Below are 143215 nucleotides of genomic sequence, written 5' to 3' on the forward strand. Positions count from 1 at the left end.
CTGACTAGGGAAGCCTGGAGTTCTGGAAGTCCTCCTCCCCTCTTGCCTTGGGTTTGTCTACCAACCCTTTAGGACTATGGTCTCCCATCCCCCAGGGTACTATGAAGGGTGCATCTGACCAGACTTCACCCTTCTGGATTTGGCAGTTACCCAGAATCCCCAACTAACGATACAGGAAACTCCAAGGTGTCTCTACTGTGAACCTGACTGGTCATGTGACAGAAAATGCCAACTCCCATATACACTACATGGCTAAAAGTATGTGGACAAGTACTCGTCGAACATGTCATTGCAAAATCATGGGCATTTATATGGAGTTGGTCCCCCCTTTGCTGCTATAACAGCCTCCACTCTTCTGGCAAGACTTTCCACTAGATGTTGGAACATTGTTGTGAAGACTTGCTTCCATTCAGCCACAAGAGTATTGGTGAGGTTGGGTGCTGATGTTGGGCGATTAGGCCTGGCTCGCAGTCAGCGTTCCAATTCATCCCAAAGGTGTTTGATGGGGTTGAAGTCAGGGCTCTGTGCAGGCCAGTCAAGTTCTTCCACAATGATCTCGACAAACCATTTCTGTATGGACCTCACTTTGTGCACAGGGGCATTGTCATGCTGAAACAGGAAAGGGCCTTCCCCAAACTGTTTCCACAGAATCGTCTAGAATGTAATTGTATGCTGTAGTGTTAAGATTTTCCTTCACTGGAACTAAGGGGCCTAGCCTGAACCATGAAAAAGCCTCAGACCATTATTCCTCCTCCACCAAACTTTTCAGTTGGCACTGCTTTGGGACAGGTAGCCTCCTCCTGGCATCCGCCAAACCCAGATTCGTCCTTCGGACTGCCAGATGGTGAAGTGTGATTCATCACTCCAGAGAACGCGTTTCCACTGCTGCAGAGTCCAATGGAGGTGAGCTTTACACCACTCCAGCCGACAATTGGCATTGCTCATGATGATCTTAGACTTGTGTATGGCTGCTCAGCCATGGAAACCCATTTCATGAAGCTCCCGATGAACAGTTCTTGTGCTGATGTTGCTTCCAGAGGCAGTTTGGAACTTGGTAGTGTTGCTTCCAGAGGCAGTTTGGAACTTGGTAGTGTTGCTTCCAGAGGCAGTTTGGAACTTGGTAGTGTTGCTTCCAGAGGCTGTTTGGAACTTGGTAGTGTTGCTTCCAGAGGCTGTTTGGAACTTGGTAGTGTTGCTTCCAGAGGCTGTTTGGAACTTGGTAGTGTTGCTTCCAGAGGCTGTTTGGAACTTGGTAGTGTTGCTTCCAGAGGCTGTTTGGAACTTGGTAGTGTTGCTTCCAGAGGCTGTTTGGAACTTGGTAGTGAGTGTTGCAACTGAGGACAGACGATTTTAAGCTCTACGCGCTTCAATTCTCGGCGGTCCCGTTCTGTGAACTTGTGTGGCCTGCTACTTCGCGGCTGATCCGTTGTTGCTTCTAGACGTTTCCACTTCACAATAACAGCACTTACAGTTGACCGGGGCATCTCTAGCAGGGCAGAAATTTGATGAACTGACTTGTTGGAAAGGTGGCATCCTATGACGGTGCCACGTTGAAGGTCACTGAGCTCTTCAGTAAGGCCATTCTACTACAAATGTTTGTCTATGGAGATTGCATGGCTGTGTGCTTGATTTTATACACCTGTCAGTAACGGCTGTGGCTGAAATAGTCGAATCCACATACTTTTGGCCATGTAGTGTATCATAGTAGGTTGAAGTTGCCCCTAGACACTGATCTAAGGCCAGTTGTTGCATTCCCCCTCATGGTTAAGGTTATAATATCGGGAGGTCAAACTGATCCTAGATCCTATGGGCTACTAATACCCGAAGCCCCTCATATCATGGAAGAATGGCTTGGCCTTGTACATGAAGATCTGATTCTCTAATGACTGCAGAATAACTATCACTCAGTCAAAATATATTTAAAACGGGTTTGCTTCTTGATATTACTGTATCCTTAAAAGCGATTCTAGAGAATGAAATGGCTACACCTACATCATGCAATGCAATTGACGAATATTCAGTGATTTGAAATGTAACATTTGTTACTCAATGATAATTCTGATCTTTTCCTGGCTGCACCGCTGATGGCTAACGTTAGCGGCAATCACCTCGTGGATGAAAAAACTAAGTACAGAAAAGCCGCTTTGTAATATAATCTGATAACACTAGATTTGATTTCTGTGTTTTGTTTAGTTTTTTCACAGGATTTTGCTGCACTTGGGGCTCAATTCAATCACATCCGCTTTAGCTGACACCCGCATAGCGCTTGTTTTGACGTGTCGGAGGTGGAACTGCACTAGAGCTGTCAAATCCACAAGTGACTCCTGCATTATATCTAAAGCGGACATTGCCAATGCCTGCACGGAGTCGCATTAACAGAAATCCTCTATCAGCCTTGTTTACAAGTTGGAACACTGGAACGTGAGATGTAATCTACACCTCAATTAGGCTGATAGAAATCCTCATGATTTAGTTTGATGATTTCTATTTAGCGTACACTTTCTCATTGTTAACTAACGAGATTGGGGCGGGTGTGGCAATGATCGTAAGAGCAGCTGCTCACCGATTTGAGGGCTCCGACGCAGTTCCACCTCAGACACCGCCAAAACATCTGCTATGCGGGTGTCTGCTATCGCCCGGTAATGCTGATCTGATTGAATCTAGGCCCTGATCTCATTATTGAATACACTGGAGATTTTTACTTTTGTGATAATTTATTTACTGGACCACCTCTCCTGCAGATTGTCCTATATGAGATTTGTAATTGAATGATGACACAACAGAACGTGAAGGATTAAAATATTCAATTGATGTGTTCTGAGGCTTTTTAACTGATAGTCGATAACTGGGCTCTTCCTAAAACTGGAAGGAAAAAGAGCAACTATGGGCCTGTTCAGGAGGTTGCAATGTTACACAATGCTCAGCTAGAAATGTATTGTGTAGATAGGATTTTCTTTCATGTAATGAAAGTAATTATCTGCTCTATATACAATATTTATATCTGCAATGCTTCTGAATAGGCCCCTGATGTGAGCTGCTTCTGAGTCACAGGTATGTTTATGTTTGAAGTTAGTTTTCAGTGTGTACAAATTAAATACATTAATAATATATTTAATTTTCTTTTGTTTGGGGACATGCTGTATGTATAGAGTAAATGAAGAATGTTAGCTGTGCTTTAAAAGAAGACCTCTGGATGGTGTGTGGATTGGATGTATTCCTTGCTCACGGATGTAGAAAACAAAATGTATATGGTACAGAAATGTAAAGTTTTCTATGTTGAAAAAAGACTTCTGTACAACTTCCTGTACAAAACTGGTTATCATCCGACATTCTAATCAGGTTATAGGTCAATAAAGTTTTTGAACTTGATTTGTTTGACCATTTGATTGGACTATATGAGTCTGTCTTAAGAGGAAAGGATTGAGCACCAAGGACCAGTCTGGACAAAGACAAGATTATAAAAACATTTTTTTTTACCCCAAATCTTTCTATACTGTATATTAACACATATATTTTCTTGCTACATACAAACATTTCAACACCAGATACACATTTCACATGTTTTAAATACATATTCATTCTGCCAAAGTACATTCAAAAGGTTACCATAGTTGCTTACATCAGCAGACCAAACCAGTCAAACGGTTACCATAGTTACTTACATCAGCAGACCAGAGCCTATACTTCTTCCATACCGTAGTCCTACTTCTGCAGCTGTAGCCATATCACACAGCAGTGAAAGTGATGCAGGTCAGGGACAGAGTAATTCTTCACTGTGTACTGGCTGCACACTTATCCAAGCAGACTTGGACAATCTCAATTGCATACTCCTCACATCCTGTCTCCTTCTCAAAACCCATTTGATGAGAAAGCCAGAGGTCCCGCCCCTCAAACCTTCTCTTTTGAAGGAGGTGAAGAGAGAGGACGCAAGAAGTCTACAATTTAGATTTTCCCCACTCTGACGCTGCCCTGCTCCTACTCACTACATGGAGCTGTTGTATACAGAGACTGAAATATCTCTGCTACTACCTCCTCTCCATTTGGACGTCTGCCCTGGTGGCTGATAAAACAATTCACACATGCATAAGCTATATTCAGATGTTTTTCTGCATAAAAACACAAACATGGATGTTTTTTGCTCTCTTCTGATGCAGACACAGAAATAGACCATGTTAATTTTGTAACATTTGTATTGGGGATCGACTGCATATAAAATATAGACCTCAAACTCTAGTCAAAGGTAGTAAGCTATGAAGGGAATGGGATCCTATGTGTAGATGAAAGGGGTCACCCATGGTAGGTGGAGGGCCCATCCCACTCCAGGATGTGGGTAACCGGTCTCTGTCCGGTTCTGATCAGTCCCAAACAATTTCAGCGTGTCTGACGTGCCGGGCCGTAGCCAGCGCTCTGTGGCAACAGTCTCCATGGACACACACCTGACCGGGTAGTACGGGGTGGACCACAGTGAGAGGTCGTCCCCTTCATCGGCTGACAGCCCCCCTGGAGACCAGAGAGACGTCATTCACACAGACAGACACCTGATGGCCCAATCCTAACTTAGATACCTACATTAGCATTTCTCATGACATTCTATCAAAAAGCCTATATTGAGTTGCAGCATTGAATAATTTGCAGTATGTGGTGCTTTGAGACCTTACATCCAACCTCGTCATTCTATCACAAGCCTGTACGTGCGGTCCCCTCCACGTACAGGCTTGTCACAGAGAACAGAGACTGGGCATCCGGTTGGCCCTTGTCATCCCTCTGACAACCAGCAGTCGCCATGTTCTGGACCACAGCATGGAAACATCTGTCAGTACAGTCGTGGCCAAAAGTTTTGAGAATGACACAAATATTAATTTTCACAAAGTTTGCTGCTTCAGTGTCTAGATATTTTTGTCAGATGTTACTATGGAATACTGAAGTATAATTACAAGCATTTCATAAGTGTCAAAGGCTTTTATTGACAATTACATGTAGTTGATGCAAAGAGTCAATATTTGCAGTGTTGACCCTTCTTTTTCAAGTCCTCTGCAATCCGCCCTGGCATGCTGTCAATTAACTTCTGGGCCTCATCCTGACTGATGGCAGCACATTCTTGCATAATCAATGCTTGGAGTTTGTCAGAATTTGTGGGTTTTTGTTTGTCCACCTGCCTCTTGAGGATTGACCACAAGTTCTCAATGGAATTAAGGTCTGGGAAGCTTCCTGGCCATGGACCCAAAATATCGATGTTTTGTTCCTTGAGCCACTTAGTTATCACTTTTGCCTTATGGCAAGGTGCTCCATCATGCTGGAAAAGGCATTGTTCTTCACCAAACTGTTCCTGGATGGTTGGGAGAAGTTGCTCTCGGAGGATGTGTTGGTACCATTCTTTATTCATGACTGTGTCCTTAGGCAAAATTGTGAGTAAGCCCACTCCCTTGGCTGAGAAGCAACCCCACACATGAATGGTCTCAGGATGCTTTACTGTTGGCATGACACAGGACTGATGGTAGCGCTCACCTTGTCTTCTCCTGATAAGCTTTTTTCCGGATGCCCCAAACAATGGGAAAGGGAATTCATCAGAGAAAATAACTTTACCCCAGTCCTCAGCAGTCCAATCCCTGTACCTTTTGCAGAATATCAGTCTGTCCCTGATGTTTTTCCTGGAGAGAAGTGGCTTCTTTGCTGCCCTTTTTGACACCAGGCCATCCTCCAAAAGTCTTTGCCTCACTGTACGTGCAGATGCACTCACACCTGCCTGCTGCCATTCCTGAGTAAGCTCTGTACTGGTGGTGCCCCGATCCCGCAGCTGAAACAACTTTAGGAGACGGTCCTGGCGCTTGCTGGACTTTCTTGGGCGCCCTGAAGCCTTCTTCACAACAATTGAACCACTCTCCTTGAAGTTCTTGATGATCCGATAAATGGTTGATTTAGGTGCAATCTTACTGGCAGCAATATCCTTGCCTGTGAAGCCCTTTTTGTGCAAAGCAATGATGACCGCACGTGTTTCCTTGCAGGTAACCATGGTTGACAGAGGAAGAACAATGATTCCAAGCACCACCCTCCTTTTGAAGCTTCCAGTCTGTTATTCGAACTCAATCAGCATAACAGAGTGATCTCCAGCCTTGTCCTCGTCAACACTCACACCTGTGTTAACGAGAGAATCACTGACATGATGTCAGCTGGTCCTTTTGTAGCAGGGCTGAAATGCAGTGGAAAAGTTTTTGGGGGATTCAGTTCATTTGCATGGCAAAGAGGGACTTTGCAATTAATTGCAATTCATCTGATCACTCTTCATAACATTCTGGAGTATATGCAAATTGCCATCATACAAACTGAGGCAGCAGACTTTGGGAAAATTAATATTTGTGTCATTCTCAAAACTTTTGGCCACGACTGTACATTAGAACGGGTTAGTACCGACTACAGAGAAAATGTGTACTGGCCATTGTTTTTCATAAATCCTGTAAGACATTCTAATGACTAAAAAAAGAGGGACTGTTGTGTATTATCAGAAACGTTTCCCCAAGGCCCTTCTCAGATTGAGGACATTAATGGACTGTTGAAGTGGCACTGTAAATATGTGATAATGACTCAACTGAAGCAACAGGCCCTTCTCTTCTCTGGAATAGACTCTTACATCCTCAAAGTCTCTCCTTCCGGCAGGCCTTCTCCTCTCCCTCTCCTGGGCTAAGGGCTGTCTGGACCTCAGGTCAACCTGGGCTGCCCTGGCCCTTGGGACAGGGACCCTGCTTCCTGTTCGGATCGTCTGAGGACGTAGCACTGTAACACATTTACATTACATCACCTAACAGGCAAGGTGGGATGATGTCTCTTTCTCCCAACCTTAACTAGTAAAAATGCTACGCTGTTCTACAATACTAAGGCATAGCAATATTGGAGGTATATTATGTTTCTATTTTATCCAATCTTCTCATGTTATTCTTCAGTAATATCAGAAGAAATTTAAAAAATGTGTTTTCTGCATTGTGCAGTAGACTCTCATTAACACATTCCCTGCCTGCCCTCCTCTCTCCCCCTTCAGCCGGACCAAGGCCATGCTACTACCACCCTGCAGCTGGCACAGGCTTCCTGCTCTGTCAGGACTGCTACCAGCTGTGTGGGCGCCATGGCTTGGCCTATGCCGTGTTGGCACTGGCACACACCCAAAGGGTGCCCAATGACCCTCCCTCCCCTCAGTTAGGGTGTGTGTGTGTGTGTGTGTGTGTGTGTGTGTGTGTGTGTGTGTTCCTCCCATATCCACCTCAGTGTAATAATGTATTACTATTCATTCCTTCCAGTAAGCGAATCCGCAGGAGGACAGTTTTTCTGTCACTGACTCAAGTCATGTGTCCTCTACAAAAACAGGTTGTTTGACCAGCAGGCTCACCAATAACAGCACTCTCTGACTCTCTGCTCTCGGACTGTTTTCTCACTCTGAGAGGATCAACACAGACCGTCAGACACCTATAAAAACCAAGTTAGACAGTGTATGTCTGACCTGACTCTCCTCATGATCCTGATCTTGCGTTGTTGCTCCCTGAGCAGAGCCTGCTGCTGCATGTTCAGACTGTGTTCGTCACTGGGGGGGTTGGGGCATACGTGATGCACCTCCTGATGAGATGCGCTGTCTGTAACACACACAACTCAGTCCCTGCATCCAGGATTACCACATCCTCACCATGACACAGATGTCAGGCAGTGAGTGCAGCGGTAGTCATGTGTACTGATACAGTGCTAATGTTGCCATTAGAGGTACAGATGGGCCCAGATTAGCCTATCACAATGGATTTCCTCCCACACCAGCCAATCAGAGGGACTCTCTGGCCAGCGCTCATTATGATAAGAGGCTAAGCCAGGGGGGAGTGCTGTGCACTTACAGGACTAGTGCAGCTGTGGCCAAGATGAAACTGATAGTCGACACTGACCTTATATGGGAGTGAAGAGCACCTGGACCGAATTCTATTGTCAACCCCTCCCCTCCTCCATCAGTCTATACTGACTGAGCCAAGGCCATGGTGACTCAGCTACTCTGCAGTCTAAACACTGAGCTACAGATGGACTAGGAGTAACATAGACAAGCAGAGAGGAGCAAGACTTCTCATGCCTTGTCCCATTCTCTGCAAGGGAGAGGAAGAGGCAGGCCTCTGGTGAGCTATAGTAGTGGAAGCAAGAGACAGTCTGCTCACAGGCAAAAGCAATGTGTGCCCACTCACTGTAGTGTACTCAACACACAGGCATACAGTGTTGTCATCACCCTGCAGTATACACACACACCCAACTGTTGTTGTACACAGGGCTTCTATATCTCCCACTTTTCTAACCCCGTTTTTGTATGTTTGCGTGTCTGAAGTGTTCTTTGGACCCCCATATAAACTCAGTACTGGGAATCCATTCAAAGTCCATTTCCTTAGTTTCAGCCCTGTGTTTACGCTGCCAAGCTGTCCGTCACTGATGGATGGCTTTAATGATGAGTCGCCCCATGACCTCATCAGAGTAATGCCATGGCAAAGAGGAGAGGAGACAGAGGGGCTTGATGAGGGCTGCACATCCGGCCAAGCTGAACAGGAATGGATCATAGTTATTCTTCTAGAAAAATATGAAAAGAGGGACTCATAAATTGGGTATAGGCCTTTAAATGCACGAGATGGTGGTGTCAATTCATCTCTATATTTGATCTGGGCAAGGGCATTAATAAGGGAATGAGAAGAATGGAGGGAGAAGATTCATGTCCAGTTATTATTGTCCGGGGTCTGGACCTCAAAGCTGTGTGCTGTAAAACCTTGGTGGAGCATGGGTGTAGTAGGCATTATGATGCTCATGTGAATTTCCTTTCTTTTTGGCCTTCAGGCTGATGCCTACTTCTCACTGAAAACGTAGTTTCTTGTTTTTAATAACATAAAGACTGTCATTGTCATACCTCTGTATTTGAGCTGGTTGAACTCCCTGGTGTTCTGCATGTTGACGTAAGCAGCTGCAGCAGCTTCTCCAGAGTTGGGTGGCATGATATCTCAAACATGTCCCCATGGGGGCGCCCTCTACGCCTGGGCACAGCACAACAGAATGGAACATGATCTAACACCTCAAAACACGCCACAGTCACCACTATAAAATATGCATGTTAAGTTCACAACCGTACACCGACAGTGAGAGTATTGTTCCAGGGATGAAAGCGGAGTCAGAATAAAGCTATAGCGCCTGGGCCTAGAGGAGTGCTGGCTGACAGCAGAGAGAGGTCTGGGAGTGAGGAGCTGCTTGCCCAGTCTCTTCTGCAAGTCTGGGTTAGGAGGGGAAGGATCCTTCTGGCTCTGCATAAAGGAGAGAGTCCAACTCACATTTGGATGGCTCAATACAACACCAAGTCATATTTTACAGTATCCAGTGTATAGTGAACATGTTACACCTCTGCCTTCCGCGCCTGTCTCTCCCTCTCAACCTGTTGTCTCAGGGTCTCACTCTTCCTCCTCCATGCTCTTCCTGTCTGCCTCCTTACGGCGCTCCTCCTCAGCCTGGTGGGTCAGCTCTTCATTCTTGGCACTTTGGGAAAAGACAGGGCCCAGTTTCAATACTTGGAGAATGCATCCTAATACCCATTTTGTGTTTTGGTATTTAATCTAAAATGACAACCTCTTCCTCACCTCGATCTCCTTACGTTTCCTCTCCTGCTCCTTCTCAAACTCCTGCTGGATGAGAACCCTCTGTTCTGCCAGCCTCTACTCCTCAGAAAACAAACAGCACTGTTTGTTACTTTGATCGTGGTTTGTGAGCACACCGTGGAGGGGTTGTTTTGGACAACAGACATCTATCAAGAGCCTTTCTGTGTGTCTTGAGCCATAGTATCCACAGATCAATAGCATAGTTCTATAATCACTTCAGAGGAGCCCGTGGAGTTGGGTGTTCTCCCTGGGTGTAGGCTGAGGGCCAGAGGAGCCCGTGGAGGTGGGTGTTTTCCCTGGGTGTAGGCTGAGGGCCAGAGGAGCCCGTGGAGGTGGGTGTTCTCCCTGGGGTTAGGTCCTCCACTCCTGCCTACAGAGCCCTGAGGCCGTCACCTGTCCCTGAACTCTGGGTTCACGTACTCCTCCTCGTCGGTCCTGTGCATTCTGTTCAGATCACCTGGAGGCATCGTCATCAGCTACAGAGACACTTTCAACGCAGTGGTGACTCACAGATTCAGCTACAATGCCTCTTCATACCAGGGCCAGAGATGTTGACAGAGAAATAACCCGGAGGTTTAGACTTAACAAAGTGACTGAAACCAAAGGTGTCATAGTCAAATTCAGAGAAGTTATCATTTTGGTTTTACAGTCAGTATAAAGTGAATAGAGAGAGAGAGTAACTAAAGAGGACTAATGACTATGGAGTAAATCAAAAACGACGTACTGATGAGGTTTCCCCTGTCATCTCTGAGAAGGGCCCCTCCTCCCCCTTCCCCAAGGGGTCATAGGCATTCATTTCTGCCTCGATCTTGGCATCGTAGCAATCCCTCTTCCTCCTCTCCTGTCTTTATCGCTCCTTTCTTTCCTGGATCTGCACCCAGGGATGGAAAGGTGCCATTAACTACTGATCATTTAAAGCTCATTTTATTTGAATGATAAGAACATTTGCTTTTCCAAAGCTCCTGTAACTTAACTTTAGAAATATCCTCTGACCTGAAAGTTACGCCTACCTCTCTATTTCACATCTCGAACAACGGCTGTTTGAAAACGTTAATCTATTGCAAAATATTCGAACTGAGCTCTACAGTATGTATGACATGAAAGGCCTTTTTATGTTGCCCTTGTGGTATTCCTGCAGTTATTCCTTTTACCTTGGAAAAGTGCTGACTTCGCTCTCGCCTGATCTCTTCCCGTCAAAATATTGCAGTCTGTCACTAATCTGAGTCATTGGTTTCCTGTTCCTCTGGAATCAGCAGAGAGAAACACAGCTAGATAGCAACGTTAGCATCTCAATGTGCCTCCTTACACTTAAATTATCCTTCTTCAGTAAAGAGCCTGGGAGCCAGGGGCGTGTTCAGTAGTGCACAACAAAGCAAAGCAGTTTGAAACAGGGGAAAAAACTGATGCATTCTTTCCCAAATATGCAGTTATTGGTACACAATACTGTGATGACTAACAAACTGGAGATGGAATTCAATCAATATTTCATGGTTTATCCTTCACTCTCTTGAGAGAGGGGAGGGGGAGGGGGGAGAGAGAAGTGGGGAGAGATAGCGAGAAAGTCAGTGAGCTGAGGTAAGGACGAGAGAAGGGCAGACTTTTATCACGCTAATGAGAGTACGGCTATCACACCTCTCCATCACACTTACCTCACCTCCATTCCACAGCTGGGGACAAAATGAGTCCCTCTCCCTGCCAACAGGTGTGAGTGATTTATGGTGTATAAAAGGTGTGGTTGGCTGGAGACCACCTGAGTATTTCACACATACACGTCTCATTGTATTGTAATGTCCTGATAGCATTTACTGTCCTGTGAGATGGTTTATGTCAATGGGGTTTTCCTAGTTAAACATAAATGTAATACATGTTTCAATGTGTAGCCTACCTGTTGTCTCAGGGCTTCCTGGTAGTTCAACACACTCTCCTTGGACTGCTTTGGCCTCTGTCCTATCGCTCCAACACCCAGCCCAGCCCCAGGGAGAGCTACAACATGCTGATTGGCTCCTCTGAAGAAAGACATGAAACATTATGGGTAACCCTATCAACACAATATCACTAGTTGTGAGAGACATACACAGAGTACAAAACATTAAGAACACCTGCTCTTTCCGTGACTTAGACAGACCAGGTGAATCCAGGTGACAGCTATGATCCCTTATTGATGTCACTTGTTAAATCCAAAGAAGGATTTTTAAGCCTTGAGACAATTGAGACCTGGATTGTGTGTGTGCCATTCAGAGGGTGAATGGGCAAGACAAAAGTGCCTTTGAGATGCAGGCTGTTCTGAGGGCAAAAGGGGGGTGCAACTCAATATTAGGAAGGTGTTCTTAATGTTTGGTATACTCAGTGTATAGCCTACACACAGCTTTCAATGCTTGCTTAGGGTGCCCTCTTCTGGTTCTTTAAATAACTAAAAACGAAAGAAATCTGTGCTACTTAGCAATGAGTTGTATGATTAATTGGTGTAAGTGGATAACTTGTGTGCAGGTCTCTAGACAAAGTGGAAAGATATGCAAGTCCTGTGCTAAGGACGACCACCGGGCCCCTTGATGCCCATTGATGATGATGAGTCCGGGTACAAACTCAGCCTTATCCTTGTTGGCTGAATCAGACCTGGATCTCCCGGCGGTCTTCATGGCCGCAGGCATCACAAGACTGGAGAACAGTTACACTGTTACACAGACAGACAGTACCTAGGTAAACATCTGCAGTTCAGTTCACCTAATCAATGAACCACCTCATAAAACACAGACCTTAACCAATCCTCCTTGCAGCCACATCCAAGTTAGCATTCACCATCACCAGCACCTCACATCACACACTACCACAACAGATCCCAGTGTCTGACTGCAGTCTTCTCTCTACCCAGTGACCCAGAAACTAAAGAGTAAAGATCCATTACATTGCCAGTCAGATAAATGCAGCTCCAATGACGGAATTGAAGTGAGTGTCTGTCTTTTAGATTCTTCAAAGTAGCCACCCTTTTCCTTGATTGCACACTCTTGGAATTCTCTTAACCAGCTTCATGAGATAGTCACATGGAATGCATTTCAATTTTTGTATTTATTTTATTTTACCTTTATTTAACCAGGTAGGCAAGTTGAGAACAAGTTCTCATTTACAATTGCGACCTGGCCAAGATAAAGCAAAGCAGTTCGACACATACAACAACACAGAGTTACACATGGAGTAAAACAAACATACAGTCAATAATACAGTAGAAAAATAAGTCTATATACAATGTGAGCAAATGAGGTGAGATAAGGGAGGTAAAGGCAAAAAAGGCCATGGTGGCAACATAAATACAATATAGCAAGTAAAACACTGGAATGATAGATTTGTAGTGGAAGAAAGTGCAAAGTAGAAATAGAAATAATGGGGTGCAAATGAGCAAAATAAATATAAATACAGTAGGGGAAGAGGTAGTTGTTTGGGCTAAATTATAGATGGGCTATGTACAGGTGCAGTGATCTGTGAGCTGCTCTGACAGCTGGTGCTTAAAGCTATTTAGGGAGATAAGTGTTTCCAGTTTCAGAGATTTTTGTAGTTCGTTCCAGTCATTGGCAGCAGAGAACTGGAAGGAGAGACGGCCAAAGGAGGAATTGGCTTTGGGGGTGACCAGAGAGATATACCTGCTGGAGCGCGTGCTACAGGTGGGTGCTGCTATGGTGACCAGTGAGCTGAGATAAGGGGGGACTTTACCTAGCAGGGTCTTGTAGATGACCTGGACCCAGTGGGTTTGGCGACGAGTATGAAGCGAGGGCCAGCCAACGAGAGCGTACAGGTCGCAGTGGTGGGAAGTATATGGGGCTTTGGTGACAAAACGGATGGCACTGTGATAGACTGCATCCAGTTTATTGAGTAGGGTATTGGAGGCTATTTTGTAAATTACATCGCCGAAGTCGAGGATCGGTAGGAGGGTCAGTTTTACGAGGGTATGTTTGGCAGCATGAGTGAAGGATGCTTTGTTGCGAAATAGGAAGCCAATTCTAGATTTATCTTTTGATTGGAGATGTTTGATGTGAGTCTGGAAGGAGAGCTTACAGTCTAACCAGACACCTAGGTATTTGTAGTTGTCCACATATTCTAAGTAAGAACTGTCCAGAGTAGTGATGCTGACGGGCGGGCAGGTACGGGCAGCGATCAGTTGAAGAGCATGTATTTAGTTTTACTTGTATTTAAGAGCAGTTGGAGGCCACGGAAGGAGAGTTGTATGGCATTGAAGCTAGTCTGGAGGGTTGTTAACACAGTGTCCAAAGAAGGGCCAGAAGTATACAGAATGGCGTCGTCTGCGTGGAGGTGGATCAGAGACTCACCAGCAGCAAGAGCGACATCATTGATGTATACAGAGAAAAGAGTCGGCCCAAGAATTGAACCCTGTGGCATCCCCATAGAGACTACCAGAGGCCCGGACAACAGGCCATCCGATTTGACACATTGAACTCTATCAAAGAAGTAGTTGGTGAACCAGGCGAGGCAATCATTTGAGAAACCAAGGTTATTGAGTCTGCCGATGAGGATGTGGTGATTGACAGAGTCGAAAGCCTTGGCCAGGTCAATGAATACGGCAGCACAGTATTGTTTCTTATCGATGGCGGTTACGATATTGTTTACGACCTTGAGCGTGGCTGAGGTGCACCCATGACCAGCTCTGAAACCAGATTGCATAGGGGAGAAGGTGCGGTGGGATTCGAAATGGTCAGTAATCTGTTTGTTGACTTGGCTTTCGAAGACCTTAGAAAGGCAGGGTAGGATAGATATAGGTCTGTAGCGGTTTGGGTCAAGAGTGTCCCCTCCTTTGAAGAGGGGGATGACAGCAGCTGCTTTCCAATCTTTTGGAATCTCAGAGGACACGAAAGAGAGGTTGAACAGGCTAGTAATAGGGGTTGCAACAATTTCGGCAGATCATTTTAGAAAGAAAGGGTACAGATTGTCTAGCCCGGCTGATTTGTAGGGGTCCAGATTTTGCAGCTCTTTCAGAACATCAGCTGACTGGATTTGGGAGAAGGAGAAATGGGGAAGCCTTTGGCGAATAGCTGTCGGGGGGTGCAGTGCTGTTGACCGAGGTAGGGGTAGCCAGGTGGAAAGCATGGCCAGCCACAGAAAAAGGCTTATTGAAATTCTCAATTATTGTGGATTTATCGGAGGTGACAGAGTTTCCTATCTTCAGTGCAGTGGGTAGCTGGGAGGAGGTGTTCTTATTCTCCATGGACTTTACAGTGTCCCAGAACTTTTTTGAGTTTGTGTTGCAGGAAGCAAATTTCTGTTTGAAAAAGCTAGCCTTGGCTTTTCCAACTGCCTGTGTATATTGGTTTCTAACTTCCCTGAAAAGTTGCATATCGCGGGGGCAGTTCGATGCTAATGCAGAACGCCACAGGATGTTTTTGTGTTGGTTAAGGGCAGTCAGGTCTGGAGAGAACCAAGGGCTATATATGTTCCTGGTTCTACATTTCTTGAATGGGGCATGCTTATTTAAGATGGTGAGGAAGGCATTTAAAAAAAATAACCAGGCATCCTCTACTGACGGGATGAGGTCAATATCCTTCCAGGATACCCGGGCCAGGTCGATTAGAAAGGCTTGCTCGCTGAAATGTTTCAGGGAGCGTTTGACAGTGATGAGTGGAGGTCGTTTGACCGCTGACCCATTATGGATGCAGGCAATGAGGCAGTGATCGCTGAGATCTTGGTTGAAAACAGCAGAGGTGTATTTAGAGGGCAAGTTGGTTAGGATGATATCTATGAGGGTTCCCGTGTTTACGGCTTTGGGGTGGTACCTGGTAGGTTCGTTGATAATTTGTGTGAGATTGAGGGCATCAAGCTTAGATTGTAGGATGTCTGGGGTGTTAAGCATGTCCCAGTTTAGGTCACCTAGCAGCACGAGCTCTGAAGATAGATGGGGGGCAATCAGTTCACATATGGTGTCCAGAGCACAGCTGGGGGCAGAGGGTGGTCTATAGCAGGCGGCAACGGTGAGAGACTTGTTTTTAGAGAGATGGATTTTTAAAAGTAGAAGTTCAAATTGTTTGGGTACAGACCTGGATAGTAGGACAGAACTCTGCAGGCTATCTCTGCAGTAAATTGCAACACCGCTCCCTTTGCCCGTTCTATCCTGTCTGAAAATGTTGTAGTTAGGGATGAAGATTTCAGAGTTTTTGGTGGACTTCCTAAGCCAGGATTCAGACACGACTAGGACATCCGGGTTGGCAGAGTGTGCTAAAGCAGTGAATAGAACAAACTTAGGGAGAAGGCTTCTAATGTTAACATGCATGAAACCAAGGGTATTACGGTTACAGAAGTCATCAAAAGAGAGCGCCTGGGGATTAGGAGTGGAGCTAGGCACTGCAGGGCCTGGATTCACCTCTACAGAGGAACAGGATAAGGGTAGAGCTAAAAGCTATGAGAATTGGTTGTCTATGACGCCCAGAATAGAGAGTAAAAGGAGCAGGTTTCTGGGGGCGATAAAATAGCTTCAAGGTTTAATGTATAATGTACAGACAAAGTATGGTAGACAGTGGAGGTAAACCTAGGCATTGAGTGATGATGAGAGCGATATTGTCTCTAGAAACATCATTGAAACCAGAAGATGTCATAGCATGTGTGGGTGGTGGAACTGAAAGGTTGGATAAGGTATAATGAGCAGGGCTAGAGGCTCTACAGTGAAATAAGCCAATAAACACTAACTAGAACAGCAATGGACAAGGCATATTGACATTAGCCGAGTGATCATAAGGGTCCCGTGGGATTCAGACAGCTAGCCGGGCCATAGGTAGCAAGCTGGCAGAAGATGGAGGGAGGTCTGGTTTTAGCCACCTCGTGCGTTTCCGTCTGTAGATTAGTGGGGTTCCGTGTGGTAGGGGGGACCAGTCCAATTGGCAAAATAGTTATAGTGGCCCAAGAAAATTATCCGATAGACCTATTCAGATAGCAGCCGATAAGACAGCTAACGATTAGCGGGCCGCAGATGGGTGTTCCGGTGTGCCTTGTTAAAAGTTAATTTGTGGAATTTCTTGCCTTCTTAATGCATTTGAGCCAATCAGTTGTGTTATTTAACCTGTATTTAACTAGGCAAGTCAGTTAAGAACAAATTCTTATTTACAATGACGGCCTAACCCGGCCAATTGTGCACCGCCCTATGGGACTCCTAATCACGGCCGGATGTGATACAGCCTGGATTAGAACGAGGGACTGTAGTGGCGCCTCATGCATTGAGATGCAGTGCCTTAGACCACTGCCCACTCGGTAGGGGTGGTATACAGACAAGGTAGGCGGGGTATACAGAAATCCATATTATGGCAAGAACAGATCAAATAAGCAAAGAGAAACGACAGTCCATCATTACTTTAAGGCATGAATGACAGTCAATGGGGAAAATTTGAAGAACTTTGAAAGTTTCAGTCGCAAAAACCATCAAGCCCTATGATGAAACTGGCTCTCATGAGGACCACCACAAGAAAGGAAGACCCAGCGTTACCTCTGCTGCAGATGGTAAATTCACTAGCGTTACCAGCCTCAGAAATTGCAGCCAAAGTAACAAACACATCTCAACATCAACTGTTCACAGGAGATGCGTGAATCAGGCCTTCATGGTCGAATTTCTGCAAAGAAACCACTACCAAAGGACACCAATAAAAAGAAGCGACTTACTTGGGCCAGGAAATACGAGCAATGGACATTAAATCGGTGGAAATCTGTCCTTTGGTCTGATGAGTCCAAATTTGAGATTTGTGGTTCCAACCACTGTGTCTTTGTGAGACGCAGAGTAGGTTAATGGATGATCTACGCATGTGTGGTTCTCACCATGAAGCATAGAAGAGGTGTGATGGTGTGGGGGTGCTTTGCTGGTGACACTGTAAGTGATTTATTTAGAATTCAAGGCACACTTAACCAGCATGGCTAGCACAGCATTTTGCAGCAATACGCCATCCCATCTGGTTTGCACTTATTGGGACTATCATTTGTTTTTCAACAGAACAATGACCCACCACACCTCCAAGCTGTGTAAGGGCTATTTGATCAAGGAGAGTGATGGAGTGCTGCATCAGATGACCTGGCCTCCACAATCACCAACCTCAACTCAGTTGAGATGGTTTGGGATGAGTTGGACCGCAGAGTGAAGGAAAAACAGCCAACAAGTGCTCAGCATATGGGAACTCCTTCAAGACTGTTGGAAAAGCATTCCAGGTGAAGCTGGTTGAGAGAATGCCAAGAGTGTGGAAAGCTGTCATCAAGGCAAAGGGTGGCTGCTTTGAAGAATCTAAAATCTAAAATATATTTTAATTTGTTTAACACTTTTGGTTACTACATGATTCCATATGTGTTATTTCATAGTTTTGATGCCTTCACTATTATTCTACAATGTAAAAAATAAAGAAAAACCCTTGCATGAGTAGGTGTGTCCAAACTTTTGACTGGTACTGTACATGGTATGACAATAAAATGCAACAATGAAATGCAATAAATAAACAAGCCGGCGAGACGGGGACTGAACACAAGTATTGGGCATTACAGTTTTCCATTGTAGTCTCCCTCCGCAATCAATACAGAGAGGTTTTATACATGTGGTGGCCAACTGTGCTAAAGAGGCCATTTAATACATCTACCCTCAATATCAGTTAAGCAATAAAGCCCTGACTGATCTAATATGTTTAACTGCAGTGGCTCAGTTTTGGGTTTTGGTGTCGCTGACTTGGACTTTCTGATCTGGTCTCTGATGTGCTCTTCATGGACAAAATTTGGTTCCACTTCCCTCCTCTCCTGCACAACTCTGCCATAGAAATTAATTACAATGTTAAACAGGAAGATTACAAGGAGTATAATCCATCCCTTTTTAAAAAATGCAGTTTTCACAGCAGCAGGTAGTTTGCTGATAGGTACTTCTCATGAGAGATTTTCTGTCAGGGCTGTGATAGATTATCATCCTGTGTGTTCTCCCAGTGAACTCTGGCTCTCGGCTTCGTCTAGGTCTCCTCCTCTCCAAGAACTCAAACTCCTCTTCCTCATCCTCCTCCTCGTCCTCTGTGGAAAGGTCCTCCTCAGAGTTGTACTGCTCTCTACACCTGCTTCTCCTTCTGGGCCTCCTCTTCCAGCCCTCCAAAGACTCCTCTGGTCTGTGGAGCTCCCAGCGCCCCCGCCCTCGTTGGGCCTGACCCTCTGTCCCTGTCCCCCATGGTTAAACTGGATGTTATGCTGGGCCTTCGGGATGGCTGGGGGGAATAAAGTGCAGCGGGACTCACAGTCTCTGGGGCCTACACCTGAAGTTTAGGAAAGAGAGGTGTTAAATTATCTACATGTGGCAACATGCTGTAGGATCTTAGTCAAATGTAGCCAATGAACAGGACAATCATCTTCAACTCATTAAACACACATTGAATAGGTCAAGAGATATTTTCACAAAAATATCTACATAATTTCCAAGGTATGCATAATCTATTTTTACATGAGAAGCATTTGAAGGTGGTCTCCTTAGTTGTCCTAACTGTTCTTTTAATGAAAGAGGTTGTATTCTTTGTTTCCCTCATCTCTTAATTTGTCCTGGAGGAAGAACAGAAACGTTTCTGCTTTAAATAACAAGCCATTTAGCAGTTTTCAAAAAATCCATTGAATAGTATTTTATTTACCATTATTTTACCAGGTAACAGAGCGCTAAGTTAGCTACAGCAAGCCAATGACATTATTTGCCTTCCAAACCTAATTGAAATGTAAGAATGACTTTGTTTCAAAATAATAAATAAGTGAAAAGCATTCACATATTCCCCCAGAAGATGTCAGTATTACCATTTCTATCACGTCGTCTGTGTTATTTGGACTAAACCATCACCTTAATGGGTGTTTCGTGGCTGTTGATAAATACAAGCATAAGTTTATTTGTTTGGGACATGCATTTTTGAATTAATTCGATGATTTTATGCGTATACTCATTAACTGAACAAAAACCCCACGGTCACTTTTTATTTTAGATTTTTTTTTAAATGTGTATGTTCCCCTTCCTCATAGCATGGTACAGTCCAGTGTCATGGCTCCCTGAACGAATGGATAAGCAAGGGCTACTGCTTTGAGATGATGTTATTATTACAGGTTTTTGAAATATTCCACGTTTGATAGCGCACTAGTCTTCTTCCTAGTATTACTTTATATTTTAGAGAGGTAGTGAGACTAGGTTGTCAACATGGCAGGGAGTAGCATGGCACAGAAAACATGGGAGCTACAAAACAGTATGCAGGAAGTTCAGAGCATAGATGAAATATATAAATATGACAAAAAACAACAACAGGAAATCCTTGCTGCGAAGCCATGGACAAAGGAGTAAGTATATATTTGATAAATGATAGATTGTCATTTGTTTTATTTGCAACTGCTTGCTAGTTCCTTGTTTGGCTGAGATAGCTTGGCCAGCTAGCTAACGTTACTAGCTGAAGTTAGCTTGCTAGTTAGCATGTCAACAATGGGAATTCTCCCTACATTGCAAGCTAGTTAGTGTATGCCATATTAATTCCCTGAACATAATTCACACCAATATTATTTTTGTCCTATAGTCATCATTACTTCAAATACTGCCAGATATCTGCTCTGGCGCTGCTGAAGATGGTGATGCACGCCAGGTCCGGGGGCAACCTCGAGGTGATGGGGTTGATGCTTGGGAAAGTGGACGGGGAGACTATGAACATCATGGACAGCTTTGCCTTACCCGTGGAGGGCACAGAGACGCGGGTCAACGCCCAGGCTGCGGCTTATGAATACATGGCTGCCTACATTGAGAATGCCAAACAAGTAATATAACTGACTCCTGGAGTGAGATTTTGGTCATTAATGTTGCATAAAAGGATGGATCAAAACACATGACATTTTAGTGAAAACTGTGCTTGTCATTGTTTATCACAATGGTTACATTTTGGACACTATCTCTTCATTGTATTGATATTGATTCCTTGCCGTTTGTGAACTGTCAGGTTGGTCGGCTGGAGAACGCTATTGGCTGGTACCACAGTCACCCAGGTTACGGCTGCTGGTTGTCTGGTATAGATGTCAGCACTCAGATGCTCAACCAGCAGTTTCAGGAGCCCTTCGTGGCGGTGGTGGTGAGTACAGTGAAAGATCTGCCCCAACTTCAGCTCATAGCGCAATACCCCCAAAATACACATGTTAAAATGTCCATTTGTCTTTTATTAGACTGCTTCTGAAATACAGTACTTTGGTTTTCCTTTTGAATTTGTGGGTGCAAGGTTATACATGTGTAACTGAGAGGGGTGCAATCAGGTTCAGGCATCCCTTTAGTGGTTGATGATGTATGGTAGTAGTCCACCATGAGGCACGGCAAATATTTGGCTTTTGTAACTGTAGATGCTATTTACACTTGATTGGTTTTGCAGGGCTGCAGTGCCAAGGGCATAGGATAATTAAGTGTGTACTTTGACAACACTGGCAGCAGTAGTTGAGAAAAAAACATCACTCCTGGTGGCCGGCTTGGAGTGGTCTCTAGAGACTGTCTGACCTCTGAATACGTTTTCCTGTTCTACTGTATATCTCTCCCTCCCAGATCGACCCCACTCGCACCATATCTGCAGGGAAAGTCAATCTTGGCGCCTTCAGAACATACCCCAAGGTAAGGAGTTAAATGTGTTTCTTGCATTATTCCAGTGTTTAGCCGTATTACATGTGGTATTAGACAAGTTAGGCACACAATTACTGCAAATTCAGCATTTTGGTCTCATTTATAGCTCATAAATATATTTTCTATATTCAGCATGCCAAATGGAATATTTATTTTAAAGATTTTGTTGTATCTATAAGTAATACTATTATGATTCATTGTCAACATTTAGTTAATTATTCCTTTTGCAAAATGTGTTTATTAGTGGTTAATTAGTAGTTGGCTGTCTCTCACTATCGAACTGTGCAAATATTTTAAGACTACGTTTCCTCTCAGTAAATAAACATTTTCAGATATCATGAGTCTAATAATTGTGTGTTTGTGTTGTTTTTCAGGGTTACAAACCTCCTGATGAGGGACCCTCTGAATATCAGACCATTCCCCTGAACAAGATCGAAGACTTCGGCGTGCACTGCAAACAGTGAGTTTTCATCTTGGACATTTATACTTGAGGCAGACGTATAATATTTAGCATCATCTTGCAAATTGTCTAAGTAAACTTGACAAGATACTTCATATATATATATTTTTTTAAATTTATTTTAGGGTTGATGTAGCCTGTAACACAAATTCAAGTCATTATGATGTAATAATCCCTTAGTAATGCTGTGGTAAATAAAAAGGTAGTATTTTCTTCATTTAATTTACATTGTTTATTTATTCACTAAGTGCCGTGGGCTTGTTTGTTTGTTTAGGTATTATGCCTTGGAGGTGACTTATTTCAAGTCTTCCCTTGATCGAAAATTACTGGAGCTCCTCTGGAATAAATACTGGGTCAACACTCTGAGCTCTTCAAGTCTTCTGACGGTAAGTGTTTGGAATTTAACTCTAACTGAAGCAATGCTACATTTGTGAAACCCTTTTGTTTACATATAGATATGTAACCATACTATGCCGAGTCAAGGAGCAGCCGAAATATATGATGTGTGATTCTTACATATTAATGACAATCCCTTTCTTTATTTAGACCATTATTATAATAATTTTATATGGCCCGGGGGGGTCTTCTATTTTCCAAAAAGTCACTTGTACAGATTTACAAACATAGGTTAATTAATATGACTGAGGCCACCATGTTAATCTTGAAACAAAATATCTATTCGTTGGAAATGTGGTGATACAGATGCACTGTGGTTCACCGTGGATCATCTCCCTTGTTGCCAATACTTTCTAGAGATTGAAAGCCCCCAGTGAATTCCCATTGTGGATGCTAAACAGTCTCTAAAGGCAGCACACTATCCAAACAGTGGACTCTGGTCATTCTGGATGAAGATGGATTGACTAGTTGTCAGGAGTTGACTGGTCCATTGGCGAAGGGCTTTGTCAGTCACCACAGTCTGGCTCCCTATCATTGTCTCCTAATTACCTGCTCCATGGAAAACAAGGCCTCACCTTAGGCAAACCTTTTCACCGAACCCCTTTCACGGCGACTTGACAAGCCATTTAATCCATGAACAAGTTCGACGTATTGTAACTGTTTAATTGAATGTCTCAGTAGTGGTGAAGAAAATAGGGTGGTGGTGAAATTGTGCATGAACATTGTGTGTGTAAAGAAAGAATGAAAGAAAGCCCACACATGGGTATATAGGCTACTGCTTCCACATACTTTGATTAACTTAATCACAATTCGTGCATATGCTTTCGTCTGATCATGGTACATGACAATATAACTTATTGGTACATAACCCAATGTGTGTGTGTAATCCTCCCAGAATTCAGAGTACACCACGGGCCAGGTGTTTGACCTGTCTGAGAAACTGGAGCAGTCGGAGGCTCAGCTTGGAAGAGGAAGCTTCATGCTGGGCCTGGACACACACGACAGGAAGTCCGAGGACAAACTGGCCAAAGCAACACGAGACAGGTACAGCAACGCTCCTCCACTCCGGTTAGCTATCTAATTTAGATCTTGTTTATTCTGCATTTACATTTACTTGTATTTATTTATTTTGCTTCCAGGCCTAGAGCTTATTTAGTGAATGATTTAATGCATTGATCTCTAAAATTGGCATGGCACCATATATTACTCTGTATGTTTGTTCATGTTTTGCAGTATTGACAGATTGGATTGTTGATAATGCCCTTTGTACTGTTACGATAAAGATTTTTACTGATATTATTGACAACTGTAAACCAATTTGAGTTGCTGTTAAACACACCATTTAAATATACAACTGACACAGAGAAACCAATTATTCCTACACCATAAAATAATCATTGCTCCGTATTCACAAAGCTTCTCAGAGTAGGAATACTGATCTCGGAACATTTTTGCCTTTCTGATGAACGCGATCAATGGAAAACTGTAAATCTCTGGTCTGCTTAGACCTACGCTTTGTACTACTCTAAGTTATAGAATCTCTCTATGTTTTGTAACCATTTTGATCACACATTATTTGTGTAGATGCAATGGGAATACTTAGGACAACTCTACCTGCTAAAACAAGTAACTACCTATTCAAGGTCTGCTTATTATTTATACAATGGTTGTGATTTATTGAGTTTTTCTCCCGTGAATGCAACACCTATCTGTTTGTTTATCTGACCTGTCTGTTGATGGATAGGACGTCTGTGTCACCTCTTCATGTCCAGAGCGAAACTGAACTTTCCTCTTTTTTTCCCCTGGCTATTCTAGCTGCAAGACGACAATTGAGGCGATCCATGGTCTGATGTCTCAAGTCATCAAGCATAAGCTCTTCAATCAAATCAACACGTCTGCTATCTAAGCCCGAAACAGTCAAAGTGGAGTCACCCCTCGTGTGTGTATTACTATTTAGATTCTCGTTAGCAGGATGATCTTTCAATTATTATCTGAGGAAGGTTTATTGGTTTTATCTTCAGCTATTCTTTAGTGTGAGTGAGTGATCTCAACTTATGTCCACATAAGTGTATGAATAAATAGTGTTGTTAAAATGTATCTACATTAGTTTTCCTTCCTTGACTTGAAGTATCACCATTTTCATTGAACAATTCCTGAGGTTGGTGAACCATATTGTTTTGACTGAATTGCTTCCAACTTTAGTTAATGTATTTTCTTATTTTTGAATGCTTGCAGACTTTTGAAAGGTATTCTCCTTTGGGTTCAACATGACATAGCACTGTGACATTTTCATGTCCCATGGCTGTTAGGTATTGGCTAGAGTAGACTACACACACACCCTCGCAGCACAACTTAACACTTTAACAAAGACCATGGTATATTACTCCATAACAAAACCTACAACCAGTCAGCCAGTCATTTCAACTCTGGCCAGTCATATCATTACATAATGGAACAACAAACTCAAGCCGCTGCATCGGCTCAAACGTAAACACTGGCTGGCATGGTCGAGAAGTCTCTGCGGAGTGGCTTTCGGTGCAGGTTGTCTCTCTGTAGTACACAATCCTTCAGGATTGTCAAGTCGTCAAGTCGAGCCGCGGCAATGATGCAGCACAGAAACAGGAGCTGTGCACACTGGAGTCTATTCACCCAACCCGTCTGCTCTACATCGAAGCAGACACAGAGTCTGCTTTTCCTTACACACTGCAGCCCTGGCACCATTTCATGTCAGAATTCTTTTTCTTGTAGTATTATAATGGTGGAATGTATATTTTTGATGCAACATTGCAGAGGCGGGGAACCATATTTGGTGCACTTTGAATGGGTCTGCATTTCCTCATGTACATGAGCTTTGGCATCAATTCTTGTAATGATTTTCTTTTTACATTCTTTTTATGTTATTATAATGGGTGAAGTGTGTATCCTAAAGTGTTTTAGAAAGAGGAAACTTATTGAATTATGTTAAATGTAATTAGAGTTTTTGGAATTAACAACAGGAAACAATTGGCTTTACCCTCACATTGAATGCTCTGTAGCTAGTGGTTTTAAGTGCATTACAGTACTGTTACTGTATTAGCTAAATACTGTTATGGCTAGATGCTCAACAAGTATATGGAACGTGCTGTCTTAGTAGTGGTTTTACCTAATGCAAGGTTTGTAAATGATCATTTAAATATAAGACCAGTGTTCCATACATGTCATTCTTATGGTCGTCACCAGATGAACATTCAGATGCTTCGCTAACAGTGGAAACAAGTAAATGTGAATTCCAATGAAGGCCGACCGACAGCCAAGCATTCAATACTATTGCTAATATGTTACTGAATTAACATTTATTTTAATTAAGTGTAAACTTAATGTGTTTTCTATTATCTATGAAACAGTGGAATTGCACCTCATTTGGTGAGTTCATCGAAAATACATTACAATAATAAACAGGGGTGATGTAATAGTGATTTTTAAAAAACTAGGCCTAACTGAAGTTCTGAGAACAGAGGATTGATAAGGCGTATGATGAATAGCTATTTATTACTGGGCACCTATAGGCCCTGCGGAACAAATTACCCTGCAGAAGTCCAAGGATATTGTTTACTTTGGATCTCAGAATATGCTCAACAAGCATGGTGTAGGCTATAATGAAGGGGGTTGGAACTCACTCATTGCCCTAGAGTGGAGCTATGTGGGGGGAAAGAAGGGCCTATAGCGCTACATTTCCTCCCTGCCAAGTGCTCTGCATGCATAAGTGGAGGCAAGTCACTCATTCGCAGGAAGCCCGGGCCTTGACAATTATATAACAATGCATGGGTCACTGCTGAGACTCGCTGAGCCAATCGCACTGCGACCCCAGCCTGCCTGGCGCGTTATACGCATTATTACTGGGAGCAATGTGATCTTGGCTGGAGAGAAGAGGAGAAACTAATAAACATGGTGTCGGGTTACGTCATGTACATGTCTGCAGGCACTATAGTCTACAGGCCTCAGGGATAGCTGCAGGATCTGTTTACTGTTTGCGTGTGTGTGCGCCTGTCTGAGATGTTCCACACTATCTGATCTTTATTTAACCTTTGACCTCATTGAAAATAATCATGGACATAAAAGATTTTACATTCCACCACTGGAAAGGCAAAACGGTTTTTATTTCAGAGGTCTACAATACCACACAAGATCATTAGAAAGGTCCATAAAAGACCACATGATTCAGGGTGTTGGAATGGAATAGTTTTAGACTATTTCTGAAGAAAGGAAAAGTGCTGAAAGGAATTTAGCTTGTTTCATTCTGGCTTTCTTTATAATTATCCAATATCTTTCAATTTACTCAGCCAGAAAAGTCTGGCCCAAAATATGTTTTTAATGAGGATGTGACAAGGCAATAAAGTGTGAAAAGCGATCCAATTCACAAATATTTTGGATGCAAATATACACATTTATTCAAATCTAGATACCAATGGCAAAAACGGTGATATATTCAAACTGTAATTTATTCTGAGGTGATTTTACATAAATTAACAAAAATACATTTGATTGTGATCATTTAAATAATTGATTAAACCTACTGATGCATTCATTACATTGTTCAATTTTCTGTGAAACATAATTCAATCTAAAGGAAATGTTTTGTTTTATCTACATGCTGACTGCAGCAATAATGCACTGCATAGCCAATTATTTTCTACCACTTCCTTTGTGAATTCCTATGTTTGTTCTAGATCATTTTACTTTTGGGTCCACATTTAACTGAAATGTACTATAAGAATAATATATATTTTTTTTACATTGATAACAGCCTGTATTTGGTCATTTTTCACAACTGTCACAGTCGAAAATATTTGTTTTTGTAGTTAAATACAACAGAGCGTTGACAAGAATGAAATGCATGAATACAGGCAACCATTGTAAGTAATTAGTAATGAGCAGAATATCAATTTATCTTCCTGACTTCAACTGCACGCGGTACACAATTTGATTGACACTTGTGTAAACCATAGACATAAGGTGTAAACAGCTCGTGCTCGAAAATCTCAACTAAATCCATGGTTGTTAATTAGCCTACTCAAGATAATAGAAGGAAAGAAACATTTCCGTTTCATATTTTTATTGCATAGGAAAGGATATATTTGATCACTGGGCGGCAAATTAGTTGTGGTATGCCATAAAAACATATAGAAGAAGAAGTACTTTACGCAGCTTTGGCGCGTTGTCCCCATGGCAATCATTCCAACAAGGATATCCACAGACCACACGAGGGTGAATTTATTCATCTCATCTCGCGTCTTTAGTCTCTTTATCATAACATTACAAGGAGGACACGTGCATATACTACAGAGGTAGCTAGAGTTGTATTTACTTTGCAAGTTTATTTTTTGATGGCTAGCGCTGACAGCTTTGTTGACAGCCTAACGTTTAGCTAGCCTGCATTGCTAGCTTGTTGTTTATTTATGCCTAGCTTGCTAGCTAACGTTAGTAGTTACTACAGAAAATATGTGAATGAATGTGGCCTTGAATTTATCCTGTAAGTTAACTGCTGCTAGTGTTAGTGTCAGTTTTGCACATGATTAACTGCTGTCCGTCGAGTCCCGAGGGCTACACTGATCTGGTTGCTGCCCACGGGAGATCTCATCTCAATCGATCAAAGGCCCTCCATTCATGTCAACTCTGCCTCGGCTCGTGCCCTGAGATCAGGTTTAGAAAATACTTGTTGTCTCTCTGTCTGTGTGTGTCTGTGTGTGTGTGTGTGTGTGTGTGTGTGTGTGTGTGTGTGTGTGTGTGTGTGTGTGTGTGTGTGTGTGTGTGTGTGTGTGTTTCTCAACAGGAGTGTGTGTGTGTTTCTCAACAGAAGTGTGTGCATACTGGAACTGAGGCAGAAGTGTAAAAGGAGTAAAGCCTTGCTCATGAGGGATTGTGACTGGTGAGCAGAGAAGGACATCTATACTTCTCGATGTCTTCATTGAGAGAGAGAAAATCACATGCACATTTAGATCTGGTCTCAGGGTCTAGCTAATAAACAAACCCCTGGGGTGTCAGCAGGCCTGCTCGGGGAATAGATAGCCTGCTCGGGGAATAGATGGCCTGCTCGGGGAATAGATGGCCTGCTCTGGGAATAGATATCCTGCTCGGGGAATAGATGGCCTGCTCGGGGAATAGATGTCCTGCTCGGGGAATAGATGGCCTGCTCGGGGAATAGATGGCCTGCTCGGGGAATAGATGGCCTGCTCTGGGAATAGATGGCCTGCTCGGGGAATAGATGGCCTGCTCGGGGAATAGATGGCCTGCTCGGGGAATAGATGGCCTGCTCGGGGAATAGATGGCCTGCTCGGGGAATAGATGGCCTGCTCTGGGAATAGATGGCCTGCTCTGGGAATAGATGGCCTGCTCGGGGAATAGATGGCCTGCTCGGGGAATAGATGGCCTGCTCTAGGAATAGATGGCCTGCTTGGGGAATAGATGGCCTGCTTGGGGAATAGATGGCCTGCTTGGGGAATAGATGGCCTGCTCGGGGAATAGATGGCCTGCTCGGGGAATAGATGGCCTGCTCTGGGAATAGATGGCCTGCTCTGGGAATAGATGGCCTGCTCGGGGAATAGATGGCCTGCTCGGGGAATAGATGGCCTGCTCGGGGAATAGATGGCCTGCTCGGGGAATAGATGGCCTGCTCGGGGAATAGATGGCCTGCTCTGGGAATAGATGGCCTGCTTGGGGAATAGGTTTCATTTAGGCCTATTTATATCCCTCTTTACTTTAATGAGCTCTTAAAGTCTAAAATATTTCATTGAGGTAATATATTTTTGTATCTGTCATATAGTTACTTATTTGTGGAAAGACTTCAATGACATTTCATTTCCTTTGACTTTACTCTTTACAGCTTATTCACTTCCCTTTTTCAGACGTTTCTGGTGGTTGTTCTGTGAACGCTTGGCTGAAGCTGAAAAGCATCCACTCTGAGGCAGGGTCTGACGAGCCATCATGGTCCGCCTCACTATGGATCTGATTGCCAAATCCAGCTACGATTTGAAAAACAAGAGAAGCTACTCACTCCCACAGTACCTCAAACTCACTCACCTGAACTTCTCTAACAAGAACATAGAGGACATTGTAAGTACGATACTACAGTTACCAAAATGAATATAGGCCAGCTATGTTTTGTTTCTGTGCTTCTCTCTTTTAGCTTCTAATGCGCAGAAGCCCTCCAAACTGTGAGTAGGAGCTTGTCCTATGTATCCAGTTTAAATGTTTGCCGTCTGTGTTAAAGCTTTGGCGATACGTTCATCTGTTTCTCCATTCGTGGATCTTTCTTTCCGTGCATGTGTGTACATCTCAATCTTATGTTTGTGTGTGTCTCTCTCTGTGCCATATCAGCTACCTGGAGGGAAAAAGCATCATGGTGATGGGGGGGGTTAGAGGAGCTGAAGATGCTCTACCTGGAGGGCCAGAGACTGCCCAGTGGGGAGAAGCTACTCTTTGACCCCAGGACTCTCTTCTCCCTCGCTGTAAGACCCAATAACAAACCAACTACATCACCAACCACATCCTACAGTAAAGGAGATTGTTTCAGCTCATTTCACACCACAATTGAAATGCAGGTTGTGCCTGTGCACCAGGATTCCACCATTGATCTCATGTTGCTCTTTATCGGTAATGTCATAATTTCCATCTCTGAGCAATCGGACCATATGTATATGTTCACAATCTGTATTATGTCCTTGTCTGGAAAAGGTCTCTGATTTCCGTAAGGAAACTGGTCCCTGTAAAAGCGGTATTGTGCTGAGTTTGATGATGTTAAAGAGAGCTCTGTGGCACTTTCTGGTCTCACAGATCAACCAGGGCTGTTTACTCCTTAGACTCTGGTTAAACAAACTGCAAATCTCACATTCTTGTTTATTTTGATAATTAAAGAAATTGCAGCGCAAATGTAAGAGCTCCAGCTTTTTATCAATGCTTCCAGTTAAAGGAACTGAAACTAAGATGAATACCAAATTTGAACAGGCGTATTTAATACAACAGCATTTAATAGAACCAAAGCAATCTATTGAACCATTTTACACTGTTAATCAAGGATCAATAATATATACTGGTTGTAAATATTATTTAAGTAGTTGTTCAAATGTTTTGCCATTGTATTTACAAAGTAGATTATCTTTGCAGGAATCTTTAGGTGTCTTGAATATCAACAGGAACAACATAGATGATGTCAGAGATCTTGCCGTTCTAAAGAAACACACATTTCTTTGCTGCAGACAACCAGTTACAGGACATGCAGGTACGGTTCCTCATGAAAGCGCTACTACTGATGGAACTAATACCAGTCACCACTTACTCTACTCTTTACCAACGTGACAAAAGTGTAAACTGTGAGCATGTTGTGCGATCAAAATAATGACCCACATCACAGCAACTATGCGTGGCGTTGTGTATCAAAATCAACATGCTCGCTATAAGCGGATCAGGGTAACATGAACATAGCAGCGCTGCCCTCTGTAAGTGATGTGTGAAATGATATGGAGAGCAGAGTGCTAAAGAACCAAATCCTGCAAATCCCGCCAGAGGTTCCCAGTCTCTGCGACTCGCACAGGGTCAGAATTATTCAACAAATCAGTGGCCTCGTCCCCCAGGACTGCCCTCGCTGACAGCTTTAAAACAAGCGCAAATTTCTCTCCTTAGGGGGCTGATTTTTCCTCTTTCTCTGTGAGTCCAGCATTTGATACCTCCTCCCCAGCAGCACCACTGAACTTGATGGGAGATTCATTAAAAGCAAAGATATGGTTTCTGCTCGCTGTGTTGACCTTGAAAAACGACCTGCTGTGCGTTCCCAAGGCTCCACTTCTGAGGGGGGGGAATAAAATCTCTCTTTATGGATCTGAAAGGCTTGATGGCTGAATCATTTTGAAAAGCCATTTCTTGATCCACACTATAATGTCACTTTGGGACGTGGCATTGAAAGCACACTGTTAGTGTGGGTAACATTGGCACTCAACATAAATGATATTCCACTGAGAAGAGGAGATTACCCTCTGCAGGTAATTGCTGTACATGTGTCAGAGGGAGCTTTCATGTTCTCATATTTAGTGGATATCTCCTTTAATTTATACAACCCCTCGCCACTATTGATCCTACAAAGACAGCACCATGAAGGATCAATCCCTCCTTCAGCCCAGTGTGGTCAGAATCCCCAGGAAGCATTATGGATTTTTAAAATAGATTATGACAGGCAGTCAGCCAGGGTGACAAATGGGCTGGTATCTATCGAGGCTGTTAGCACCGCACGAGGACCAGAGAGGACGGGGGAATCGAAGTGCTGGTCAAATACAGGTTCATAACTGGCCAATCATTAAGTCCAGTGAGGAACCAGGGCCCAGCAGCCCAGCACAGTGCTCATCCAGCCTAGGCTGCTCTAGTCTTCGCACCCCCGCGTGGGGGGCAATTTGGCGCTGGACCGCTCCTCGCCAGGGCCCTTGTGAGTGACGGCCCTGACACGATCATTTATCAAAGCCTGGGAGCGCGCCGCGCCGAGGGGTCCCCACTGAACTGATTGCAGCGCGGGCTGGAAAAGTGGAAGCGCTTTGGCCGAGACAGGAAGGCAATGAACAATCAGAGCGTGTCCAGAGAGTATTCATATTTCCAGGCTTGGATTAATGTGCCTTTAGATAAACATACACTGCGGGGCAGGCAACACGCTTATTAGTCACATGACACCAGCGACTGTTTATTAAAACAAGCTGATGTGTTGTTTGCACCTTTTCTCTTGGACTTTGCTCTTGGCAGTACAACCTTTGAATCGTGTTGTTTTTGCTGATAGTATGACTTTCCCACTGGAGAGTGGTTTGTTGATAACATTCATTGTATGACTTCTTATACTTTGTTGAATGTACAGTCTGTAGATGCATTATAAATGAATACTTTTGAGTCCTCCATATTCACTTCCTCAAAGGTTAAAGTGCCACTTTGTTTCCACACTTTGTCACGTAAAGACTGTACAGAGACTCTACAATGGTATATAGTGTCCAACCCCTATACATTTGTAAGTACAGTATGTTCAACATAAGTATTTATCTTGTGTGCTTTCAGGATTTAGAGGGGGTGTTTAGTCAATGGCCTCTGCTGCATCGAATGGATTTGAGTGGAAATACTGTCTGCCACAAACCAAAATACAGAGACAGGCTGATGACTGGGTGAGTAAATGGCCGCTGTCCGCGCACCTCCACCAAAATGACCGTAGGAATTGTATTATGCATTTTACATGAGGATCTTTCAAATAACTGATGCCTTTGACCTAATTCGCTACAATTGCAGAAAATATATCAGCTCTAAAACACATATGGTACGTAAATGAATTGTAGACGATAGTAATATTGTTTTTGTAGAGGAACTTGATGGGAAGGAAATTAACGAGTTGTCCAGGCAGTTCCTGATTAACTGGAAAGCGTCGAAAGACGGCAAGAAAAAATGGAAAGATGAAAGCATGAAGACCAGCCAGATCACCTTACCTTTACTGGTAAGATAATGTACTGTTATATCCAGATCACCTTACCTTTACTGGTAAGATAATGTACTGTTATATCCAGATCACCTTACCTTTACTGGTAAGATAATGTACTGTTATATCCAGATCACCTATCCCTTTACTGGTAAGATAATGTACTGTTATATCCAGATCACTTATTCCTTTACTGGTAAGATAATGTACTGTTATATCCAGATCACTTATTCCTTTACTGGTAAGATAATGTACTGTTATATCTTTATGACTGGCCAGATCACCTATCCCTTTACTGGTAAGATAATGTACTGTTATATCCAGATCACCTATCCCTTTACTGGTAAGATAATGTACTGTTATATCTTTATGACCGGCCAGATCACCTATCCCTTTACTGGTAAGATAATGTACAGTTATATCCAGATCACCTATCCCTTTACTGGTAAGATAATGTACTGTTATATCCAGATCAACTATCCCTTTACTGGTAAGATAATGTACTGTTATATCCAGATCACTTATTCCTTTACTGGTAAGATAATGTACAGTTATATCCAGATCACCTATACCTTTACTGGTAAGATAATGTACTGTTATATCCAGATCAACTATCCCTTTACTGGTAAGATAATGTACTGTTATATCCAGATCACCTATACCTTTACTGGTAAGATAATGTACTGTTATATCCAGATCACCTATCCCTTTACTGGTAAGATAATGTACTGTTATATCCAGATCACTTATCCCTTTACTGGTAAGATAATGTACTGTTATATCCAGATCACTTATTCCTTTACTGGTAAGATAATGTACTGTTATATCCAGATCACCTATCCCTTTACTGGTAAGATAATTTACTGTTATATCCAGATCACTTATTACTTTACTGGTAAGATAATGTACTGTTATATCCAGATCACCTATCCCTTTACTGGTAAGAGAATGTACTGTTATATCCAGATCACCTATCCCTTTACTGGTAAGATAATTTACTGTTATATCCAGATCACTTATTACTTTACTGGTAAGATAATGTACTGTTATATCCAGATCACCTATCCCTTTACTGGTAAGAGAATTTACTTTTATATCTTTGACAGGCCAGATCACCTATCCCTTTACTGGTAAGATAATGTACTGTTATATCCAGATCACTTATTACTTTACTGGTAAGATAATGTACTGTTATATCCAGATCACCTATCCCTTTACTGGTAAGATAATGTACTGTTATATCCAGATCACCTATCCCTTTACTGGTAAGAGAATTTACTTTTATATCTTTGACAGGCCAGATCACCTATACCTTTACTGGTAAGATAATGTACTGTTATATCCAGATCACTTATTACTTTACTGGTAAGATAATGTACTGTTATATCCAGATCACCTATACCTTTACTGGTAAGAGAATTTACTCTTATATCTTTGACAGGCCAGATCACCTATACCTTTACTGGTAAGATAATGTACTGTTATATATTTTTGCATCCTTCTGATAATAGAGATATACAGAACAAATATTTAAACCTCCATATTATTGACAGCAGTAATGAAGAACCTCTTATTACAAATATTTAAGAGACACTCACTTTGTCATAACTTTAAAAAGTGAATATCCCATGTTACCGCCATACACTTTTCTCTAAGGTCCACCGCACCGCAGTCCCTACTTTGGTCCTGTTGTGTGTGTCCCCGAAGTATTGTCAGAACTGTGACAAGGTGTGTGTGTGACTTTGTTTGTGTTGCATCAGACTTCCACATGGGCCCACATCCTTCATACAACTATAACTACGGCAACACCCTGGGCAAGAAGAATCCTCTGGAGGGGGCGACCCAGCAGGAAGTCCGCTCCGAACACTCACAACTGGAGAGCGCAGCAATGAGGTACCGTAACAATCTATATTCCTATCATCCATATGAAACATTAATGAAAAAGAGATTGAACGAGTCAAAAACTTGCTGGATGTTGCATATTTATTAAAGTTCCAATGCAGTCGTTTTTTATTTTTTTTATCTCAAAATCATTTCTGGGTAACCTTACTGTGTTTTTTGTAAATGTAAAATGGTCAAAAAGAAACAAAAATGGCCTTTAATAAAAGGGGTAACAGTACAGTAGTGGAAAAGTAGGAAGATAAAGTGGCAGCAGCAGCAAAGGTTTCAGATCAAGATATCATCATTGCCTGTCACCAATACAATCAATTAAATGGTCTCTTCGGTCATTTATTAGTACCGTTTTTTAATACATCCATATGGGACACAAAATTGTGGAAACATTCAGTGTTTTTAGACTGTTCAATATGACAGATTTAGAATACAGTGGCTCTTCCCACCCATGTTTGATAATTGATTCATTTCTTCATTCATTCATTCATACAAAAATGAGAGCCAAATGTATATCTCAGTTTGAATAAGAACGTGTATTTAGTTGGTATAAGTGATTTAAACATCAACATGTTTCACTTAACTGTTTGTTTCATTTTGTATACATGCTTGACGAATGGCCTGCTATTTGTCAAATGCTTTTTTGTTGTTGTTGCAAATAAACACTTTTCTGTCGGCCTGGGGTTGACCATCAGTACAATATAAAAACTTCATACAGTGGCTTTCTCTTTAATATCCAATATACATTGTTTTATACTTTTTCATACCATATCACACTTAAACATGATTTAAAGAGGTTGATGATCTGGTCAGCTTTCTCTCAGTTCTCCCAGGCCACGGAACCTGAAGAAAGTCTGAGGCCTGTGAGACAGACATGCCAGCTCTGATAACACACACACACACACGCTGATGACCCTCTCACGTCTGACCCTTACCTTGCACACAACACACAGCCTACCACTGCTGTCGTCAAACATCAGGAGCGGACCTGACCCCTGAAAATCTCACTAGGAAGGAGTCTACCCTAGGGTCTGTCACTGTTAGTGACTGATGGACTGTGGTAGAGGCACTTTATGCATGATACTGTATATCTACTACCTGCACTCTTTGCCCATGGCAATGGAGTCTGTTGAAATTATACTCGCCAATATTTGCCCTGTTGAAAAGTGACAAATTATTCTGATTATGTTGTGCAGTGTAAATAAAGGTAGTTTCGTTTTTTTTATATTTTGTACATCAATGATAGTTGGTTTTGCCTGTTTGTTGTGTGTACCTAAGTGTACTTGATAAGAATGTTTAAAATACCTGGATTTTGGAGTGTTAGAGCGCGACGTGTTTATTTATGAATTCCCCATGCTGGGAAGTCTCAATTTCACTTGATAAAAAATATTTATTGGATTTTTCAAATAACATCACCAATTTGGGAAGTTACATCCCATAACTCTATATCGAATAAATCCACATTTATAAATCCAATCTGAATTTGTTTTATTCCAAATAAATCACTTGGAATAGCTTCAATTTGAGTTGTTACTATCTGGTGTCTTCGGCAGTCTATTTTGTCTGTTCCTGTTGTGTAAAGGACATGTTTTGTGGGACACCAACGGTATGTAATGATGTCAGATATATATTTATTTAACCTTTATTTAACTAGGCAAGTTAGTTTAGAACAACTTATTATTTACAATGACGGCCTATACCGGGCAAACCCGGACGACGCTGGGCCAATTGTGCTCCGCCCTATGAGACTCCCAATCACGGCCGGTTGTGATACAGCCTGGATTCGAACCAGGGTGTCTGTAGTGACGCCTCTAGCACAGTACCTTAGACCGCTGCGCCACTCGGGAGATATGCACTTGATTGCGCACCATTGTCATTTTATAAGATTCTTGTAGAATAAATGGTGAATGTTTTCATTTAACAGAAGCCTTGGTTAATTGATCAACCATTTATTAAAAACAAAAAAGTAATTTTAGAGCATCAAATCAAATGTTATTCGTCACATGCTTCGTGAACAACAGTGAAATGCTTGCTAACGGGCCCTTCCCAACAATGCAGAGAGAAAATAGAGAAATAATAGGAAAGTAATGACACGCAATAATAAAAGTTATAATAAATACACAATGAGTAAAGATAACGTGGCTATATACATGGTGTACCGTAGAGGCGCAGGGGTACGAGGTAATTGAGGTAGATATGTACTGTACATATAACAAAGTGAGAGCTAGTAAACAGTATTGCAGCAACAGTTGTGATGAGTAAAAAAAATTGCAAACGGGGTCAATGAAGGTAGTCTGGGAAGCTATTTGGTTAACGATTTAACTAACTATTTAGCAGCCTTGTGGCTTGGGGTAGAAGCTGTTCAGGGTCCTGTTGGTTCCAGTCGTGCATCGGTACAGCATGCCGTGCGGTAGCAAAGGACATATTAATTGCGTGATAACCTAATGCATATTGCCTGCAGTCCCTCTCTCTTAATGTGGAAATAATCCTCCAACACAACACAACCAACACAACAAATCCTCGCCGAGTGAGGAGTAATATTGGGTTGGTTATTGTATGCTATAAGTCCCTGTCTAAATTCCCTGCGCACGTCTAAATGGCCTTTTTAAAGTATGTCGAAGTATAAAGCCTGAAAGATGTGGGGTAATTAGGGAACGAAGCTTACTTAACCCTTTTTGCTCTGCCTCATAATTAGTGGTCCTCCCCGAAGCAATTCTGTTACTCCATCCTAACAAAAACAATGTTTATTAAGAACCGTCTAAGGATATAGCCTATATTATGAATAATTGCAATCATTCATTTGCCGACATCTCCGTTTGCGGACCCTGGAAATCAGTGATTAATTTATGAGTCGCAAGTATTTCCTCATGTAGGCCTGTGTTGATTGCATTGTTCAAAGTTTGTTTATTAGCCCTAGCTGTTTCATGGAAATCAGACTATTTTTCTACCTGCAACTCAAGGCACCCAGGCAATTAGTCAATTTTGCATATCACCTTACCCTCTAGTCATCTTGTCATCATGGTCTGCTGCAACCATTGGCGTCTGCAACATTAGCACCAAAATATTTGGGACTGTTTATTTGGGAATGTACCTGATATAGCCCCCTTGAAGCCTTTAGAAAGCAAAGCAGTGACCGAGCACTTGGGTAGGAAGGCAGGTATACCAGTTGACGACCCATATCAACGTAATAATACAGATGTCCCCACTTTATTGACGTGACCATAATATGACAAAAATACATGGTTTGCTCACTTGTGGTTTTGAGAGAGGTACCGTCCCCAAAATGGTGTTCGCTAGAAAAAATGCTGCCTCTGGTGTTGAAAAGGGGTCCCTCCTCTCCCCTCTGACAGAAACAAGTTGTGAAAGGGAAAGAGCAGAGTCTCTCCCACTGCCAGGCAGTCTTAAGGGCTTATGATTAATTACTCCGGAGTCTAAGAGTTGTCAGCTCTTTGGGTATCCAATAAATTAGAGGCTCCTGAGAGTTTTACGCACACACTCAGGTGAGCATGCATGGACACGGACCACTGCGCACCTTTTTCCTCGGCCGCGCCTCTTTATAAAGATTATCTGTACTTGGAGCGGCAGGGCTACTTTCCTCCACCTCGTATTGTAGCAGCAGTGTAGTCTGTGTGATGCACGATACCTCTCTGCATTGCCTTGATGTCGTTACTCAAGACGGCGTTTTTGGGGAAATTTGAAGGTAAGTTCTCCTTATTTTCATAGACGACATGGCTTGGAATACATTCAAAGTAATATTATTTTCAGAGGGTTATGAGGTGTTTTGATTTCTTGATAACAGCATCACCATCAAGCACAGTCAGTTATGTAAACATATTTAATGATGGTGATGGAACGTGCACGATAATTGGTATTATTTACATGAGTCTGCACCACACCAAATAATGATGCAATTGCCATAGAACTATTTATTATATGTTTCACATTCTTATGTCAAATTGAACTTGGGAAAGCAGCCGCCTTAGGTCAAGGTTAACCCACGTGGGTCTCACTATGATTCTTTTTCAAATGCTTTATTGCAATAATGAAGGAACAATAACACACGATTATATTTGATATTTGATTGACATTCTTCACAACAATTTAGTAATGTTGTTATGGCATGTTGATTAAGTACATGTTGCCTATATGCGCAATGAATACTTTATATGGGTATTGCAAATTTAAGTTTACTCAATAGGCTTAATTGGATACAGAATTTGTTGCAGTACTATTTTACCATTAATCTTTTTGAAAAGGCCTAAATATTCAACGGCATGTTTATACACAAGTTCAGAATGCACACAGTTCAAGACAAGGATGAGGATTTGATATGCCTGCCTTAATTTATGTTCAGCAACTAACTTGGCCTGTTGCAGATCATTTCAATGCATTTGCGCACACTGGTCAATATACCTACATAAACTTGTACTATTTCTGTAGGCTAATGTAGGCTTATTATAAAATACAGAACTTGTTATATTTCAATTACAATCTTGGCATTTTCAGTTTTTTTAATGTAATAGGCAAGGGAAAATGTACATTCATCAACAAGACATATGTTACCCGTCAGGTTTATAAGTGCTCCCTATATGGTTGGAAGACAGACGATCCGCATGGATAGTGGAAATGGCCCAGTGACAGTTATGGATGAGAGTCCCACATCTAGCCCCAGCTCCAGCCCCAGTCCTGACATGCTGACCACCGACAGTCGGCGTCCGGGGGCCCTGCAGCACTCCAGGGTGGTCCAGGCTGGTGGGCTCGGTGGCAGAGGGCGGCCGGCAGCAGCCAACGCAGCGCGGGAGAGGAGTCGAGTGCAGACCCTGAGAAGCGCATTCCTGGAGCTACAGAGGACTCTTCCGTCGGTGCCACCGGACACAAAACTGTCCAAGCTCGACGTGTTGATTTTGGCCACCACTTATATTGCCCATCTGACTCGGACCTTGCAAGAGGAGGGGATGGAGGAGGGAGAGAGCAATAGACAAACAGAGGCCTTACACTCGCTGAAAGGTGAAGGTTACCTGCACCCTGTGAAAGTAAGTAGGCCCAATACATTTTGACGTTGAATTGATATCGAAATTCCATTTGAAACTAACCTGACAAAGTGTGTCATAATTGTGTCAGCTCTATTCAATATACCACATAATAGAAAAAAAGTGATAATAAAAAAATAGTTAGCTAACAATAATCAATCATGCGTGCATAAAATGCATTTAGCCATCATTGCACAACTTTTTATATTACACAGATCTTTAAAATGAGTAGTCTTCCTATTATGCTTAATAAAATTATATAGAGAGGAATGGCTATTATGGGTAATTGAAAGCACCAATTTGCACCATAAATTGTGTTCAATTGTAAGTCGCTCTGGATAAGAGCGTCTGTTAAATGACTAAAATGTAAATGTAAAAATGCAATTAAACATTTAAATTAAATATATTGCTTAATGTAATGTGTGTGTGTTCAACTGAAGAATGACTTAAAATAAACTTAGCAACATATTTGTTTCTTCATTTTATTAATTCTATTTTCAGGTGCAATGAAATCAGTTAACTGCACTCCCTAAATCATTTGTTCTCTTTTTATCTCAACAGAAGTGGCCAATGCGATCCAGGTTATACGTCGGCGCCAGCGGTCAGTTTCTGAACAATTCAAAACAGACAGAAAATCAAGGCGCATCATCGTCAACCTCGCAGACATAAATCTATCCACTGCATAAGGGACTTGTAATTTAGACGAGCATTAATTAGTACGACTCTTTCAGCTACATCCACCCATGAGGACTTATGAAATGGACAGGAGATTCGTCGTCTTACAGTGCTTATTATTTTTATTTATCAAACAACTGCTTTTGACTTCAGTATTTTCGTGTAAAGGAGACAGTCACGACTCTTTCAATAGTAGGAACACATTGTAAATTAATATATTATGTATATAAAATCTGAGAAAGCCTGAATATTGTTGCTCTTATTTTGGCCATGCTGTGTTTCTGCTCTGCTTTCTGCTGTTCTGTGCCTGTTGGAGATATTATTAACGTGTGTATGCTTTTTAGAAATTCCGTATGCGGTGTAATGAACATTCGCACTAAATGCATGTGTGAATAACTTAACATCTGTCATGTGAAGTGATCTGTCAGCCTCTTCATCTTTTTTTATTACGTAAATGGTTGTAATTATGTTTTTTTGATAATGACTTGAGAAATAGAAATAAGACATGTCTCCCACTCCATCGGTTGTAAATAATTTTACTGAGATGTATTTGTTTTAAGTGGCCTAAATAATAATGTTCTGTAATTTAAGACAAGCTTTATCTCTTAACAATCAAGAGGGATTCAATTTTATTATTTACCTAAAAAGGGAATTATGAGTTGACATTCTTTGGAAATATGCCATTTTTTGCATGTATGTGCAGTCAGATATATATTTTACACAAATGCACAATTTTGCAACCACAACAAACTCATTACAATAAATGTTAATCCATTTCAAGGCACATACTGTGTAATGTATTATAGGCCCTAAGCCTATTCAAAATGGCAGTGTCTCTTTCAGTGTGGTGTATAGTGTGTCTAGATGCCGCTTTCAAAACAATGGGAACTCGGAACTGGAACTCGGAAATCACTGAATTCCGACTTCAGTGCGTTCAAAACAATTGGGAACTCGGAAAAAACTAGCTCTGACTGGGAAATCGATTTGAACGTTATCCAACTCCGAATTCCAACTCGGGAAGTCGGGCCTCTTCTAGAGCTCGGACGTCCCGACCTGAAGATCACTGAAGTCATGATTTGACCTCGGCAAGAGGCCACTTCTATTAAAGGGAAAGTTCGGGATTTGGGCAATTAGATGAACTGGATATAATTTTTATGTCTCTGTGTTCAGTTTTAAGTAAGCTGCCAACTACCGTTAGCGCAATTGTTAACTACTGGAAGTCTATGGGAACAGCTAGTAGGGGAAATCGATAAAGGGCCTCATTGCCAAAATCCCGAACTATCCCGTCAAACTATAGCATAACTTTTGAGATAATTCTGGCATTATGAAGTTGAAATCGAATGGTCAGAGATCAATTTAGAAAGTGCACGTTTATGCAGCCTACTCAGACACTTACACTGCTGAAATGTGCAAATTGGAGACTTAGCATAATATTCAAAAGAAAAACTGATAGTTATGGTTTTAAAGGCCCAGTGCAGTAAAACAATTGATTTCCCTGTGTTTTACATACAATCAGTGGCCAGTTTATTTGGTACACCCATCTATACTGAACAAAAATATAAACACAACATGTAAAGTGTTGGCCCCATGTTTCATGAGCTGAATTAAAAGATCCCAGAAAATGTCCATACGCACAAAAAGTTTATTTCTCTCAAATTTTGTGCACCAATTTGTTTACATCCCTGTTAGTGAACATTTCTCTTTTGCCAAGACAATCTATCCACCTGACAGGTGTGGCATATCAAGAAGCTGATTAAACAGCATGCACATTACACAGGTGCACCTTGTGCTGGGGATTTTTTTTAAAACACAAAAGGTGCAGTTGTCACAACACAATGCCACGGATGTCTCAAGTTGAGGGAGCGTGGAATTGGCATGCTGACTGCAGGAATATCCACCAGAGCTGTTGCCAGATAATTCAATGTTCATTTCGCTCCATCGTTTTGGAGAATTTAGCAGTGCGTCCAACCAGCCTCACAACCTCAGACCATGTGTAACCTCACCTGCGTGATCGTCTGAGATTAGCCATCCAGACAGCTGATGAAACATGTATGTAATAAAGCCCTTTTGTGATCAAAAACTCATTCTGACTGGCTGGGCCTGGCTCCCCAGTGGGTGGACCTATTCCCTCCCAGGCCAACGCATGGCTGCGCCCCTGCCCAGTCAAATAAAATCTTTACCTTTGCCAAGATAATCCATCCACCTGACAGGTGTGGCATATTAAGAAGCTGATTAAACAGCATGATCATTACACAGGTGCACCTTGTGCTCGTATAATCATTTTTAAAAATGCAGTTGTCACAACACAATGCCACAGATGTCTCAGGTTTTGAGGGAGCGTGCAATTGGCATGCAGACTGCAGGAATGTTCACCAGAACTGTTGCCAGAGATTTTAATGTTAATTTCTTTACCATAAGCCGCCTCCAATGTCGTTTTAGAGAATTTGGCAGAATGTACAACCACAGACCATGTGTAAACACGCCAGCCCAGGACCTCCACATTCAGCTTCTTCACCTGCTGATGAAACCGAGGAGTATTTCTGTCTGTAATAAAGCCCTTTAGTGGGGAAAAATTCATTCTGATTGGCCTATGCGCTCCCATGGCTGCGTACCTGCCAAATCATGTGAAATCCATAGATTTATTTCAATTGACTGATTTCAAGTTTTAATGTCACATGCACAAGTACAGTGAAATGCCTTTCTTGCAAACTCAAAACCCAACAATGCAATAATCAGTAACAATGTAATACTAGAAAAAAACAGGAGAAGAACTGTAACTCAGTATAATCATTGGAATTGTTGCATGTTACATTTATATATATTTTTCAGTATAGTATCGGGTTGGACCCCCTTTGCCTCCAGAACAGCCTGAATTCTTCAGGGGAATGGATTCTACAAGGTGTCAGAAACGTTCAAATGTTTGGTTTCAAGGTACAATTGATACAATTTGCTACAATTGGTGTCATGGGACCTAACGTGTGCCAGGATAACATCCCCCACACCACTACACCACTGCCATCAGCCTGTACCGATGACACTAGGCAGGATGGGGCCATGGTCTCGTGCTGTTTACATCAAATCCTGACTGCCTTCAGCATGACGCAACAGGAACCGGGATTAATCGGACCAGACGATGTTTTTCCACTACTCAATTGTCCAGTGTTGGTGGTGGCGTGCCCACTGGAGCCGCTTCTTCTTGTTTTTAGCTGATAGGAGTGGAACCCGGTGTGGTTGTCTGCTGCAAAAGTCCATCCGTGAAAAGGGCCGACGAGTTGTGTGCACCGAGATGCCATTCTGCACACCACTGTCGTACTGCGCCGTTATTTGCCTCTTTGTGGCCCGCCTGTGAGCTTGTACGATTCTTGCCATTCTCCTCCGACCTCTCTTATCAACGAGCTGTTTCCGCCCACAGGACTGCCGCTGACTGGAAGTTTTTTTGTTTGTCGTACCATTATCGGTAAACCCTAGACACTGCCGTGTATGACAAGCCCAGGGGGACGTCCGTTTCTTAGATACTGGAACCGGCGCGCCTGGCACCGACGATCATACCACACTCGAAGTCGCTTAGGTCACACGTTTTCCCCATTGTAACGTTTAATCGAAACAGTAACCAAATGCCTCGATGCCTGCCTGCCTGCTTTATAAAGCAAGCCACGGCCATGTGATTCACTGTCTGTAGGAGCGAACCGTTTTCATGAACGGGGTGGTGTGTCTAATAAACTGGCCACTGAGTGTGTATTTCCACACTACGATGATAAAGCCCTTTTAGTGTAAGAGCTGTTTTAAAAGACTGCCTGACATTTCTGCCTGTTTTGGTGGGATGAAGTTTTGGCCTGCCTGACAGTTAATAGACCAATAAGAAAGAGAGTTCCAAACCTCTCGGCCAATAACAGCTTTTTTTTCACCTTTCCCCTCCCCACTCAGACCACTCCCAGACAGTCATAGAAAAACTATTTGTTTGAGAAATTGCTATTTGCTAAGCCATCTTTTTGAAAATATTAATTGAAAACTTGTTGTTACCCAGAAATTATTTGATAATGAGATCAAAACGGCTGCATTGGACCTTTAATTCAAATGCAAAATTGCCAAAACACAAATACAATTAAAACACCGTTTTCAAAAGTTATAAGATAGACCTATTTTTTTTTTAAATGCATGAAATTAAATTAAATGTATGAAATGTATGCATTCACTACTGTAAGTCGCTCTGGATAAGAGCGTCTGCTAAATGACTAAAATGTAAATGTTAATAATAGGTAAAACTTTGTAGTGTGTTTTTGCTAGTTGCCTGCGTGATGTGAGCTCAGACTGCGCATGCCAATAACGATGAAGCAGGAAGTCTTATCTTTCTTTCTGGAAGAACAACGAAGGAGGACACATGGAGTTTGTATGCGCTCGCACCAATATTGTTTTTATGAGCAACAACTTGTTGAATTCCCCGTTCATTCGACAGGTAGGTGGCTAATAACATTGGGCAGTCGGTTTTATTCAAAAATAATGCACATTTGTGTTTTAGCTAGCTATATAAAATACCAGAACACTAGCAATAGTAGCTAACCTGAATGTAACGTTTCCGCAGTCAAAATAAGGATTATATCCATCCCTCTAAAAATGGATTCGAAATAATTTACGTAGTTTTCTGTAATGTAATCGTCCTGTTTCAATGATACAATTGTATTGACTAGGTTAGTAAGCAAACCGTTTCCTTGCTACTGGTGCACTGCGCTCGAGGGCCACGAATCAATGCCACTGACCACGAGAGTTGGCAAGCTGGCGTGGCCATAATGTAGTTAGCGCTAGGGTAGGCGAGAGACTGGTAATGTATGCATATTGTCTGGCGAAGGATGCAGCTGATTATTTAATTCTTTAATAATCATTAATTTAGTTTGCTAATTAACCACTCCCCCCTCATGTTTATGCTCAAATTGGTGCAGACATTTAAGGCACTTTTGTCGGTGCATGTGGTCTTTTGGCAATCACATACTATGGATAATTTTACCAAAATAAGTTGACGTTTTACTCTTGGATCTTAGTATCATGTGTGAATGGAATGGGCCCATTGTCAAAAATAAATCATGACTCATCGAACGGTGTATTTGGGCCTAAATGTCCCAGCAGTATTGTAATAAATCATACTGTCAGCTGCTTGTCCCAGATCCGATGATAAATGGACCCTTTGTCATTTTGGCCCCTATTGTTAGTTAGGTTACTGCACACCTGCTCTGGTCACCGATCATCGGATACCATGGTGGTCTGTTAATTGTCTTCGCAATGACTTCATTGAGGAGTCTCGACTTTGGACGTCTCAAAGGAGTAAAGGTTTTGGTTAAGGTCGTGATCTGCTGTTGAACCTTCCTTGGAAAGGCTGCAGTGTGGGCTTTCATTGTGCAATACTCCCAAGCTGTGTTAAATGTGCCCCCTGACCCTAAGTTCATTAGTCATTTTAGCTGTCTAGTTGTTCTGAGTGCATTGGCTATTCCTTCAGTACAGCTTATCAATGCAAGATAAAAACCAATAGTGCCACACCAGTTACATGGCAATTACTTGGGAGTACTATTTTTGGATGTCACTCAGACTTTTTCAAAGTGCAGAATGCTTCCCATAGATCTGAATGTGGCTCTTAACATCTGAGCAGTAGAGTTGTGTGCTATCTGAATCCCAGAATTAGCAGAACCTTGAATCTGGCAAACTCGACAGCTGTGTAGGCTGACGGAAGTGTTTTTAAATATACAGCAGCAGGAATTTCACTTCAGGTTTTATGTATTTCTCTTACAGCTTTCATGGACTTGAAGGGGGTTGAAGGTTCCAGACACGCATACATCCTTTGTTGTACTGGAGTGAGTCGTCCATTCTTAAACCAGGGTTTATTAAAAGGCCTAGAATTCGCTATGCTTTTCTGTTCTGACAATACTGGAGTTGTGATGAGTTATCATTTTTGCCGTTTACCCATCTGACTAAATTGGGTTGCTGAGACTAACTAACTGAACTACCAGTATAATCACAACACTGACCATACCACAACTGTCAGTCAAATTTGATTTATTATTTTTGTTTTTTCACAGGTTTGTCTTTTGGGGACAGATGGTGCTGGCTATGCCAGTAGTGTACTGAGGTGAGTTCATTACTAACTATAAGCTATGCTCTGCTAGTCGGTTGTTCTGCTGGTATTGTGATGACTTCACACATTTGCCGTTTACCCATCTGACTAAATTGGGGTGTTGAGACTGTGACTAACTGAACTACCAGCATTATTCACCATTTCAACCCACAACCTCTCGATTGGAGACCAATGATCATCAGTATAACAATGTTTTTCTCCCACAGATTTGATTGGCTGGCAGGGTACTGAACACGCTATTGAAGAGATCTACATCAGGGGTGTCACTCATTCCATAGAGCCTAGTGTCTGCGGGTTTTGAGTTTCTTTCAGTTAACCTCTATGGGCTAGGTGGGACGCTAGCGTGCCACCCGTGGTGCACTCCATCAACAGCAGGTGCATTTCAAGAGCGGCAAATTTGAATCCAAATAAATGTCAAAATTCAAATTTTTCAAACATACAACTATTTTACACCCTTTGAAAGATAAACATCTCCTTAATCTAACCACGTTTTACGATTTCAAAAAGGTTTTACGGCGAAAGCATAAATTTAGAGTATGTTAGGACAGTACATTTACAAGAGTTGTGTGTAATGTTTTGTCAAGTCAAAGACAGGGTCACCAAAACCATAAAACCAGCTAAAATGATGCACTAACCTTTTACAATCTCCATCAGATGACACTCCTAGGACATTATGTTAGACAATGCATGCATTTTTAGTTCTATCAAGTTCATATTTATATCCAAAAACAGCGTTTTACTATGGCATTGATGTTGAGGAAATCGTTTCCCTCCAATAACCGGCAGTCAAGTCAGCGTCACAAATTAAATAATTAAAATTAGAAAACATTGGTAAAATATTATATTGTCATTTAAAGAATTATAGATTTACATCTCTTGAACGCAATCAACTTGCCAGATTTAAAAATAACCTTACTGGGAAATCACACTTTGCAATAATCTGAGCACTGCGCCCAGAAAAATACGCGTTGCGATACAGACTAGACGTCATGTTGGGGAGATCAATAAAATACTATGTAAATAATCCATTACCTTTGATTCTCTTCATCAGATGTCACTTCCAGGTATCACAGGTCCATAACGAATGTAGTTTTGTTCAAAAAAGCTCATCATTTATGTCCAAAAATCTCCGTCTTGTTAGCACATGATCTAAGCCAGCCGGACTTCTCGTCATGAAAGAGGGGAAAAAATATATTTACGTTCGTTCAAACATGTCAAACGTTGTATAGCATAAATCATTAGGGCCTTTTTTAACCAGAACATGAATAATATTCAAGGTGGACGAATGCATACTCTTTTATAACGTATTGGAACGAGGGTACCCAACATGAACTCGCGCGCCAGGTGTCTAATGGGACATCATCGTTCCATGGCTCTTGTTCGGTCAGATCTCCCTCCAGAAGACTCAAAACACTTTGTAAAGGCTGGTGACATCTAGTGGAAGCAATAGGAAGTGCCAAAATATTCCTCAGCCCCTGTGTTTTTCAATGGGATAGGTTTAAAGTCAATACAACACATCAGGTATCCACTTCCTGTCAGAAAATGTCTCAGGGTTTTGCCTGCCAAATGAGTTCTGTTATACTCACAGACACCATTCAAACAGTTTTAGAAACGTTAGAGTGTTTTCTATCCATGTATAATAAGTATATGCATATTCTAGTTACTGGGTAGGATTAGTAACCAGATTAAATCGGGTACATTTTTTTTATCCAGACGTGCAAATGCTGCCCCCTAGCCCTAACAGGTTAAGGCTTAGACAGCCAGGTGATGGAGTGACCTTAACTCATCAATCGAGTACAGGGAGCAGCGAAAACCTGCATACACTCGGCCCTTCGTGCAATGAGTTTGACACGCGATCTACATCTTGTTTTTGGTGAGTAAGGCCTATACCTTCCTTTTCCACTGGCATTAACCAACTAGTATACAACCAGCCCACTTTGGCTGTTTGAAATGTTTTCACTTCGGTTAATGTTGTGATGAGTTATAATTTTTGCCTTTTACCCATAAGACCATTATTGGGGTGCTGACAATGTGACTAACTGAACTACCAGTATTCTGAGATTTTACATTGTCTATCAAATTATCATTTTAATAAGTTTCTGTTCTTTCGTAGAGTTAATGGGCCAGGATGTATATTGAAGACTGATGTAAATCTTGCCCTGTGGTGAGTAAAATAAAATGTTTTTTATTTATCTGAGGACCAAATGTGTCTTTGATCGGCAAATGTGCACGAAACTGGAGTTGTGATGAGTTCTACATTTTGCCGTTTACCCATCAGACTAAATTGGGATGCTGAGAATGTAACTTCCTGAACTACAGTATAATTGCTTGCATATTGTGCCTAACTACAATCAAATGATAGTCATGCTAATAGACTGTTCTTCTCTCCTAGATTGGGTTTGATCCAGTATGTGGAATATGAAGACTTAAATCTCAACCCTATGGTGAGTGTCTGATGGCTAAAAGTAGCCAATTGTTTTCCTTCAGTCTTCTACTGGAGTTGTGATGACCTCTCACTTTTGCTGTTTACCGATCTGACTAAATTGGGATGCTGTGACTAACTGAACTGCCAGTATTAGCATTGATCATTATAGGTAGATGCAGAGAGCATAGTGGGTCAATTTCCACAACTAAGAGTGTTGAAGCGTGAGCATCTCGCTTAGCTCAATATCTGCGGTGCACCTCGTGGCAGCGGCATTGCAGGGTCTACCTTCAATCATTAAACCTGCAATCCCTGAGTAAGTTTTGAGACTTCTTATTTCATCATGCAGGATTGTTAGACCTGCAGTAGGGGAGTTATTTCCTGGGTTGTGAGGTGTCAACTAAGATTTTCCTACCCATGTTAATTCATTTTTAATGGAATTGTGATGCCTTTTCTGCTAATTTACCCTGCTGAAAAGCCATTCATTTGAATTACCAGCATTGTAACTAAACCCACAATGGTGGAAGGCTGTAAAGTAGTTTTAGGTTGCTGGCTAATCTCAGACAATGGTCATTTGCGTTTAACTGATTTCTTCTATTCATTGACACAATTCACAAGGTTTGGAAAGCGGTGCATGTACTCCTTCACACATGTGACCCTGGAGACCTAAACTATCACCCTATTTTCAACTTTCTTGTCTGTCAAAAAAGCACAGCCTTGGTCTGACTCCCCTGCCTAAATTTAAGGTTAAATGTTTGTTTTTAATCAGATTGTATTCTGCGCTGTTATGAAATAAAACATTTTATGGTACATTAATCGCAATCTTTTTTTCTGCCTACATTGAATTACTGTGTCAAATTACACATGAACTATACTGAAAAATGAATGGTACAGTTCATGTAAGGAAATAAGTAAACTGCAATAAATGCATTAGACCCTAATCAATGGATTTCACTTGGCTGCAGGTGCGTAGCCATGGGTTGGCCTGGGAGGGAATAGGCCCACCCAGTCAGAATTAGCTGATGAAACAGTATTTGTCTGGGTGGCTATCGCAGGTGAGGCCGGTCGGATGTACTGCCAAATTCTCATTCAATACTGTGGTGGACATTCCTGCAGTCAGCATGCCACTCAACCTGTGATGTGGCATTATTTAAAATTATCCCAGCACAAGGTGCACCTGTAATCATGCTGTTTAATCAGCTACTTGATATGCCACACCTGTCAGGGATGGATTATCTTGGCAGAGGAGAAATGCTCAGTGAAGCTTTTTGTGCGTATGGAGAATTTCTGGGATCAACACTACATGTTGCGTTTTATATTCTTCTGAGTAGCTCATTTCACCATTTTAAATTCAATTGGATATGTAAAAATAGAAACATCCTTTTACTTAGCTGTGGCGCTATTCTTCAGTGATGTAGCTGGCGGCCCCGGGTGCGTAGGTGTAGACAAAGTGCAGGATGCTCTGTTGGAGCTGCTCCAGGATAAGGTCTCTCCTGTGGAGAGCTTCCAGGTCACACAGGTCACAGGGAAATGCTGCGTCGGGTGGGATAACGAGCGCTGAGGCTCCTGTAGGTAGAGGGAGCAGTCCCCAGACCAACTATCAGGGAAAATCTAGACTGCAGTCCACACTGACTGCTATTACTAGAGCAAAGAAGATCATGGCCAGGATACTCTTGCCTGTAGCTACTGCAATAACATGTGACCGATAATGTGATTTGACTATAGATGGCCCCTGTAGAGATCACTCACTGACATTAAAGCAAGACCTGGGCATGGCTGCGGGAAGATGTTTTGTGTTCGGGGAGGGGGATTCTTCACCCCGCTCTGCTGATTGTATTTTTCTCCCCATATACAGGAGTATTAAAGACTTAGTGCACTAATTTGGGGTGGGGGTCATTTTGTATTTTTGATATGGGGGGGGGCTGCAGCATGGCTATGGACCTAGGGGTGTGGCACCATAGTCCCTAGACAAAAGGTTGGACTGTGACATAACTAGAAATGGTGCTGAATCTGGAGGGGTTTGTTCTTGGACTATCAGTTAGCCAGGATGTGTGAAGGTAGGTGATTTCAACATGGCAAATGGGATCTATGAGTTTGGCTGCTGACGTGGCCTTCGGTCCTGTGTGTCATACCATGTCTGAGAGTGATGGAGTTTTCACACAGCAACACAGCGATCACTGCATCCTCCTCCAGCACTGTGCTTCTCAGACACAGCTTACTGTGGGCCTCGGCCAGGGAGATCCTGGAAGAAACATGCCAATAGACATTTTGTAGAAGTAAACAAATGTTTATTTTTAGCTAAGAGCTAAGCAGAATTTACTGTGAGTAATGGTACAGTTACTAACTGGCAATGCAAAATCAAGCAACGACATACACTGTAGGAACAGGCCATCAGATCTAGAAAAACCTGTCTTTGTTAGCCTTTTATTTAAATATCTATATAGTGCCCCTGATGAAATTGGGTTTATTTTTACTGTTCACTTTCACAAAATATTTTCCAAACTATACGAAAAATAGTCTGGACCCAGGCACCCATTTATAGGTTCTGTAAATGAATGATTGCGCTCCACCTTGTGGAGAAATATGACATTACAGAGAACACTTCGAAAGCACAAAATGCTGCAGGTGCCCTGAGAATTAAGGGCTTTTTCTCTTACACATTGTTAAATCAGTGATTTGACAAATGCCCAAGTTAAACACTACAATAAGTAAAAGGGTGATGTGTATAAATATTAAACATGGTATTTTTTTAATTAATAACCCTCAGCATGTGGTAGGCCCTTACAGTAGCTTGATGGAGGCCACAGACACCTTTGCACCATGGCCCGAGTCTGACCGGACCCTTCTGCTGGCCATGTAATAGCCATGGATCATCATCTCTGCCCCAGGGCTCAGCTCTGTCTGGATCCTCTGGGTGTAGGCCAGGAGCTAGGGGAAGGAAGAGAGCACAATGGTAAGTCATGTTGTCTGTCACAAAGCATCTAAGTGTGCGGATGTATTTTATGTGTGCCATATATTACATGAAAAGGTGAAAATCATCATTACGTATTGTGTGATTTACCTCCTGGTAGTCCTGTGTGGTGAACTGCATGCAGGATGGGTAGAGGGGCTCTCCGGGCTGCACTGCCTGCCTGAGGGTGTGCATCGTCTGGGCTAGCAGGGCCTGCTTTCCCCCTGCCTCCCGACACAGGATCACCAGACCAAAGGCCTCAGCCAACTGGGCAGGGACCGGGCCCATGTCCTACACACACAATGGATAACATATTTTCATGTGGCTGGTAGCTAATTTTGAAAAAATACTTTGACCTACTAGCTTAACATATTTAACAGTACTATATTTACCACTAGAGTACTGTTTCTTGTCCATTCTGAATTGGCACTGAGGCCAAAGTGGAGGAGAACCTGAAAGCGTTTGTTTGGGCAGCAGCCTGTTCCATGAGTGGGAGCAATTAACTACTTCCTCTGAAGAGAGTAAATTGTCTCCCCTTCCTGCTTTGCCTACATAAAGCATACGCCTAAACAGACAATTGGCTGGCTCAGAGATTTGACATTTCGGGAACACATATTTGCCAGTGCTGAGTGCTATTGGCATTGTGTGGTAGGAGAAAAGGTTTCAAACTGCTCACATGGAATAGCGTTGTTCCAGAACCACCATATCAGACAACAACCCAATGGGGACACATCGGGGGCACTCATATTTATCAAGTGCAGTAGTCCAATAAATTTGAATGGTAATGTAAATTAAACAACTATGACCCACCACTGTTCCCAGCACTGTACTGTCAGTCCTGGTGGTCTTGTTTGAGGGAGCTGTGGAGTCTGCCAAGGCCCAGAAGCTGCACTGGACAGGGAAGGAGATCTGCTGGTCAGCATCCTCTCCATACTTCTTCCCTGGGATGATCACAGACACTGTCCGACTCTCCAGAGCTGGGTGGGGAAGGAGAGTGGTCAAAGGTGAACTAACTGTTGGGGGTGGATAGAAGGCAAAGTCCCAGTGTGAAACCAGTCCCTTGGGTTATACACTCAAATAACCTACTCTATACTTTGTCACAGGAGGTGCCATAACGTTTCTTCATTGTTGCATTGCTTTGACAAGACAACACATTAGCTACAGCTGTATCAGACTGGCCCCAGGCCACAAGGTAAGCAGGGCTCTGTACCTGACTGAAGGGCGTCCATCTTATCCTTCCTGTGGTGGCCCAGGTCCCCGAGCATGCAGACGCCCCCGGTGGCCAGCAGGGCGGAGCCAGCGTGGATGTTAGCCGTGCCCGCTCCGTGTTCATCACGAGAAAGAGAGGCAAACATCTCCCCTGTCGCAGGGTGTCTCACCCCACGGCCAGCCAGGCCCAGGCTGTACGTCATCAGCCTAAGACGGGGGGTAACGGAGGCTGGCTCTCTCAACTATTCATTTATGCTGTTGACTTGAATATGGGCATAGTACAATTTTACTGTAGTGTTATTGTTTTGGTAATTTGGTCATTGTATTGTGCTTCCTAAGAACTTGGTTGATTGATTAATTGACTGAAGGATTATAATGCAGGACCTGTCCAGTATGAGTGTGTCAGTAGTCAGGGCCAGCAGGTCCAGGCAGTGCAGTGAGTCTGGGTTGTCCTCCCGGCCCTGGACCAGGCTGAGCAGCAGGCCCAGCTTCAGAGTGCTGTACAAGCCCGGGGGAACCACAGGGGAGCCAAACGTGTTAGCCACGATGGCAGAGAACCTCCAGGGGGAAGAGGCTGTTGCTGTCAACAGGGCCTGGAAGTTAGAGCTGATGGTGCCTGTGTCTGGGGGTGTGTTTGAAGGAAAAGTTGAGGGGTGGAGTGAATCTACTGGACTGAGGTGTTGTCATCGAATATACAATACCAGTCAAAAGTTTGGACACCTACACATTCAAGAGTTTCTTTATTTGTACCATTTTCTACATTGTCGAATATTAGTGAAGATATCAAAACTATGGAAACAAATCATAATATATTTTATTTGGGATTCTTCAAAGTAGCCAACCTTTGCCTTTGACAGCTTTGCAAACTATTGGCATTCTCTCAACCAGCTTCACCTGGAATGCTTTTCTAACAGTCTTGGAGTTCCCACATATTCTGAGCACTTGTTGGCTGCTTTTCCTTCACTCTGTGGTCCAAACCATTTAAATTGGGTTGAGGTCAGGTGATTGTGGAGGCCAGGTCATCTGATGCAGCACTCCATCACTCTCCTTCTTGGTCAAATAGCCCTTACACAGCCTGGAAGTGTTTTGGTTCATTGTCCTGTTGAAAAACAAATGATAGTCCCACTAAACCCAAACCAGATGGGATGGAGTATTGCTGCAGAATGCTGTGGTAGCCATGCTGGTTAAGTGTGCCTTGAATTATAAATAAATCACTGACAATGTCACCAGCAAAGCACCATCACACCTCCTCCATGCTTCACGGTGGGAACCACACATGCTGTGATCATCCGTTCACCTATTCTGCGTCTCACAAAGACACGGCGGTTGGAACCAAAAATCTCAAATTTGGAGCCAAGGGACTGATTTCCACCGGTCTAATGTCTATTGCTCGTGTTTCTTTGCCCAAGCAAGTCTATTCTTATTGGTTTCCTTTGCAGCAATTCGACCATGAAGGCCTGTTTCAAATAGTCTCCTCTGAAGAGTTGATGTTGAGATGTGTCTGTTACTTGAACTCTGAAGCATTTATTTGGGCTGCAATTTCTGAGGCTGGTAACTCTAATGAACTTATCCTCTGCAGCAGAGGTAATTCTGGGTCTCCCTTTCCTGTGGCGGTCCTCATGAGAGGCTGTTTTTTCATAGCGCTTAATGGTTTTTACGACTGCATTTGAAGAAACATTTTCTGGATTGACTGACCATGTCTTGAGGTAATGGTGGACTGTTGTTTCTCTTTGTTTACTTGAGCTGTTCTTGCCATAATATGGACTTGGTCTTTTACCAAATATAGGGCTATCTTCTGTGTCACAACAACTGATTGGCTCAAACGCATTAGGAAATAAATTCCACAATTTAATTGAAATGCATTCCAGGTGACTACCTCATGAAGCTGGTTGAGAGAATTCCAAGAGTGTGCAAAGCTGTCATCAAGGCAAAGGGTGGCTATTTAAAGAATCTCATAAAATATATTTATATTTGTTTTACACGATTCCATATGTGTTATTTCATAGTTTTTGTCTTCACTATTATTCTACAATGTATAAAATAGGTCAAATAAATAAAAACCCTGGAATGAGTAGGTTTGTCCAAACTTTTGACTGGTACTGTAGAGTGTTCTGGTATAAGCAAGTCAGAGGTCACAGTCCTCACACACAAGGACACGCACATGCATGTTCCTTATGAATTGCTTTCTCAGAGTAGCTGAAAATCAGACCTATAGATTATGAATAGGATTTAATGTAAGCTGATCTGTACCATTGTAAGCATGCATATAGGTCCTTACATTCAGGCTTCCACGGTTGAATGCTATTGGCCTCCACACTCAAGGTGATGTTGGGCCACTGGTGGACATGGGCCGGTATGCCCAGCACCCTGTACAGACGTCCAATCCTCATGGAGTTACACAGCTCATCTACAACGTTGTGAGGGAAACGGAACCATAACACTCAGAGGGGTTGTCCGGTTCTGTCCTGCTGTTTCCTAATTATTTGAGGAACATGCAAGGCACCTACACACCCCTGCCAAGAGCAACACAGGAACCAGGCCCTTGGAACAAAGATCTCACTGTGTGTGCATTGTGCGACCCAACTAATGAGTGTTTCTTACACTTATTAACATATATGTTTAGTAACGTGAGCCAGCTGTGGTGAATTCCTCCAGAAGACTAGGTCAACAGAATATGCTAATACTGGCACTGAGAATCACTGCTCTCTCAGGGGTAATGGCTGGACAATGTTATTGGAGGGCACAGGAACACCTAATATCTCACCCAGGGGCACTACTGCGTGGCTGGCTACTCAAACCTCTATTTTAACTCTTCCCCCACTGGATTTTGGCTCCAAAATTACATTTGTCATGGAAAAGGAAGAGAATTCCTAACAAACTTCTAAGTTACTTTTCTAAGGAGATATCGAAGTTAAATCTATTAAAAATAAAATCTTGACTTGCAATATGTGAACATTACAAAACGTTTGGGCAAAATTATTATTATGTGAGCTTACCTCTGAGAAACAGGGTGACAGACTGGTACCTGAGGGCACTGGGAGGATGGACTTTCAGGACATCCAGTGCTTTAACATGGATCAGCTCAACAAGCTGCTTGTCTGTTTCCAAACCACATTATACTTACATGAACATTTACATTACAAAGGTCAGTCATTTAGCAGACGCTCTTATCCAGAGCATCTTACACTTTGTCTCACCTAGCTACCTTAAGATGGATGCACTATCATATTCAAGTACATTTTCTTCAATAAAGTAGCTGTCAGCAAAATCAGAGCTAGTAAGAAACGGCGAACTACATGTAAGCATGGCATGTGAGGCTACTTCATCAGGTATCATTTAGGGACATTCTCACCCCCCAGGACCCGGAACTTGATGTCCTCTTTGAGGTGAGAGGAGCAGAGCAGGCAACTGAAGTCACTCCTCACTGTGGCTGACTCAGTGGCTCCGGGTGCATGCACTCTGATGTGATGGAACCCTGAGGATAACATATTACAGAATTTGAAATTGTTTTGTAAATGGCATTACTGTGATGTTATGAAAACAGAAACATGTTACTTGTAATCAGGCCTACCTGTTGAGCAGGGACAGTCCTCCTCAGAACAGAGAAACCTGGCTCCCTGAGTGTACTTGGAGACCCTAGTCATCGCGATGGCCAAGCCCTCCATGGCAACAGGCCTCATGGTGCCATAACCACAGGGAAACTCACAGAGGTCCAAGGTGTACTCAGGGAACGGAGGTAGGTGTGTAAACTTCAGGATCACATTCACCTGACTTTCTGTGTGGATTTTCTCTATGAGGGAGAGTGTCTTTATTGACAGAAAACAAACCTAAAAGAGTGACAAAAAAAAAATACAAAAAATACCAGTATGTTCAAAATTCAAGGTTTGAATAAGGGGTAATGTAAATGGGAGATGTTTTGGACTTACAGATTGAAACAGTGCTGTAGCTTTGAGGGGGTCATTGAGAACACAGTCACCCAATCTAGGATCCAGTTCGATTAGATCTGAAGGGTTCACACGGATACAGAACCGATACACAGCCTCATTTCGCTGGATGTCTGAAGGGAATAGGTACTTGGGTGATAGAGTTGACTTTATAATAGCTAAATCAATCAATTTACATAACCATATCAGTTATTTAACAGTTTGCTGTCATCTATGAAGGACTGCGTCTCACCACATCCTCCAAGTGGGTACAGGGTTGCCTAGGTTACCTCTTCCTCAGGAGTCACACAATCCCATTAACTAGCTAGCTAACACTGACCGAAAGCTCTCGCTAGCTAGCCTACCACTGCCCCATAAAACTTACCGTTGAATGGTTTGCAGTCTTCGGCAAGTTGAAGAAGAGCTCCACTTCTGTCTAGAAAAGACAAAACTGACTCTTTCAGTAAGAAAACGTCTTCCATTTTCTGTTACCGACTGACTAGCTAAAGCGTTGGCTGAAGAGACTACAGTCACACAGTCAAGATATCACGCGACTGGAACATTTGAACTGTGCTCGCCAACTTTAGAGCACAGACAGACAAGTTCCCCCATCTCCGTAATAAACAAGACAATGAAAAACAAACTTGTTGGTTCATTTAATTATTTTAATATACAGTACATCCAAGGCATTGTATTGAACAATGAGGCCTGTTGACCACACTCGTTAGTTAGAAATGGTATGAAAATCCTAGTCTGGTGGTTGAGGTTTTCTGTGAGGATTTCTAAGGAATATCTGAGTGTCAATTAAGGCAAGATTATGAGCTTGTAAACTATAATACAGACAGGCAAGTAAACCACAGAAATAAATCAGATGGCGCAGCACCTGTTTGCAAAGTAAAGTCACTGGAGCCATTACAGAAAAGGTCTATATATACACACAATGAAAATCTGAACTGAAATGACCTCTGTCAACACAAGACTATATTCCGTGACCTAGTATTTCCGACTGAGAACCCCCCCCCCCCCCATACAAATTAACAATGAACCTCTATAAATAAACCTACTACAAGCGCTTTCTAAATATACCATTAACCAGTGATCTTGTTATGATGAACAATCTTTTGATAATGGAAGAGACAAAACAATTCCTTTTAGCTGTTCTGAAAGCATATAAATGACTGCCATTTAATTAAATCCACAAAGTCTGCTTTTAAAGTGGAACGAAAAGATTTTGAGGAAGCGCTTTCATCCCAACTCCCCACTTAAATGTAGGATTTTATTTGGGGGATAATTTTTTTTTACCCACCCCACCCTGACAACACCACACTGAATGTCCTTGTTTCTTCAAACAAAGAACCAAAATGGACATGAGCCAACAACCAATACATGTGTCAAGAAAGAAAGATGGCCAACATTTCTTAAAAATATAATTTGTTATATAAATATCATTAGGTAAAAATAAAGGTTTCTTGACACAGTCTGCAGCCCAAACCCTTTTCACAAGTGCTGTCTGATCACAACTGCTCACTTTGGCTTTTCTCAAAACGGGTTCATCCACAATATAAATTCTTCCCTTTTATTTAAAATATTTAGGACAGGTTAAGGCAGTGTTTTTCAGTCCTGATCCTGGAGACCCACAAGGTGTGCAGGCTTTGTTCCAGCCCAGCACTGACACATCTAAATACACTAATCAACAAGCTACTGGGCTGGAACAAATCCTGCATACCCTATAGATTTCCAGGACTATGATAGAATAATACTGGGTTAAGGCCAAGGCTCTACAGTGCATCCATTTTGATCGCATATGTGCCTTAAGATTTTGCTGTGCGACATGGAATTTTTATTTAGGAACACCAGTGCGCCTAGAATAATTAAGGATTCTATCTTTCTTACCTCAAATATTTTTCAATGTGGTCCTACATTTCTTTGTGTGCACCTACATTTTTCAACTTAGGTGCACACATGCTCCTTGTAAAATAAAAGGAAAGAAAAAAAGGTCCGCGTAGAGCCCTGGTTAAGGCAATTTCACAGAACTCTGGGGCAGGTCCTCAGCAAGTCTTTCATAGGAAGGAGTCGTCTGAGGGGGGTGCGTAGGAGAAACCTAGGAAGGCATCATCAGCCTCCATTACACTGGCGTTTACTATGGCATGTTCAGTATAGCACACAGAGTTTGGAACGGTCTCATCAGTGAATTCTGGATCAAAGTTTGTGATGTCGTAAGGAGAATTCTGAAAAACAGGAAAAAACAAACATCAGTTCATTCATGCTTGTGGTCTGGTGTTGCATCTGCCGTGTGTTGCCGTACATCAGAATCACATGTAACTGAGAACATTTACCACATTTGGAGTGAATGGAGGTGGAACCTTTCTCTGTTCCAGGTCATCCCACTTGATCGCAGAGAAGAAGTTATGTGCTTTGATCTCATTCTGAAAAAAAGAGAATAGATCTTTTTCAGTTCTAGAACAACCAAGGCAAATGTTATTACTTCATACTGATGAAAACGATGTAATGCAATCCATCTGCCAAGAAGAAATGAACATTGCCAGACACTGCAGCTATTGAGCAACTCCTGGTCATGACAATGTCTCTCCACCAGAGAGAGTCAGATGCCATCAGCTACAGCAATACATGAGTCACAGTTGTGAGACTATGAAGCATACTGCTGTGTTTCTTAAACGGTAGTTTGGGATTTAGAGCACAGTAGCCTGCTCTGGGGAGAACAGCTCACAATAATGGACGGAACAGAGCAAATGGAATGGCATCAAACACCTGGAAACCATAGGTTTTATGTAATTGATACCATTCCAACTATTCCGCTCCATTCACACCACGAGCCCGCTCTCTCCAAGTAAGGTGCCACCAACCTCCTGTGACTTCGAGGAAGGTCAATTTGTGTGTATTTAGTGAGTCTGGAGTATTTAAACAGTCTTGGGTCACTGGAATATCTTCTAACTAAATGAGATGGGTGACATAAAACCATAAACCACTGACATGCTGTGAGGGTCACCACTCACAAAGTCGTCTCTTGAGCCCAGTCTGTGTGTGCCGTCCTTCTCCAGTAGAGCCTGCAGGAGGGACCAGGCCGTGTTGGACGCTCCGGGACGCATCATCAGGGGTTTGTGGAGGATGTTGTCATACATCTCATGGGTGTCTCTGCTGTAGAACGGAGGCTGTGGAACAGAGGGGAGATAGATGTGTGCTACTGTTAAGACAGTGTGTGATCAGGCATTATGTCAAGGGTGCGTTCTGTCCGTACATATTGTGCCTGTTTTCAATGTCTACTACTGTAACTCACCAGGCCAAAGAGCATTTCATAGAGCACTGATCCTAGACACCACCAGTCCACTGTGTTGTCATACGGTTGTTTCCTCAGGACCTCTGGAGCTAGGTACTGGGGAGAGGAGAACGTTAAATAAATTAGTAATGACAGGCCTTTTCAGTCTCAATCCAGAACAGTGGTCCAGACATTAAAAAAAGGTTATTATGCCTTATTACATACGCTGTCCTGGAAAACATGTTCCACATTACCTCAGGTGTCCCACAAAATGTGCTTGTCGTCTCGGCTTGGGAAATGCCTTCCTTGCACAATCCGAAGTCCGTCAAAACTATATGTCCCTTTAAAGAAGGGGAGTCAGGGACAATTTTAGACAGTGTTTGCCACCATTATCCTCAGTCAGAACTAAAGAACATATTTTCTTTGTGGAATTTTGGCCAGAGTAGCCAACTCTCAGGACACTTGCAATTTTCTCAGTCTCAATAAGGCTGGTCAGGAAACGCATTAGTTAAACGTAATCAAATCACAAACGTTCTCTTCTAAACTGAAAATGACATTGCCGTTCGTGCGAGATGTGTTAGCTGGTGAAGGACTAGGCTTCACCACAGATGCTTTCTTTATAACCTGTTGGATTGGTTAGTTTCATCATTTTTTCCACTGACTAAACTCAGCAAAAAAATAAACGTCCCTTTTTCAGGACCCTGTCTTTCAAAGATAATTTGTAAAAATCTAAATAACTTCACAGATCTTCATTGTAAAGGGTTTAAACACTGTTTCCCATGCTTGTTCAATGAACCATAAACAATTAATGAACATGCACCTGTGGAACGGTCGTTAAGACACTAACAGCTTACAGACGGTAGGCAATTAAGGTCACAGTTATGAACACTTAGGACACTAAAGAAGCCTTTCTACTGACTCTGAAAAACACCAAAAGAAAGATGCCCAGGGTCCCTGCTCATCTGCATGAACGTGCGTTCGGCATGCTGCAAGGAGGTATGAGGACTGCAGATGTGGCCAGGGTAATAAACTGCAATGTCCGTACTGTGAGACGCCTAAGACAGCGCTACAAGGAGACAGGACGGACAGCTGATCGCCCTCGCAGTGGCAGACCACGTGTAACAACACCTGCACAGGATCGGTACATCTGAACATCACACCTGCGGGACAGCCACAACTTCCCGAGTTACACCAGGAATGTACAATCCCTCCATCAGTGCTCAGACTGTCCTCAATAGGCTGAGAGGCTGGACTGAGGGCTTGTAGGCCTGTTATAAGGCAGGTCCTCACCAGACATCACCGGCAACAACGTCGCCTATGGGCACAAACCCACCATCGCTGGACCAGACAGGACTGGCAAAAAGTGCTCTTCACTGACGAGTCACGGTTTTGTATCACCAGGGGTGATAGTCGGATTTACGTTTATCTTCGAAGGAATGATCGTTACACCGAGGCCTGTACTCTGGAGCGGGATCGATTTGGAGGTGGAGGATCCGTCATGGTCTGGGGCGTTGTGTCACAGCATCATCGGACTGAGCTTGTTGTCATTGCAGGCAATCTCAACGCTGTGCGTTACAGGGAAGACATCCTCCTCCCTCATGTGGTACCCTTCCTGCAGACTCATCCTGACATGACCCTCCAGCATGACAATTCCACCAGCCATACAGCCAGCCCCCATTTGTTCAGGGACAAATTCAATTTCTGTTAGTTACATGTCTGTGGAACTTGTTCAGTTTGTTCATACAAATATTTACACATGTTAAGTTTGCTGAAAATAAACGCAGTTGACAGTGTAAGGACGTTTCCTTATTTGCTGTGTTTAGTAGTAAACACCGAAAACATTTACACTGAACAAAAATATAAAAACGCAACAATTTTTTTACATAGTTAATTCATATAAAGAAATCAGTCAATTGAAAAAAAATAATTAGGCCCAAATCTATGGACTTTACATGACTGGGAATACAGATGCAATACATCTGTTGGTCCCAGATACCTTTAAAACATTTTTTTTTTTTTTTAAAGTTAACGGCGTGGATCAGAAAATCAGTCAGTATATAGTGTTACTACCATTTGCCTCATGCAGAGCAACGCATCTCCTTCGCATAGAGTTGATCAAGCTGTTGATTGTGGTCTGTGGAATGTTGTCCCACTCCTCTTCAACGGCTGTGCGAAGTTGTTGGATATCAAATCAATTTTTATTTGTCACATGTGCCGAATACAACAGGTGTAGTAGCACTTACCGTGAAATGCTACCTTACAAGCCCTTAACCATCAATGCAGTTTAAGAAATAGAGTTAAGAAAATATTTACTAAATAAACTAAAGTAGAAAATAAAATAAAAAGTATCAAAATAACAATAACGAGGCTATACACAGTGGCTACCGGTACGGAGTCAATGTGCGGGGGAACAGGATATTGGCACAAACTGGAACACGCTGTCTTACAAGTTGAGCCAAAGCATCCAAAACATTTTCAATGGGTGAGATGTCTGGTGAGTATGCAAGCCATGGAATAAATGGGCCATTTTCAGCTTCCAGGAGTTGAGTACAGATCCTTGCGACATGGGGCTGTGCATTATCATGCTGAAACATGAGGTGATGGCGAAGGATGATTGGCACAATGGGCCTCAGGATCTCGTCACGGTTTCTCTGTGCATTCAAATTGCCATCGATAAAATCCAATTGTGTTCGCTTTCCGTAGCGTATGCCTACCCATACCATAACCTCGCTGCCACCACGTGGCACTCTGTTCACAATGTTGACATCAGCAAACCGCCTGCCCACACGACACATTACACGTAATCTGTGGTTGTGAGGCCGGTTGGATGTACTGGCAAATTCTCTTAAATAACATTAGAGGTGGTTTATGGTAGAGAAATTAACATTAAATTCTGTGGACATTGCTGCTCTAGTGGACATTCCTGCAGTCAGCATGCAAATTGCATGCTCCCTCAAAAATTGAGACCTCTGTGGCATTGTGTTGTGTTACAAAACTGCACATTTTAGAGTGGCCTTTTATTGTCCCCAGCACAAGGTGCACCTGTGTAATGATCATGCCATTTAATCAGCTTCTTGATATGCCACAACTATCAGGTGGATGGATTATCTTGGCAAAGGAGAAATGCACACTAACAGTGATGTAAACAAATGTGTGCACACAATTTGAGAGAAATAAGCTTTTTGTGCATATGGAACATTTCTGGGATCTTTTATTTCAGCTCATGGAAACATGGGACCAACAATTTACATGTTGCGTATATATTTTTGTTCAGTGTAGTAAAGGCTAAACTAAAGTAAACACTTTCCTTGAGGTTAAACTGATATGCAGAATTATTTTGGATAATGTTAAAATACCAGGTAGACTACATTCGTGGGAGGAGGATTTCAGTTGTCAAGATACATTTGTGCGAGGGAAGTTGTTAAGCAAAAAGATTGCTAATGCAGGTTTGATTGAATACAGCCCTAAGCTACTCCACATATAAAACAGATTACTTACGCACTGCAAATGGGTTAGGATGTCACACTTACTTCAAAGTCGAGAAGGATATTTTCTGGCTTCAAGTCCCTGTGAAAAAACAAACATGAACATTGTCCAAAGTTGCTGTTATTGGATAATAGAACTGTGCTTAATGGATTACAAGAGCTATTATCTTCCTACTTCTGGGTAAGTGGCCCTTCAGAGCAACAGAGGATATCAAAACAATCATCAAGAGAGGTTTCTTTAATCCTGGCGATTTGCATCCAGTTGATATCAATGTACACGAGTCACTGAACCAGCATTACACTAAACCGGGGGCGGCAGGTAGCCTAGTGGTTAGAGCGTTGGACTAGTAACCAAAAGGTTGCTGGATCGAATCCCCAAGCTGACAAGGTAAAAATCTGTCGTTCTGCCCCTGAACAAGGCAGTTAACCCCCTGGTAGGTCGTCATTGTAAATAAGAATTTGTTCTTAACTGACTTACCTAGTTAAATAAAGGTTACACAAACTGAAAAGACAGGCAAAGGGACTATGGGGACAGACAGGCAATTTCCCTCAACATGTTTTTATTTAACTAGGCAAATCAATTAAGAAGAAATTCTTATTTACAATGAGGCAAGGGACAAGGATTAAACATTTAAATGTGGGACAAACACACATCACGACAAGAGACACCACCACAAAGAGACAACATGGTAGCAGCACAAACATGCGTTACATTCCCCAGCTCAAACAGAATGGGAACTAACAGTCACTCACCATCAACCAAAACAAAACACCTTTCCCACTAACAAGATGGAACTAATGAGGTGTGCCCTACGTACTAAAGTCCGACCTCAAAAAACATACATGGAAAAACTAAAACCTGAGAACAGCATGAAGGGCAACAAGGTAGAGACGAATACATGTCAGTTAATGAACGACTATACACGTGCTGCAACCATGACAGCAGTGACATTGGACTTAATGAACATTACTACAGCCGACCGCTTGAAAGAGGAGCACTTCAAATGTTCAAAGTCCCAGGAATTTCACAAAAGACGCTATTTGAAGTTGGACTTTTCCCACTAATTAAAAAGGGGATGTGTGTTGCATTCAGTGCTCATTCAGGATAGTTAATGTGGAGTAAAACAGTAGTGGCTAGTGTTCTATTCTTAAAGTGACCAGTGATTCCAAGTCTATGTACATACACAGGGCAGCAGACTCTAAGGTGCAGGTTTGAGTAACAGGGTGGTAGCTGGCTCAGGATGGCATTCATTCTCTACTACAGACCTCCAGCCAACTGGTGTACCAGAGCCAAGACAACCAGCCAGCCTGTCCACATGGGTGACTCACTTATCCAATACAGCCTTTGCCACTGACTGGATTTGAACCTGGGACTCCTGCGCACCTCAAGACTGGGTTTGCCTGTTGAGCCAAAGCCCATGCTCAGGCAAGGTTACTCATCTCACCACACACACACACACACACACACACACACACACACACACACACACACACACACACAGAGTATACCAAACATTAGGAACACCTTCCTAACATTGAGTTTGCCCTCAGAATAGCCTCAATTTGTCAGGGCGTGGACTCTACATGGTGTTTCGATTGTGTTCCACAGGTATGCTGGCCCATGTCGACTCCAATGCTTCCCACAGTTGTGTCAAGTTGGCTGGATGTTCTTTGGGTGGTGGACCATTCTTAATACATACGGGAAACTGTTGAACTTGAAAAACCCAGCAGCGTTGCAGTTCTTGACACAAACCTTTGCGCCTGGCACCAACTACGATACCCTGTTCAAAGGCACTTAAATCCTTTGTTTTGCCCATTCACCCTCTGAATGGCACACATACACAATCCATGTCTCAAGGTTTAAAGATCCTTCTTTAACCTGTCTCCTCCCCTTCATCTACACTGATTGAAGTGGATTTAACAAGTGACATCAATAAGGGATCATAGCTTTCACCTGGATTCACTTGGTCAGTCGATATAATGGAAAGAGCAGGTGTTCTTAATGTTTTGTATACATGCACGCAATTCATGTACCTGTAAACTATGTTGAGAGAATGCAGATAGCCCAGTGCGCTTGCCATTTCTGCGATGTAGAACTTGGCTCTGGGTTCCGGAAAGGTCCGTTCTTTTTGAAGATGGAAGAAAAGCTGGAATGATAGAATACAGCCACAGTGCCAGTGAGACATCACAGAGGAATAAAGGTAACTGCCAAAATAAAGGAAACGCCAACATAAAATGTCTTAATAGGGCGTTGGGCCGCCAGAACAGCTTCAATGTGCCTTTGCATAGTTTTGGGCAAGGGACTGGAACTCTATTGGAGGGATATGACACCATTCTTACGAGAAATTCCATAATTTGGAGTTTTGTTCATGGCGGTGGAAACCGCTGGTTCAATTGGGTTGAGATCTGGTGACTGACACACACACACACACCCTTTAAACCCCCTATGCTCCTTTGAGCCCTCTTTCAAAGTCACTGAGATCTCTTCTAGCCATGGTAGCCAAAATAATGTGCAACTGGCATTTTTATACATGACCCTCAGCATGATAGGATGTGTTAATTGCTTAATTAACTCAGGAACCACACCTGTGTGGAAGCACCTGCTTTCAATAGACTTTGTATCCCTCATTTACTCAAGTGTTTCCTTTATTTTGGCAGTACATCATAATAAACTAATGGACATGGTAAGATCATGGCGTGATATTTAGCCCAAGTTGCTAACAACAATTGTAGCCGGGTCATGACACAGAGCCGTGGGTCAAACTTCCTGCCCTGTCTGCAAATTCCACATCACAATTACAATTGACTCAAGCAGCACGTTGAGGGGATTAACTAAGTGCTAGCATCAACATGACATGAGCTATGAGATTAGCCTCTGCACCCTGGAAAACTGGAAAGGCAACACCGATTCAGTGGTTTAAGAGGAGATAGAGCCTAGCCCCTCCAGCTAAAGCACATACTGATGACAACGATAATGAAAGGAGTTAGCTAAAGCACATAGCCTGATCCCAGATTTGTAGGCTAAGGGAAATCCATAGACCTCAGGAGCTTTTTTAAAGATATCTATAATATTTTAATACTGTCAAAATATTTATACAGACTGGCCATTATACCAAGGTTACAGAAACATTACAAACCTTCAATCATCCTGTCAATCACTCTTGGTTTTGGCTCTGACAGTCCCAGAATGACATAAAAATGCTAATAAATATTTTTAGAGGAATTACATTGGCCAACGTTGCACTAATGGCCAGGATGTGCTTATTCAAATGTGGAAATTCAGCTCTCACCAACTACACTACACAGTTCCTTTTATTGAAAAGGAAGCTTTGAAATGTATGGGTTTTTTAACACTTTAATGGTAGATTGGGAGTGAGTCGCAGCTGATTCCTTTTGAATAAACTAAACAGGCTATAAACTCTATGTAAATGTTTACAGTTTACTGTCAACATTGGGATAGGGGTAAGCAGCATATCCTGGATCAGTGGTTTAATATTGGGATAGGGGTAAGCAGCATATCCTGGATCAGTGGTTTAATATTGGGATAGGGGTAAGCAGCATATCCTGGATCAGTGGTTTAATATTGGGATAGGGCTAAGCAGCATATCCTGGATCAGTGGTTTAATATTGGGATAGGGGTAAGCAGCATATCCTGGATCAGTGGTTTAATATTGGGATAGGGGTAAGCAGCATATCCTGGATCAGTGGTTTAATATTGGGATAGGGGTAAGCAGCATATCCTGGATCAGTGGTTTAATATTGGGATAGGGGCAAGCAGCATATCCTGGATCAGTGGTTTAATATTGGGATAGGGGCAAGCAGCATATCCTGGATCAGTGGTTTAATATTGGGATAGGGGCAAGCAGCATATCCTGGATCAGTGGTTTAATATTGGGATAGGGGTAAGTAGCATATCCTGGATCAGTGGTTTAATATTGGGATAGGGGTAAGTAGCATATCCTGGATCAGCATTAAGTGGTTACATCTACCTTGAGTTATGTTCTTTGTACCACTGGACATAAGAAATGTCTTCAGCCAAAGTTGAATAACACTGCTTCTTTATGATTAAAAACCAGGCTGTTTTGTTAGCACCAAGAGTTGTAACCGGTTCAGGGAACAGAACCGAAAACAATAGAATTATTAGAAGAACAGAACCCGAACGGAACGATCTATACTGTTCCGGAACAGAACCATTATTTTAAAAGCATGGGAACCGGTTAATAATGTTATTTTACATTCCGGACAATTTTTTCCAGTCCCACAAAAAAATTACAACAAAGCTCCTATGCACTCTGTCCCTCAGAAATGTATTCCAGTGTCTGCCTGCCAGCTGGAAATCTTTGCCAGTGGGTGTGCGTAGGTTACCTTCCCCTCCCCTCTGAAGCATAGGTTACTAAAGCCTACTGACAACTTTACATACAGTGGGCTCCAAAATTACTGGCAACCTTGACTGGCAATGCACAAACAATACTTAAAAAAAATAAACAATATACACTACCGGTCAAAAGTTTTAAAACTCCTACTCATTCCAGGGTTTTTCTTTATTTGAACTATTTTCTACATCAAAACTATGAAAATAACGTAGTAACCAAAATATGTTATATTTGAGATTCTTCAAATATCCACCCTTTTCCTTCATGACAGCTTTGCACACTCTTGGCATTCTCTCAACCAGCTTCATGAGGTAGTCACCTGAAATGCATTTCAATTAACAGGTGTGCCTTCTTAAAAGTGAATTTGTGGAATTTCTTTCCTCCTCAATGCGTTTGAGTCAAACAGTTGTGTTGTGACAAAGTAGGGGGTATACAGAAGATAGCCCTATTTGGTAAAAGACCAAGTCCATATTATGGCAAGAACAGCTCAAATAAGCAAAGAGAAACGACAATCAATTACTACTTTAAGACATGAAGGTCAGTCAATACAGAACATTTCAAGAACTTTGAAAGTTTCTTCAAGTACAGTCACAAAAACCATCAAGCTCTATGATGAAACTGGCCCTCATGAGGACCGCCACAGGAAAGGAAGACCCAGAGTTACCTCTGCTGCAGAGGATAAGTTCATTAGAGTTACCAGCCTCAGAAATTGCAGGCCAAATAAATGCTTCAGAGTTCAAGTAACAGACACATCTCAACATCAACTGTTCAGGTGGTCGAATTGCTGCAAAGAAACCACTAATGAGGGACACCAATAATAAGAAGAGACTTGCTTGGGCCAAGAAACACGAGCGGTGAAAATTTGTCCTTTGGTCTGGAGTCCAAATTGAAGATTTTTGGTTCCAACCGCCATGTCTGTGAGATGCGGTGTGGGTAAAACGGGTGATCTCCGTATGTGTATTTTCCACCGTAAAGCATAGAGGGGGTGTTATGGTGTTGGGGTGCTTTGCTGGTGACACTGTCTAAGATTTATTTAGAATTCAAGGCACACTTAACCAGCATGGTTACCACAGCATTCTGCAGCGATACGCCATCCCATCTGGTTTGGTGGGACTACCATTTGTTTTTCAATAGGACAATGACCCAACACACCTCCAGGCTGTATAAGGGCTATTTTACCAAGAAGGAGAGTGATGGTGCTGCATCAGATGACCTGGCCTCCACAATCCCCCGATCTCAACCAAATGAGATGGTTTGGGATGAGTCAGACCGCAGAGTGAAGGAAAAGCAGCTAACAAGTGCTCAGCATATATGGGAACTCCTTCAAGACTATTGGAAAAGCATTCCAGTTGAAGCTGGTTGAGAGAATGCCAAAAGTGTGCAAAGCTGTCATCAAGGCAAAGGGTGGTTATTTGAAGATTCTCAAATATAAAATATAATTTTGATTTGTTTAACAAGTTTTTGGTTACTACATGATTCCATGTTATTTCATAGTTTTGCTGTCTTCACTATTATTCTACAATGTAAAAATTAAGAAAAACCATTGAATGCAGTGTTTTAAAACTTTTGACAGGTAATGTAATTATAGAGAGAAGCTCAAAATAGCAACATGTGAGAAATACTGTACTTATTTAATGTTTCAATGGAACCCACCAAAATCATACAATTATTTAATAGAAAATACATTGAACCAAAATCAAGGTTTCATAAGTATTGGCACTCCTCATTTAGTACTCTGGCAAGGATAACAGCATGGAGTCTTTTCCTGTAATGTTTGACAAGGTTAAGGAACACATTTGGAGGGATTTTGGAACATTCCTCTATGCAGATCCTTTCAAGATCCTTCACATTCTTGGTTTTGCAGTTATCAACTGCCCTCTTCTACTCAGCCCACAGGTTTTCGATTGGATTGATGTCCGGCAACTGAGATGTCCATGGTGGAACATTGATTTTGTTGTCATAGAACCATTTCTGTGTGGATCTTGAGGTATGTTTTGGGTCATTGTCTTGTTGGAAAGTCCACCTACGGCAAAGTCCCAGCCTTCTGGCAGAGGCAACCAGATTGTCAGCCAAAATTGCCTGATACTTGGTGGAATTCATTATGCCATCAATGATAACCAGTGTCCCTGGACCTCTGGAATTAAAACAGCGCCAAAACATCACTGACCCACCATCATATTTCACTGTGGGTATGAGGTGCCTCTCCTTGTATACCTCTCTGTTTCGACGCCAAACATGCCATTGCTGTATCTGACCAAAACGTTCAATTTTGGTCTCAACTGACCAGAGCACCTTCTTTCAGTCATAATTTAAATGACGTTTGGCAAACTCTATGCCCTTGCGTCTGTGTCTTGGGGTCAGAAAGGGCTTTTACTGGCAACCCTTCCAAAAGAGCCTGTGGTTGTGGAGGTGGCATCTGATGGTGCGTTTTGAAACCTGGTGACCCCAAGGCCTGCAATTCTTTCACAGTGATTCTTGGGGATTTTGTTGCTTCTCTCACCATCCTCCTCCCTATCCTGGGGGGCAAAATGTATTTGCGTCCTCTCCCCGTGAGGTTTTCAACTGTTCCATATCTTTAGAATTTTTTTTATAATTGCCCTGACAGTGCTCAGTGGTATATTCAATCGTTTGTAGATCTTCTTGTAGCCATTACCAGATTTATGAAGGTCTACGACCGTCTGTCTCTTTTGAACTGCCAGTTCTTTTGTTTTCTTCATGGTGTTGGATGACAAAGGGATATTGCATGCGTGTTACCTCATTTTTATACCCTAGTGAAACAGGAAGTGATGTAATGGCTCAATATAGTTCCTTAAGACTTAGATACACTTAAATAAGTGGAGTTTAATTTTGGTAGATGTTATTTACAATAATCTTTATGGGTGCCATTAATTGTGAAACCTTGATTTGGAGGACATTGATTTTTTATTAACTCAATAAATGATTTTGGTGGGTTCCATTGAAACATTAATAAAGTACGGTATTTCTCACATTAGTATTTTGAGTTTCTCTCTATAATTATATTGTTTATATTTTTTTAAGTATTGTTTGTGCATTGCCAGTCAGGGGTGCCAGTAATTTTAGAGCCCACTACAGGTTACTGTAGACTACTGACAATGTTACAAGCATGATTCAGAATTTAGGGAGAGATGTTTAAAATAATAGATTAACTTTAATGCTAGTTAAGGCTACAATAGTTGAAAAAGAAAAGGAGAGCCTCACACTCTAGGAGCTCAGATGCAATCATTTTATAACCGACATTGACAGACAAGCCGCCTTCATCAGGGTATAATGACAAACACTGCGGGTCACTAGACTATATACTTTGAAAGGACACAGACAGGTGTCTAATCATGGCCAGGTGTGGCTTGATATCATTGGTTGATTTACAGATATAAATTGAACTTATAAAAAGCATGAATGAATAACATACGATCATAGATACAATTTGGCTACATAGGCCAACAAACACTTTACAATGGATAGCAAAAACACACTAATCACAAGAAGTCTATGTTGAGACCGACGGGAGCAAGGGTCTTTAAAATAAAGATCCAGGCAGCCTCTCGTTTTAACAATAAATTGTCAAGGTCACCCCGTCTCCAATCGAATTTTAGCAACTGATGGTGCTACGATGCTCAGAGATTATTACTTTTAATTTGCGCTTCGTATTACACACATCATTTTTTACCACAAGGACAAGTTCTAAGATAAATACCTGCCTTAGTGGAGCACGTGATAACACTTTTGATTGGGATCAGTTTCCCTGTTTGAGGGTGTTTGAAGGATCTACATCTACAACACAGCCATTACACTTGCAGTTTCCATCCGGTAGTGGTGGAAATAGACGTTGTCCAGGGGTATTTTGGGGTGGTAAATCAGTTTACCAATTGATCGCAGAAATTTCTGCCCGGCGAGATCCAATGTGAAACGTAATAACTATTGTATTTATTAACTACAAAAAGGTTAGATGTGTTTAAGTTCTAGTGCTGCTCTGCACACACAAGCTTGTTAGCTAGTTGCTAGCTAGCTAACAAGCTTGTGTGTGCAGAGCAGCACTAAAACTAGCTCTGGTGCACGGCTAAACCAACTCGGAAGTTCAAAGTTCATCCATAGAAGCCACGCTACTTTCTTTCGGTACGAAACGGTCCAGAACTTTATTTTCCTGGTCAGAACTGTAGAATGGAACGAAACGATTGGAAAATTATTTCAGTTCCAACCCCTGGTCAGCACCACTGGGACTCAGATCAGGGGTCATTTCCCAGGGACCTTTTCAGCAGGTTTCTGGTGTTGTATTATTCTGAGTTTCCCTCCTTGAGCTCAGTGACTCAACACTGTGGGTCTCCATTATTCATAGGAGTGAAACTACTCACTTCTCCCCCATTGACGAAATCCAAGACGAAGTACAACTTGTCTGTCGTCTGGAAGGAATAATGCAAGCCGACCAGGAATGGGTGTTTTACATTCTTCAGTAGCACGTTGCGCTCCGCCATGATGTGTTTTTGCTGGTGGAAACAGGAGAAATGGTATTGGTGGGGTGAACATAGAAATAACGTACTCAACATTGAGAAACAGAGTAATAACACTTCAGAATAAATTACCTCTCTCCTGTTGAGAATGACCCTTTTCTGCAGGACCTTGATTGCGTAATACTTCCCGTCCAGTTTCCGTTTTGCAAGGAGAACCTTCACGTGGGAGAGAATATAAAAGTATGGTGTTCAATTGTTGTTAAAACCCTTCAGTTACCACATCAGGGACAATACAGTTCCAACAATGAGGCAGTGAAATTACAGAACTGTAAGACTACCACTTCCCAAATGGAAAGGCCATCTACTGATAGACAAAGAAGTAAAACAGCATTCTTTACCACACTAGTAAGAGCAAACAAAAAATGCCATTGTTTGTGTTGCTGTGGAGTTTCTCTTCACAGTGAACTACAAAGACAAAAGCAGTGCTAATTTTGTAACTTTTTTTGTTGATTTTGTCTAGTTTTATTCATTTTGACTAAAATATAATTAAGGTCTTAGTCACATTATTCAAATGACAATGATTTAATCTAGTTATTGTCAAAATGACACAGTTGGCCATTTTAGTCAACTAAATGCCTTACATTTTAGTCACATTACATTTGTATTGCCTCAAACTATTGTAAATCACTGACTTCCATGTCCACAAACATAAATAGTCAAACCAACATATTTTTCTGCATAACATCGTATTCTTTTCCCAACAGCAGAAATATGACAAAAATACAGTGCATTCATACACTTCCCTTCATCCACATTGTTACGTTACATCCTTACTCTAAAATGGATTAAAGAAAATATTTTCCTCATCAATCTACAAACAATACCTCAATGACAAAGGCACAAAATGTTTAGAAATTTTACCGAATTTATTAAATATAAAAAACAGAAATACCTTATTTACATAAGTATTCAGACCCTTTGCTATGAGACTCGAAATTGAGCTCAGGTGCATCCTGTTTCCATTGATCATCCTTGAGATGTTTCTACAACTTGACTGGTGTCCACCTGTGGTAAATTCAATTGATTGGACATGATTTGGAAAGGCACACACCTGCCTATATAAGGTCCCACAGTTGACATTGCATGTCAGAGCAAAAACCAAGTCATGAGGTCAAAGAAATTGTCCGTAAAGCTCAAAGAAAGGATTGTGTTGAGGCACAGATCTGGGGAAGGGTGCAAAAAGAGTTCTGCAGCATTATTTGGTCCCCAAGAACACAATGGCCTCCATCATTCTAAAATGGAAGAAGTTTGGAACCACCAAGACTATTCCTAGAGCTGGCCACCTGGCCAAACTGAGCAATTGGGGAAGGGCCTCGGTCAAGGTGGTGACCAAGAACCCGATGATCACTGACAGCTCCAGAGTTCCTCTGTGGAGATGGGAGAACCTTCCAGAAGGACAACCATCGCTGCAGCACTCCACCAATCAGGCCTTTATGGTAGAGTGGCCAGACAGAAGCCATTCCTCAGTAAAAGGCACATGACAGCCCGCTTGGAGTTTGCCAAAAGGCACCTAAAGGACTCTCAAGACCATGTTAAACAAGATTATCTGGTCTGATGAAAGAAAGAATGAACTCTTTGGCCTGAATGTCAAGCGTCACATCTGGAGGAAACATGGCACCATCCCTACGGTGAAGAATGGTGGTGGCAGCATCATACTGTGGGGATGTTTTTCAGCGCTCCATCACTCTCCTTGGTCAAATAGCCCTCACACAGCCTGGACATGTGTTTTGGGTCATTGTCCTGTTGAAAACAAATGATAGTCCCACCAAGAGCAAACCAGATGGGATGGTGTATCGCTGCAGAATACTGTGGTAGCCATGCTGGTTAAGTGTGCCTTGAATTCTAAATAAATCACTGACAGTGTCACCAGCAAAGCACCCCCACACCACCTCCATGCTTCACGGTGGGAACCACACATGCGGAGATCATCCGTTCACCTACTCTGCGTCTGACAAAGACGCGGCGGTTGGCACCAAAAATCTCAAATTTGGAGCCATCAGACCAAAGGACTGATTTCCACCGGTCTAATGTCCATTGCTCGTGTTTCTTGGCCTAAGCAAGTCTCTTCTTAATGGTGTCCTTTAGTAGTGGTTTCTTTGCAGTAATTCGACCATGAAGGCCTGATTCATGCAGTCTCCTCTGAACAGTTGAGATGTGTCTGTTACTTGAAGTCTGAAGCATTTATTTGGGCTGCAATTTCTGAGGCTGGTAACTCTAATGAACATGTTTTCTGCAGCAGAGGTAACTTTGGGTATTCCTTTCCTGTGGTGTTTCTCATGAGAGCCAGTTTCATCATAGCGCTTGATGGTTTTTGTGACTGCACTTGAAGAAACTTTAGAAGTTCTTGACATTTTCTGGATTGACTGATCTTCATATGAAAAGCCAACTGACATTTACTCTTGAGGTGCTGACTTGTTGCACCCTCGACAACTACTGTGATTATTATTATTATTATTTGAGCATGCTGGTCATTTATGAACATCTTGGCCATGTTCTGTTATCTCCACCCAGCACAGCCAGAAGAGGACTGGCCACCCGTCATAGCCTGGTTCCTCTCTAGGTTTCGGCCTTTCTAGGGAGTTTTTCCTAGCCACCGTGCTTCTACATCTGCATTACTTGCTGTTTGGGGTTTTAGGCTGGGTTTCTGTACAGCAATTTGAGATATCAGCTGATGTAAGAAGGGCTATATAAATACATTTGATTTGATTTTAAAGTAATAATGGACTGTCGTTTCTCTGTTTATTTGAGCTGTTCTTGCCATATTATGGACATGGTCTTTTACCAAATAGGGCTATCTTCTGTATACCACCCCTACCTTGTCACAACACAACTGATTGGCTCAAAACGCATTATGGAAAGAAATTCAAAAAAATGTACTTTTAACTAGACCTGTTAATTGAAATGCATTCCAGCTGACTACCTCATGAAGCTGGTTTAGAGAATGCCAAGTGTGCAAAGCTGTCATCAAGGCAAAGGGTGTCTACTTTGATGAATCTCAAATATAAAATATATTTAGATTTGTTTTATACTTTTTTGGTCACTACATGATTCCATATGTATTATTTCATAGTGTTGATGTCTTCACTATTATTCTACAACATAGAAAATAGTAAAAATATAAACCCTTGAATGAGTGGGTGTGTCTAAACTTTTGACTATTACTGTGTAAATATATGTAAATCTAATATTAATTACATTTGCTATTATGGGGTATTGTGTGTGTATATTGATTAGGAAAAAAACAATTTAATCAATATTAGAATAAGGCTGTAACAAAAACAAATGCGCTGTATTCAGCCTACATGGATACTGTACATTACAGACAGACAGAGAGATAGAGACAAGCACAATCACCAGATGGTGCCGCAAAGTCTAGGCAAAGTAGTCTGGGTTGCACCTCCATCACTCGGTCACGTCATTGACATTGTTATCAACGTTCCAGACACCACAGCCACATTGGTGTCCTAAAGTAGAACCGGGCTAATGACTTCGAAAGGGAGATAATGACTGTTTTTCCCAGTGATGTAGTCGAGTCACTAAACCTCGAGTCCGAATCCCTATGGCTGAAGTCCGAGTCCCAGTGCTCAAGTTGGAGTCTCTCGGTTCACATTAACTCAAAATAAAGTTATTTATCTAGTCAGATATAGTGTAGTGGCTACAGGAATTTAGTCAACTTGTTTGCTATCCATTTCACTTTCTTTCTGTGCCACCAAATGTTTGCATATAGGCTACTGGTAATGTTACCAGGGCCATGTTCAGTTGCAAAACGTTCTCAAATGTTGCAGATAGAAATCCCATGATTAGAGCAAACGTTATTCCTTATTCAACATGTCAGAGGCATGTTTGCTCTACATATCATATTTTGATCTGAATGTTCCAAAACATTGCATCCTGCAGGTTATTAGCTATAGCTAGCTAATGAGGTAACATGGCTGAATAAGGTGTAGCCTATCAAATGGTTAATGGTCCGGTCCGCAAGTAGCCCATCTGTAGAACGCCCCGCAATACGCTTTATAAATATAAAATGTGACCTGCCAATGCACAAACAAATACATACCTAGCGCCAGTATTATGGGCCATAAGGGCTAGAATCAAGACGTTTTCTCTGAGGAAAAGAAGGAGACTTGGCTACAGAATCTGATCCAGAACCTGGCTATGAAATGCAGTGGGGAAAGTGGGAGGGTTGAGCGAGACTACAAATTCAAAGACAGCCTACTTTTCTATCCTCATAGCTAGACTGCTGTTTTACTATTAAACTCAATGCCGCTATTGTTTTTAATTTTGTAAAGCAGCTTGTGTTTCCTAACCGGGAAAAGGGTAGCGAACTAGAAGGCTATTAGCAACTTTTTAGCGCATCTGTGCAGCTAATATTAAATTGTACTTATCACTCAATCTCTCCAAAAACTCTTGTTTAGTCCACTCAGTAGTCAGACTTTCGTCACAGAGATCATTTTGTATCGTCTCATTTTAGTCAAATGAAATGGGACTACTTAGTAAGTTATAGTCTCGTCAATTGCCACTGAAAAATAAGTGTTTGAGGAATACATTTTTTTGTTGACGAAATTAACACTGGACCAAAGACATTCAAAATGGCTGTAATATACACTCCTGTTCAAAAGTTTGGGGTCACTTAGAAATGTCCTTGTTTTCCATGAAACATACATGAAATGAGTTGCAAAATGAATAGGAAACAGTCAAGATTTTGACAAGGTTATAAATAATGATTTTTAATTGAAATAATAATTGTGTCCTTCATACTTTGCTTTTGTCAAAGAATCCTCCATTTGCAGAATTACAGCCTTGCAGACCTTCGGCATTCTAGATGTCAATTTGTTGAGGTAATCTGAAGAGATTTCACCCCATGTTTCCTGAAGCACCTCCCACAAGTTGGATTGGCTTGATGGGCACTTTTTACATACCATACAGTCAAGCTGCACACACAACAGCTCAATAGGGTTGAGATCCAGTGACTGTGCTGGCCACTCCATCATAGACAGAATACCAGCTGACTGCTTCTTCCCTAAATAGTTCTTGCATAGTTTGGAGCTGTGCTTTGGGTCATTGTCCTGTTGTAGGAGGAAATTGGCTCCAATTAAGCACCGTCCACTGGGTATGGCATGTCGTTGCAAAATGGAGTGATAGCCTTTCTTCTTCAAGATCCCTTTTACCCTGTACAAATCTCCCACTTTACCACCACCAAAGCACCCCCAGACCATCACATTGCCTCCACCATGCTAGACAGATGGCATCAAGCACTCCTCCAGCATCTTGTCATTTTTTCTGCGTCTCACGAATGTTCTTCTTTGCGATCCGAACACCTCAAACTTAGATTTGTCTGTCCATAACACTTTTTTTCCAATCTTTCTCTGTCCAGTGTCTGTTATTTTGCCCATCTTAATCTTTTCTTTTTTTGGCCAGTTTGAGATATGTTTTTTTCTTTGCAACCCTGCCTAGAGGCCAGCATCCCGGAGTCGCCTCTTCACTGTTGACATTGGGACTGGTGTTTTGCTATTATTAAATACTATTTAATGAAGCTGCCAGTTGAGGACTTGTGAGGCATCTGTTTCTCAAACTAGACACTCTAATGTACTTGTCCTCTTGCGCAGTTTTGCATCGGGGCCTCCCACTCCTCTTTCTATTCTGGTTAGAGACAGTTTGCGCTGTTCTGTGAAGGGAGTAGTACACAGCGTTGTACGAGATCGTCAGTTTCTTGGCAATTTACCGCATGGTATAACCTTAATTTCTCAGAACAAGAATAGACTGACGAGTTTCAGAAGAAAGGTCTTTGTTTCTGGCCATTTTGAACCTGTAATCGAACCCACAAATGCTGATGCTCCAGATACTCAACTAGTCTAATGAAGGCCAGTTTTCAGCTTTGCTAACATTATTGCAAAAGGGTTTTCTAATGATCAATTAGCCTTTTAAAATGATAATCTTGAATTAGCTAACACAACGTGCCATTGGAACACAGGAGTGATGGTTGCTGATAATGGGCCTCTGTACACCTATGTAGATATTCCATTAAAACTCAGCCGTTTCCAGCTACAATAGTCATTTACAACATTAATGTCTACACTGTTATTTGCTTTTCTTTCAAAAACAAGGACATTTCTAAGTGACCCCAAACTTTTGAACGGTAGTGTGTATATATACTGTATTATGCATAGTCACATACCTTTCCAAAGCTCCCCTTTCCGATGACTTTGAGAAAGTCAAAGTCTGTGGGCTTTGCACTAAAATGTGGAAAACAAAAAAGGTAAGCAAACAAAATAAGTGAAATTTTTGGGACAAAGAAATGGCTACGATAAGGCCTGCAAAGGTTACTTAAAAGGAAAATGACATCCAGAAAACACATTAATACAACAGAAATATCTGCAGGCCTCAATTCAACGTGAGACTGTGTAACCTACTGTGGATTTCCAGATGGTCCCAGGTTAATATTTCTGGAGGTAGAGCTGTTCTGCAAACCAGAGAGAACAGATGATCTAGGTTAAAAACGCAGACATAGAGGCCATAGAGTCTAAATCTTTAATCTACCAGAACTCTATCCTCGTCATTCCTGCTTATAAGCAAAAATTAAAGCAGGAAGCACCAGTGACTCGGTCTATAAAAAAAGTGGTCAGATGAAGCAGATGCTAAACTACAGGACTGTTTTGCTATCACAGACTGGAACATGTTCCGGGATTCTTCCGATGGCATTGAGGAGTACACCACATCAGACACTGGCTTCATCAATAAGTGCATCGAGGACGTCGTCCCAACAGTGACTGTAAGTACATACCCTAACCAGAAGCCATGGATTACAGGCAACATCTGCACTGAGCAAAAGGGTAGAGCTGCCGCTTTCAAGGTGCAGGACTCTAACCCGGAAGCTTAAAAGAAATCCTGCTATGCCCTGCGACGAACCATCAAACAGGCAAAGCGTCAATACAGGGCTAAGATTAAATCATACTACACCGGCTCCGACGCTCGTCTTATGTGGCAGGGCTTGCAAACTATTACAGACTACAAAGGGAAGCACAGCCGCGAGCTGCCCAGTGACACGAGCTTACCAGATTAGCTAAATCACTTCTATGCTCGCTTCGAGGCAAGCAACACTGAGGCATGCATGAGAGCATCAGCTGTTCCGGACGACTGTGTGATCACGCTCTCCGTAGCCGACGTTAGTAAGACCTTTAAACAGGTCAACATACACAAGGCTCCGGGGCCAGACGGATTACCAGGACGTGTGCTGACCAACTGGCAGGTGACTTCACTGACATTTTCAACATGTCCCTGATTGAGTCTGTAATACCAACATGTTTCAAGCAGACCACCATAGTCCCTGTGCCCAAGAACACAAAGGCAACCTGCCTAAATGACTACAGATCCGTAGCACTCACGTCCGTAGCTATGAAGTGCTTTGAAAGGCTGGTAATGGATCACATCAACACCATTATCACAGAAACCCTAGACCCACTCCAATTTGCATACTGCCCAAACAGATCCACAGATGATGCAATCTCTATTGCACTCCACACTGCCCTTTCCCACTTGGACAAAAGGAACACCTACGTGAGAATGCTATTCATTGACTACAGCTCAGCGTTCAACACCATAGTACCCTCAAAGATCATCACTAAGCTAAGGATCCTGGGACTAAACACCTCCCTCTGCAACTGGATCCTGGACTTCCTGACGGGTCACCCCCAGGTGGTGAGGGTAGGTAGCAACACATCTGCCACGCTGATCATCAACACTGGAGCTCCCCAGGGGTGCGTGCTCAGCCCCCTCCTCACCCACGACTGCATGGCCAGGCGTGACTCCAACACCATCATTAAGTTTGCAGACGACACAACAGTGGTAGGCCTGACCACCGACAACGACGAGACAGCCTATAGGGAGGTCAGAGACCTGGCCAGGTGGTGCCAGGAAAACAACCTATCCCTCAACGTAACCAAGACTAAGGAGATGATTGTGGACTACAGGAGAAGGCCCCCATTCTCATCGACGGGGCTGTAGTGGAGCAGGTTGAGAGCTTCAAGTTCCTTGGTGTCCACATCAACAACAAACTACAATGGTCCAAACACACCAAGACAGTCGTGAAGAGGGCACAACAAAGCCTATTCCCCCTCAGGAAACTAAAAAGATTTGGCATGGGTCCTGAGATCCTCAAAAGGTTCTACAGCTGCAACATCGAGAGCATCCTGACTGGTTGCATCACTGCCTGGTACGGCAATTGCTCGGCCTCTGACCGCAAGGCACTACAGAGGATAGTGCGTACAGCCCAGTACATCACTGGGGCAAAGCTGCCTGCCATCCAGGACCTCTACACCAGGCGGTGTCAGAGGAAGGCCCTAAAAATTGTCAAAGACCCCAGCCACCCCAGTTATAGACTGTTCTCTCTACTACGGCATGGCAAGCGGTACCGGAGTGCCAAGTCTAGGACAAAAAGGCTTCTCAACAGTTTTTACCCCCAAGCCATAAGACTCCTGAACAGGTAATCAAATGGCTACCCGGACTATTTGCATTGTGTGCCACCCCCCAACCCCTCTTTTTACACTGCTGCTACTCTCTGTTTATCATATATGCATAGTCACTTTAACTATACATTCATGTACATACTACCTCAATAAGCCTGACTAACCGGTGTCTGTATGTAGCCTCGCTACTTTTATAGCCTCGCTACTGTATATAGCCTGTATTTTTACTGTTGTTTTATTTCTTCACTTACCTATTGTTCACCTAATACCTTTTTTGCACTATTGGTTAGAGCCTGTAAGTAAGCATTTCACTGTATTGTCTACACCTGTTGTATTCGGCGCACGTGACAAATAAACTTTGATTTGAAGTCTCAAATGACAACTGTACACTGCTGCGTTATTGTTGTAGAATGTAATAAATTATCACACATTGACAATACAATATCCAATACATAGAATACTTAATCAAGTACTCATTCATGCTAAATCAGAGCAGAGATGTTATTCAATGCTCCCTCAAGGCCATATGTGACATATTTCTTCAGTTTCAAGACGTGACAACTAAATCTATAAAACAGTCTTATCTCCTTTCCACAGACATCATACTGTCCTGTCATCCCCTACCTTGTCATCTTCGTCCTCGGATGCATCTGAGAAGTTTTGAGATTTGTCCATCTGCAGGAATGCTCTGACATCAGGCCTATCAGACAGACAGACAGATAGACAGATAGATGGGCAGAGTGGTCACATGTTAGGGGTCTGACTGAGACATACACAAAGCCACTGCTGTTAGAGAAGCACCGCTTTTAGACTCCATGTTAAACATCCCTGGGTCAGGAGCAGTGTTGGGGGTAACGTGTCACAAATTACTTTTATGAGTAACATGTTACTTTTGAAATTGGGTAATATTATTACAGTTACTTTGTCAACTAACGTGTGTTACTTTCAGAATCATCTCTCTACCGGGCGCGTGTTTCCTTGATCCGATCTCGACTTGTTCCCTCATTTAGTTCTCCAGCGAGTGGAGAAAGGCTGTTTGGAGAAAGGTCACGACAGCTTCATCCATAGAAATGTATAAACCCACCCCAACCACCCCAGCATATTGAATAAGGTACTTGCATTCATGTTTCCAACAAAATAAGAACTTGTTCTTAACTGACTTGCCTATTTAAATAAAAATAAAGTAGAAATGATCTATATTAATATCACTGCATTGTTGGGAAAGAGCTCTCAAGGTAAGAATAACACTGTAAAGTTTTACATCCTGTGCACGTGGCGAATAAACTTTGAAACTTTAGATTTTTGCCATCACGTCTGTGATAGCAAGGCCGATAGAGGGCTCTCCCAGGAGGAACTAGTGATCCACCTGAGTTAGTCTACTTACTATCTTTGGTAGAGCACACGCGGCTCATCTTGCTCCCTCTGACAGTCAAACTGTGAGATTTCTATTTTTTTCCATGAAAGTAACAGAAAGTAATATAACGTGTTACTTTCCACACAAAGCAATATTGTAAAGTCATATGTTACTTTTGCGAAATGTAACATTTACTTTTTCAAGTAACGAATCTCAACAATGTTCAGGAGATACCGCCATGACACGACAGGGTTACATATGCTCCCTTCTGAGCTTACCATCCCCAGATCCTAACCATAAGCAAGAGGGAGAACCGTAACCAAGAGGGAGAACCGTAACCAAGAGGGAGAACCGTAACCAAGAGTGGAGAACCGTAACCAAGAGGGAGAACCGTAACCAAGAGTGGAGGAAACACAAAACTGACCTTAGATTAGTTTCTAGGGGTAACTTCCTACTTGTATAGGGGGCTTCACACTTGGATAAAGTGAGGCAGATCGATTTGGTTTATTTTATATTTAATTCAATAACTTATTTAGCTAGCTGACCAGTTATACAATACTTACTGGATACTGAGCTGAGGATGTGAGACCAGTCTCTGAATGAACTCATGTAAACCTGTTCTTCTTTGCTTGATAAACTCTAAAAAATAGAAATGGACAATTTTATAAATACAATATTTGATATTGACCCGGTATCACAAATGAAAGACAACCTACAGACAAACGAGCAGATATGATGCAAAGTTTTTCTGGTGTAGTTTCATATCATCCGTAATCTAGTTTGTAATACCCAAATGAGCTAATTTGTTTACAATTTAAATAAAACAAAATAGTTGGCTGAAGGTCTGTGGAAAACAGAGGGGTCTGTATTGAATTCTAATCTACTGAATACATTTTTAGAATAGAGTGCACTTACAGGTAGTATACTGTACTTTTATCAGATGAATCAATACGGTACCTGGGTCAAAGTTGTCCCCAAATATCCTCTTAGCTGGGATTTTCAAGTTCAAAGATGGAAACTGTTTCCTCAACTGCATAAATAGAAAAGACAGACAAATCAGATTATAGAAAGTATATATAAAAATAGATGTCACAGGGACCAAAATGACTCTCTACTTTCATTTTCCCAATTATGAGAGTTGAATAACCTGATTTTCTAAATGTCAACTAAGCAAAAATCCCCACTCACAGCCTGAAAAATACTCCTTAAAACATCGGATAAGATTCTATTTTGATCAAAATCGAGCTTTGCCCAGTTTAGTCAGCAGATCTCTGATGAAAAGGTTCAGTAAGAAAGGAAGCCTGGAGTCTCACGACAACATGCATTTATCACACTGTAACACTTCCACTTACTGTGTTGTAGAGCTTGTCAAACTCCGCGTATCGCCTGAAGACAAACCACTCATGTCTCCCTACGTTGACCATCACTTTGTAAACCTGGACAAAAGTGGAGGAAAACACATTTTAGTATAGACCTAGACAAAACGACACCGATGCCCTACTTTCTACTGATAATAAACACTCTCTAATAACCATTCTGGATAATGTCTATACAAGATATACTGCAGTTTGTAATACTGCCTGCTGAACAGCCGTTGCCACAGCAACACTATTATACTATACTCATTACTCACAGTGTAGCGCTTCTTCTTGTCCCTCTGCTCGTTGTAGCAGGGGATGCTGACATTGGGGAAGCTGGACTGCTCCTCCATCCTGAGCTGGAGCAGTCAGAGTTCAGAGGTTTGAGGTCAAAGCGTAGGTCAAGCCTCTCAGCACCCTTCCACAGCGTCCGGTCCTGGACAGAGCTCACGTGGACAACTGAACCATCCTCATCCTGGTTGACTGCTGTCGACAAGAGATGAGAGAGATTAGATTATACACTGAACAAAAATATATATGCAACATACAAGAATTTCAAAGATTTTACTGAGTTACCGTTCATATAAGGAAATCAGTCAATTGAAATAAATGCATTAGGCGTACAGCCAAATTCTCTAAAACGATGTTGGCAGCGGCTTATGGTATAGAAATTAACATTCAATTCTCTGGCAACAGCTCTGGTGGACATTCAGTCAGCATGCCAATTTCACACTCCTTTAAAACTTGAGACATCTGTGGCGTTGTGTGACAAAACTGCACAATTTAAAGTGGCCTTTTATTGTCCCCAGCACAAGGCGCACCTGTGTAATGATCACACTGTTTAATCAGCTTCTTGATATGCCACACCTGTCAGGTGGATGGATTATCTTGGCAAAGGAGAAATGGTCACTAACAGGGATGTAAACACATTTGTACAGAAATATTTTTTGGGTGCATGTGGAAAACTTGTGGGATCTTTTATTTCAGCTCATAAAACATGGGACCAACAACTTACATGTTGCGTTTTATATTTTTGTTCAGTATAGAGGTACTATAGAGAAAGGATACTGCACTCTATTCCATATGAGAGAATGAGCATACCTGCTCTATCATGTTACAGTTCTGCCTACAACCGTCTTAACGTTTCAGCCACCGGAATAAACCCCAAGCTCAGCCCTCATACATTGATCCTGCATGGAGCTGATTGCAGAGCACAGATTCTCAGCAGTTGTGGAGGGAGTTGTTGTTTGTAGCAGCTAGCGTGACAGAGGAGAACCCACACTGTAGTCAGTGAGCATCAACAGCCTCACAGCAGGTTACCTCATCCTGGAAAGACAGATATTAGGCTACACACCCCCCCCGAGTCTCACCACGCTCTCTGTCGCCTACGCGCCCACTCTATCCTGTTTAGTTCTTTACCTCCTACCTCACCACTTTCACTACTATCCACCTCTTCTCATCCCCGCATCACCTACTATCCGCCTCTTCTCATCCCCGCATCACCTACTATCCGCCTCTTCTCATCCCCGCATCACCTACTATCCGCCTCTTCTCATCCCCGCATCACCTACTATCCGCCTCTTCTCATCCCCGCATCACCTACTATCCGCCTCTTCTCATCCCCGCATCACCTACTATCCGCCTCTTCTCATCCCCGCATCACCTACTATCCACCTCTTCTCATCCCCGCATCACCTACTATCCACCTCTTCTCATCCCCGCATCACCTACTATCCACCTCTTCTCATCCCCGTATCACCTACTATCCGCCTCTTCTCATCCCCGCATCACCTACTATCCACCTCTTCTCATCCCCGCATCACCTACTATCCATTCCTCATCCTCTCTTCAGCCCCTCTCTCCAAACAGTTGGACCCAGAGCTGCATGACTTCACTCTCCTCCTCTTCCCGCTCTTCCTCTTCTCACATACAGCTCACACACACACTCCCACTCGTCCCCCCCACCCCCCCCCCCACACACACACTCCCGCTCGCACGCTGGGCCTGTGACATTCTCCCTGGCTCCTGTCACAGCATGGAGGACTGGAGGTATTTTTAGATAACCTTCCGCTGGCTCTTTGAAGTTTGAAGCACACAGGCTAGGTAGAGACCTGTAGGAAGCTTCCCAGTGGGATCCCCAAGACAGGAAGAGGTGCCATTGTAGTGAACACTCTAGAGAGGTAGTAGTGGCCTATTATGAAATCACCTTGAAGACCTTATTGGGAAAAGAGAATTTCATCAGTCTCTATCAAAGCCTATCGATGCCTTGAAACGATATGGAGAAATTACAAATGCCACCTCAATCAAATGTATTTTCTTCAGGTTAAAATGTGTTAATGTTGATATGCTGCAAGGCTCAATATTAAATGGTCAATGTCTGCTTTTAAAAAATGTTACCCATCAACCAATAGGTGCCCTTCTTTGCGAGGCATTGGAAAACTTCCCTGGTCTTTGTGGTCGAATCCATTTTTAGAAATTCGCTGCTCGACTGAGGGACCTTACAGATAATTGTATGTGTGGGGTACAGAGATGAGGTAGTCATTCAAAAATCATGTTTAACACTTTTGCGGTCTAAGCAACTTATTATGTGACTTGTTAAGCACAGTTTTACTCCTGAACTTATTTTGTCTTGCCATAACATTTCAGCTTTTCGTTTTTTTATTAATTTGTAAAAATGTCTAACAACATAATTCCACTTTGACATTATGGGGTATTGTGTGTATGTATGCCAGTGACGTGAAATCTCAATTTAATAAATGTTAAATTCAGACCGTAACACAACAAACGGTGAAAAGTCAAGGGGTGTGAATACTTTCTGACGGCACTGCACATGGGATCAGAGACCAGCAGCCTTCCATTGTCAATACCAGTGATAATAATGAATGTTATTTTATGAAGTAGTTCCTTGCATCATAACACAATTTTCAGTCACCTTTTTGTCCAACAGTGTGACAGAATTTGTATTTTTTTTGGGGGGGGGTGACAATTGACTTGAGCTTTCAGACAAGTAAAAAAAAAAAGAAATCCGTCCTAAAAAAAGTTCATGTCAAGCACTGTGCTGGTTACTTGCTGATCGTGTCGTGTCTGTTTTCCTGTTAGAAACAAAGCTTTTTGTTTGGTGGCGTGACACTGTGACTTGTCCTTTGTTTCATAGTGAGGTCAGCTACCATGTTAAGTAATTTCTTTCAGACCTTGCGATTCGGTGCTCGGTGTAGGCTACAACATGCTGGCTCTCTCTCACACAACACTTCCCAGTTAACTGTGCTGTACTGAATGTCTTCACAGAGGGATCTAATTCAACTCACGTAGTAGTAAAGACGCATAAAGGGAGAAAGCCTCTTAAAATGCAGAAGTGCATCTGAGAGACATTCAGTTCCACCCCCCCCCCCCACCCCCACAGAGAGCAGAGCACAGAGCCCATAGGCTTGACTGGGATATTATAAACAAATATTCTCCCACTGGGCTTGTTTCAAAATCAAATCATGCAAGCATGGCATAATGACTGTGCATCCCGAGGCAGAACCGCTTTTTAAAATTCCAGAAATACTTTTGTTCAAATGAGCCTAAGCTATAACATACTCCTTCATTTGGAATGCAGAACATAAAGTCCTGACCAATCCGCATCCTCAAACCAATATCACAAGAACAATCACATAAGGGGAAGGTAGACGTTAAGTTTGTGTTCAGGGGTTTTAGGTCACTAAATAAATACATTAAAACAGAAAATGTATCATCACATTCACCGCTGATCGCCAGATGTTGCAAGCGTAGTTACAACACTGGGCTTGAATTAACTTGTGCAGACAAGCTCAAATATGTTACTATCAAACATAGCCCTCTTCCTGGTTTGTTCAAACACACACACATCCTTGCCTGTGGAAAATCCTCTGAGGATGTTGAACAACCTGAGTGGCATTATTATTAGTCTCAGCAGCCCGATGTGTCTTGTCAGCGGTCAGACATAGAGGTCAGGAAACTCTGGATAAACAGCAGTGAAAGACCAGCCAGGAGAGCCATGTCAGTCGCTGTAGACATTGGGGGACAGAGCCTGACTAAACAAGAGTGTCCTCTTTTCTGCTGGTATAAAAGGATGGAAATGTAGTACAAGGATGGCCATGGAAATAGGCATTTGGCTTTACTGAGCTATTTCAATAGTTGTTGTTTTTATGAATTGGCCTATGTGTTGTTTAATTGGTGAGAGATCTATTTGTTATGCAACAGTATGGATTATTTCTAAAGGACCAACTACGCTATTGTTAGCCTGTGGGCTATACATTCACACAGAGACACTCATCTACAATAGACAAACATCCTCCCAGGGAGGAATTGATAATGACAAAGCTTTCTCTAAGAAAAGGAAGTGCGAGACGGCATCTGGACTAATGCCTAACCAGCAGTCCTGTACAGACGCCTCAAACCTCCACTGTTAATTAACAAACACTGGCTGTCCACAGCTGGCTGAGGAACTCCGTACTACTACAACTACTACTACACACTCACATAACTTCTCCTCTTAACTCTACTTCTCAGGCTTGGGAAGTATGGCTGTAAACAGCACCACCGAGAGCTAACAGAACAGAACTTGATGAGTGAAACTACAGTATTTGGACACTGGAGCATTTAGTCTGCAAATAGGCCTAACATTTGAATTAAGAATGTCTCTGAAAATCTAGAACTGACATTGGTGTATTGAGACTGGTGGATCTACCACACAGCAGTCATTTTAGGGTGTGTTTCCTGCCACCCCCTCATTCATGGTTATGTTGTAGCTTAAAGAAGCTTACTCTTATGGTTGGTTTGTTTCCCATAGACCAGGGACAGATGGCAAACAGGAGATGGACAATTCCAAGGTAACGAAATTAGACTCCGATTTTTTTTAATAAAATGTATGCCAAACATTAAACATTGATTTCAAAGTTTAAGAAACCATACAACTCTGAACATTTTACAAAAACACATTTACTGGAAAAACTGTGCAGATGCAAAGTTTTGTAACAGAATTTCAGTAAAATCTCCCTCATTTGCTTTTAATGTTTTCCCAAAAATATATGTTCTGAATTAAGATTAAACTATGTCTTCATAAAGAATGGAGTGTCAGCTATGGTGTGACACATTGACTTTGAAAACATATCTTTGGGTTATTAAACTACAGTAAGTGAAGTGGATTTACACCCAGTAACAGAATTGCTGTAATTGAATTTTATCCCTTCTGTCCCTGATCTGTACTACATAGAAATGCACAATTGTTGATATGAATGTCATTCTTTTCATGGTGATGTATCCTAAATAGGTACACAAAAGGTAAAAATATGCAATATTATCCTTTGCATATTTGGGTATTATTCTACACACTGGAAGGTTGTTTTAATGAGCTCTGCCCCAAACAAGACCACATTTGGTTGATCCAGACCGGACCAAATCTGAACCAATCATACACGTCTATGTTTCACAATTTGGACATCAAAGTACAAATACAGTACAGTACAGCACAGTTCAGTACACTAGAGCACAGCACACTAGAGTACAGTACAGTGTACTCAGCTCTAGTGTGCTCTGCTGTGTACTGAACTATACTCTACCTTTCTTAACTGTACTCTACTGTGCTGTGCTTTAATGTACTGTGAACCCAACTGTGGTTTGTGACCACTATGATTTCCCATTTCAGCCAATTGTATTTCAGAAATTCCGTTACCAATTTTTTGTAAATTCCGTTACCGAAACAAAATGTAAATAAGTAAAAAAATATATATACAACTAATTAATAGGTTTTCCTTTATCTGTTACTTCTGTCAACTTTCATTACCCTCCCTCCTCATGAGGGAGAGAAATGTGAAATTATCTTAAAGAGATTTGGGTTTTTGGTACTGGAATTTCAAGATACAAGGTACGTTTGCTAAACTTGCAGAAGGCATAAAAATGTATCCAAAACTAAACGTACTATAAGTGTTGATAGTAGTTGACAGGGTTCTTTACTTCAACATTATTGTGTTTTGATGTATTTATAACACCTTTTAAGACTTTTTTGGTAGCCGTTTTCCATCTGTTTGACTAGATATCAAAGCCTTTGCTTATACCAAATTTGTAGGATAAAAAAATGGTAAAAATAAAAATGTATATGCTTAAATAAAAAAATTAAAATATAGACTTAACTTTGATTTGACATGCTCCTATGAACTTCACATGCTGGTGCTCATGGGTCCTTTCACATGGAAATGCCCAGATACAATACCCCCAGAGAACACCCTGGTTTTCTTGTTACACAATTGCATGGTTCTGCACCTACGCATACTTGCGCATTCCTGCTGTAGCCTAACTAGTGGTTACATTGTAGCCTAGAGTTAAACTACGACTGTATAGAAATAAAGTCCCATAGCAAGACTATAGTCTCAACATGGAACAGTCATGTGAAATTACAAGTGGAAAAACACACCGAGATGTTTTCACATTGACTAACTGGCTGTGGAAAGGAAGTTAAAGTAAACATGGGGATGTTCCATGAACAGACAGAGAGAGACACACGGGAAAGAACAGGAGAAAATAGTTTCGTTTCAATGTGGAACAACTTTTGAGTGAGAGAGAGAGCTGGACGTTTTGTTTATGCTTTAAATTAGACAGTTCTAGCAGAAGAAAAAGTTACGTAATGACAATTTTCAACAGATTTATGTCTGTATATGGCTCAAAGTTGGAAGGAAACGATAAGGGTTGTTGCAAAGATCCTGCACGACAACAGTACAGAAAAGTATATAGCGTGAATGTACCTTATTTTGTCGGGTTTTTAATCCAACTAACTCCAATGGCGTGTTGCGCTGAAGGCAAAGGAATGTGTCAGTAAAAAATGGAGCAAAATCCGGTGAGTTTGACTCAATTATTTAGGAGGAAAATTCAAAGTCACAGCCTGTACTTTCTACTACCATTCTGAGCGTCTGTCAAGGGGTAGCTCGAAGCAGGAAACATCAAGACGTTTGTCCTGCAAGTTCCAATGAAATTAGTCACGGGACCACACACATAAAGAGGATGAAAACATTGAGGTGGAAACGGCAGCAAACAGTAACCCCTAGCGGTGGAACGTGGGCATGGCCACAACCACGTTGTTCCATGTGAAATTAGTACCGCACGTCCCTCTGTGACATGAGATCTACAGCCCACTGTATGGTGAGCGTCATCTTTAATGTCCATTAAAGGTCTGTCTGTTTGGTCATTCCCGCTAACTTTTGTTATATTGTATTCGTTTATATTGTATTCTATTGTATTATATTCAGTTATGTTCTATTCTATTATTTGATAGTTAGAGCAAAAGGATGTCCAAGTCCTTTCTAGCAGGTGTCCCTTCCACTCCTGAAACTGTCTCTACACGTTTGAAGGTATTGACATCATGACTGTGACTGAAGGTTGACCTCTCCATGGAGGCTTTGTGACGGGAAGAGAACTGTGCTGCAGGCTGCAGCCGTAGCTTGAGGTCTGCATCAAAGTGCTCAAGGAAAGTGGACGTCTGCCAAGGAACTATACAGGGTCCTGACCTCCTCTTCAGGAAATATTGACTCATCTAACAGATATTTCCTACTACCGGTAATAGTGATTACATCTAGCCTACTCATCATCACTTTATGAATGAATGTTCATGATGATAAATACCACACTTCTTTCCATGTAAGTACAGTGATACTGGCTGGCTGACACAGGTATTCCCATGGCCATAATAGTGGCCCTTCTATGTAGGCCTATCAGCGGAAATGTATGGAGATTGGGCTCAAACAAAGTAGGCATTTGTATTGTAATAAATTTGTTATGCAAAGAGATCAAGAAATTGGTATATTCGCTAATTATATTAAACTACACTACCGTTCAAAAGTTTGGGGTCACTTAGAAATGTCCTTGTTTTTGAAAGAGAAGCAATTTTTTTGTCCATTAAAATAACATCAGATTGATCAGAAATACAGTGTAGACATTGTTAATGTTGTAAATGACTATTGTAGCTGAAAACGGCAGATTTTCTTTTATGGAATATCTACATAGGTGTACAGAGGCCCATTATCAGCAACCATCACTCCTGTGTTCCGATGGCACATTGTGTTAGCTAATGCAAGTTTATAATTTTAAAAAGACTAATTGATCATTAGAAAAATATTTTGCAATTATGTTAGCACAGCTGAAAACTGTTGTGCTGATTAAAGAAGCAATAAAACTGGCCTTCTTTAGACTAGTTGAGTATCTGGAGCATCAGCATTTGTGGGTTCGATTACAAGCTCTAAAGGGCCAAAAACAAAGACCTTTCTTCTGAACTCGTCAGTTTATTCTTGTTCTCAGAAATAAAGGCTATACCATGCGATAAATTGCGAAGAAACTGAAGATCTCATACAACGCTGTGTACTACTCCCTTCACAGAACAGCGCAAACTGTCTCTAACCAGAATAGAAAGAGGAGTGGGAGGCCCCGGTGCACTACTGAGCAAGAGGACAAGTACATTAGAGTGTCTAGTTTGAGAAACAGATGCCTCACAAGTCCTCAACTGGCAGCTTAGAGGACAACTCTAATGTACTTCTCCTCTTGCTCAGTTGTGCATCGGGGCCTCCCACTCCTCTTTCTATTCTGGTTAGAGACAGTTTGCGCTGTTCTGTGAAGGGAGTAGTACACATCGTTGTACGAGATCTTCAGTTTCTTGACAATTTCTCACATGGTATAGCCTTCATTTCTCAGAACAAGAATAGACTGACGAGTTTCAGAAGAAAGGTCTTTGTTTCTGGCCATTTTGAGCCTGCAATCGAACCCACAAATGCTGATGCTCCAGATACTCAACTAGTCTAAAGAAGGCCAGTTTTATTGCTACTTTAATCAGCACAACAGTTTTCAGCTGTGCTAACATAATTGCAAAAGGGTTTTCTAATGATCAATTAGCCTTTTAAAATGGTAAACTTGGATTAGCTAACACAATGTGCCATCGGAACACAGGAGTGATGGTTGCTGATAATGGGCCTCTGTTTGCCTTTGTAGATGTTCCATTAAAACAAATCTGCCGTTTCCAGCTACAATAGTCATTTACAACATTAACAAGGTCTACACTGTATTTTTGATAAATGTGATTTTATTTTCTTTAAAAAACAAGGACATTTCCAAGTGACCCCAAACATTTGAACGGTAGTGTAGATCCACAATACAGTACATGTAGGCCTACAGTTGTTCAGATCATGTAATGTATGTCACAAAGTATTTGTACACAAGGGGGCAGCAGGACACCATTTGAAATAGAGCTGTCATTCCACGACTGTTATGCATGCAGAAGGGCACACTGTCTGCCAGCCTCTGTTAATTATTACTACAGTAGGCCTACTGTTTTGTTCTGCATTGAACATAACTTGAATATTTTTGTTATTGTAAAAAAAATGTTATAAATACTTGTCTTTACCTTCATAATCGTCTAGATTTTTACAACAGGTTTGTATGATGATTGTAGAATAGACAGATAAAAAAAATATAAAATAATATAGGTCTTTATCGCCACAATACTTTCGTATTAATTGTCACAATGTTCATTTGCGCTCAAAGCGACAGGCTCTTTTGGAGCGCTCCCCTGATTCTAACCAATCAGGTGCGAGGCCGCCTGCGCAGATTCAAACACCCTTCTAGAAGGAGGCTGGGCGCGAGATTCGGCGGGATCGACAAAAATCTGAATGCGAAAATAACAAAATAGAAGTACAGTGGGAGGGAGAACAGTGTGTAGCCTACAAGGCAGGTTAGCTAGCTATATATGTTCACATCCTATTCGATCGGATATTGACATTGCATGCATCGCGGTGACATGCAAAATATAAGGAGATGCGTTTTTATTTACGATTGCACACATTTCTTACTACAAGAACGAGTTTGACATGAAAGTGCACCGCTAGCTAACCAGCGAAAGTGTGGCACTGTATTTTAGGCTACTGTCTGAAAATAAACTGGAAGATGACAGACATCGGATTGTATAGATAACTGTCCATAGAGATCATCTAATTCGCTTTTATATGGATTTTAGACCAACTACAAATAGAGGATTTCTTATTTGAAAAGCTTTGATCAGCTGTCATTATGGCCAACATAAAGTCGCGCAGGTAGGTGACACATTGCTTCTAAATCTGCAGTTCATTTGGCTGCGTACTAGCTACATTTGAATGGTTTCAGATATGATACAAAAATGTTGCAACAAAATAGCTACAGTAAAGATGCAATTCATAGTGAAACCCATTGCTCAGGCATGGCATTATATTGAGCCAGATGTCACGTTGATCGTTGACACATCACGAGCACCTGCTCACGGTCACAACGTGTTAGTTAGATGTTGAAATACAGTAGCCTACAGCAAATTACAGCCTAGTTAGGATTCTAAAGGTTAATTAAAATAGTTGAATCAATTCCATTAATACTTTATTTGGCTGGATGTTTGTGCAAAATGTATGGTTATAGAACAGCCATAAGAGTGTATGTGGCACTTTTCAGTGAATAACCAAAGCATGTCGCGAGTTTGTGAACCAGCACAGCTGTTTGAGTTGCTTATTTTGTAGTAGACTAGGCTATGTTCCTTTTGGTCATGATAACTTTGATAAAACAAATAGAAAACGTTGATTTGAGTTGTTCGGTGGGTTATGTAACTGCTTTGGTCTGTATTGTATTTTGTTGCTCAATTCAACACCCATTCATTGCCATCTTTCCTCGAACAGAAAATATGGCTGACAGTCTGTGAGATGTGGTCTTGGCTAGAAGAGATTCAACTTTTGTCAAATTAACGTCAAAAGTTACATTTTTGGGGCATTTTAGCTAACCCTAGCTCTTTTCCTAACCTTAACCTAATTATCCTAACCGGATACGTTTATTCTCCTAACCTGCTGCATTGCTGCGTAAATTCTCCTAACCAGCTACGAAAAGTCAAATGTGACGTTAATTTGACAAAAGTTGGATCCCTTCTAGCCATTACCGTGAGACGTAGCACGAGTAAGACTATTGAACAGATAGAGCACTTGTTATTTTCATCTCAGGCTACAGAAAAAATGTATTAGATGGCCCAGCCCTCTGTTGTTTCAGTATGAACATTATTCTTCAAGGGAAATAAAATAGATGTATTGATTTAGAAAAAAACATAGTCCAACATAGGATTGAGATTGTTTTGTGCACCATTCTACCACATCATGTGGGTACATGTTTGGAAAATCCCCTATAACAGAGAGTCCCATAAAATGGTAAACAGAGAATGTTACTACTGTAGGCTAGGCATCTAAAAGACATCTATTATTTTCACAAATCAGATTTTGTTTGTTAATTATATATATGAATACTAATGGATATAGCAGAGTCAGAGCACTAATGTATTCATTTAAGGAGATATTTTCCCTCTGAGGTAAGGCTAGAATGATGCAGCTGTGTGTTATTAGTATTTGTGAGTTTGAGCCTGTGAATGGCTGAATTAACTATTGATTTATAGGCTGATTGGAGCCTGCTAACTGCCCTTAAACACACAAACATGACAATGACGTAATTTCCGTCTGAGCGAACAACTCAGTGGCGTGTGTGTATCCCTCCACCCTCTACCCCCCCTAGACCCTACCCCCTCGGTGTGCCCCATCTGGGGGTGATAGGGGAGGGCCTGGGTGGTGGAGGACGGTCCTCTCTACCTCGCCCTCTGCTTTACATTTCACATGGAAGTTCAAGTTTGAATTGAAGAAACCTGTGGGAACACAATCTACAGAGGCCAATATTTCAGTTTTATATTTTATTCACATAATAAACGAGCCATTGAAAAAGCATATGAAGAATATGACACATTTGATTTAGAAAATATATTTTTGTGCCTTCGCCAACATTGTACACAAATTACGTAGGTATTACACATAGATTAAGATTACTTTAGTAGTCTATGAAGAAGTTGTTTGAGAGAATGTAAGACTCGAAACAGTACTGGCTCAGGCACCTTGGCCAAGTTCTTATATAAGAAATCATACCAATCCCCCTGAGTCGATTTTGAAACTCCTGTTTAATTCAGCCTGGACCGTTAGGTCTGACCTATTAGTTTAGCCACACCCCGGGCCTGCCTCCTTGCAGCCCGCACCCCACACTCACTCACTCACTCACTCACTCACTCACTCACTCACTCACTCACTCACTCACTCACTCACTCACTCACTCACTCACTCACACACACACACACACACACACACACACACACACACACACCTTTATGCCACACACCTAGATACGACAAAGAGCCTGTTTATGTGGGAGCACACACCCTGGGCCCAGACCCACTTCCACCTCTCTCTTTCCTGTAGTGAGGGAATTATGCTGAAATTCAATTGGCATGTCCCAGTCACCACTGAAGAAGCCCTTTCATCACAGGCCAGTACTGGAAACCTTTGGGAGGCCTTGTTTTCCTCACCACAGTGTGTGTGTTCAAATGTGTACAGTATGTGTACGTGTTAGTGTTTGAATGTGTCTGTGTGTGTGTGCGCATGTGCTGTGCTGGTGGCGCATGTGAGTGTGTATTTCAGAGACTAAAACAACAGAGCCATATTTAGGAACTTCATACTTTGACCTTCTTTAGAGAGGGGAGAAAGACTGTTGTAAATCCACCCAACATTTCATCCAAACCAGGAGGATGGCATCAGGCTGAATGTTGTAAAGAAATGCAATGAACAGAGATGAAATTCCTTATTTTACATGTACGAGAGGCATGTTAATCCTACAAAATATATTTACAGTACCAGTCAAAAGTTTGGACACACCCACTCAAGGGTTTTTCTTTATTTTTACTATTTTCTACATTGTAGAATAATAGTGAAGACAACAGAACTATGAAATAACACATATGGAATCATGTAGTAACCAAAAAAAGTGTTAAACAAATCAAAATATATTTTATATTTAAGATTCTTCAAAGTAGCCACCCTTTGCCTTGATGACAGCTTTGTACACTCTTGGCATTCTCTCAACAAGCTTCATGAGGTAGTCACCTGGAATGCATTTCAATTAACAGGTGTGTCACATTTAAAGTTAATTTGTGGAATTTCTTTCCTTCTTAATGCACTTGAGCCAGTCAATTGTGTTGTGACAAGGTAAGGGGGTATACAGAAGATAGCCCAAGTCCATTTTATGGCAAGAACATCTCAAATAAGCAAAGAAAAACAACAGTCCCATCATTACTTTAAGACATGAAGGTCAGTCAATGCGGAACATTTCAAGAACTTTGAAAGTTTCTTCAAGTGTAGTTGCAAAAACCTTCAAGCGCTATGATGAAACTGGCTCTTATGAGGACCGCCACAGGAAAGGAAGACCCAGAGTTACCTCTGCTGCAGAGGATACGTTCATTAGAGTTACCAGCCTCAGAAATTGCAGCCCAAATAACTGCTTCACAGAGTTCAAGTAACAAACACATCTCAACATCAACTGTTCAAAGGAGACTGCGTGAATCAGGCCTTCATGGTCGAATTGCTGCAAAGAAACCACTACTAAAGGACATCAATAAGAAGAACAGACTTGCTTAGGCCAAGAAACACGAGCAATGGATATTAGACCGGTGTAAATCTGTCCTTTGATCTGATGAGTCCAAATTTGAGATTTTTTGGTTCCAACCGTTGTGTCTTTGTGAGAACCGCATGTGTGGTTCCCACCGTGAATTATGGAGGAGGAGGTGTGATGGTGTGGGGGTGCTTTGCTGGTGACACTGTCAGTGATTTATTTAGAATTCAAGGCACACTTAACCAGCATGGCTACCACAGCATTCTGCAGTGATATTCCATCCCATCTGGTTTGCATTTAGTGGGACTATCATTTGTTTTTCAACAGGACAATGACCCAACACCCCTCTAGGGCTCCTTCAAGACTGTTGCAAAAACATTCCAGGTGAAGCTTGTTGAGAGAATGCAAAGAGTGTGCAAAGCTGTCATCAAGGCAAAGGGTGGCTACTTTGATGAATCTCAAATATAAAATATCGTTTGATTTGTTTAACACTTTTGGTTACTACATGATTCCATATGTGTTATTTCATAGTTTTGATGTCTTTACTATTATTCTACCATGTAGAAAATAGTAAAAAATAAAGAAAAACCCTTGAATGAGTGGGTGTGTCCAAACTTTTGACTGGTACTGTATATCTGAACGTTCCTACCATGTTGTGCTCTTCTGAATGCAGCCCCTGTCCTTCAGTCTCTGGGATTGTATGGGGCTGTGGCTGGCCTTGGAATCAGTCAATTGCATGTAGGCCCATATTATGTTACTGTGCTGTGATACTATCTAACTTCAGACTCTTATCTGACAATATCTGGAATGCAATGAGACCAATAGCTCAGTATATCTCTGTTGCCAGTTGTGGTGTAGCTTTATTACGTAGCTCTGGTTCTGCTGTATCTCAGCCGTTGGAACAGTGTCAGTGTGAACTTACAGGTTAGGTTTGCTCTGTGATTACTCTGGGTAACCACTGTCCTCAACCCTCCTCCCTGTCTGTTTATTAGATGTTCTACCCCTGGCACAACGTGACGCCATGAAGGAAGTGTTGCCCAGCAACAAGACATTTCTATGGACAGAGCTAAGTGTGCACAACTACTTTCTCTGGTGGCAGAGTTTCACATTGGAGAAGGGAAAGCTGTGTCCGGTATTAGAGCTTTTTGCTGTCTGAGAAGTAACAAGTCTTGATTAAAGCTAATAGATTGTGAGTTATAGGTGTTTAAGTTGGCCCTATTCTCCTAAAATCAACATTCGAGGCAAAAAGGGACAGTTGTGTAAAGGTGGATTTGCCCCAAAAAAGGCAACAGTTGTTTCACTACACCCAATAAGACTAGCTTTGACCCTTTTACCACCTAGGTATAGAGGCAGTCTGCCACAGTCAGGGTTGGCATCATAATGCCTGATCTAGCAGGGAACAAGGGACGGCTAGGCTACTCTAATTATGGTCAGGAATGTTCTGTTTAATATGAGTCTCAACCCTGTTTCCGTCTCTGCACGCCACGTACTGAGACTGAGACTACTGCCAGTCCTGCTTCACCATGAATGACTATGCCTGCTCGATCCATTGACTTCTGATTCAGTTTGAAATTGGACGGTTATTTGTAATTGGCTATCAGTGGGTTGGCGCTGTATGTGACTTAGTTGTGGCATGAATGATGTATTGTTCCTGCTTGTGCCTTTTTATGTTTTATTGATATCACTAGTTCTGCGTCCACCCTGTAATATTGTGTCACGATTATGTTAATGCTCTTGTTTTACTTAAGTGGCTGTGTTGATTAGTGATTTACTATAATGAAATGTGAAAAGAGTAATAAATAAGAGTATCGCTCTCTTTCCTCTACCTCTCCATCTCTCCTTTTTCAGTGAGTCTGAGGATGAAGAGCTACACTCCACAGATCCTGAGAGTAAGGACAAGAGCAAAGACAAGAAAATACTGTGCAAAGTCAAATGGTCTCGTGATGAGGTAGGCTAATTCTATAAGAGGCATATGAGTGTGCTAGTTAGTTTATTGCGCTCACTGTTGCACCATTATTTATTGTACCTGTCTTACATTGTTTTAGTGTTCAAATGGATTGAGAATAGCATGTGCATGAAAGTGTGCTGTGGTCCAACAGTCTGTTTGTTTCTTAATGTATTGTCTGCAGCAATCTGCTGCTATTCTATTGCACGATATGTAGGAAGCTCTATTGTGTCCCCTGCTAAAAAAAGTGTAAAGGGCGTTTACCTTATGGAAGCACTGAGGATGAAGGGAGTGTCTCAGGAAGGTTGGCTCCTCACTGTCTCTCTCTGCCCCCCCCCTCTTCTCGCTGCAGGACGAGAGGCTGAAGAAGTTAGTGGAGCAGCATGGAGCAGACTCCTGGAAATTAATAGCTAATAATTTCCCAGTAAGTAAAACATTTTTTTCCCCTTAATCATTACACACTGTTAGAACATGGTGTTAAAATACAAAGCTTTCTGTAATAAGCACAGTAACACACTAACAAAAATCAAGTCTATATATTGATTATATGTAATAGTGATGGGGGAAAATGCAGGAAAACTGTAATCCATTTTACCTTATTTCTACCAACATCACCTGTGCAACTAGAGGTGAAAAAAAATTGACCTTTACTCCACACACATAGCTCTCTCTCGCCCTCCATTTGGCAAATCTGACCATAACTCTAGCCTCCTGATTCCTGCTTACAAGCAAAAACTCCTCAATCAGTAAGTACCTGTGACCCGCTCAATACTGAAGTGGTCCGATGAATCGGGTGTTAAGCTGCAGGACTGTTTCGCTATCACAGATTGGAATATTTTCTGGGATTCATCCGGTGGCATTGAGGAGTTTACCACAACAGTCACCGGTTTCATTAATAAGTGCATCAACGACGTCGACCCTACAGTGACCGTACGCACATATCCCAACCAGAAGCCATGGATTACAGGCAACATCCGCACTGAGCTAAAGGCTATAGCTGCCGCTTTGAAGGAGCGGGGCACTAACCCAGCCATTTATAAGAAATCCCGCCACGGCCTCCGATGAACCATCAAACAGGCAGAGCGTCAATACAGGACTAAGATTGAATCCTACTACACCAGCTCTGACACTCGTCGGATGTGGCAGGGCTTGCAAACTATCATGGATAACAAAGGGAAACTCAGCCGCAAGCTGCCCAGTGACATAAGCCTACCTGACGAGCAAAATGCCTTTTATGCTCTCTTCAAGGCATGAAGCACTGAAACATGCATGAGAGCACCAGCTGTTCCGGACGGCTGTGTGATCATGCTCTTCGTAGCTGATGTGAGTAAGACCTTTAAACAGGTTAACATTCACAAGCACGCAGGGCAAGATGGATTACCAGGACGCGTACTCAGAGCATGTTTGGACCAGCTGGCAAGTGTCTTCACTGACATTTTCAACCTCTCCCTGATCCAGTCTGTAATACCTACATGTTTCAAGCAGACCACCATAGTCCCTGTCTAAATGACTGTTGCCCCTTAGCACTCACATCTGTAGCCATGAAATGCTTTGAAAGGCTGGTCATGGCTCACATCAAAACCATCATCCCTGACACCCTGGATGACGCAATATCTATTTCACTCCACACTACCCTTTCCCACTTGGACAAAAGGAACACCTATGTGAGAATGCTCTTCATTGTCTGCAGCTCAGCGTTCAACACCATAGTGCCCTCCAAGCTGATCACTAAGCTAAGGACCCTGGGACTGAACGCCTCCCTCTGCAACTGGATCCTGGACTTCCGGATGTGCCGCCGCCAAGTGTTGAGGGTAGGCAACAACACATCCTCCACGCTGACCCTTACCACGGGGGCCCCTTGGGGTACATGCTTAGTCCCCTCCTGTACTCCCTGTTCACCCACGACTGTGTGGCTGCGCACAACTCCAACACCATCATAAGTTTGCTGACAAAACTACGGTGGTGGGCCTGATCACTGACGACGATGAGACAGCCTACAGGGAGATCAGAGATCTGGCAGTGTGGTGCCAGGACAACAACATCTCCCTCAAAGTCAGCAAGACAAAGGAACTGATCGTGGACTACAGGAAACGGAGGGCCCAGCACGCCCGCATTCACATCGACGGGGCTGTAGTGGACCAGGTCCACATAACTAAGGACCTATCATGGTCCAAACACACCAACACAGTCGTGAAGAAGACACGACAACGCCTCTTTCCTCTCAGGAGGCTAAAAAGATTTGGCATGGGCCCTCAGATCCTCGAAATGTTCTACAGCTGCATCATTGAGAGCATCTTGACTGGCTGCATCACCGCTTGCTATGGCAACTTGCTGTCTTCTGATCACAAGGCGCTACAGAGGGTAGTGCGTACGGCCCAGTACATCACTTGGGCTGAGCTCCCTGCCATCCAGAACCTCTACCAGGCAGTGTCAGAGGAAGGCCCTAAAAATTGTCAAAGACTCCAAGCACCCAAGTCATAGACTGTTCTCTCTGCTACCGCACAGCAAGCGGTACCGATGCAAAGACTGCTAAATAGTTAGTCCGGGTAGCTATCTGGTTAACTATTTAACTATCTGCATGGAACTTTTGCGCAAACGTTTTTGACTCATCACATATGCTGCTGCTACTGTTTAACTATCTGTCACTTTATTCCTAGTATATGTACATCTCTACCTCAATTACCTCGTACCCCTGCACATTGACTCAGTACTGGTACCTCTTGTATATAGCCAAGTTATCATTACTCATTATGTATCTATTATTACTTTTATTATTACTTATTTTACTTTTCTATTATTTTCTCTATTTTCTTTCTCTCTGCATTGTTGGGAGGGGCCCGCAATTAAGCATTTCACTGTTAGTCCAAACCTGTTGTTTATGAAGCTTGTGATGAATAACATTTTATTTTATTATCTGGATAAGAAAAGTGATATGACAAGTGACACTCACAGGTGTTGTGTGAGGTGGGGTTATTTGTAGTACTCACATGTGTTGTGTGAGGTGGGGTTATTAGTGGTACTCACAGGTGTTGTGTGAGGTGGGGTTATTTGTAGTACTCACAGGTGTTGTGTGAGGTGGGGTTATTAGTGGTACTCACAGGTGTTGTGTGAGGTGGGGTTATTAGTGGTACTCACAGGTGTTGTGTGAGGTGGGGTTATTAGTGGTACTCACAGGTGTTGTGTGAGGTGGGGTTATTAGTGGTACTCACAGGTGTTGTGTGAGGTGGGGTTATTAGTGGTACTCACAGGTGTTGTGTGAGGTGGGGTTATTTGTAGTACTCACATGTGTTGTGTGAGGTGGGGTTATTAGTGGTACTCACAGGTGTTGTGTGAGGTGGGGTTATTAGTGGTACTCACAGGTGTTGTGTGAGGTGGGGTTATTAGTGGTACCCACAGGAGTTGTGTGAGGTGGGGTTATTAGTGGTACTCACAGGTGTTGTGTGAGGTGGGGTTATTAGTGGTACTCACAGGTGTTGTGTGAGGTGGGGTTATTTGTAGTACTCACAGGTGTTGTTTGAGGTGGGGTTATTAGTGGTACTCACAGGTGTTGTGTGAGGTGGGGTTATTAGTGGTACTCACAGGTGTTGTGTGAGGTGGGGTTATTTGTAGTACTCACAGGTGTTGTGTGAGGTGGGGTTATTAGTGGTACTCACAGGTGTTGTGTGAGGTGGGGTTATTAGTGGTACTCACAGGTGTTGTGTGAGGTGGGGTTATTAGTGGTACTCACAGGTGTTGTGTGAGGTGGGGTTATTAGTGGTACTCACAGGTGTTGTGTGAGGTGGGGTTATTTGTAGTACTCACAGGTGTTGTGTGAGGTGGGGTTATTAGTGGTACTCACAGGTGTTGTGTGAGGTGGGGTTATTAGTGGTACTCACAGGTGTTGTGTGAGGTGGGGTTATTAGTGGTACTCACAGGTGTTGTGTGAGGTGGGGTTATTAGTGGTACTCACAGGTGTTGTGTGAGGTGGGGTTATTAGTGGTACTCACAGGTGTTGTGTGAGGTGGGGTTATTAGTGGTACTCACAGGTGTTGTGTGTGGTGGGGTTATTTGTAGTACTCACAGGTGTTGTGTGAGGTGGGGTTATTAGTGGTACTCACATGTGTTGTGTGAGGTGGGGTTATTAGTGGTACTCACAGGTGTTGTGTGAGGTGGGGTTATTAGTGGTACTCACAGGTGTTGTGTGAGGTGGGGTTATTAGTGGTACTCACAGGTGTTGTGTGAGGTGGGGTTATTAGCAAGTGTGTGTATGTGAATATGATAACTCAGGGGGGACAGCTGCAGGTGGGTTTGTGTGTTAATGAGGTGTTGTGCTCTGCATTGTGTCTGTCACAGGGGAGGACAGATGGCCAGTGTCAGCACCGCTGGCAGAAGGTGCTCAACCCAGAACTGGTGAAAGGACCCTGGACAAAAGAGGAGGATCAGAAGGTAAGTGGAGATGGGAGTTACTCCAACCTGGGATGGGGGGGTGGGGGTGGGGAAGATGGGAGGGATGGAAAAAGAAGTAGATAAAAGAGCTAGAGAGAACATGTATTGTTCTGAATTTTATTGGAGCGGCTCGTTGATAGCACAATACAAACAAGCTGCAGGATGAACATCACAGACCTTTTTTTTGGTAATCTGAAACATTGAAAGGAACATACAGTACACACGTTCCTCTCCCACTCTCTATCCCTGTTTGAAGCCCATAGACCCTGCAGTAGTTTTCATTGGCTGTGCATACGACCCACTACCTCATGCTTTAAAACAGCCAAAGCTCTCCAAGTTTCCCTGGTCCTGAGCCCCTCCTCAGCCAGGCTTTAGGGTCATATCTCTCATAGTTGGAAGGTGAACAATACATTCCTTAAATAGAACTACATGATGCCTCGCCTACTGGAATGTCAAGATTGACATTTTGTTCCTCCAACATCTAGGCCTCACATCACAACACGTCAGTGATAGTATTGTTCTGGCTTGCCCTTAGTGACATGCTAGAAGTAAGATATTCAGGAAGATAATAGCACTGGGTAGTGTGGGCCTGCTAAGAGATGACAAAACATGTTTGGCTCCATGACAGAAGTGTTGTGGCAACTAGTTTTACTTCTTCAGCTGCATTCTTGACATTCTCTAGTGTTGCCAATGATGATGTGGGACCTCTGTTTGTGCGGTACAGGGGCGAAAATCTGATATCCACTTTGGAGGGGACAATTACATGAAATTTTCTCAAGAGCAATTCCTGAGGGGGACACCAAAAGTAGTGTTGTAACACATAGCCTACATTGTAATATGGTAAATGTAAATTGAGGAACCAAAGAAATAAGGTGTTTGCCGTACTCCTAACTACCGGTACCCAAAACTACACAACTAATCACAACAGCAATACCATTGCCTTTAACAAATCTTAGTTCAGTCACCAGTTTAAGTTGAGAGTGGGGGTATCCATGGCATTTTCCAATTATGTTCCTATTTTACAAGTCAAAAAAATTGAGAACCTTTCATAATGTTGCCAAACAAAGACTCAACAAACTTACCTGAGACTCCCTGTCTCTGCCAGTCTGTCCCTGCATATCTGTCCCCAACTCTGCTGTCTGTGTGCCATCTGTTGCCTGCTCTGCCTAATGACATCATTGTGAAACATTTCCATTAGAATTTCATTTCTTTCTTATGAACATTTTATCAACTAGTCTTTGAGATATTAGGCTACTAGGGTTCTTACTATGCGTTTTGGTGTATTGAAAAATACTCTTTTATTTTTCTGCCATTTTTCTACCTGGCTGGCTGGCTACACACACACACAGTGTGTAGGTTATTTACAGTAGGAGATGGGCTTCTATCATCTTCAATCATTCTATATGGGCTTCGATCTAAAAGGTAGCTAGCAAATGTGAAACGGATTAAAATGACAAGAGTTGACAGCTGTATGAGTTCACCATTTACACAACATATGCTGCAAACTTTTGTAATTTTAATAGTTTGTTTCATATTGGCTGGCTTCCAACAATAGCTGAATTTGCAAAGCTAGCGAGCACCAATTCAGTTTCAGTGGTGTTTGCTATAATCTTTGCTACCCGGGTTAAATAAAGGTGAAATAAAATAAATAAATAAAAGTTCCCTTGCGACAATTTAGCTTTTGCAACGAGACCATTAAATATATTTAAGACAATGGTAGAAGAGAGTGTAGTTCTGTTCAGTTTGGACTTCAGTTTATCGCTAACCTTATCACAGGGACTTTGAAGCACTAACTTACATCATCTGCATGCTGATTCCATCTTTGACGACGCCACATAAATGGAATAGGTACTAGCTAGCTTAATAGTTAATATTTGCGCGCTAGCTCTGCATATTCAGCTAGTGTGTGTGTGCGCGATTGACTGGATGAACCTCACGGCAGTTACGTAGCATGCTAAGGAACTGGCAGTGGATCAAACCATTGTGAGGCAAAGGGCGGGGGTCGCAATCTTTTGAAACTTAAAAACGCGCTATTAAGTGTCTATAATCAGCACAATTGCTTTCATTGCGTATTATTAATATTATTTAAATTACATAGTTATGTTTCAGTGATATATTGGGGGGGACAAATCATATTTTTCCCAGGATGGGGGGGTCGTGTGTACCCGTCCCCCCGGGATTTCCGCCCCTGGTGCGGTAATGGCATATATCCCTCCAGTAATAGATACTATACGGTATGCCAGGGGTCGGGAACAGGCGGCGTGATTCCCTCCAGTAATAGATACTATACGGTATGCCAGGGGTCGGGAACAGGCGGCGTGATTCCCTCCAGTAATAGATACTATACGGTATGCCAGGGGTCGGGAACAGGCGGCGTGATTCCCTCCAGTAATAGATACTATACGGTATGCCAGGGGTCGGGAACAGGCGGCGTGATTCCCTCCAGTAATAGATAGTATACGGTATGCCAGGGGTCGAGAACAGGCGGCGTGATTCCCTCCAGTAATAGATACTATACGGTATGCCAGGGGTCGGGAACAGGCGGCGTGATTCCCTCCAGTAATAGATACTATACGGTATGCCAGGGGTCGGGAACAGGCGGCGTGATTCCCTCCAGTAATAGATACTATACGGTATGCCAGGGGTCGAGAACAGGCGGCGTGATTCCCTCCAGTAATAGATACTATACAGTATGCCAGGGGTCGGGAACAGGCGGCGTGATTCCCTCCAGTAATAGATACTATACAGTATGCCAGGGGTCGGGAACAGGCGGCGTGATTCCCTCCAGTAATAGATACTATACAGTATGCCAGGGGTCGAGAACAGGCGGCGTGATTCCCCCACACCTCCCTGTATGTTCCCAAGTATTCCCACAAATAAAAAAAGAGACGTGATCATGTCTCAAAGTTATTAAGGTATGAAATTATTGTTATTTTCGAATAAAATCACTTTTTGGGCTTAGTTGTGGTCAATTTGCAGTGTACAAATTATTCGAATTATGTTTCGGACACCCCGACCATCCACTCCAACAAAAGTCGTCCCGTGGCTGAATCTAGTACCTACCCCTGCAGTATGCAAATTTTTTTAAGTCCAGAGGATTGCATTTTAAGAAGTCCCTGTCTTTGCTCCTGTGTGTATAGGTGATTGACCTGGTTCATAAATATGGCCCCAAGCGCTGGTCGGTGATTGCTAAGCACCTGCAGGGGCGGATCGGGAAGCAGTGCCGTGAGCGCTGGCACAACCATCTGAACCCTGAGGTGAAGAAGTCCTCTTGGACCCAGGAAGAGGACAGCATCATCTACCAGGCCCACAAACGCCTGGGCAACCGCTGGGCCGAGATCTCTAAGCTGCTGCCTGGAAGGTAACGGAATGAGATACCGTACATCTCTTTGCCTGAGTTAGTGGGTGGTTACATCTCAATAGAGTAAAAGTGGGTGGTTACATCTCAATAGAGTAAAAGTGGGTGGTTGCATCTCAATAGAGTAAAAGTGGGTGATTGCATCTCAATAGAGTAAAAGTGGGTGGTTGCATCTCAATAGAGTATAAGTGGGTGGTTGCATCTCAATAGAGTAAAAGTGGGTGGTTGCATCTCAATAGAGTAAAAGTGGGTGGTTACATCTCAGTAGAGTAAAAGTGGGTGGTTGCATCTCAATAGAGTAAAAGTGGGTGGTTACATCTCAGTAGAGTAAAAGTGGGTGGTTGCATCTCAATAGAGTAAAAGTGGGTGGTTGCATCTCAATAGAGTAAAAGTGGGTGGTTGCATCTCAATAGAGTAAACGTGGGTGGTTACATCTCAATAGAGTAAAAATGGGTGGTTGCATCTCAGTAGAGTAAACGTGGGTGGTTGCATCTCAGTAGAGTAAAAGTGGGTGGTTGCATCTCAATAGAGTAAAAGTGGGTGGTTACATCTCAATAGAGTAAAAGTGGGTGGTTGCATCTCAATAGAGTAAACGTGGGTGGTTGCATCTCAGTAGAGTAAACGTGGGTGGTTACATCTCAATAGAGTAAACGTGGGTGGTTATATCTCAATAGAGTAAAAGTGGGTGGTTGCATCTCAGTAGAGTAAACGTGGGTGGTTACATCTCAATAGAGTAAACGTGGGTGGTTACATCTCAATAGAGTAAACGTGGCTTCCCTTCTTCTCCTGGTCAGCTTTCCTTCATATTTCCTACACCTACAGTATAGTAGTATCTGTCCCATTACCAAAGGTGTAAGGCTGAGGGCAAAAGCGTAGGTTTTGTTAGGTTTTTGGACAGATCTAAAGTATTTTAACAACCTCCCTTATAGGACGGACAACTCCATCAAGAATCACTGGAACTCCACCATGAGGAGGAAGGTGGAGCACGAGGGGTACCTCCAGGAGGGCTGCAGGGGATTCAGCTCAGAGCACGGGGGGTTGAAGCGACGCCACCACAGACCCTGTGCCCCCCAACCAGACACCCCCCACGGTGGGCACAGCCCTCTGGGCATGGCTGGACCAACTCAGGTGAGAGGACTCTCAGACACTTCTGTTCCGTTTCATTCAAACAAGGTTTATTGGCATATTGAAAGGATCAATGTTTAATGTTCCTGTGTGTTGTAGCTTGGGGGTTACCTCTATAGCTCTCACTGTGGCCAGCTGATGGACAGCCTCCCAGACTCCTCCAGCTACTTATCGGTGAGTGACCTGTCCTTTACAGTTGGCCAAGAGTCCGATATGTTGTTTGACTCAAAAGCTCAAGGTTTGGACTGAAGCATGGAGCTAAATCAGTAGAAGTGTCTTCCAATCCTGTCCACTTTACCATCCCTTTTTTATACCTTTCCACCGTACTAACTTCAGTCTACTTTGTATTAATCACTCTCTGAATCAAACAACTAAATGACCTGCCTGAATTCCTGTTTCTTCTCTGTGTCTTTAACAAATGTGTGGTTTGGTGTTAATCAGAGTAAGCCTGAGTCTGATGTGAGTAATTTGTGAGTAAATTTGTTCTCTCCTTCCTTCTTTCCCTGCCTACCTTTTCTTCACTCCCTCCGTCCACTCCTCCTCTCCTTCCCGTGTGTGTTTATTCCAGCCGTCCTGCCATGACGATCCAGACAAAGAGCAGAGAATTAAGGAGCTTGAGCTGCTGCTTATGTCAGCAGAGACCGAGGTCCGGAGACAGGCCCAGTGCCGAGGCCCATGTGTAAGACACACTCTCAGTGTGTATGTGTGTGATGATGTAGCCTAGTCCACTTGAGCTTGTAGTTATGCTGTAGTGATGTCATAGTAGCCTACCCATCTCACCCCTCTCCCCACACTCCCGTTTCGCTTCGTAGCTCTACCCCTCCCGTCCCCATTTTCAGTGCTTCCTGCCATCTCGCCATGCGGCCGCCACCATTAACCTCCTCTCACTCCCTCCAGTCTCCTTCCCTCCAGCCTCCTATCTGCTCCTCACAGCAGTAGTGCACGGTGTCACTTCAGCCAGCGGTTTGGAACCAAACATGTGTTTCCCCCTTGTTCTTCTTCTTTTTGAAACCTTTTCCCTTCTTTCACCACACCACTGTGGCTTCCATAGCAGAATCCCCCCCTCGTTGCCTTTCTTCATTCATCTATTCACTCCATCCATTTATCTCATTTTAACCTGCGTTGCAGAACAAACTATTATGATGATGTCAGTGGTTCAGATGTGAAATGATAGAATATCTTGGTGTGTTACAACACATGCCTACCACTGACTTCTCAATGAGGTTCAATTATGTTTTAGACTGAGGGAACAAGTTTGAGTGTTGGGAGACTTTTGGATAGGAATTTCGTTACATTGCCTTGTCGTCTAAACATTATTGAACTTCCTTGAAACGTCATAACTTCATTCATTGGGAGTTTTCCGAACCCAGTCAGCCTTACTGACCTGGTTGGTGTCCAACCCCACCATCAGCAGCACCCTAACCCCAGTCTCTTCTCTCTCAGAGTGTGGAGCGTTACTCCAGCTGGGCAGACAGTGTGTCAGATGACACCATGACCACCAGCAGCAGCAGTCTGGAGGATCAGGCTGAGGGGGGCTGGAGGGGGGCAGAGGAGGGCCAAGTGCCACCAGTGGAGCAGGCTGAGGGGGGCTGGAGGCTGGCAGAGGAGGGCCAAGGGCCACCAGTGGAGCTGGCTGAGGGGGGCTGGAGGGGGGCAGAGGAGGGCCAGCACCAGGTCCAGCACCATGTCTCCCCCAGTAAGTTCCTGGCTGTGGAGGCTAGTTCTGTGCTCTCCACCCTGCAGACCATCCCCGAGTTTGCAGAGACCATGGAGCTCATCGACTCGGTGAGTGTGTGTAGATCAGACCCGGAGCCAGGATGAGGTGACTATGGGGGTAGATCAGACCCAGAGCCAGGATAAGGTGACTAAGGGGGCAGATCAGACCCAGAGCCAGGATAAGGTGACTAGGGGGGTAGATCAGACCCAGAGCCAGGATAAGGTGACTAGGGGGGGCAGATCAGAGCCAGGATAAGGTGACTAGGGGGGGCAGATCAGAGCCAGAATAAGGTGACTAGGGGGGCAGATCAGACCCAGAGCCAGGATAAGGTTAAGGTGACTAGGGGGGCAGATCAGACCCAGAGGCAGGATAAGGTGACTAGGGGGGCAGATCAGACCCAGAGCCAGGATAAGGTGACTAGGGGGGCAGATCAGAGCCAGGATAAGGTGACTAGGGGGGCAGATCAGACCCAGAGCAAGGATAAGGTGACTAGGGGGGTAGATCAGACCCAGAGCCAGGATAAGGTGACTAGGGGGGCAGATCAGACCCAGAGCCAGGATAAGGTGACTAGGGGGGCAGATCAGACCCAGAGCCAGGATAAGGTGACTAGGGGTGCAGATCAGACCCAGAGCCAGGATAAGGTGACTAGGGGGGCAGATCAGAGCCAGGATAAGGTGACTAGGGTGGCAGATCAGACCCGGAGCCAGGATAAGGTGACTAGGGGGGCAGATCAGACCCAGAGCCAGGATAAGGTGACTAGGGTGGCAGATCAGACCCGGAGCCAGGATAAGGTGACTAGGGGGGCAGATCAGACCCGGAGCCAGGATAAGGTGACTAGGGGGGGCAGATCAGACCCAGAGCCAGGATAACGTGACTAGGGGTGTAGATCAGAGCCAGGATAAGGTGACTAGGGGGGCAGATCAGACCCGGAGCCAGGATAAGGTGACTAGGGGGGCAGATCAGAGCCAGGATAAGGTGACTAGGGGGGCAGATCAGACCCAGAGCCAGGATAAGGTGACTAGGGTGGCAGATCAGACCCGGAGCCAGGATAAGGTGACTAGGGGGGCAGATCAGACCCGGAGCCAGGATAAGGTGACTAGGGGGGGCAGATCAGACCCAGAGCCAGGATAAGGTGACTAGGGGTGTAGATCAGACCCAGAGCCAGGATAAGGTGACTAGGGGGGCAGATCAGACCCAGAGGCAGGATAAGGTGACTAGGGGGGCAGATCAGACCCAGAGCCAGGATAAGGTGACTAGGGGTGTAGATCAGACCCAGAGGCAGGATAAGGTGACTAGGGGGGCATTTGAAATCGGTGAGGGGACACAATTTTGGTGGGTTCTTGCATTGGAATTATGTTGAATTCTGCTTATATCACAATAAACAAAGTTCAAATGCCGAAATACGAGACCCTTGATTGGGTGCTTTTGAAGTGACAGGTTGGCCCAAAATAGTTTTATGTCTATAAAAATGATTGAGTGACAGGTTAGTGCAAAATCTGTACCTCCGCTGCGCTGTATCAGCACAATGGACAGCTCCGTTTTGGTAATGAATATAGGCTACAAGATAGATAAGGTAACTCACCTATTACACACTATGTGAATGCAGCCGTACACACAGCTGTCTTACCAAAATAATGCAAACTAAATGCTGAAAGGAGTAGCCTAGTTTTTCATGAATGAAAAACAGAAATACTGAATAGCAGTTTGGCTTAGAGTATGGACACAAACTGCAAATGAGAACTAATGAATGTGAACAGAACAGAACAGCGATAACAAGTAGTCAGCCTAGTCAACAAAATATCAGATGGATAAAAGCATGACACAATCTATATTTAGGCTAGTTACATTTGGACTTTTTTTACCTTTATTTTTTACCTTTATTTAACCAGGAAGGGCTCATTGAGATTTGGAATCTCTTTTTCAAGAGCGTGCTGGCCCTGATAGGCAGCACCAAGTGTTTACACAATTACAGACAGACAACATGAAAACTACAGGTCATCTAGTAAAAACCATAGAAATCACAGGAGTATCACGAAATCATACAACAGCAAATTAAAAACATTGACAGGTCAGGGAATCAGCCTCAAAATCATTCATCAGTGATTTTAAAACACCAATCGGGACAAGTTCTTCCAGTTGAAAAGTATTTTGTAAGGCGTTCAAGACGATGGAGCAGAGTACATAAAAGCCCTTTTACCAAATTCAGTTCTGACATTTGGAACAGTTTAGCAGGATAAAGTCTTGCGAACGAAGAGAGTACCCACCACATTTCTGAGGAATAAAAATGGCTTTGTAAATAAAAGCCTACGAGTGACTAGAGAAGGCCAGCCAGCCCTGGTATAACCCTGGTATATAAAGTGCAGTGGTGCGTAAGGGTTTTGTAGTTTAAAATAAATCTTAACGCTCCATGGTAAAGGGTGTCAATTGATCTCAAACACTGAGCGGAAGCATTCATATATAAAATATATGTAAACAAACAGTAAACCTTAACCGTAAACAAGCACAGTAAAGGCAAATGGAGCTCCAAAACACAGCCTCCGGCCTCCTACAGTGAGATGCAGCCATGCACAGCTGTCTCGCCAAATAAATGAACCAATAGGCCCACTTCAAACATGGAAAATCATGGCGCTCATGAGTTCAGCAACACATTTACATTACATTTACATTTAAGTCATTTAGCAGACGCTCTTATCCAGAGCGACTTACAAATTGGTGCATTCACCTTATGATATCCAGTGGAACAACCACTTTACAATAGTGCATCTAAATCTTTTAAGGGGGGGGTTAGAAGGATTACTTTATCCTATCCTAGGTATTCCTTAAAGAGGTGGGGTTTCAGGTGTCTCCGGAAGGTGGTGATTGATTCCGCTGTCCTGGCGTCGTGAGGGAGCTTGTTCCACCATTGGGGTGCCAGAGCAGCAAACAGTTTTGACTGGGCTGAGCGGGAACTGTGCTTCCTCAGAGGTAGGGGGGCCAGCAGGCCAGAGGTGGATGAACGCAGTGCCCTTGTTTGGGTGTAGGGCCTGATCAGAGCCTGAAGGTATGGAGGTGCCGTTCCCCTCACAGCTCCGTAGGCAAGCACCATGGTCTTGTAGCAGATGCGAGCTTCAACAGGAAGCCAGTGGAGAGAGCGGAGGAGCGGGGTGACGTGAGAGAACTTGGGAAGGTTGAACACCAGACGGGCTGCGGCGTTCTGGATGAGTTGTAGGGGTTTAATGGCACAGGCAGGGAGCCCAGCCAACAGCGAGTTGCAGTAATCCAGACGGGAGATGACAAGTGCCTGGATTACACCCTGTGTGAGGCAGGGTCGTACTCTGCGAATGTTGTAGAGCATGAACCTACAGGATCGGGTCACCGCCTTGATGTTAGTGGAGAACGACAGGGTGTTGTCCAGGATCACGCCAAGGTTCTTAGCACTCTGGGAGGAGGACACAAGGGAGTTGTCAACCGTGATGGCGAGATCATGGAACGGGCAGTCCTTCCCCGGGAGGAAGAGCAGCTCCGTCTTGCCGAGGTTCAGCTTGAGGTGGTGATCCGTCATCCACACTGATATGTCTGACAGACATGCAGAGATGCGATTCGCCGCCTGGTTATCAGAAGGGGGAAAGGAGAAGATTAATTGTGTGTCGTCTGCATAGCAATGATATGAGAGACCATGTGAGGATATGACAGAGCCAAGTGACTTGGTGTATAGCGAGAATAGGAGAGGGCCTAGAACAGAGCCCTGGGGGACACCAGTGGTGAGAGCGAATGGTGCGGAGACAGATTCTCGCCATGCCACCTAACATAACACGTTGTGATATGGCACAATACACTTCTGTGGATCAAATTCCACCCACGTAAGCAATGCCAGCCTACCATAAACATGCTTCCAATACAGTACAGTTCCTTTTACAACCACAAAAACCAATAGGCTTCCAAGACAACCAATAGGCTGCCAAGAAAACCAATAGGCTACCAAGACAACCAATAGGCTACCAAGACAACCAATAGGCTGCCAAGAAAACCAATAGGCTACCAAGAAAACCAATAGGCTGCCAAGAAAACCAATAGGCTGCCAAGAAAACCAATAGGCTGCCATGAAAACCAATAGGCTGCCAAGAAAACCAATAGGCTGCCAAGAAAACCAATAGGCTGCCAAGAAAACCAATAGGCTGCCAAGACAACCAATAGGCTACCATGAAAACCAATAGGCTACCATGAAAACCAATAGGCTACCATGAAAACCATAATAGAATGTATCCTATCTATCTCTTTGAGGAAACACACTGATATGTAGCTATACCCAGGGGCGTCATTTGGGTTCTTGCATTGGAATTATTTTGAATTCTGCAGAAAACTAGTATTCCAGCCACTCTTCCTATGCTATTAAATTAATGTTTTTGGCCAGAAAACCTGCGGCTAGGGTAGGATTCTAGGCTAACCTGGACTGGCTCCTCTGTTCCAAGATCATCAGGAACAGTTGGAGGTGGAGGGGGCTGTGGAGCCATTATCCTGGCGGCACTTGTAGAAGGCTGGGTAGGCTTTGCACTCGGCAGCATCATCGCTGCTGGCCTTGGCGGCGGCCTCGTGGTTTGATGCTGCTGCTCATTGTTCTCCTTCTTCTTTAGCTTTGTCTGGGTACTTTGGCGAAGCCAATTTCTGATATCCTTTGTGGCAGTGGCAGACTAGCTGGTTCGAGCTAGCTAAATAGGCTAAGGCTAATAACACTAACGGTTTTTACAGCTAGCTAAGAAGCTAACTAAACTCTGTAGTGGTGGGGCGTGAGGCAGAGTTGAGGGAAGCAGCTTCAACGGTAACCTGAAGGAGTCAAACCTAACCGCCGCAGTGGCTTTCCATAGCCCCCCTACACACACTGCAGCGCTCTGTCCATTGTGCTGACACAGCGCAGCGGAGATACAGATTTTTCACCAACCTGTCAATCAATCATTTTTATATAGAGACATAAAACTAAAACTGAGATGGCACAAGTTTCAACTGACGGGGCTAAGCCCTCTTTTTTCCCCCTTGTGGAGCAGGGCCCGGTGTAGATGTGTGTGTACAGTATATGGCTGTGTGTGTTTATATATACCAGACCCAGAGCATGAATGTATTGAAAATCCATTTTAGATGTGTCTGGCTCTACAGGACCCTATGGCGTGGAGCGAGGCGGCCAGCTTCGACATGTCTGAGGCGACGACCCCCCCGAAACAAATACAGGGGAGCTACGTACCCCAGGGGAGGACCACAGAGAGGATGAAGTATACCATTGACCCCTCCAACGACATCTCAACAAAGCACTGTGCCCCCATGGGTCAGCTGAAAGTCCACACCCCGAACAACGTGCCCAGATCAGGCCTGCCGTCCCTGGGGAGGAGGAAGAGGACAGAGAGGGGGGACCAGTCCCCTGATAGGAGCCACGCGTCCTTCTTAGAGTCACCCAGCATCAACTCGCCCAAGAACACCCCCACGAAAGCACTGCCTTTCACCCTCTCCCAGGTAAGCCAGATGCTAGAAATGTGCTCAAGCTAGGACATGATGGTGCATCTGGCTCTGGCAGTATAGCTTCTCTTTATAGTCCCCCTTCCTTCTCCATCTCCCGTCTCTAACTGTTGTGATCATGTCGTCCTCCAGTTCTTCAACACATCAGGAGGAGAGCATCTGAGCCTGGACAACCCAGCTCTGACCTCCACCCCGGTCTGTGGCCAGAAGTATCTCCTCAACACACCCTTCCAGAAAGAGACCACGCCCAAACACCAGAAAGAGAATATGGGGTAAGCGAGTTACAGGTTCCACTATATTTTCACATTTGATTCATTGGCTATATTACGTGGGTGTGTGTTTGATGTATTGATCTCATCATTTTGGCAGGTGTTGTAAGAATTTTTCTCTTTGTCTCACACAGTTTCAGGACCCCTAAGATTCATAAGACCATCATGGTTCCGACTCCCAGAACTCCTACTCCATTTAAGAACGCCCTGGCCGCCCAGGAGAAGATGCACGGGCCGCTAAAGATGGTGGTAAGTGGGAAGTTGGTCTAGCTGTGTGTATTTATAATTCACTGTTCTTATGAGTGTGTGTACTTTGTTACTGTGCTCCTATTAATGTGTGTGTGTGTGTGTGTGTGTGTGTGTGTGTGTGTGTGTGTGTGTGTGTGTGTGTGTGTGTGTGTGTGTGTGTGTGTGTGTGTGTGTGTGTGTGTGTGTGTGTGTGTGTGTGTGTGTGTGTGTGTATGTGTGTGTGTGTATCTCAGCCCCAGCCCCTGGCCTTTCTGGAGGAAGATATCAGGGAGGTGCTGAAGCAGGAGATAGGATCAGACATCTTCACCAGAGAACCACAACCAGACTTCAGGACATGGAAACTTGATGTTGGTGTTCATATAACCATGTACAACTCAACTGTTCATGACCTCTGTTTGACTTGGTATCCAGTCTAACCACAACCTTGTCCCTGATCCTCCCAGGTGGATGGCCCAGTCAGGAAGGTGCGTAAGTCCCTGGTGCTGGACTCCTGGGGGAAAGACTGTCTCAACGTCCAGCTATACCAGGACCAGCTCAATATTGCACTGGTGGGTTCTGGGATATAATCAATCAGATTAATCAGTCAACCAACCAACTAATCAATCAATTCATCAGTCAACCAACCAACTAATCAATCAATTCATCAGTCAACCAACCAACTAATCAATCAATTCATCAGTCAACCAACCAACTAATCAATCAATTCATCAGTCAACCAACCAACTAATCAATCAGATTAATCAGTCAACCAACCAACTAATCAATCAATTCATCAGTCAACCAACCAACTAATCAATCAATTCATCAGTCAACCAACCAACTAATCAATCAATTCATCAGTCAACCAACCAACTAATCAATCAGATTAATCAGTCAACCAACCAACTAATCAATGTCTACCCGTCCTTGCCCCCCTCCAGGTCCCAGAGGAGAGTTTGTTAACCAGCTCCTTATTGATGACCCCCGTCCCGGAGAGAGACAGAGAGGAGTGCCCCTGTCCCCCCTCGTCTGGGAAGGAGGGGTCCTGTGGGCCCCGACGCCACCTTCCCAGCCCCCGCAAGAGGAAGAACCCCCCCTCGGTCAAAATGTCCCTCCACGATTCACCTGGACAGGTACACACAGACATCTCTCCTTGGTGAAACTCTTAACTCCCCTTTAAAAAACAAAACAACACATTTCACTGCCCCTATCCGGTGTATGTAAACTAAAACATTTAAATACATACTAACTTCACATTATTGCTCCTCAGGCGATATATATATATAATGATAGGGAGAGGGGAAAGGTTGTCCCTCCAAAGTGGACAGTATGTTAGGTACAGCTGGTCCCTTTTCAAAGAAACCTGCCAACTTTTCAGTGAGCATTTCTTTATTGAGCATCAAGGTCTTGGTTTTGAGAAGGGGACAGACTAATGCGTTCCCTTCTCTTCTTCTCCTGCAGGTCAACAACCAGTGGGAAGCAGTGGTTTATGGAAAGACGGAGGACCAGCGCATTATGACAGAGCAGGCCCGGCAGTACCTGAGTAGCACTTACACGTCCACCGGCTGCACCTCGAGGGCGCTTGTGCTCTGAGGCCTACGTCCCCACACACTACACCTGTCCAGGTTGCTAGGGCTCCACGCTCCTCCTAACGACTCTTAACATACTTAGACAATCTGGTGTAGATCTACTCAAATCATTTAGACATTTGTGTATTGATAAGATCGGGAACTGAACACTCAAGTGTACCACAGAATAATTTACAGAAAAGGTAAGACTGTCGTTTTTCTAGGTCACACTGCTTGGTTGTCATAAATTGCTTTGTTTGTCTTTTGAATACACACCAGCCGTTGACCTCCTAGCCATGTAACAGGTTTGTACAGATAAGAAATACTCGATTTTCTGCACTAGTTTATAATGTGTTAAAACTGAACAACCTGCACATACAGTAAGTAGCAAGCTGTAGAAATAGTTTTTGTATTACTACTGTAGCAGTGACTGCTTATGAGTTTCATATTGTTAATATATTGTTTAAACAAAAATGAAAAAATAGGTTTTATGATGTAACATTACATGTATATGTATATTCAGCTTGTTTGTAGAACTACCCTGTACTGCTAAACCTGTTGTTATGAAGTCTTGAGAGAGAGAGAGAAACAGAGGTGAGAGAGAGAGCTGTCAGTATTGCACTACTGAGTAGGGGTTGGCTGCTGAGAAACGGTCAGTGTTGAGGAGGTAACTGGATAGTACAATGAAGTTTCCATTCCAAGGCCATACTTCCCTTTAGCAGTCTCAAATTGAGACTTTTGTTGAATGTATTTCATAGCGTGAAACTGTGAAGAAACTCAAAATGGAAGGGTACCTTTTTTCTTCATTTGTTTGTTTTTATCTTATTTTATTTATTATCTGTTCTCTAAAACGTAGACAATAATATAAGTGTAAATTGAACACATTAAGTTTCCATTGAGAAATATACCTTTGCTGACAGACAGCCTAAAACCCTTCTGAAACCCTTTGACCTAAGGTCAGTTCTACTACACTGATCCTAGATCAGAATCCAGTTGTCATGTTTGGTACGGACAAATAGCGCTCATGTCATCAGTGTGCTAAAGCAAGCATTTTAGTTGAGGTTCTATTTATTCAATGTTTACTCATTTATTTATTTCTAAAAATGGAAAAATAAATGATCAAATAATGCTATTTTCTTTCTATCAGAAAAAGGATTGGGCTACCTTTCAACTCATTTCTACGAATTAGACATAACGAGCGAACATGCACTACCACTAACCTCTTTCATTTAGTCATTCTTTAAACTATCAGATTTAGTTAATAACCATTGTATAGTGAAATCAGAGTTTCTTTATATTCTCCATAGGTAGTAGCAGGATTCCGTCTCCAACCTCTATAATCATAGACAAATTGCACTTTTCTCATTGTTTAAGTGTTGTTTTGTTCATTTGTTTGTGCTCATGACGTAGCTCTTGTTTGTGTGTGTTTTGTTTGTTTCGTTTAAAAAGAAATCCAGTGCCATTGGATGAATGTCTCACTACATGTGACTATTGAACACTGACATACAGATGTAAAGACAGAGCTGTTTATAAGTAATAATCACATGTACAATACAAGATATTCAACATACAATGAAAGATGAAGCTTTTACGTCTTTATGTGACACTGCGGTCTTCTATGGCTCTGATTGGTTGCCGCTATAATAATAGGGATGCAGCGGAGTATCAATGGTCCCTGTGGTGATAGTCGGTGTCATTTGTTCCGACAGTCTTCCAACTGTTTAGAATCTAGATTATAATGGGGATTATCCAGCATTAAGTGTGTTGGAGAATAAGAAGGGAATCTCCTCAGGAGAGATCAAGTGGAAAGATCATGTATGTTCACTCTCTCTGAACTCCACAGAACCACACTTTCTGAACTTTCTTATTTTCCGACATCTAACAGCTACAGTAAATATGAATATATGTTTGTTCTCTGTTCTGTTGGTTGGTTTGACTTCAGTATGTTTTATGTTTTGTATGTTAACACTTGGACATCTAGGTTATGAGGGACTGAAGTATATTTATAGTAGCAGTTGTCATAATCATGCATGAACAACTTTTCAGTGATCATGTTTTTACTACAACTACAGTAATCACAGACGTAACACTTCCATTATGTCATTTTCAAAGTTTACTGTATTTTCTGCTGAAATCATAACCAGGTACCATAGAATTCCTGCCAACTGCCATTGTAACCATGTACCTAATATGGAATAATAATAAAATGTTATTGCATTGCATTTGTGGTTCTTTGTCATTGTGTTATGTAACAGCAATATGATGTTATGATCTTGGTGCACCTTTCTTTAACACTGCAGTCTTATTCACGTTAAACCTCCTGGTCATCCAGATACCTTCTTCTATCCCTGTTCCCTCCAGTGGAAGAACTCTTCTGTTCCCGGTCCAGTCCTGTCAGGTCCTTATGGCAGTGGATTAACAGTATCTATCTGTATATGTTGCCTTTTAGTGTGTGTCAGCTTGGCCTGGGTTCACCATTAACACAATCACCCTTGTGTGTGTGTGTGTGTGTGTGTGTGTGTGTGTGTGTGTGTGTGTGTGTGTGTGTGTGTGTGTGTGTGTGTGTGTGTGTGTGTGTGGCGGTGTGCTGTCAGCTTGGCCTGGGGTCTGCGGACACGAGTCCCCTCCGGCAGGACAAGAGGCCTCTCCACAGGGTCAGCTGCTGGCCCTAAAGACGCCCAGTCACCCGTGACTTAATGCCCCCGGGCGCTATTGTCCCCAGGGCCTGTTGCTTTTACAGCCCCATTCACTCAATTGCCCCCAAGAGGAGGGGCACAAGGCCTGGCGACTTGCCTTCTGCTGGGGCAGCATCAACATTACAGACAAACGCGCACGCAAATATCCACTAGATCAATCTGTTTCTTGTTTGGGCAGGACTTGAGCTATTGTTGCTTTCAGATGGTCTGGACTGGCTTGAGACATGTCAAAGGCTTACTGCCTCTTAATTGGTTGTTGGCATCAGCCTGTAAAGCCTTGTGTTTACTGAGTGTATTGTTTTGGTCCTGCACAGGGCACTCCTTATTGACTTAGCTTGGCCACACATGCACCTGTTGGGTATCAGTACAGACATGTGTATTATACAGATATGTGTACTATACAGACGCGTGTACTATACAGTGTATTGACAGGCATCTATTGTAGTAGTACTGTAGCACATCAATCAATGGGTAAAGCATTTAGTGATTTTAGAGAAGTGTGTTTTACTTCAATTAAATGTATATACTGTTTCAAGTCGTTATGTTGTACAGTGCTCAAACTTTGCTGTGTGTATTGGTGTTCAATGCAGAGAGCTCCAGGAGCAGCAAGGGTCCCCCCCCCCCACGCACACACTGCCACTGCCAGCCTTTGTGTATGCCAGACAGCAGATGGCAGCCATTATAGCACTGACAGGGCAGTCATCTGTCAGGCACCCTGTTGGTATCCTGCTGAACACAGCACACAGCACCACTGAGGGGATGAGACACTTTAGGCGGGAAAAACTAATTGTGTGTGTGTGTTTTGGACCCTTTCTGCTGTAAATAGGTCCTGGTCTCCAGTTCCCCTGTGTATGTTAGTGCTGTGAGGTTAAACAGGCTCACTAATGAACAGCAGTACCTAACTGGTATACTAGAGGAGCCTGCTGCCTGACTACACCTTTAGCAACAAACAACAGATTCACAATGAGGGGTGATACAATACATTGGACTGGGTTGGTCTGTGTCGTTTGCCCTTTCTGAGTGTATCTGAAGTGTAACTGGAGCGTGTGTGTGTATGTGTGTGTGTTTAGTCAAGGGGTCTTGGTTGAATGGGCATGGAAGACAGTGTATGAGGGGTACAGACTGTGTTCACCAGGGGTGGGGCAGGGCTCAGCACTCTCCTGCATAGCATCTGCTGCTCCACAGGTGAGGAGGGGAAAGAACAGGTGTCAGGCAGGTGAACACCCCCCCTCTACACACACACCAGCCCTCTGGGCCTCTAGCCTCTATGAGAGTAGGGCCTTTGTCACTCTGTGTGTAGCTGTCACCGTCCCCACTGGATGTCAACCACAATAATCCACATAGCAAGGCTTTATTCCAGGAGTTAGAGAGAGGCAGAGTTTGACCCTGGATTAAAGATAATTAAAGCACTGATTGAATGAATGAATGGATGAAGGAGAGTAGAGAGAGGAGAGGCCAGTCAGAGGGGGAAAGCTGCTCCTCTCTCAGAGGTGCTAAGCCTTTCTCAGCAGATGGCTGTGGCGGCCAGGCCTCCAGCATCAAACATCCTATATCACATACTAACAAATCAGGAAGATGTGCGAGGGAACACCAAGATGTTGGAAAACTGTTCAGACCATATTTCTGCCTCCATCTCAACAACACAGAGGTTCAGTCATAAATTACAGGACGGCTTTTAACCAGCATTCCCCGTAGTTAGCATTACTGCTTGCTAGTGCCATAATCTCCCATATCAGGCAGGGATATGGACCTTGTTAGAATAGATCTGATCTAAATTTATCAATGGACACATCACTGGGCTGGTGGATGTGGTATCTAAATCTAATAGAGGTCAAGGTTAGGATTAGGATTAGAGAGTTGGAGCTTTAGTCCTTCCAAAGGATACATTCCACAGCATTGCCTTTTCAAAGGATACATTCTACAGCATACTCCAGTCGTGGCCATGCTGGGAGGTACCACTGAAGACTGTGTGGAGCCCAGAGAGAGAGAGCTGTTTTACCATTGCCTGGGCAACCTTCACAATAATGATGCCATTTCCTTTGGCAGTGCCTTTCAACACGCCTCAATCACACATCCTCTCACTTCACAGGGCTTTTTTCAGCTCCGTTGAATGGGAGACTCTTGCCGTGGTACATGCTGTAGTGGAATATGTTACTAACTAGAATGAAGGGATATCAGCCGCAAGTACGGGTTTGATTATTTTTATGAAAAATACATTCTTGGCTGATGTTGGGTTTTACACAAATTAAATTGAACAATTTATAGTCAAAAGGAAATATATCAATGATTTAGTGCTGCTCTGGAATGTCGTAGTTGCAGAGAATACAGCCTAATATGGATGACAACATGGAACAGAAAGCTCAGGCAGACTCATGGAACATTATTTGGCTGAAGTAAACACAGTTAGCTTCATAAAATATAGCCATAAATCTGATCCCTCTTTGACTATTAATGAAATACTTTCCCCCCCTATTCAACCCCTCAATTTACGGCTTGCTTAATGTCACATGTTAATCCCGGAAAATGTATATACAGTACACCATTGATATTTCTTGAACACTTTACAGAGGAGGCAGGGAAGTAGTTACCCTCACTCCAGCTCTTCAATGATGCAGCCAGCAGTTCAGCCATAGACTAGCGTCAGTGATGTAACTATGGCAACCCTACCTGGCCCTATTGGGGGTGGGCACTAAATGTAGTCACTTTTCAAAAATATCCCACCGCTATACCCAATCTCCTCCTCTCTCCTCCCTCCTTTCCCCTCTTGTGCCTGTTTCTCTCCCCACACACACCACCGTCCATCGCAGCATCTTAGTCGGCCATGTAGCCCGTGTTGCTGGACCCATGACACTCACTCCTCCGACGGTGCTTGGATAGGATCCTGTGGAAGAAGCTTGGGGAGCTGTGTGCCTGTGGCTGGGGTCGTGGCTGGGGCTGGGGTTGGGGCTGGGGCTGGGGCAGCCTGTTAGGAAGAGAGATCTGGGACTTCAGTATCAGGATGGGGCCCTCTCTCTCCCCCTCGGCCCCCCCGGCCCCCTCCGGCCCCCCTCCTGCCGCTGCTCTGCTGGCTCTGCGTAGGGCCTGCAGCCTGAGTGCGCTGGAGAACAAAGAGGACACAACAAACACAAAGGACATGTTTATTCCCGCTGACCCAAATTCCAGCGCTCAGCGCAGACAAGACAAGCGCAGGGCTGTTCAGGGGGCTCACTCTCTGAGTGTGTGTGTGTGTATGTGTATATGTGTGTGTGTGTGCGTGTGTGTGTAGGCTGTCGCAGCTCAAGGACCTACGTTCACCTTTAGACCCCTCACACATTAGGAGGGGTCTAAGTCACACGGCACAACTAAAATATATAATCTTGGATCATCTCTAAAACAACATCCAACTACTGTTTACATTTCCACGTTCACTGAGGGCACTTCAGTCAGATCATACAGACAGTTCTGTTTCAGTTCTGTTTGACATTATGAAACACAATATTTTTTGAGGGAAAGAGGGAGCCCTCATCTACTCCCCTGAACGCAGCGTCTGTGACTGTGAGCCCCCACTGTGGTCCAGTGTGTGAGGGAGCAGCAGTGCAGTGAGTGGGAATTGATCAGGGAGGGAGGGGTGGGGGGGGGATGTAATCTGTGTGCTTTGTCAACTAATGAGGGATGAGAGGGGCCACCTGTTCAGGGTGCGCTGGGCGGAGTGGAACTGGAGGAGGTGGAGGCAGTGAGGGGTGTGTGTGTGTGTGTGGGGAGCAGCTGCTGGGGTGTGTGTATGAGTTGTGTACACGCACTTGTGGAGGGGGTTTGATTGAGGATAGTGTGTGTTTGTGTCTTTCTGAGTGTGTATCTGTGTGTGTGTTTTGGGCGCGCTGCTCTCACCCAGTACCACCTGCATACGTGGCCGGAGCTGAACCCCGTCTCGCTAAGCGGTGGACATCTTTGGCTGGCTCATCGTCCTAACAACACAAACAGAGGTGTGTCAATGACAGGGTGGGATTACTGCTGGGACTGTTCTGTATTGCTATCCCTCTGTCCTGTCAAAAACTCAGGTAGGCTAACCAAACATGCTTTTCTGTAAATCAGCAGAGCTGTTCTTTATAAATAGTAGGGGTGGGCAATCTTATATCTGTGAGCAGTGCGAGGGCATACGAGGTGTGTATGCAGGCTTTTGTTCCAGCCAAGCACCAACCCAAGCACCAACACAATTGATTTAACTAATCAAAGTCTTGATCGATGAATATAAATAGAATATAGTAGAAATCGAGCCTTGTTGCACACTCAGAGACAGAATGTTGCTTTTGCCTAGCATAAGACAATTTCCACTAGCCACTAACCTGGTGGCTCAGCTCCATGACATGTGAGGCCGGGAAGTATCCCTGCTGTCCATTTTGCAGCCGCCCAAACCACCGGGCCTCATCATCTTTAAACAGAACCAGGATGAACTCACCCCGGGTCAGCGCCAGCTCATCTGGCCAGTGGGGCTTGTAGCTGCGCTTTACCACCATCTAGTGGATAGATTGAGAAATGCAACTTCAATACATTTTATATGTAACAAGACAGATGCAGTACTTGAGCATATGCAGCGTTGTTCCATATGTCTGTCACAGTATATGCTTGTCTCTGCAGCACTAGCGGTTCTTGGGGGGGGGGGCAGTGCCCCTGTGACAACAATTTTGGACCCCATGTGGCCCTCCTAAATGTGGAGTATGAAATAATTTTTACATAACACATTTTTGCTATCGTTCTTTTTTTACATCCGTTATTAGACAGTGGCAACGATGATGATTATGAACATGGTCTTTTGCCTGGTAATGCCTGCAATGCAGTGAAGAAAACAATATGACAACAATAACGTCTAATGTAACTGGCCCCTCTAACAGTACAACTGGCCCCAGCTTGGCCTAGTTGAAATGGTCTAGAACCGCCATGTGATGATCATAGAAGCGCCTTGTGATGATCAAAGAAGTGTCATGACATGTCCAATTCATTGTTCCATTCCTTTACCGCAGCTCATTCACATTGAGTCTATGCCTGAATGAATGAAGAGGATTAGGTGGCTGGCTAGAACTCTATGGATTACCTGGCTCACAGTTAAACAGAAACCCAATCATCACCTGCTGTTCTCCATGATCTGTTCTCTTTAGTCTCATGGTAATGAATGACATAACAGACAGCATCTAATTTGAACTAACTAACGCAATTGTCTCTACAGACAAGTGTAGCTGGAGATACAAAAACAATCTACATTAGATGCTTGCATGAACAGAATCCAGAGGATATGAGGGTGAATTGCAGAGCAAATCTACCAATTGTATCAACAAGTTGAATTCATACGAGCATATTTTCATTCAACATAGTTAATCAATATTGAGGATCTGAGAGTGAGCATTAACAGGAAAATAACTTGCCTTGTCAGCCTCTGCCTGTCTGAATTGGCATCGTCCCCGGTGAACTGGTAAACAAGGAGAGATGAATCAGCAAAAAATAGCTCCCATCACAAAGAACTATAGCAAAGCATTAGGGAATGAAAAGTTGGTGAAAAACAACAACATGATTCTAGATGTATTTCAGTTTGCCATCAATACCCAGGACCGTACAGTGTGCCAAATAAACAACTGCAGTATACACTACAAATCAAATGGAATTTTAATCATCATTGAAAAGTCAAAATCACAAATCTTAATAATTACAATAATGTGCTAATAATTACAATAATGTGCTAATAATGTGCTATACACACACAAGTTAAGCACTGCACTTTCAAAAAAAAGAATGCAGTTTTGAAAGTGCAGTAACAGTGCAGTAACTACAGTCAACTGTGGTACTTTGGACGCAGTAATTGCAGCATCTTTTTTTCCGGAACAGGTGTATTTCCTAGCCATAACCATTATTCCTAGCCAAGCTTCTCCAGTCTAGCCCACTGCAGATACACACATACATATATACACACACACACATATCTATCTATCTATCCGTATGATGTAAGCAGTAACCTGCTACTGTGCTACTCACCTTGTGGGGAGAGGACAGTGGTAAAGACTTCAAAGTGCTCATTCTGCTGCCTGTAGATGTTGCTCTGCATGCTGACAATGACTTAGGACCTAAGTCACACACACTGACTAACTGACTAAGCAACCCAGTCTCTCATTAACTATGTACTCTATGTACAAATAAGCAGTTTTGCACTGATGCGTCTGCACCCTCTCTCTGCCTTAAATAAACCAGGTGACTAATCCACTGCAGCACTTACTGGAAACACACACACACACACACACACAGGCGCAAGAAACCCCACGTAAGCATATATCCAGAAGCACAAAGTTAAGCAGAGACAAACACACACACATACATTATATAATTCAAGCAAATTGTGACTGGCAAATTTATTTGGACATTATCTCCATCCAGTTTTTTTCAGTCACTTTGGTGCCATTTTCACCAGCATGTGGCATATTTTCACAACTCTAAGCACAGAAATCGAAACAGACCATCAAAATGACACATTTTTCAAAACTCTAAGCACATTTTCAATTGACTGAGAACAACAAACAAATTCACAGTCACTTGTTCGCTGCACCAAATCACTCTTCCAATTTAGATACATATTCAATATAAGTATCTGCTTTTTAAGATGCAATATTCACTTACTTTTGATACGATTGTATTGTAATTTGTTAACAATACAATGAACAATCACTTCATCAATCTGCTCAAAACTGATAACTACTGCCCCAAAATGATGTAGTGCCTCAGTCATATACCCTGAGTGTACAAAACATTACAAACACCTGCTCTTTCCATGACAGACTGACCAGGTGAATCCAGGTGATAGTTACACTACATGGCCAAAACTATGTGGACACCTGCTCGTCGAACATCTCATTCCAAAATCATGGGCATTAATATGGAGTTGGTCCCCTCTTTGCTGATATGACAGCCTCCACTCTTCTGGGAAGAGATTCCACTAGATGTTGGAACATTGCTGCAGGGACTTGCTTCCATTCAGCCACAAGAGCATTAGTGAGGTCGGGCACTGATGTTGGGCGATTGGGCCTGGCTCGCAGTCGGCAGTCCAATTCATTCCAAAGGTGTTCGATGGGATTGAGGTCAAGGCTCTGTACAGGCCAGTCAAGTTCTTCCACACCGATCTTGACAAATAATTTCTTTATGGACCTCGCTTTGTGCACTGTGGGCATTGTCATGCTGAAACAGGAAAGGGCCTTCCCCAAACTACTGCCACAAAGTTGGAAGCACAGAATCGTCTAGAATGTCATTGTATTGCTGTAGCATTAAGAGTTCCCTTCACTGACACCAAGGGATCGAGCCTGAACCATAAAAAACAGCCCCAGACTATTATTCCTCCTCCACCAAACATTACAGTTGGCACCCTGCATTGGGGCAGGTCTCCTGACATCCGCCAAACCCAGATTCGTCCTTTGGACTGCCAGATGGTGAAGCGTGATTCATCACACCAGAGAATGTGTTTCCACTGCTCCAGAGTCCAATGGCGGTGAGCTTTACACCACTGCAGCTGACGCTTGGCATTGCGCATGGTGATTTTAGTCTAGGCTGCTCGGCCATGGAAACCCATTTCATGTAGCTCCCGACGAACAGCCCTTGTGCTGACGTTGCTTCCAGAGGGAGTTTGGAACTCGGTAGTGAGTGTTGCAAGCGAGGACAGATGATTTTTACACGCTTCAGCACTCTGCAGTGCCGTTCTGTGGGCTTGTGTTGCCTACCACTTCGTGGCTGAGCCGTTGTTGCTCCTAGACGTTTCCACTTCACAATAACAGCACTTACAGTTGACTGGGACAATTTTTTATAAACTGACTTGTTGGAAACGTGGCATCCTATGACGGTGCCACGTTGAAAGTCACTGAGCTCTTCAGTAAGGCCATTCTACTGCCAATGTTTGTCTATGTTGATTGCATGGCTGTGTGCTTGATTTTATACACCTGTCAGCAACGGGTGTGGCTGAAGTAGCCAAATCCACCAAATTGATGACCATGTAGTGTATGATCCCTTATTGATGTCACTTGTTAAATCCACTTCAATCAGTGCAGATGAAGGGAAGGAGACAGGTTAAATAATTATTTTTTAAACTTGGGGTTCTTGGTCACCTCCCTGAACAAGGAACTTCTCCGCCGATTTCTCAGTTTGGCAGGGCAGCCAGCTCTTGGAAGAGTCTTGGTGGTTCCAAACTTCTTCCATTTAAGAATGATGGAGGTTACTGTGTTCTTGGGGACCTTCAATGCTGCAGACATTTTTTGGTACCCTTCCCCAGATCTGTGCCTTGGCGCTCAACAGACAATTCCTTTGACCTCATGGCTTGGTTTTTGCTCTGACATGCACTGTCAGCTGTGGGACCTTATATAGACAGGTGTGGGCCTTTCCAAATCATGTCCAATCAACTGAATTTATCACAGGTGGACTCCAAGTTGTAGAAACATCTCAAGGATGATCAATGGAAACATGATGCACCTGAGCTCAATTTCGAGTCTCATAGCAAAGGGTCTGAATACCTATGTAAGAAAGGTATTTGTTTTTTATTTTTAATTCATTTTCTAACATTTCTAAAAACCTTTTTTTGCTTTGTCATATGGGATATTGGTTGTAGATTGATGAGGAAAACATTTAATTTAATCAATTTTGGAATAAGGCTGTAATGTAACAAAATGGGGAAAAAGTCTGAATACTTTCCGAATACTTTACAAAAATAACAGTTTTGAAATGTCTACCTTGTATTTTTTGCTATTGGATGAAATGTTATTTAAAATGGTAAGCCTATCATTATCTGATGTATTGGGGACTAAACTAAATGTTCTCATGGTATTTCACAGAAAACGTTGATTTTGCATGAATGAAGATATGTGAAACCCTAATGAATGCACAATCTAAGGTTCTGAACATAAGATTGGAGGCATCACAATTGTTATCTGTTTAGAATTTTGTACTAAGAGTTTTGAAAATATACCACTTAAATCAGAAAAATGTGCCAAGGTGATTGAAAAAACGGAACTATATGCCATTTAGGAGACGCTTTTATCCAAAGTGACTTTCAATCATGTGTGTATACATTACGGTGCTTGACTACATTACGGTGCTTGACTACATTACGGTGCTTGACTACATTACGGTGCTTGACTGCATTACGGTGCTTGACTACATTACGGTGCTTGACAGCATTATGGTGCTTGACTACATTACGGTGCTTGACAGCATTACGGTGCTTGACTACATTACGGTGCTTGACTGCATTACGGTGCTTGACAGCATTATGGTGCTTGACTACATTACGGTGCTTGACTACATTACGGTGCTTGACAGCATTATGGTGCTTGACTACATTACGGTGCTTGACAGCATTACGGTGGTTGACTACATTACGGTGCTTGACAGCATTATGGTGCTTGACTACATTACGGTGCTTGACTACATTACGGTGCTTGACTGCATTACGGTGCTTGACTACATTACGGTGCTTGACTACATTACGGTGCTTGACAGCATTACGGTGCTTGACTGCATTACGGTGCTTGACTACATTACGGTGCTTGACTACATTACGGTGCTATTTGCACCCCTATTTGCACCCCCCCCCAACCCCTCTTTTTACGCTACTGCTACTCTCTGTTCATCATATATGCATAGTCACTTTAACCATACCTACATGCACATACCACCTCAATAAGCCTGACTAACTGGTGTCTGTATATATAGCCTTGCTACTCTTATTTTAAAATGTCTTTTTACTGTTGTTTTATTTCTTTACTTACCTACACACACACACACACACACACACACACACACACACACACACACACACACACACACACACACACACCTTTTTTTCGCACTATTGGTTAGAGCCTGTAAGTAAGCATTTCACTGTATTGTCTACACCTGTTGTATTCGGCGCACGTGACAAATAAACTTTGATTTGATTTGACTACATTACGGTGCTTGACTACATTACGGTGCTTGACTACATTACGGTGCTTGACTGCATTACGGTGCTTGACTACATTACGGTGCTTGACTGCATTACGGTGCTTGACTACATTACGGTGCTTGACTACATTACGGTGCTTGACTGCATTACGGTCCTTGACTACATTACGGTGCTTGACTGCATTACGGTGCTTGACTACATTACGGTGCTTGACTGCATTACGGTGCTTAACTACATTACGGTGCTTGACTACATTACGGTGCTTGACTGCATTACGGTGCTTGACTACATTACGGTGCTTGACTACATTACGGTGCTTGACTACATTACGGTGCTTGACAGCATTACGGTGCTTGACTACATTACGGTGCTTGACTACATTACGGTGCTTGACTACATTACGGTGCTTGACTACATTACGGTGCTTAACTACATTACGGTGCTTGACTACATTACGGTGCTTAACTACATTACGGTGCTTGACTGCATTACGGTGCTTGACTGCATTACGGTGCTTGACTACATTACGGTGCTTGACTGCATTACGGTGCTTGACTACATTACGGTGCTTGACTACATTACGGTGCTTAACTACATTACGGTGCTTGACTGCATTACGGTGCTTGACTGCATTACGGTGCTTGACTGCATTACGGTGCTTGACTACATTACGGTGCTTGACTGCATTACGGTGCTTGACTGCATTACGGTGCTTGACTGCATTACGGTGCTTGACTGCATTACGGTGCTTGACTACATTACGGTGCTTGACTGCATTACGGTGCTTGACTGCATTACGGTGCTTGACTGCATTTCGGTGCTTGACTACATATTTTTTTGTCTCTAGCAAATCATATAATTCCAAATAAATTTTGGACATTTATTTTCAAGTCAAAACAAATGCATCAAAACATAATTTACTATCATACTCTAGTTGAAGTCATTCATCCCTGTGTGCACTAATAGTGGAATGTCATTGAACACCCATCTATAAACATTGCTTGACCACTTCAACTTGTCATTCTGTAATCGGACATGCTACATTGTCAGGCGTGCTACCTTGTCAGACGTTTTACCTTGTCCCGGACCTGCTGTTTTTGACCCTCTCTCTCTCTCCCTCTCTCTCTCTCTCTCCCTCTCTCTCTCTCTCTCTCTCTCTCTCTACCGCACCTGCTGTCTCGACCTTTGAATGCTCGGCTATGAAAATCCATCTGACATTTACTCCTGAGGTGCTTACCTGCTGCACCCTCTACAACCACGGTGATTATTATTTGACATCGCTGGTTATCTATGAACGTTTGAACATCTTGAAGAACGATCTGGCCATGTACTCTTATAATCTCCACCCGGCACAACCAGAAGAGGACTGGCCACCCCTCAGAGCCTGCTTCCTCTCTAGATTTCTTCCTATGTTCCTGCCTTTCTAGGGAGTTTTTCCTAGCCACCGGGCTTCTACATCTACATTGCTTGATGTTTGGGGTTTTAGGCTGGGTTTCTGCATAAGCACTTTGTGACATCTGCTGGTGTAAAGGGCTTTATAAATATATTTGATTTGATTTAATCATTTGCCTATTGTCCTCCCTCCATCTGGCTACAGGCATGAGGTGGCGCGGGATTGATGCCTTGGTTCCCTGCCCCAACAGAATTCATAATTTCACTTCAGGGCGGTTGATTGATTTTTACCAATGACGATGTGTGTGGTGTGTCCCCATTTCCCAGCACTGGCCAGAATAGGCATGAGATGAATGGGGTTTTGACTGAGTGGGTCTGGAGATGGACCAGTCAGTCAACAGATGGTGGTTAGTTAGAGCCTTTGCCTCGCCCCCTCCCTCCCCAGTGCATAGGGGCTTTGCTGCTGGCTTGTGACAGCAGTCAAACACCATCCATCAAAAATGTGGGAGATTATGCAGTCAGTCAGAAACAAAACAACCACATCTCTGAAAGAGCAGTAATGTGGTGGATACTGTATATACAACCCTATCTATAACATTGTGCCCAATCTGTCTATTGTAAGAATTATAGTATGTTCTTGTATTGACAAGTGCAATCGATCAGGTTTTTTGGAAGGGTAACTGCTTGAGAAAGTTGATGAGACGAGCAAATTAATTGTCAACTCTCCATTGAATTTGGTCAAATGAATAGACATTAAAAAGTCTATCTAGTGCTAAGATCCATTTGTGTCTCTGGGTATGATATGCCAGAGAAATGAAAGAACACTTGCATTCACAATGGAGAGCTCTAGAACTCACGTCCCGATTTGCCTATTTCCAGTGTATTTGGCCTGCTAGGGAGGGAAAATAGATCTGACTATGGCTGCCTGTCTGGAGCCCAAAGGGCTGAGAATTAGCTCTGCTTTCAAAGGGGAAATGTGGTGTGTGTGATAGCGGTGTGTAGTTTAGTAGCAGAGCAGAAGTTAAGACGCACCTGGTAAATTGATCTGACAGACGATTAACCTCATTGTCCTCCTTAGCCTTGTATTAGCGTTAAAGTACCTATAGATGACACACACTAAACTCTAACTTCAATTCAATCTCTCCTCAGTTTTCCCTTGTTTTGCACACAACATGTTTAGGATTTTGTTCCCTTAGACCAGGGTTTCCCAAACTCGGTCCTTGGGCCCCCCAGGTGCAGTTTGGGAAACCCTGCCTTAGACCATGAGTTCTATAATAGGTGACCCCCCGTGGATAATTTTATTTGGCCCCAAAGTTTTCTGAGCTACATTTTTTGTTGTTGGACATAACTGACAGAAAAATCCCTAGGAAATCAGCTCAAAGTTATTTTAATTTAGGAAATCTGTTTCCAAGTATTCCCACGCATAGAGGCATATGTGATCAAATCCCAATGTAATAAAGGTTTGAAATTATTCTGTTTTTGTCAAATACTATATCTGATTCTAGTGTACAAATTATTTAAAACTATGTTCCAACCACCAGCTCAAGCAAAAATGGGACCACGGATGAATTTAATTGGGGACCCCTGCCCTAGACTATCGCCGAGTGAAGCTTGAGTACAGGCATATCAGGCTCTGGATGAAAGTACTCCCCAGAGGGAATAGGGTACAATTCAGCTTGCCCCCCTATTTCTGCATGGATAGTTATTTGATAGTTATTTGATGTCATTTTGACCAGATGGAAAGTACATAATGTATTATGAAAATAACTTTGGCTATGCATAATGAAGAGCTGCCAATTCGAGGTAAGTATTTGGTATTCACTGAAAATATAATTTGGTGTCACATTTTGCCTTGCAGCAGCAGAGTATTAATTCAGATCACAGGCTCACGTGGTTGTTTTCTCTGTGTGGGTCTCCTTGATTGGTATGGCCAGGTGTGATGTCCTGGCCAGGTGAATGGAAAGCTGACCTGAGAAGGCACCTATCTCACTGGGGCCAAAGCCAGTTTTATATAACCAACAGCACAGTTAATCTGATAAGCAGGCCCAGCTCCTGTACTGTATGTTTCTAAGAAAGTCCAATTACATCACCTCTATTCTTGGTCATTAGGTCTATATGCAATGCATTAGAGACAGACAGGCTCTCTGTTTATATCATCATATGACACTATTTACAGGGTCAGTTTCCCAGTCAGTTTCCCAGTCCATGAACTTTTGGGCTCCCGAGTGGCACAGCGGTCTAAGGCACTGCATCGCAATGCTAGAGGCATCACTACAGACCCTGGTTCGATTCCAGACTATCACAACTGGCCGTGATTGGGAGTCCCATAAGGCGGCGCAGTGTCGTCCGGGTTAGGGTTTGGCCGTCATTTTAGATAAGCATTTCTTTACCGACTTGCCTAGTTTAAATAAAACTGTCCACTCGTGCCTAAATGTATATTCAAACACTTTTTAGTGTAGGAATAGGCTTAATCTGATTCCAGGAAACATTTTCCTATCAATTAACTACTTTACAGCATTGTCTGTATTCAGTACAATTGTATTCGTTAATATTTTGCATCATTTCTGGGCAGGCCTCAGTCAATTCCATCTGGCCCTTATGGACTGATGGAACTGAGAGGCAGCCTACTACGACAGCACATTCATACTGACATGCAGCCACAATTGTGGATTCCTAAGCACTTTTCTACAGGAACATAATGAAGGAGAGTCATGTTCACCCCTCCCTCTCCTCTCTGCCCCCAAGTGTTGCACTCATCCAGTCTGTCATACACGTGCAGTGAAAAAATCTACATAATGATTGACCAATATCCAGTGGAGGACAAAAAGAGAAATAGCAGCCTTCAGAGACAGGTTTTTCTTGGTTGACCCATATCCTTTAAAGTGACCCTAAAATATTTGTTTTGTTGTTTACAGACCAGTGGCAGCCCTACTGTAACCATCACATGGAATGTGTGCACTTGCTATTGTGTTCAGTAACAATGCACTCTTAGGAAATCTTAAACACAGCATATTTTTGAAGTTGATTTTAATTTGAAATATCAAACATAACCCTGTACCCAAAAGTTGTACATTGCATTGACAAATCTATAACAAATTGAGGACTGATGAGGTAAATAAAGACCGTATTCCATTTCACACAACATCATGGGTGAGCCATTTAGAAATTTGCATGATGGGACAGAAGACCCCTCCCCTCTTACACTCCTATTACACCTGACCTGCATAAAGGGGAAACAAAACAGGAATCGCTCCCAGCAATATGACAGTGCAGGTGGGAGACATAATGAAGTAGTCAGTTCATATTGTGCAGTCCGATACATCTGAGATAAGGCACTTATGATGTATGACATGCAAAGTTCCAAACGGTCCTCCTTAGCGCTTCCCTGGTTTCACAGCTCCTTTTTTACCACTAGGTGGTCCTTGGCCCTTACCCCCTGCTCTTCCTTTACCTTTGCCCTTCCCACCACCACCCTTTCCTTTTCCAGAGAAGTTACCACCCTTGCGTCCCTTCTTTCCCCCCTTCTTAAATTTCGCTGCAGACTCCTCTCGGTCATCCTCTCGCATTTGTTTGTTTACAGCTTTGTTGACGTCCAGACGAGGTTTCTTACTGTCCATCACTTTCAGCAGATCCAGCTGCCTCTGCTTTTCATTGGAAAAGTTACCAATGACCGGCTGGAATTTCCTCTTCTTCCCGGTGTTTCTGGGAGCTTTCTCCTTAGGTAAGCGGTCTTGGAATTTACCTGCGGAAGCGGTGGATGACTTGGCCACATTGACAGCCCTAACCAGGTCAGTTTTGGATTGCTGGGCGGTCGGTGTGAGTCCAACACCTGGTACTTTGATTTTCTGTGCCCTGGCTATGTTCCTCAGGCGATGAAGCTCGTTCTTTGCCACCTTCTCCTTCTTTGCTTTGTTGCGTTTGGCGAATTGGTCCTCGTTGGGGTCTGCCGTTTCGGGAACCTCAATCAGCCACTCTTTTGTGCCATCATTGACACGCTTGTAGCCCCAACGCCGCTTCCACTCTTTGGCAACATCGTCCCATACCAGGTTCGTTTTCTTCTTCTTTTGGATCCCCTTCAGTTTGGCGAATTCCTCCCATTTGGTTGGAGGCCTGGGCTTTGGTGGGGGCTTCTCTCTCGGCAGTGAAGTGGTCGGCTCGGGTAGTTTGACTACGATTACCTCCTCAACTCTCTCAGTGGGATGCTTCCATATCTCGTTGACCAGGAGCTGCGTGTTGTCACGAGCTAGCGAACGCAGGAAATCCTCTTTCTTCTGTTCACGAAACTGTCGAATGTCAATACGGTTCTTGTCGTATGCGAGCAAGTTTCCGATGTCAAACTCGAGGTCCAGTTCTTTCTGAACGGTGATACTTTTGAGTTTTTCAGCCTCATCTTGTTCAGCTTTAGCAAGCAAGTCTTCTATACTGCACGCAGCCATTTTGAATTTGTGAAAGCATGTCGGTCCCACGCACTGAGGTATACTAAAGAACTGGTCCCACGTGTGTTTCAGGTCACGTGAAAAGGTTATTCATTTATTTCCGGGTTCAAATTTCCCCATTCTGATTTATTTTTCCCCACTTGTGTCCACTAGGTGGTGCCATTGTCTTACTTGAGTCATGGCAACAACAAAACATGATTATTATTTTTTTAAATACAGCCTTTCACTTGAACAAAGTGAATAGTTGAGTTATATTACTTGATTCTATCACTATCAAAGTAGAATATTATTTAATGCATACCTGATGTCTCTTGAGATCTCTAAACTAAAGCATGGCACAACCAACTCACTGTCCCTTTCTTTTCAGGGTCTGTGTATTGTTTTTTTTTGGCAGAATAGCTGATGCTCAATAAGACTGTCTCTTTTCAGAGAGCTTGGCTGTGATGTTCCACATGAATACCCAATCTTACAGCGGTCTTCTGTGGAAGGAGCAGAGAGAATAGAGGGACGAACAGAGGTAACAATGTTGAGCCGTTATATCTATTACATTTTATCAAGTTGTACCTGTTGATATTTATCAAGACTTTATCAAGACTTTATCAACCTCTATACATACAGACTGATTGTGTTGCCCCCCACATGCTATTTTCAAAATGTTTTTGGACCCCACTAATTATATACAGTGTGAGACTCACCCTGAGAGCCAAGGTTCTGACAGCTATGGAAATGAGCCTACCAGTGAAACTGCAATATGTACTGCAGGTAGTGTGAGGAGGGGAATCTTAATGAGGCGCTAAAGTGGCTACACACACACTCTCTCTCTCTCTCTCTCTCTCTCTCTCTAAAATAATTGTATAGTGGATTCATTTGTAATTCAAACAACATGTCAGCCCCTGGTATCATTATATACAATATAGTGATTTGTATAGATTACCACAGGGTGCACTGTAATTACTGCAGGGGGCACTGTAATTACCACAGGGTGCTCTGTAATTACCACAGGGTGCTCTATAATTACCTCAGGGTGCACTGTAATTACCGCAGGGTGCACTGTAATTACCGCAGGGTGCACTATAATTACCACAGGGTGCTCTATAATTACCGCAGGGTGCACTGTAATTACTGCAGGGTGCTCTGTAATTACTACCGTATGCATTGTAATTATCACAGGGTGCTCTGTATTTACCACAGGGTGCACTGTAATTAACAAAGGGTGCTCTGTATTTACAAGAGGGTGCTCTGTAATTAACAAAGGGTGCTCCACAGGGTGCTCTGTAATTACCTCAGGGTGCTCTGTAATTGCCGCAGGGTGCTCTGTAATTACCTCAGGGTGCACTGTAATTACCACAGGGTGTTCTGTAATTACCACAGGGTGCTCTGTAATTACCTCAGGGTGCTCTGTAATTACTACAGGCTGCGCTGTAATTACCTCATGGTGCACTGTAATTACCTCAGGGTGCACTGTAATTACCTCAGGGTGCACTGTAATTACCTCAGGGTGCTCTGTAATTACCACAGGGTGCACTATAATTAACACAGGATGCTCTGTATTTACCACAGAGCGCTCCACAGGGTGCTTTGTAATTACTACAGGGTGCTCTGTAATTACCACAGGGTGGTCTGTAATTACCACAGGGTGCTCTGTAATTACCTCAGGGTGCACTGTAATTACCGCAGGGTGCACTGTAATTACCGCAGGGTGCACTGTAAATACCACAGGGTGCTCTGTAATTATCTCAGGGTGCTCTGTAATTACTGCAGGGTGCTCTGTAATTACTACCATGCATTGTAATATCTCAGGGTGCTCTGTATTTACCTCAGGGTGCACTGTAATTAACAAAGGGTGCTCTGTAATTACAAGAGGGTGCTCTGTAATTACCCACAGGGTGCACTGTAATTACCTCAGGGTGCTCTGTAATTGCCGCAGGGTGCTCTGTAATTACCTCAGGGTGCACTGTAATTACCTCAGGGTGCACTGTAATTACCACAGGGTGTTCTGTAATTACCACAGGGTGCTCTGTAATTACCTCAGGGTGCTCTGTAATTACTACAGGCTGCGCTGTAATTACCTCATGGTGCACTGTAATTACCTCAGGGTGCACTGTAATTACCTCAGGGTGCACTGTAATTACCTCAGGGTGCTCTGTAATTACCACAGGGTGCACTATAATTAACACAGGATGCTCTGTATTTACCACAGAGCGCTCCACAGGGTGCTTTGTAATTACTACAGGGTGCTCTGTAATTACCACAGGGTGCGCTGTAATTACCTCAGGGTGCGCTGTAATTACCACAGGGTGCGCTGTAATTACTACAGGGTGCTCTGTAATTACCACAGGGTGCTCTGTAATTACCTCAGGGTGCTCTGTAATTACCTCAGGGTGCACTGTAATTACCTCAGGGTGCACTGTAATTACCACAGGGTGCTCTGTAATTACCACAGGGTGCTCTGTAATTACCTCAGGGTGCTCTGTAATTACCTCAGGGTGCACTGTAATTACCTCAGGGTGCACTGTAATTACCTCAGGGTGCACTGTAATTACCACAGGGTGCACTGTAATTACCACAGGGTGCGCTGTAATTACCTCAGGGTGCGCTGTAATTACCACAGGGTGCGCTGTAATTACTACAGGGTGCTCTGTAATTACCACAGGGTGCTCTGTAATTACCTCAGGGTGCTCTGTAATTACTACCGTGTGAACTGTAATTATCACAGGGTGCTCTGTATTTACCACAGGGTGCTCTGTATTTACCACAGGGTGCTCTGTAATAACCGCAGGGTGCTCTGTAATTATCTCAGGGTGCTCTGTAATTACCACAGGGTGCTCTGTAATTACCACAGGGTGCTCTGTAATTATCACAGGGTGCTCTGTAATTACCTCAGGGTGCTCTGTAATTACCACAGGGTGCTCTGTAATTACCACAGGGTGCTCTGTAATTACCACAGGGTGCTCTGTAATTAACACAGAGCGCTCCACAGGGTGCTCTGTAATTACCACAGGGTTCTCTGTAATTACTACAGGGTGCTCTGTAATTACTACAGGGTGCTCTGTAATTACCACAGGGTGCTCTGTAATTACCACAGGTTTCTCTGTAATTACTACAGAGTGCTCTGTAATTACCACAGGGTGCTCTGTAATTACCACAGGTTTCTCTGTAATTACTACAGAATGCTCTGTAATTACCACAGGGTGCTCTGTAATTACTACAGAGTGCTCTGTAATTACCACAGGGTGCTCTGTAATTACCACAGGTTTCTCTGTAATTACTACAGAGTGCTCTGTAATTACCACAGGGTGCTCCACAGGGTGTTTGAGACAGTTATTTTTTTATTTTGAAGAGCGAATAATATAGGTAAATAAGATGGAAATAGAAAACGTGGATGTTCATATTGATTATTCACTAGTTGATGTAAACCAGCATCATTAAATACAAAAATCATGTGCAAATAAAAAGTGGACTGGTGTGTGCAAGTTTTGTCAGATATAGCGTTGCATGTAAGTTCTGGGAAAGTTCTGGGACACTGTAAAGTCCATGGAGAATAAGAACACCTCCTCCCAGCTGCCCACTGCACTGAGGATAGGAAACTCTGTCACCACTGATTAATCCACTATAATTGAGAATTTCAATAAGCATTTTTCTACTGCTGGCCATGCTTTCCACCTGGCTACCCCTACCGCGGTCAACAGCACTGCACCCCCCACAGCTACTCGCCCAAGCCTTCCCCATTTCTCCTTCTCCCAAATCCAGACAGCTGATGTTCTGAAAGAGTTGCAAAAGCTGGACCCCTACAAATCAGCCGGGCTAGACAATCTGGACCCTTTCTAAAATTATCTGCCGAAATTGTTGCAACCCCTATTACTAGCCTGTTCAACCTCTCTTTTGTGTCGTCTGAGATTCCCAAAGATTGGAAAGCAGCTGCGGTCATCCTCCTCTTCAAAGGGGGGGACACTCTAGACCCAAACTGTTACAGATCTATATCTATCCTACCCTACCTTTCTAAGGTCTTTGAAAGCCAAGTTAACAAACAGATCACCGACCATTTCGAATCCCACCGCACCTTCTCCACTATGCAATCTGGTTTCAGAGCTGGTCATGGGTGCACCTCAGCCACGCTCAAGGTCCTAAATGATATCGTAACCGCCATCGATAAGAAACAATACTGTGCAGCTGTATTCATTGACCTGGCCAAGGCTTTCGACTCTGTCAATCACCACATCCTCATTGGCAGACTCAATAGCCTTGGTTTCTCAAATGATTGCCTCGCCTGGTTCATCAACTACTTCTCTGATAGAGTTCAATGTGTCAAATCGGATGGCCTGTTGTCCAGGCCTCTGGTAGTCTCTATTGGGGTGCCACAGGGTTCAATTCTTGGGCCGACTCTTTTCTCTGTATACATCAATGATGTCGCTCTTGCTGCTGGTGAGTCTCTGATCCACCTCTACGCAGACGACACCATTCTGTATACTTCTGGCCCTTCTTTGGACACTGTGTTAACAACCCTCCAGACGAGCTTCAATGCCATACAACTCTCCTTCCGTGGCCTCCAACTGCTCTTAAATACAAGTAAAACTAAATGCATGCTATTCAATCGATCACTGCCCGTACCTGTCCGCCTGTCCAGCATCACTACTCTGGACGGTTCTGACTTAGAATATGTGGACAACTACAAATACCTAGGTGTCTGGTTAGACTGTAAACTCTCCTTCCAGACTCACATCAAACATCTCCAATCCAAAGTTAAATCTAGAATTGGCTTCCTATTTCACAACAAAGCATCCTTCACTCATGCTGCCAAACATACCCTCGTAAAACTGACCATCCTACCGATCCTCAACTACCGGCCCTCGCTTCATACTCGTCGCCAAACCCACTGGCTCCAGGTTATCTACAAGACCCTGCTAGGTAAAGTCCCCCCTTATCTCAGCTCACTGGTCACCATAGCAGCACCCACCTGTAGCATGCGCTCCAGCAGGTATATCTCTCTGGTCACCCCCAAAGCCAATTCCTCATTTGGCCGCCTCTCCTTCCAGTTCTCTGCTGCCAATGACTGGAACGAACTACAAAAATCTCTGAAACTGGAAACACTTATCTCCCTCACTAGCTTTAAGCACCAGCTGTCAGAGCAGCTCACAGATCACTGCACCTGTACGTAGCCCATCTATAATTTAGCCCAAACAACTACCTCTTCCCCTACTGTATGTATTTATTTATTTTGCTCTTTTCTACCCCATTATTTCTATTTTTACTTTTCACTTTCTTCCACTGCAAATCTACTATTCCAGTGTTTTACTTGCTATATTGTATTTACTTTGCCACCATGGCCTTTTTTTGCCTTTACCTCCTTTATCTCACCTCATTTGCTCACATTGTATATAGACTTATTTTTCTACTGTATTATTGACTGTATGTTTGTTTATTCCATGTGTAACTCTGTTGTATGTGTCGAATTGCTATGCTTTATCTTGGCCAGGTCGCAATTGGAACTGAGAACTTGTTCTCAACTTGCCTACCTGGTTAAATAAAGGTGAAATAAAATAAAAATGTATGAGCATCACTGTTGAGGATCAGTGTCGTGTGTGCTGGCTTATGCAGTACCCCCTAAGGCTCAGACTGCCATGTGTTGCCTACAGTGCCTTCCTCAGTCTCTCACCTAAACGTCTTATGAGTGGCTGCACCTTGCAGGAGCCTTCAGCCATCATGATATATTACTCACAACAGAAACATGGATGTCAGATAGGTGTAGTCTAAAGAGCACGCCCACATTTTTTTTCCTTCTCTTTTTTCACCTTTATTTAACCAGGTAGGCAAGTTGAGAACAAGTTCTCATTTACAACTGCGACCTGGCCAAGATAAAGCAAAGCAGTGAGACACATACAACAACACAGAGTTACATATGGAATAAACAAACATACAGTCAATAATACAGTTGAAAAATCTATATACAGCATGTGACATTGAGGTAGGATAAGAGAGATAAGGCAATAAATAGGCCATGGTGGCGAAGTAATTACAATATAGCAATTAAACACTGGAATGGTAGAATGTGCAGAAGATGAATGTGCAAGTAGAGATACTGGGGTGCAAAGGAGCAAGATAAATAAATAAATAAATACAGTATGGGGATGAGGTAGATTGGATGGGCTATTTACAGATGAGCTATGTACAGGTGCAGTGATCTGTGAGCTGGTCTGACAGCTGGTGCTTAAAGCTAGTGAGGGAGATATGAGCTTCCAGCTTCAGTGATTTTTGCAGTTCGTTCCAGTCATTGGCAGCAGAGAACTGGAAGGAGAGGCGGCCAAAGGACGAATTGGCTTTGGGGGTGACCAGTGAGATATACCTGCTGGAACGCGTGCTACGGGTGGGTGCTGCTATGGTGACCAGTGAGCTGAGATAAGGCGGGGCTTTACCTAGCAAAGACTTGTAGATGACCTAGAGCCAGTGGGTTTGGTGACGAGTATGAAGCGAGGGCCAGCCAACGAGAGTGTACAGGTCGCAGTGGTGGGTAGTATATGGGGTTTTGGTGACAAAATGGATGGCACTGTGATAGACTGCATCCAATTTGTTGAGTAGAGTGTTGGAGGCTATTTTGTAAATGACATCGCCGAAGTCGAGGATCGGTAGGATGGTCAATTTTACGAGGGTATGTTGGCAGCATGAGTGAAGGAGGCTTTGTTGCGAAATAGGAAGCCGATTCTAGATTTCATTTTGGATTGGAGATGTTTAATGGGAGTCTGGGAGGAGAGTTTACAGTCTAACCAGACACCTAGGTATTTGTAGTTGTCCTCATATTCTAAGTCAGAACCGTCCAGAGTAGTGATGCTGGACGGGCAGTCACGTGCGGGCAGCGATCGGTTGAAGAGCATGCATTTAGTTTAAATTAGCCTGCTGCTTTACACTTCTATGTCACCTGAAGAGAAGAGGAGGGAGAGAGAAGTAGAACAGTCCCTGAGAGAAGTAGAACCGTCCCCGAGAGAAGTAGAACCGTCCCCGAGAGAAGTAGAACCGTCCCCGAGAGAAGTAGAACCGTCCCCGAGAGAAGTAGAACCGTCCCCGAGAGAAGTAGAACCGTCCCCGAGAGAAGTAGAACAGTCCCTGAGAGAAGTAGAACAGTCCCTGAGAGAAGTAGAACAGTCCCTGAGAGAAGTAGAACAGTCCCTGAGAGAAGTAGAACAGTCCCTGAGAGAAGTAGAACAGTCCCTGAGAGAAGTAGAACAGTCCCTGAGAGAAGTAGAACAGTCCCTGAGAGAAGTAGAACAGTCCCTGAGAGAAGTAGAACAGTCCCTGAGAGAAGTAGAACAGTCCCTGAGAGAAGTAGAACAGTCCCTGAGAGAAGTGAACAGTCCCTGAGAGAAGCCACCAGCTGGAGAGTAAAAGTCCTGGAGGACTAGTGATTGGCTAGGGAGTCCAGTCCACACAGTTGGTTTCTCAGGTATTAATTAGATAGATATTAAGAGAAAGGACAGCAACACAATTAGACCTAACCAAACCGTGAGAGAACAAAAGATAATTACTTGACACATTAGAAAGAATT

At 43.0% G+C, this 143215-nt stretch overlaps 8 protein-coding genes and 1 long non-coding RNA gene across 21 annotated transcripts in view; 5 read left to right on the forward strand and 4 right to left on the reverse strand.

Annotated features, from left to right (window-relative positions):
- LOC106590401 (brefeldin A-inhibited guanine nucleotide-exchange protein 1) overlaps positions 1–1040 on the forward strand; it is a 95080-nt gene extending 94040 nt beyond the window's left edge. For all 3 annotated transcript variants that reach the window (XM_014181380.2, XM_014181382.2, XM_014181383.2), the window contains one exon: positions 1–1040. This exon is cut by the window's left edge and continues 246 nt beyond it. The gene's annotated coding sequence lies outside the window, so the exon portion shown is untranslated.
- Positions 1041–19637: 18597 nt separating this feature from the next.
- Positions 19638–24202, forward strand: LOC106590413 (COP9 signalosome complex subunit 5). The gene is made up of 8 exons (XM_014181414.2): positions 19638–19943; positions 20174–20408; positions 20588–20716; positions 21175–21240; positions 21624–21709; positions 21984–22095; positions 23001–23149; positions 23921–24202. Exons 1-8 carry the CDS (start codon positions 19807–19809, stop codon positions 24009–24011), a joined length of 1005 nt encoding a protein of 334 aa, XP_014036889.1. The 5' UTR covers positions 19638–19806; the 3' UTR covers positions 24012–24202.
- Positions 24203–27095: 2893 nt separating this feature from the next.
- Positions 27096–40686, forward strand: LOC106590412 (transcription factor 24). Of its 6 annotated transcripts, none has more exons than XM_014181413.2 (11): positions 27096–27429; positions 27939–28010; positions 28987–29194; positions 29459–29589; positions 30245–30359; positions 32165–32268; positions 32461–33893; positions 34015–34038; positions 34334–34466; positions 39034–39496; positions 40055–40686. In XM_014181413.2, the coding sequence occupies exons 9-11, from the start codon at positions 34342–34344 to the stop codon at positions 40160–40162; spliced, it is 696 nt and encodes a 231-aa protein (XP_014036888.1). In that variant the 5' UTR covers positions 27096–27429; positions 27939–28010; positions 28987–29194; positions 29459–29589; positions 30245–30359; positions 32165–32268; positions 32461–33893; positions 34015–34038; positions 34334–34341; the 3' UTR covers positions 40163–40686. The 6 variants fall into 6 exon arrangements, 4 of the variants coding, with proteins under 4 accessions (XP_014036888.1, XP_014036886.1, XP_045567004.1 ...); XM_014181411.2 differs by lacking the exon at positions 34015–34038 and having other exon boundaries at positions 32461–32871; positions 33870–33893; XM_045711048.1 differs by lacking the exon at positions 34015–34038 and having other exon boundaries at positions 32461–33983.
- Positions 39295–57373, reverse strand: mcmdc2 (minichromosome maintenance domain containing 2). 2 transcript variants are annotated; one of them, XM_014181388.2, is made up of 14 exons: positions 57176–57373; positions 56794–56870; positions 56439–56694; positions 56220–56342; positions 55864–55965; positions 55146–55274; positions 53252–53489; positions 52869–53074; positions 52469–52635; positions 51770–51949; positions 51494–51636; positions 50841–50950; positions 50096–50274; positions 39295–39402 (listed from the first exon to the last, which is right to left on the reverse strand). In XM_014181388.2, the coding sequence occupies exons 1-13, from the start codon at positions 57270–57272 to the stop codon at positions 50108–50110; spliced, it is 1995 nt and encodes a 664-aa protein (XP_014036863.2). In that variant the 5' UTR covers positions 57273–57373; the 3' UTR covers positions 39295–39402; positions 50096–50107. The 2 variants fall into 2 exon arrangements, with proteins under 2 accessions (XP_014036863.2, XP_014036861.2); XM_014181386.2 differs by having other exon boundaries at positions 56794–56924.
- Positions 44527–49518, forward strand: LOC106590415 (uncharacterized). The gene is made up of 7 exons (XR_006762744.1): positions 44527–44621; positions 45944–46005; positions 46231–46280; positions 46493–46661; positions 48000–48159; positions 48400–48450; positions 48679–49518. It is a non-coding gene; the product is annotated as an uncharacterized lncRNA (long non-coding RNA).
- Positions 57374–57434: 61 nt separating the features above from the next.
- On the reverse strand, positions 57435–90663 carry sgk3 (serum/glucocorticoid regulated kinase family member 3). Of its 2 annotated transcripts, none has more exons than XM_014181397.2 (17): positions 90381–90663; positions 83898–84108; positions 83617–83700; positions 83222–83294; positions 82828–82903; positions 81535–81610; positions 78859–78908; positions 78624–78681; positions 72521–72604; positions 72293–72424; positions 65584–65696; positions 63595–63631; positions 60319–60405; positions 60086–60181; positions 59805–59960; positions 59127–59216; positions 57435–59018 (listed from the first exon to the last, which is right to left on the reverse strand). In XM_014181397.2, the coding sequence occupies exons 2-17, from the start codon at positions 83973–83975 to the stop codon at positions 58851–58853; spliced, it is 1458 nt and encodes a 485-aa protein (XP_014036872.1). In that variant the 5' UTR covers positions 83976–84108; positions 90381–90663; the 3' UTR covers positions 57435–58850. The 2 variants fall into 2 exon arrangements, with proteins under 2 accessions (XP_014036872.1, XP_014036873.1); XM_014181398.2 differs by having other exon boundaries at positions 83898–84105; positions 90381–90634.
- A 2594-nt stretch (positions 90664–93257) lies between these two features.
- On the forward strand, positions 93258–119439 carry LOC106590399 (myb-related protein A). Of its 4 annotated transcripts, XM_014181377.2 has the most exons (17): positions 93259–93707; positions 98094–98171; positions 98950–99049; positions 99399–99470; positions 103379–103471; positions 106612–106832; positions 107759–107957; positions 108054–108128; positions 108523–108633; positions 109398–109739; positions 114781–115149; positions 115285–115424; positions 115556–115670; positions 115904–116017; positions 116114–116218; positions 116591–116782; positions 117111–119439. In XM_014181377.2, exons 2-17 carry the CDS (start codon positions 98158–98160, stop codon positions 117240–117242), a joined length of 2394 nt encoding a protein of 797 aa, XP_014036852.1. In that variant the 5' UTR covers positions 93259–93707; positions 98094–98157; the 3' UTR covers positions 117243–119439. The 4 variants fall into 4 exon arrangements, with proteins under 4 accessions (XP_014036853.1, XP_014036852.1, XP_014036851.1 ...); XM_014181378.2 differs by lacking the exon at positions 98094–98171 and having other exon boundaries at positions 93258–93707; positions 114799–115149; XM_014181376.2 differs by lacking the exon at positions 98094–98171.
- A 2659-nt stretch (positions 119440–122098) lies between these two features.
- LOC106590398 (jouberin) lies at positions 122099–126144 on the reverse strand. Its single transcript, XM_014181375.2, has 5 exons — positions 125914–126144; positions 125310–125353; positions 124236–124406; positions 123781–123857; positions 122099–123010 (listed from the first exon to the last, which is right to left on the reverse strand). The coding sequence occupies exons 1-5, from the start codon at positions 125981–125983 to the stop codon at positions 122725–122727; spliced, it is 648 nt and encodes a 215-aa protein (XP_014036850.1). The 5' UTR covers positions 125984–126144; the 3' UTR covers positions 122099–122724.
- Positions 126145–134262: 8118 nt separating this feature from the next.
- On the reverse strand, positions 134263–135698 carry rrs1 (ribosome biogenesis regulator 1 homolog). Its single transcript, NM_001141397.2, is given in 1 exon segment — positions 134263–135698. A coding segment is annotated over 1 exon segment (1062 nt). The 5' UTR covers positions 135682–135698; the 3' UTR covers positions 134263–134619.
- Between the last annotated feature and the right edge of the window lie 7517 nt (positions 135699–143215).

The sequence above is a fragment of the Salmo salar genome, chromosome ssa29 (genome assembly GCF_905237065.1).
Source record: "Salmo salar chromosome ssa29, Ssal_v3.1, whole genome shotgun sequence".
NCBI classification, from domain to species: Eukaryota; Metazoa; Chordata; class Actinopteri; order Salmoniformes; family Salmonidae; genus Salmo; species Salmo salar.

What these genes read in the sequence shown, in the direction of transcription:
- LOC106590413 (XM_014181414.2), top strand. Translation starts at nt 19,807, where the DNA reads ATGGCAGGGAGTAGCATGGCACAGAAAACATGGGAGCTACAAAACAGT. An exon ending in GCTCTTCAAGTCTTCTGACG is followed by an intron (nt 22,096 to 23,000) that starts GTAAGTGTTTGG and finishes TAATCCTCCCAG; the next exon opens with AATTCAGAGTACACCACGGG. An exon ending in GCCAAAGCAACACGAGACAG is followed by an intron (nt 23,150 to 23,920) that starts GTACAGCAACGC and finishes TGGCTATTCTAG; the next exon opens with CTGCAAGACGACAATTGAGG.
- LOC106590412 (XM_014181411.2), top strand. Translation starts at nt 32,688, where the DNA reads ATGTACTGTTATATCCAGATCACCTATCCCTTTACTGGTAAGATAATG. An exon ending in GATCACCTATCCCTTTACTG is followed by an intron (nt 32,872 to 33,869) that starts GTAAGATAATGT and finishes TATCTTTGACAG; the next exon opens with GCCAGATCACCTATACCTTT. An exon ending in GTTACCTGCACCCTGTGAAA is followed by an intron (nt 39,497 to 40,054) that starts GTAAGTAGGCCC and finishes TTATCTCAACAG; the next exon opens with AAGTGGCCAATGCGATCCAG.
- mcmdc2 (XM_014181386.2), bottom strand. Translation starts at nt 57,272, where the DNA reads ATGGAAGACGTTTTCTTACTGAAAGAGTCAGTTTTGTCTTTTCTAGAC. An exon ending in CAAGTTCCGGGTCCTGGGGG is followed by an intron (nt 55,966 to 56,219) that starts GTGAGAATGTCC and finishes GTTTGGAAACAG; the next exon opens with ACAAGCAGCTTGTTGAGCTG. An exon ending in TGTCACCCTGTTTCTCAGAG is followed by an intron (nt 55,275 to 55,863) that starts GTAAGCTCACAT and finishes ACAACGTTGTAG; the next exon opens with ATGAGCTGTGTAACTCCATG.
- sgk3 (XM_014181397.2), bottom strand. Translation starts at nt 83,975, where the DNA reads ATGGAGGAGCAGTCCAGCTTCCCCAATGTCAGCATCCCCTGCTACAAC. An exon ending in GGACCATCTGGAAATCCACA is followed by an intron (nt 78,682 to 78,858) that starts GTAGGTTACACA and finishes TCCACATTTTAG; the next exon opens with TGCAAAGCCCACAGACTTTG. An exon ending in ATATCCTTCTCGACTTTGAA is followed by an intron (nt 60,406 to 63,594) that starts GTAAGTGTGACA and finishes CCTTCTTTAAAG; the next exon opens with GGACATATAGTTTTGACGGA.
- LOC106590399 (XM_014181376.2), top strand. Translation starts at nt 93,685, where the DNA reads ATGGCCAACATAAAGTCGCGCAG. An exon ending in TCTAAGCTGCTGCCTGGAAG is followed by an intron (nt 106,833 to 107,758) that starts GTAACGGAATGA and finishes CCTCCCTTATAG; the next exon opens with GACGGACAACTCCATCAAGA. An exon ending in CCCAGTGCCGAGGCCCATGT is followed by an intron (nt 108,634 to 109,397) that starts GTAAGACACACT and finishes CTTCTCTCTCAG; the next exon opens with AGTGTGGAGCGTTACTCCAG.
- LOC106590398 (XM_014181375.2), bottom strand. Translation starts at nt 125,983, where the DNA reads ATGCAGAGCAACATCTACAGGCAGCAGAATGAGCACTTTGAAGTCTTT. An exon ending in GACAGGCAGAGGCTGACAAG is followed by an intron (nt 124,407 to 125,309) that starts GCAAGTTATTTT and finishes TCTATCCACTAG; the next exon opens with ATGGTGGTAAAGCGCAGCTA. An exon ending in TCATGGAGCTGAGCCACCAG is followed by an intron (nt 123,858 to 124,235) that starts GTTAGTGGCTAG and finishes TTGTGTTGTTAG; the next exon opens with GACGATGAGCCAGCCAAAGA.